This window comes from Liolophura sinensis, chromosome 7, assembly GCF_032854445.1.
Source record: "Liolophura sinensis isolate JHLJ2023 chromosome 7, CUHK_Ljap_v2, whole genome shotgun sequence".
NCBI lineage: Eukaryota > Metazoa > Mollusca > Polyplacophora > Chitonida > Chitonidae > Liolophura > Liolophura sinensis.
The window spans coordinates 55,873,437-55,998,828 of NC_088301.1; the positions used below are offsets into that span (position 1 = coordinate 55,873,437).

Consider the following 125,392-nt stretch of genomic DNA (forward strand, 5'->3'; position numbering starts at 1 on the left):
ATACAGAACGTAAAACCATCACCTCATGCAGAGGTAAATAAAATCGTCTGTATATGGAAAGACTGAGCTATATATGTAACACCGAAATTGACGTTACCTATATACTGGCATTGGCACTGGATTGACTTGGTGGAACAGGAAGCACGCTAAAAGAAATTCAAACAAAACACATACAGTGTGCGCACAAGCCTAAATACGGTTAAGAAAGCAATCGATAAGCCTGCCAATGCACACTGCTGTTCTTTCCATTCGTGTAAAACAGCTAGCTTTCATTCAAGGCTACAACACATATATTATTCCATTCATATGTAAGAAAAATGATTTTGTATATATATGCATTGCGAAGGTCATCATACAAGCCGGATGCGCGTCATTCGGGAGGCATGCACCAGAAAATTCACAAGACCCGAGCGGATGGTTACTGTCATCTTGAGATAGAATGCTGAAGAGCACAGACGCCGGATGTTACTTGATGGAATTATAGCTGTCAGGTTATTATAGTCCTATGCAATGTGGCACGTATTGCAGATACATATTAAATTATTTGCCAGCGTAAATGAATCATTACGTTTCCTCTCGTCCATAATTCATTGATATGTTATACAGCTGCAGCAGCTACATGTAATAACTTAGTTATTAGAGGCTTACATTTAATTAATGTTAAAAGCAGCTATAAATAGTTCTAACGGGGATTGAAACATATATACGGCAGACTTGAATATAGACTACATTTACTGCTTCAAAACAGCCTATGTTCCTGATAAGGTACGATGCAGTTATTCAGCAGAATTGTTAAACATATCTTTCTACAGCATAAATCATATATTTAGTGACACTGTTTCAGTCTAATTTACATTCAAGCTAACAGGACAAGTTGGGTTTTATGGCTTCATATCAATGGCTTTAATGGGCGTCTTTAATTATTGTGTACAAGAACAACAGCTTTTGTTACAAAGTCATATAAAAAGATTCGTCATACGTCAATCCACCGATATATATATATATATATATATATATATATATATATATATATATATATATATATATATATGCTGATAATCGACCCGTTATCAGCCCACGAAGCTGGATTTCAGTCCTTTTCACTTCATTCAGCCCAACCTGACGTCCGTGCTTTAAATAATTTAAACAGCCTAATGGTGTCTGGCGTAGGCTCATCAACCCTTCAGTGTTCTTATCGACATAATTTACTTTTACACCTAGTAAATTGTTGTTGCTTGCCTTCTGACACCCGCTTCCACAGTGAGGTCCAGATCAATGTCCTGACGTGGGCAAGAAACTGGCTGGTTAAGATATACAAAGTTTTACGCAACATAAATGACGTTTAAAACACGAAGTTGGCTGGATGCGTGCTTAGCATTTTCGGCGTTTACCTATGAATGGACCGCTATAATATTTTCCAACGTGGCGGTTATGGTTGTTCACATATGTTTCCGGCTTTACGCCTTTACCCCGTTTTCACAAACGAGATATAGTATCTCATGGTGGTGGAGGGCCATCATCCCATCGCCCGATTTTGAAAACGGGGAGATATCTGAACGGATGTTTTTCAACTGTCCATTCTAGAGTATTATGAATCGAATAATTCGTGATTGTTTTCTATAATGCCTATAATATTACAATATTGACAAAAGAATCGTGACTGAATTTGATTGTTTTAGGCTATGATTAAGAATTATTCACTTATAGTGTACCGGTAATAAACCGTATCATGTACGATAGCTGTGAATTTAAGGCGTGGGAGTAGGCATTAAATCGTAGTTCCCTTGGGTAAATTACTGAGCTTTGGCAAATTATTAACGAAATTTCGCATGTTTAGCGCGCAGATGTGAACACCAAAATCCCTTGCATACTGTTAAAGACGTTTCCAAAAGCAAGACTACACAAATTTTCGTCCCGCCCGTGCCGTTGACCATTTGTTATTACCAAGGGCCAGACGGATTGATAAGCCCGGAGAATTCACCAAATTCCCAGAACAAAGACAGGGCATAGATCAGTGTAAAGGAACCTTGATGTGACTGACCTGGATTAACTCGTTAAGGCGTTTTACTATGCGTCAAATCCTTTGATCTCTCTCCTTCCATGATTGGTGAATCTCAGTACTCTCCATCTTTGAAGAGCACCGGTACACAAAGTTTGACAATGGTCGTGTCACAAGATAGGGATAACTTAGACTTGGTGGCAAGGCATAGAGCCCACCACGTAGATGGAGACGTGAAGATCATGTATTTTGTAAATTAAGGTAATTAACACACATACACCCAATCAACAATGGAACATCATCCACATCTTATTGTGCTTTACATGTATGCAAAACCTGATAATACATGCGATTTCATTTTGAGGTACCTCATTTAACCTTGATTCGAATGCACAAGATACGGAGCTGTGAATTTTGTAATTTACGGTAATTAATACGACCACCAGAGCATCAACGTTTGCACACATCTGTTTATTGCGCTGTACAGGTATGGAATATCTGAACAGGCAATACTTTATAACATACCACCCCTAACATTTACGTAAACATTGCTTTCAGGGTTATTGGATGCCGACGCCGAGGCTCGGGTTATGACATAAGCTACGCCTGGTACTTTGTACTGACGATCTAAAAACGGGACATTTAACAAGGTTAGCGGACACACCCGAAAGACACTACATCCTCTCCACCAATTACACTGGCGGGAAGATAGTAATCATAAAACAAGCCATCAAGAGCTGTCCCATGCAATGGTGGAAGGAAAGCATATAATTTTTATCAGGCTTTCCTTTGCTGATTCACATGTCCAGAACTATCTAATTACATCGATTCATTTATATACACAGATGAGCGCTTCATTTTTCCACGTTTTACTGTTACTTAAAATATTTCATGAGGATAACACAGAAAAAAAAACTACTTTATGAGAGGAAACCAGAAAAATAAACCCGGAAGACACGTCTCTATTCAAGATGAGTTGGGGTTGGCGAACTTACATCTGCTTTTACTTCATACGCAATAGAAATGTTGTATGATGTACTAAAAACTGTTATGCATTTGTTACAATCTAAAATAGTTCGGATGCAGATTCACGTATCAAGGTCTATAAGGAAAACCATACAAAGGACTGGAGAAAAATGTTAGAAGAAACATTCAAAAATCACAATGTTAGATCTTCCTTCTTTATTCTTTGACTCTACATATCATTCAACTCACATTCTCCAAAAGAAATATAAAACTATTCCAAACATTTGATAAGGAACACACAATACATCACAATACATCTGAAAGATTTTTACTGAAAATATAAGAAAAGTTTCCTTTATCCTAAACTCATAATACTATCGGACATCACTCAGTCAGCCACTATTTTGCACACACATCTGGTTACTTTTGATATCAGCAGGTCACGGATGAGAAAAACAACCATCAATTATTTCACTACAAATCACACTACACTATCGATACTTCATGAACCGACCGTTCTGAACCAAACACCATGGGAAAAGGGTCTATATTTAGCAGTAGCATGTCGGAAGAGTTACTGCTGTCACTGTGACCTGTACTTCACAGCCTTTCCACCTTAATTAGTCTTCCCATCTTAGCCTTCCACAGATTATAACACCTAACACCACAAGCATAGCTTTCGTTTGAAACAACATTCTTGGAGCAGCATTAAAGGCATGCAAGTTATCTCCATTAGATTTTGTAGCTGTTGTAACAAACTCCATTTAAACGGAGTTCATACCAGTGCATCTGCATATTTCACAGATGGTTTGAGTTTAGATTTTTGAAGATTCCATCTCAAGTGTCATCTCAGCAGGGCACCAAGACATCAAAGTTCAAAATAATGTTAGGTCGAGTTCTTCTGATCACCATATTTTATCTAGCTGAATATATCCAACCATAAAAAAACAATACTTTATTAGACGAGGGAAAAAAAATCAGTTTTAAATGCCTGTATCAGTTTCATTGGAACATGTTCATAAAATTTAAGTCTTGATAGAACAACAAATGCAAATCTACAATCTACTTATTTTGAAATCACCATCCAAAAAGCAGACTTGTTAAGGCCTAGCATAATATTCTGATTCAGTCACTGCTTGCATGAATTCCATTCTATCTTTGATAATGAACAGTATAAGTTTATCAAATATTCTGAAAACAAAAATTCTGAGAAAAAGAAATACACATAATATATCACAAATAAATAGTTGCACTTTTGGAATAAAATTGCAAGCAATCAACGTCTGCGTTTGGTTCTGGCTGGTCGTGGCCTTTGTGGTCGCTCACTCTTGTGAAGACGGCCCGGGGCTACTCCTTGTCGTCGCTTCACGAGCATGTGTTGTTCCACAAGTCCTGACAGCTGCCCCTGCTCTGCAGCATGTACAGAAAAGTGCAGATAAACTGGTCATAGTTGTGGGTACGCCGACAGTCATCAATCTGAAAACAACAGAATACAATATTTCTCAAACCTTCTTCAAAGTTTTTACCAAGTTGAATTGAATTTTTAGGGGAAAAAATGTGAAGAATGTAAGTTTTTCAGGGAAAAATTTGAAAAATGTAAATTTTCAGAGAATATCATGGATGTAATTTTCAGAGAACAAACTATCCTTTGTTGAATAATGAACAGCTACAGAAAATGGAAAACTGAACCCCTTATTAAAGATACAGTGGATCAATGATTACATAATGAAATGCCATGGCAATTACTCAGTAATACAATTCATATCTATACTATCACACTAAACTTCAGTTTCTTTATTTCAGTGTTATGAAAATGATAATTTGATATTAAACTATAAGCATAATTACAACATGATTGCTCAGTGCTGAAAAAAAAATTATTTAAATAAACATAATTTACATTTACATGTGTCTCTTACCTTGTACTTCTTCCTTTTCTCTACTTCATCTCGCAGGTTGTCATCACAGTTAGCGATTTCATTTTCAACATTTTTAAGCAATGCTAGCAGGTCCTGGAAACAGAAATGTCAAGGTGTCATGATGCAAATGAGTATTATCCTGACAGTATTAAAGGACCTGTATTAAATTTTCTGTGATGCTGATCCCTTAGGAGCAATTCTCCAAGCTAACTCAATGGAATAACTAATTAATTATGTGGAAAAAAAACAGTGTCGCAAATAACAGACATGTAGTTCCACACTGAAATAAGCAACCAAAGCAAAAACATGCTCGGTAACGTGTCAAGAAAAAAACCTTGGATTCAGTTCCCACGAGTTGATCCATGTAATTAAATCCTGAGAATCCACATAAAACTATTCATAATAAAACCCTGCCTGCTCTAACAGTTAATTTTGACAAATGTCTATTGTATTTTATTTCTAAACAATATAAGATATATAAAAGGAAGAAAAATACACCCAGCTTATTGACAATAAAGATCATGATTAAGAGCAAGAAGAATACCCGCCTAATAATAATGAACATTGTCTTAGGATAGAAGTGCTCTTTGCCACTAACATATGAAGCTGTGCTAACCAAAACCACCCAGCTCTGCAGTTCTCCACAATAAGCCCCCGACTCCACAAACACTGTACACAATATTGCCCCATACAGCTTTGGAAACACTTTGTTAAAAAGAGGTAAAATATAAAAACTAATATGACCGTATCACCTGGGAAAGTAGGTCAGGGGTCAATTGTATGATAAGGGATTATAATGCATCACAGGCATCATAATAGACAAGAGATACATGTACATAAGTTTACCAAATTTTATGAGGATAAAGAGTTGATTCACTAGATAATTTGAAGACATACGCACAAATGGACATAACGAAGACAATACCCTTTGATCAAAATTGAGGAAGAAGTAACAAAAAAGGTCTGAAACTGTGCATGATGTACTCTTTCCACGATCGATCCCATGCTACCTCGAAAGACACCTGGTTTATTGATACGAATGAAAAGGGATGTAATTTGTGTAAGCCAATGGATGCTCCATACGAGCAGAATATCTTGGCAAAAGAGCATAAATTTTCATCAGTCGAAGTGAAGGTGTGTCCTAACATATACATTAGTCGTTACTTAGAGAGAGGCAAAGTGTTAACTACCAAGTCTCATTTTCAATGAAATAAAAGCTACTTCAGCTACACCTGGCATCACAGATTTGTGAGTTCTTTCAGCAGAGATAATAGACGGAATACTACAACCCTCTGCATGAGGAGAGCATGCATGACAGTAATGGAGAATTTTGTTTCTCTCCTTGGTAACAATGGTAACTGTATAATGGTCAATGCACTTTATACTCTGTGATCATCACGTTCAAGGTGCATTTCTAATCATTTGCATACACTTCTAGATGAATGCCATCTGATAAGCACACCCAATGTTTTATGACAGTGTTTAAAGGACAACATACTTTCATCAAGCACCGAATACTAAACTAATTATCGAGTGGAAGCAGGTGTGACATTTATGGAAGGCGAAATCTTGCTTTAGAGACAGATCTGCAAGTTATCAGATTCTCTCAGTTTCAAGAAAGTTCTCTCTGGTATATTGAATTACATGAACTGTATTTCTGGAAGCAGCTCACCTTTGGTTTAAAGCCATGTTGACTACTGAATTTTGTTTTTGAGCTGGTACTGGAGCAGGTACTTCCTGGCTCAGACTTTGCCCCTGGGCTGCCTTTTGGTTCATCTTTGATCGCTCTTACTTTGTCCTCATGACCAGGAAGGGAGAAATGCAGCTCCTTCGGCAAAGCCAGCTCTCCTTCTCCACTGCCGAGAGACCTTGCGACCAAATCTGCAGACTGTCGTTCATTCAAGCGCTCAAGGTTAGGACTGTTCTGGCAAGATGGATAGCTGTTGGGTGAGCTAAAGCAGCTACCCACCTCAGAGGCAGTGTCCGTGTTTTCACTGCTAGGGCCAGAGGAGCCGCTAAACTTTGTCTCTATAGTCAATGGCTTTGTCACGTCTGTCAGGGACACAGTTTTAGGGATAACAATTCCACCACCATTCTCATCTGCCACGGAGATTTGAATTTTCAGTTTATTTTCTCTGACAGAGTGATAATGCTGATGTTGGTTTTGTGACTGGTGAATGTGGTCCTCTAATGGCTGGTGGGTGCCTGATGTGGACTGTCCTGTGCCAGCCATGTAGTCTCCATGGACATCAGTCTTATCCACATCTTGGCTCTCCTCACTACCTTGGCCATCCAGTCCGTTTGGGCTTTTGGCATAGTCATGACTGGCCAAAGCAGCTCGAATCTTAGCACCTGTTTCAATTTTACTGTCCTCAGCATTTGATTGGTCGCCCTGTGGACCAATAATATGAGAGCTGTCAATGCCACTGGTTAGAGGTGCAGCTTTCTTTGTTAGTTGTTTGAGAGGTGGACTAAACTGACTCTTTCCCTCGGATATACCATGTGTGGTCACTTTCACCATCTAAGGAGAAATAGGAAGCATAGTCATGAGAGTCCCATTCCAAGGTTCATACTGTCATGATTACTCAGTAAAAACCACTATTCCAGATCAAGCAGCATGCCATGTGCAAGTTAACTACATGTAATACACAAATTTCATCCAGAACAGCAAATTCACAAACAGAACAGCAAGTTTACAAACACACAATCACACTTCAAACTTTCCACATCATATTGCACCTCTCATGTCGTCACAAAAATATTTTACCACAATTTAAACATTTTATCCTTACTCTTAAAGTTGTCATTAAAAGAGGAAGAAAAATAAGATCATTTATAGTATGATTTCAATGCAGGTATTCCTCAGACATAAGCTTCCTATAAATTGCATGTTCTTGCATGTTCTAATGCTAGCTTGAATTACATGAAATAAACATATCACACAGTCTTCAAGTACTCACAACTTCCACTAAAAATGTATGAAAAACCATTTTCATGAGAGTGAATATGGGTGAAATATTTTCAATTGCAAAGAAATTGTTTGTTTGTAATGTTACACACCACTGTATAATTTAAATATTTCCATTCAAAACAACAAGCAGAAAATGTCTTAAAGACTTTGCAAAAATGACCCTTCTTTCCAAGTCTGATGATTACAAAAAAAAGAGAATAATTTAAATTTATGAACTTGTGACAATTTTTGACCAGCCTTTTATTAAAACACTGCAAAAGCTTATTTGTCTAGTAAGAGTATGTCTTAACAAGTTTGGAAAACATATGGCTTTTTTATCATTTCTAAAATAAAAGGATCTACTTAAAATAATGAAAACACAGCAAACCATTTCAAACATACTTCTGACATAGTAAATCTACAAACATGAATCACAACTCCAAATACAAAAACAGAATAGACAACTTCTATTAAAAGAAAAACTATGATACTCATTAACAAACACTAAAAATCATAAAGAATAACAAAATTTTGGACTACCAACATTCAATATGCTTTAACAAACCAGACATTTATTTTACCTTAGAATCCAGAAGCTGAAGTAAGTTGTCAAGAAAAAAATGATATAATACAACCCTTTAAACTTTCAATATCTATCAACATACTCTTTACTACCAGATCTACTGTTACACAGATATTGAGAACATATACTGAGAATCCACCACTGAAGAACCTATGTTTGCAATGGGGTAAAATAGGTTCCTTTTGGCTCCACTGATTTGTGTTTAGGAATGTAAAGTCGAGTTGAATTGTGTATCCTCCTTCAACAGCAGCAGTCTGTCACTAGTCTGCAAATACTGTTCACATACAGTGTAGATGTAGTTGAGATATTTTTCCTCGCAGAAATTTGACAGGCAAAAAATAGTGAGGTTCCAAGCTGAACCTCCCCCCCACCCACTGTTTTCAGTGCAAAACACACCGTGCAAAGCTCAAGTAACATAGAAAGCTAATGTGAATACTCTTAAGTTATAATCTAGAATCCCAGAAAATTCAGGCAAAAATTCTAACAGTCAAGGTTGGCAGTACACAACACTAATTAATAAATAACTAACAAGTTTGGGAACAAAGCTAAAAGCAGCTAAAATGTTGGTATGTAACGAGATTATATGTGTTGAATAAAAATTTAAAGTGTGTGTCCATTCTTTTCCAATATAAGCAAGCAAGCAGTGTTCTAAATTCTTAAGTCCTACCTGCTGCAGAGCCTCCAAAACGATTTGTCTGTTAGTTTTCAGGGTAGTCAGCTTTTGTTCATAATGTTGGCGCCTGTCAGGCACCACTGCCATAAGGTTAAACCGAATATCATGGTAGGGTTCGCTACAAAACAAATGGCAAAACATTCACGATTGAGAAGACTTATAGCTTTTATTCTGCTTTATTGGTGTATAAGTGAATTACGAATGTGGATTTTAAAAGTACGAACACTGTCAAATACAGAGACAATGTTGAACATCGCCGTGAAGATTTCTGGGAATATTCTGTCAGAATATACAGAGGTGAAAGTATTAATTGAAATTGGGTATATTAGTACAGTGTCAAGAGACTTAAACGTTCATATATACAATGAAAATTATTTCATGAACACACAGACCTTTTCATATTCAAGAAAACGATTACATTTTTTAAACAATTATATTTTTCAACATTTTGTCTGATGTGAATTTTGTCTGAATTTTCTCACGATTCTGGTCATAAATTTTTAAGTGTCCATAGGTGCCCTAGGATGGGCAACCTGCTAGTACTGGTTTTGTGCCTATGATAAGTGTCACCAACTTGAACATGCAAGATATATGTATAACCTTACCCCCCAGTAGCCATGCCCAATCGTTCAGAGATCACCTTGCGGAATTTCTCTGTCCAATCACCTTCATAGGGTCCTGAAAAATAACAGAAAATGACAACAAAAAAAAATTGGTTACAAAAACATGAAGCTGGGCTACTCAAAGCTACTCAGATAATCACAATAGGATCCACCAATTTCAATTTATCCTGCCCAAATACAATGGGGAGCATTCTCTGGATGTACTCTTACATGATCAGAAAAAAAAGCCACAACAGTGTTGTGTAAAATGACACTAAGTTATACATGTAGTCTGTTTATTTTAATGTTTCGCCTTTATTCAACTATCTGTAAAATCAGTCCTCCTCGCTATGAAAATTACTTTTCATTTAGTGACACCTAACACCACAAGCTGTATACAATGACCAATTGGATGTTCATATTATTGCAAAGAAAATGCAGTTAGAATGCTTTTCCTAATTCATACTGTTAAATTTCACAGGTATAAGCTTGGTTTCGATACCAAGAACTCATTGTCTTGAGTGATGTCAGAATTATTCAAGAATAAGTGGCATGCATGTCCATGTCGAGGGTAAACTACTAGAGACAAAAACTTTAGAGTGTTACTTAATTCCAAATCAAAAAAAAGATCAAAAATTTGCAAATGTTATTCGTGAACTTCACTCCAAATATCATACAAGGACATCTAGCATTTTTTACCGCGATACATCCACATTAAAACAAGCCCAAAAAATATCTCACTTTGAAAAACAATACAAAATAGCAAAAACCAGATAAACACACTATGAGCCGACATGGGCCTAGATAATCTGCTGTGTGGCAAATGAAGAAAAAGCTAGTATAAATTTTGCATGAAGGCTTAGAGGAGCTTTAATTTTCTGTGAACTTCCAAAGTGTATCTTTAGTTAAATTTATTAAGGCAGGTGTTTTGAGTGGTACATCATGTCATATGGTAACAAATATTTACAAGTAAAACAAGGAGTGCTAAACAATACAGGTCTGCATAGGTGATCATTGTTCACACCTCACACCTTCCACGATCTCAAAGCAGGTTGTTTAAATACCTGTGGTCAATGTGCAGGTCATTATCCGGGGTGAAAATAACAGTTAATCACCTGCAGTGACCATGAACTGCTGAACACAGTTATTTTGATACTGGTAACTGATTGCAAAGAGAACTTACAATTAACTCTCCATTAGGTTGAAATTTCAGTACTACTGTAATTATTCAACCTTTTCACATGTTTGTTCTTTTCACAAGGTGTTACTCATGCATATTCTGAAAGCATTGTTCTGTGCAGACTGATGAAATTATACTTTTTGTGAAAACTGGAAATTGGTCAACCCAAACAATTTAGTTTTGTCTTCAAAATCAAATTAAAATTAAAGCTGTTACCTTCCCTTCTGTAATACTGGTGGCCAAGCATAAAGGCCCAAATGAATGTCAAATAACGAAACACTATAAAAGTAATGCACTGAACTAATTTGCCATGATAGGAAAAAATTAGCTTTGGAAAACATCTGTTTACCAACAGATGCTCACACTCACAACAATGAATAGCTTTATTCAACTGCCGAAGTACACAGACATTAGGAAATTCAACCTGCATGTACAAGTTGTAACAGTATTTACAAAAACGGGCAACATGGAGAAAAAGCTTGACAAAAATGGAAAATAATCAACTGGGTTTGAACACCACAATACCAGATATCACATACAATGAGTCTAGTGCTGAAAACCACCACAGTGTCTTGATCGAGTTAGGCCTAAGTGTTTACTGCTCCTGGTTAAGTATGTATATTTCAGGTTGCTTGATATATAGTGTGCAATCACCCCACTCTAGTGTCCCATCTGGTTTGCCTAGGCTCAGTTCAGGTTTAAGAATGGGCGAGGACAGAGAGCACATAGGTGCCAGGAAATGGTAGGAGATTATAAAGATATGAAATTTTGGTCTAAATAGTTACATGTAAAACTAAGTTACTCTTCCTTACTGGCATGCAAGGTCTAGACCTGAATAGAAACCGGAAACCCCCATATTTCGCTTGAATTTGGCCTTGTAAGAGTAACTGGTATTGGGCTCCTCATGATTCAAGGTACATGTGTGGATAGACATTTTTCATGTATTTCGCCATGGCTTTGGATTCCTGATAGCACGGTGGTTTGGGGGAATGCTGTTGGGATTATTGAGAATTACCCATGATGCATTGCGAACAGGGCTGGCTTTACATGCAAATGTTGAAAATTATCCGTTGATAGCTGTGGAAAGAAGCGAGAGATGTTCATTTCTTGATTTGAGTGACAGGCGGCTGACCTATGGGGAAGGTTATCTGTAGCAAATGTATAGTAGCACAAAGTTACTTCCACAGTCTATGTTAAATGCACAGGCTTACATTTCCATTTCTGAAGTAGGGTGGAGTCATTTAATTATTATTAGCGAGCAAATTATAAATTGTAGCTCAACTGCATTGGCATGCACCATAGACTACATGTCTTGGGTTACAATTTAGTGGAAGTCCTAGATTTGTAGCTTTTGTAGTTCTCGAGTTACAGGCCATTGAAATTACATGACCATATCTCAAAAAGTTACAAAGACAGGCAATATCTGAAGCAGATTCAGAATCAGCTTTCACCAAATTGAGTGAAAACATTATCAGATCTAGACACTTTTTATGACGTCATAAGTTCAACCAATGGCGAGCTTCCAAAGTTTTCAATGCATTTCCAAGATTTTCACAAACTTGTTCTAACTGGGATCACTCTACAAGTAAATCAAATCTCAAAAGAATCTGTTGGTTGGTTCTTGAGAAGAAGATTTTTAAAGGTTTTGATTAAAAACCAAGAAGGCTGCCATGTCACGCAACCAAAGTTAACCAAAAACAGCCAAAATTTGCCTCATACCCTTGTTCCTAAAATCACCTAATTTTAACAACATCCAACAAACTTTTCTTTTACAGTGCCTAAAGCTTCCAAAAATATGGAAGAAAAATAATAAAAATCCAAACGATTTCAATAGGTGTCCCAGCCACAATAATATGCGTACACTGCACTGAAATTCGCTCTTTCGTATGTGAAAAGGGTGAGGAATAGGATAACACAGAAAAACATAAAAGTCTAAAAGTACAAATGTTCAACAGCTCTCCTATGTTGTCAGTTCCTTGATAAGCAAAAACGAAATTTATATAAAATGCTAAAAACATAATAACACTACAAAGTGTACATAGCCTTGATAACATGATGTTTCTCATATCCATGATACACGCACATATATTGCATGTGTGGCATAACAGTGTTATAATCACCATGGTCAATTGGGTAAGGCTTGAGTCCATCCAACTCAAACAGGTGCCCGTTGATTGGCACATAGCTAACAAAATGGAACGCTTCCATGGTTCGAACAGCTGAAACACCCTGCTGTTTTTCTGGAAGTTGTCTTGGTTCAGGTCTGTAAAAAAACAAAGTTTCATATCTCACTTACAAACCTAGAATAAATATGATCAACAAGAAGTGCAAGGAAAGATTCTTGAAAAGGATAATACAGTGGAAAACTAGAACTTGCCACATAATGTTAGAACGGTGTGAGTAACAGTATGTCTGTAATGTAACATCTCATCAATGCAACATCACATTATGTTCGTTTGTTCAATTTTGAACAGAGGCAATACAATTTCAACATGAAGATTCCCTGTTTGCACTGTACATGTTGCATACATGTATCTGACATTTATTTCATGAAATATCTGATCTTACAGGTATTTTTATTTTCTGCATGAGGTATGTTTACTAACCCTATTAACTTCAACCTAGAAGTGTTTTTTGCATGTACTTTATTGGTGTATTATGCTGTACCCGTGAATATTTTACTTCCATGCTGCTGATGATCTGGCATACATGCGGTGGAAACTTGACAGAATCCGAAGATCACTACGGTACCTCTATCTTCATACACCTGACAAACCTTCTGTCCACAGCCAGTGAGACCAGCTAGAACTGATGACTGCCCTATTACAGTGGTTGCCCATAGGTACTAATGAATTGTTTTTGCATTTGTGAAATATTTACAACACTCACTGTTACATTACAAAACGAGCCACTATCATCAGCAATCTAATTTATCTAAAACTACACTCACCTGGCATGGCTGTTGTGGGCTCTAGCTAATTCTGGCATGTTTCCAATAGCATGACCTTTGTCCTGAAATAACCAACATAAACATGTTCATTTCGGTACATATGTATGGTCAATTAACATAAAATATGTGTATTTTCCCATAGGGAAAAGCATAAGTAGAAGTGATAGTATAGGTTTGTGATTACGTTCTCCACTAGAGAAATATATAAATAAATCGGATTCAGATTACAGACAAAATAAAATAGGACATTAAATTCCAAATATTTAAACTTTAATACATCTAATACAATGTCCCCAATCTCAAAAGTCTCAGTTAAATTATTTATACTCTTTAAATTCTGTAATCTGAATGCATCTGTGAAATGTACATTGTACATTCATTAACACTGAAAATTCCTTGGCATTTTAGAAAAGCTATTAACCTCAACCCAACAGAACAAAATAAGTTAAATGTGATTAGCCTTACCTCTGGGTTCATGTGTTTCGAGAATTCCTTGAGTTCAGATAAAGTGTCTCCCAGGCACACATTCTCCACATTTAGCAAAACACTGACAAGGGCATGGGTGGCACATGAATTTGGGATTATCTGTGATATGACAAACACAAAGAAACCAGAAATAAAGACACTCAACCAAGATTCTACATCCTATCTCTTTATTCTACAATAGGTAAAAAGGACCTCAGAATAATTTCAACATTATGTTTACTTGACACTGTGTCAGTAACAAAATTGATGCTGGGTAACATAAACCTCTAAAGAGTAACACAATTATGGTCAGGGATCATGAAATCCATGGGGCTGGGGGAGGGGGTGGTTTTTTCATATTCAGACTGGACCCTTGCCTAATTTAAGCCCTACTTCCCCACAAACTTTGGAAAAGGCTCCATTGCCTCTGATGGTGATTGGTAAATATAAATAATTTCATCCATCCTTGTATCTAAAGTTCTGAGATTCCGGCAAAAGGCCGCTCAGAATGTTAGCTAACCTGCTGAGCAAAGAACATGCTGTTCACATCATCATCATTCACAACAAAAGACTCCTCTTCTGTGTTTGTCTTCCGCCGGCATCTCCTCTCCTCTATCCAGCGGAAGAGGAAGATAAATCCATACACTGGCCTGAAGAGTAAAGCCAAATACTAGTATAGCAATAGAATAATACAATATGATTTTTGGTATTTCCACGAATTGTGCAATAATGATCCAGATTAGAGGAACATGTAATTTGTATCTGGTATTTAATCAGCCTTAATGGCACACATTTCACATGTTTCAACTTCACCACAGTACAAGGTAATTCCTATCAGGAAAAGGAAATAATTTTTCTGTCTCAAATTCGTGTTGTGATTTGGGCATTTTGCAGAAAAGTCCAAACTCATGAAAGGCTGTATACAAGGTACTACTAGATATAAGGATCAATTAAAAGCAGTTTGATTAGTCTGAATAATCTTTTGCAAGATTGTGAAGATCCCTTGAAGAGACACATTCCTGATGGTTTAAAAAATTGTGCTGTTATTTTAAACGTCATCTACATAAAGTTGAGACTTCCAGATGTCTACTGAAACGTAACTGACTTTGAGTGAACAATTGCATGTTTTATTTGGGGTTTTCCTTTGACCATCAACTCAGTCAGACATGTCTTTAATTCTAGAAGATTGACTTTTTTGTGACTGTGTTTTCCCCTTGTTGTCTAGAAGACAAGATACTTTCAGTTAACTTTGAAATGTCAGACTGTGTTGTAATTATGAGACGTACCATGCCACAAGAGCGAACATTGCATTGTGGGAAACATAGTGTTGCCTCATTTGCATGTTATCTGATCTGGTGGATCAGTGACGGATTTCCATTAATAATTCTCTTAATTGACATTTTTCAGAAAATATACGCCCAGAAACTATAGTTTTAGGAGTCAAATGGAATTTATTATTGTATTTTCCCAAACCAACTCAAAAATTCTGGATTTCTTTTGGCAGTATGTCCATTTAAAGAGCCTGTTCTATACTTATAAAGTACTTCTATACATTTTATACAGCCTATTAGAATTAAACAAAATATCCTATACCCATCAATAGATTTTTGCAGATCGTAAACTTCCTCCACTTGAACACCTTTGGTACCTGTACACACAGAAAAAGATGTAAATATATATCTGACAGAGTGTGTCCATCTCAAATTAGAAACAATTACACAATACAAACACTAGTATGTATTTTTTTTTCCTTAGCTTTAACAAATACATGTGAACAAATTACTATATGCCAAAATGCTGTCAGACTCTTCCTCTGTGAAGATATTAAATGAGAACACAAGTGAACTCACTCGGTTTCCAATAAGCAACATAGCCTGTTTTGGTTCTGCGTGTATCAATTCATATAAAGGTTCATTTGTTCACTGGATAATTATTAATACAACAAGCACACTGACCCACTGATTGATTGTTGATTGATTAGCACATCTTTAAATGAGTAAATAAATTAAATATATATTAAAATAAATATTAAATAAATACTCTACTATACAATAAAACCTGCAGACATTGGGAGACTTCAGTCTAGCAATAGGTTTCCATTGGACATGTTGGAGGTGGTACACCACATCAAACCAAAGAAATAGCATCATATGGAAGTTGTGGCAGACAATTATCTCTTGAAAGGCCATACAAGTCCAACTTTTTCAGGTCACATCTTAGAACAACTACATGTGTTCACCATTTAGATTGTAAACAATATTACCACAGTTGATGGATTAAAAACTGTTAATCCACTAAGCAATCATGTAATGGCGCAAAGCCTTACTTTCAGTCTTTTATCTTCTCAAAGAGCTGCATCAATGCCAAGACATCTATGTCTTATGTAAGCATGTCGAAATAATAAATACTGAAATAATCTGAATTGCTTATTTAAATTGTATAAAAATTACCATATATTAAAGTTGCTATTATACATTATACATTGCTATTATACATTTCAGGCACACATGAAATCACAGCTCTCTGACGTATAACAGCAAATGACGCTGTACTTTTGAACGAGTCCTGCATAACTGCCATGTCTGCCTGACTCAATGCCCTTAGGAATATTATCATGTCTCACCAGGAAAATTTTATGGAAATTGTCAAAAATTCTGTTTATTAATGGTTGTTCAGTTACAAGGATTAAATGGTCTATCTGATCATAACTCCTTTGGAACCAAGGTGTTAGCTCTGTTCCACTGAATTTCTGTGATATCATTTTAATATTTCTACCCAGTTTCAGTTGGGACTGGACTTCAATTGATGTGGCTGCCAATTTCTGGGTTTTACTTGGTTATATTCACTCCCAAGACCATGTTGTACACTCAACTGCTACAATGTATATAAACTCAATAAAACACAAAATGACTGAAACACAGTGCAACTATCGATGGAATGTGTGGTCCTTTTGCTCGTATGAGGCAGGGGCAAGCAGAGGATGAGGTGAGAGATAACATGTGAAAGTATAGGGAAATGAACAACTCTGGGCTATGCATATGCACAACGGATACTAATGGGGAATTCATTTATTTATTTGACTGGTGTTTTAAATGGAGCACACTGTGATGCTGATGTGGGGTCATCTTTCACAAAACATAATTTCAGAGCAATCTTGGACTAATCAAGCAGATTTTTGCACTGTTTCCAGGTTAATTAGACAATGACTTCACAAGCTGACCACATTTCTGTGCCAGTAAATTATGTTAGCCCAAGAAGAAAAGCAAACACCTAAATATTCCAAGTCTTCAACACAATGTCATCATCAGACACTTATTTCAACAAAAAGTTGAACGTAAACTGAAAACTAATGGTGAGGTTTTACAGATCTTGGCTATAAATACATATGGGTATAAATGATAATGTGTGGTACATGGACATGTGATAATTACCATACGAGTTGACTTGGGGCAAAGTTACTTAGGTACAAAGCGATTTCAAATCGTTTGTAAAGGAACAAGTGTTTTTATCCAATGGAAGACATTTACTTTTCTATGTTGAGCCAACACTCAATTGTTACGCATACATTTGTTATTTTTCACTCTGTAGTTCTGTGCTTTAGCATGTGACCAGGAGAGCCACACCACTGTATGATATCTACTGCTTCATTTCAGTGATGAGAACATGTGCTATGCTCCTACAAGCAAGTAGTACCATAGAGGTACATTCTGATGAAATCTCTCTTAGTGCATTGAACTCATTCTTAAATTATAGTTCAGGGCAAGAAAGGAAATAAGCAAACTTACCGAAGTCTTCAACCAAGAGGGTAAAAAGCCCTGTTAACAAAAATTTACGAATTTTATTAGATAACTGCTATGCGTTGGTGTACTACTAAAAGGTTCTTACCAATCCAAATTCTTCGAACTAAATTTAGTTACTTGTTTTGTTAGCATTTTGCATAATTCTGCTTTTAAATTTTTTATCGACCAGTGAAAAGGCAATGCAATTATTCGTTTGAAATACAAAAGGCCGATTATGGGAAAACCAAAACGAACTGGTTTATATCATGCATTCGCATAGCTTACTCATACCTGGGTCACTTTCCAACTCCAGCCAACCTTTGTTCATGTTTTATGTCTTAAAAATGAATGGAAGAGCAAAACATCACAAAATCTTCGGCGCAAATGTTAGACCATATATTACCTCCACACATCAGAGAGCTACACATACACTGAAATGAATACTGGCAGGCCTCGTGTTCAGTGTGAGCACTTGATGTAGCGGTATCTACATGAGTTAAAAATATATGCTCTGAAAGGTGCCTTGTTTGAATCTATACAGATTTCGATTTGGTACATCTGAGGTCGTTCACAGTGATACGAAAATGAATTGGACATTGTCGACATACCGTACAACAAAAAGAAATGATAAGCCTTCACAGCCCAAAGTATAAAAACCGGCTCGAACTCAACCCTGTTTTTGCTGTCCAGCGATTCCCTAAAGCGCCCGAAATGTAATATATCAAAGCCAGTATTGGTAAACCATCTTTCAGCAGTAATCCAGCTGTATAAACTTTCGACTCGGAGAACTCGAATCAACGTCTGCCAGGTTTGAAATTTTTTTTCTCAACTTCGGGTAAAGTGATGGCCACGAAAATGTTATCATATCCAACAATCTGGTTAAGAACTGCATGCCCTGTAAACAAAATGTTGGGTAGGATAAAATTTTCGCCGCCAATCACCGAAGATTAAAAAAAAATCCAAACATGGCAGACGTTGCTTTGAGTTGTCCGATTCGAAAGTTGAAACGCTTGAATTACTTTTGAAAAATGGTTTACCAATGCTGAGTTTGACATATTACATTTCTGGCGTTTTAGGGAATCAGTGTATAGCAAAAATAAGGCAGTGTTCGAGCTGTTTTTTAGGTGAAATTGTCCACGTGGAAGTCTATATGGCCGAAGCTGGGACTTACGGTAGGAACGTCCAACTTAGCTTTGTATATATATATATATATATATATATATATATATATATATGTTAAGGACACGATTTGTGTACTCTTAGCTTTCTAAAAAATACCAAGCGATTCAATGAACAATGCAGCCGCATTTTGGAAAAGCTATAGGAGTGTCAATTTCCCTCGTACTGGGTATATGTTGTCCGCAGCGATTAAAATTTATGCAAATTAGAGTAGGCCTATTTGTGCAATGCATTGTAATCTAGCCCAAAGCTAAGCAGGACGTTCCTACCGCAACGCCCGCTTCGGTCAAACAGACTTCTATTCGGACAATTTCACTAAAAAAAAAAAAAACGGTTATAACGCAACCTTATTTTTGCTCAACACCGATTGCCCGAAATGTAATATGCCAAAGCCAGCATTGGTAAACCATCGTTCAACAGTAATTCAGCCGTTTTAACTTGTGAATCGGACAACCTCTGCCATGTTTGGAATTTTTTTTTTTTTCTTCAGGCAAGGTTTTCTTTTTTGATCTTCTGGCTGGATACTCCTGAATGCCCTGTAAACAGAATGTTGGGTGGGACAAAATTTTCGCAGCACATCACCCAACCAGAAGATTAAAAAAAAAATTACAAACATGGCAGACGTTGCTTTGAGTTTTCGAAAGTTTGGACGGCTGGGTTACTGTTGAACGATGGTTTACCAATGCTAACTTTGAAATATTACATTTCGGGCCTTTTAGGGAATCGGTGGATAGTAAAAAAAGGTAGGGTTCGAGCCGGATTGTTTTAGTGAATTTGTCCACGGGAAGTCTATATGATCGAAACTGGGTGTTACCGTAAAGTCTAGTTTAGCTTTCGGCTGATTGCATTACATTTTAAATTATATAGACCGATTTGTCTTTTACTCGTATTTCCGTCGTTTTGTACCGGTATTCTGCTCATACTAACGATGCACGTTCAGATAGTATAATGTAAAATCTTTGAATCATACGTACGGTTGATAATGCGTTTATATGATTTCAGAATATATATGTCATCTTTTGGTTTGGTACCCGAGAAAATCTCTTTTGCCATTCTTCTTGGTGCCTGATCAGATATTTTGTAGGTACTATTGGTTCTATCGACCTACATTTATTACACAGGGTTAAAGAAGGAAAATAAATAAATACTGTTTATGGAATGAAATTTAAAAAAAAACATATTTTTCTAGCTGTAAAAGTGTTATTGGAGTAGGCCCTATAGTAGTAGTAGCCTGTAGTATATGCCCTATAGTTATAATATCGTAATCAACATTTTCAATTTTGCATGCACCCCACATGACAGAAGTAGAGGAAAGCTAGCCATCAGCTATGAGAGACTAAACAGTTGCTTGACTAACTTGACATGCGTGTCTACAGAAGTTACAGTCATACCAAGTGCACAGGAAACCGTGTTTCGTTTGGTGCAGAGCTATTTCTTGCAATTTTCAAACATGGCGGGTGTGGAAAAGGTATCTAGGTGAGGCTTGTGCGTGTATTTTTGAGAGAAATGACACGTTTGTACTTGGGCGAATTGATGTAAATGTAACTGTTTCCAGCTAGTCACGATCCACCCCTGCACACTGCTAATGATGCGGATGAAAACATTCATGTAATGAGATTAAAAATAATCAGAAATGAGATTGACTTGCAGGATACCCGTGTTTGAGAAGTTCAGATTCGGATAGATCTTAAATGTCCCAAAGCCACGTAGTACTGATATTCTGTTACTTTGTCATTTTCTTTCTGTTAAAACTTTTTTTATGGAATATTATAATACATTTGAGCCTGTTTTGTTTGTAAACACTGTAAATCCACGATGTGTACGGTGACGAAAACTGGACCCATTGCCTTGGTCGGCTGATTTTTTTGTCTGTAAACGGCTAAATTTACCATTGCCAGTCAGGTGACAGTTTGGTGGGATTCTAAATTTCACCCCATGTGCTAATTATCGCATAGTTAAAGAAAGTGCACTGTAAAGGTGAAGAGCCACGGGAGCACCGTAGGCGTACAAAGGGAGATAACCCATTTTAAACTGCCAAATGGTTGATATAAATAAAAAAACAAAAACAAAAAAACTGATGTCATTGGAATTTCTCTGCTGTAAAATGTGCACAAACTTCATTGTGGGTGTGTTTTTTTATTGTAGGATAATTGAATTAGAATGCATTTATGTATATTTATTTCATTTGTAGGAAAGCTGCCTAACATGTATTCATTATATGTACAGTATAAGTTCTATTTCTTTCTTTATTTCTTTGGTGTTTTATACTGTACTCAAGAATATTTCATTTAAGTAATGGCAGCCGCCATAATGATGGGAAGAAACTGAGAGTATAAGTTAGATGGACATAGCGTTCAAACTCCTTACAATGCAGTGATACAGACCCACTCTCTACCCTATCTGTACATCACTGCCACCACTATACAGACTTGAACTTTGGAGCTTTTGTGACACACATATAGGCTTGTGTAGGCTTGCCCTCATCCCAGGTGTCTTGTGCAGAACTATTTAATCAGCATTCATGTTCCACGAACAAAAATGTATCCTAATTAACACCTGAAATGAAGTGTACATTCCAATAGGACTTTGATCTTGTTGGGAATGATAAGTTCCAAACCATGGAATCCATATGTGACCCATTTCTATCATTTTAATTTTAGGACAAAACTCATTTCAAATGGAATGAAAGTTAGAGAACCTTTCATAAAAATAGGGTTTCCCAGAGAGAAAATCATTCTATACAAGAAAATAGTGTAAAGTTTTAATCTAGGCCTATTTTATTATCTATTTTGTTTGCATACCATGCCAACTAATAAATATTTGTCAGTACCTGTCACTTCATGCTTATCTTTATTACATGCCTTAGAAGTGGTCTACACTTGAAATTGAATCAGAGTTTCTCTTGGGTTAAGTCAGATAATTTGTTAATCTCCTGCACCAGCTTTTCCTACAGCTGTTGGTATTTCCCCAAAATAGCCACAACAATTTACTTCATAAAGCACACAGTGATACAGCCTCATCAAAATGACACAGTCTGTAAGTTTACATGTTGATATGATTATTTGCACTGTACTTTGTGACTTTGGCCTGATAGTATTAGATGTACGATCCACTCAGACTTCCATTAGGCCATGATGGAAGCTTAACAGACACACCAAAGGCCACTTGTTTTGTGTGTCAATTCTAGCCAAATACACAAAGTATAATAAATGTATGTAACAAACATTGGTTAAAACCAAGTGCATTGTGCTTATTTTTAGCAAATAAATGAATCTACCTTGAAGCTATTAATAAAGTGTTTGTCATTAGTGTATCTTTGTGGCTGGGATGTTTCTCTTTATTCTTTGCCTTCCCTGTACCTTAGAGGCATATGTGCTCCATTAATATCTGCATTGGTAAAGTTGGTCCGCCAATAATGCAAATCAAACCATATAAAAACGACTGAAAGTGAATGGACATGGATATGAAAGGCAACGACATCACACTATGTAAATAGAAGTAAGCCACTTCAAATAACGCTAGAATTTTATGAATTGATATGTACATGCAGATTACAGTTGGAAATTCGTGATATTTACATATGGTAAATGTACCCACAAGACCAGCAATCTCGACTTAGAACACAACTGCTAGTCGTACCTGACACTTATTTTTTTTTTTTTTTTTTTTTTGATATTATACTCTAGGGGGCTTAAAGTTCCATTTAGTGTAATATGCTTGACTTAAGGGGGGACAAGAGTGATAATTTCAAACCTTTGTTCTAGTTTTATGATTGGATTTTTCCAATACACTTCAACCTCATTTTCTTGGTCATAATTGTTATTGTGTAAATACATATTTTTTTTACTTATGGACTTCATTAAAATAAATTTACAGTAGTTTTGTTGTAAATGTCACTACAAAATAAATTTGTATATTTACAAATGTATAACAATAGCCAGAATACGAAACAGTATGAAGATTTTGACTTTTTCTCTTTCTGCTTTTGTCTTTTTTTGTTGGGTCCAGTGGAGACCACACATATGGGGCTGTGATGAATGATTGTTTGCCACCTGGATGGACCCGTAAGGTCACACAGCGTGCAAGTGGAAAATCTGCAGGCAAATATGATGTTTACATATACAGGTAGGAAGAACTGAAATATCTGAGCTGCACAAGGTTCAGTTGAAGACATAATCTTGTCTCCTGTAATAATGTAGCATCTTGCAGTAGGAAAAAGAGGAAACTGCCCCCAAATTTGGAAAAATACATTTACAAGTACTTTGAAAAAAAATCAACCCAGGTATGCATTATTTGTTGCATGAAACAAGTTTGGTGTAGTTTAGCAGGTCTAATTGCCTGTGTTTCAGGTGAAGACTATTTGGAATCAAAGTCTCTATTCTCTTTGCAGATTTACGTGCACCTGTTAAGACTTGAAAAAAAAAAAATGCTATTTTAAGGTAATTTCATTGCCAGTTTTCCAGAAGGTTCTGATAGCTGCTTAATCTAATTCGGCATTTTTTGTTTTATGTTACAGTCCTGACGGTAGGAAATTTCGCTCTCGACGGGATTTGGAGAGTTATAAATTGGAAATGGGCCTGGACCTGAACATCAGTGACTTTAATTTCTCTGTGCGTGGCACAGTTAGCCCAGCAGCAAAGGCCTCTACAAGTAACTCTCCAGGTTCAAAGACTGCTAAAACCTCTGCAAAAAAAGGTGCCTCCTCAGAGAAGACTAAGACCTCGGGAAGTAAGACAAAAAAGTCTTCTTCAAAAGACAGGACAGGGAAGAATGTTGCGCGGAACTTAGTTGTTAAAATGGCTTTTCCTACTCCTTCAAAGCGAAAAAGTGCTAGACAAAATAAGATGGCCAATAAGGGCAAGATGAGACGAAGTAATTCTGTAAGTGCTGTGCTCTTGTCTGACACAAAGACTGGACCTGGTAGAAAGGCTGTAGGAAAAACAGATGCAACAACTCTACAGAGGTCCAAGTCATTGGAACTTGGTAAGACTGGCCAAAGTCCCAAGAGCCCAACGCAAAAAGAAGCTACATTGGTGATGAGGAGTTGTAAATTATCGCCAAAGGAAACTAGCCCCAATGAGAAAAATAATAACGATACCAGCTGGAAATCTTCCCCGGCTATAGGTCACAGACTGGGGAAAAGGAAAGGCTCCCAATGTAGTCCCACTGCTGAACAGGCCCCACAGGAATCCCCGGGTAAAGTCAGAAGGAAAATGTCAGCAAACACACCTGATGAACTACCCAGGAGTCGCCGTTTGAGTGCTCAGGAACCAAATCGACCTATCAAAGGTGAGGAGATTGTGCTGTCCAAAACCACACATGACAAATTGAGCTGAGCTTCGTAAATATGATCCGTTTCTGTTGGCAGTCTCCTAGATATTTTTGAATGTATCAGAAACGTGTATTTTTTGGGGTCTTTGGAGTAATTGACTACGGCATCTTTCAGGGGAGTTCAGTCTGTTGTCTAACGTTTCTAGAAACAAGCACACATGTAATTCAATAATGAGTACTGAATAAAGTATCTTACGTGTATAGTTACATCAGGTATTTAAAAAACAAAAATTTTGTTCCTGTTAATAGATGTTTATCGTGCCTATAGGGATAGTGCGTGTGCATTTGCCTGAAATCTAAAGACATCTAAATTTACAAGAGAAACAAAAAGCGTGATTTTCTTGTACATTGCATGTGCTCATATGATAGTCCATGGCTGCTCATCCCTCCACCTCAGTAGTTGGGTAGTATAGATATACATTACATTTCAGACAAGCACAATTAACCAGTCCTATCTGAAGTCTATGACTCAAATGGTTTCTTTTAGGGATGTACGTTTTCTTTTGAAGGAAGTGGGGGGTTTCATTGGAACAGTTGAGTTAAAAACATTTCCTTGCTAATCAGTAAAAAAACTACATTCTTAGTATGGGCTAGCTGTTAGATACAATATAATATGTTCAAAATAGAAAATACATCTTCTTGTATTATTGTAGTTTATTTCATATACTGATCAAAGTGAAGGTCATTTTCTACGAGTGTAGATTTTTTCCGCTTGTGGTTGTAAATATGTTCTACAGGTTGGGCGAAAAAGTTGATATATGTGTCCGAATGCAACATGCTTGATGCATGTGTAAAATGTGTCAGTTTTTGTAAGAGTAACTCTATGAGCTGTGAGTAAGAGAATGTTTTGACAAAATGTATTGCAGAAGATAGGTAGGTTTTCATATCCTGTTTTACATCATGTTGAGATACAGATAAGTTGATACTTTGATATTTTTACCCAGGGTCCAAGCATTTGTGTGGTATACTGAATATTTTATGAATTATATATAATATCCATGTACACTGCATCAAAAAAGATGCTGTTAAAAATGTATGGCTTGTTATAATGTATATTAATTATATTTTTGAATAATGAATGAATAAAATCTGGATAAAGCAATAATATAACATGTGCACCGTGCGAACTATGATGTTGGCAAAACAAAGTCTATTTATTTCCTATGCATTTCAGTGACAGTTTTATTTAATAAAGATGTTCAATTTTTTTTATAAAGCTGTACATTTTTTGTTGGGATAATGTGATTACTCTGCCACATTATGTAGGTGGTATGTAGAATATAGGTACGATTCTGATGACAGAGACTGGCAGATAGAAGTCCAGGTGGGTCTAGACAGGGTCTGGTTTTGTGGAGCATGTGCTGCTCCCTGTTAAGAAATGGTACCTGTAATGTGCCAAGACTCATCCTCAACATACAGACTATCCTCAGGAGCAGCCCAAGGACCTTTAAGCATTTCATCAGCCCTTACACGGAAAGGATTTAAATTTCAAATTACAGTGACAAAAACAAGCCTACAACCCTTGGTGCCTAACCCAACTGTAGCAACAGGTGATTTGCCTTTGACTAGTGGGGTTTTGAACTCAAACTTCTTTCAATTATTCATTACCCAACTTGAACAGTCCTTCTAGACTGGAATTAAATGTTAGAATGGTAAAAGCATGCAAAAACAAATATTAGAGTCAAAATATGTCTGGGTGTACTTGAGTAGCTTGAAGTATCTGTACGCTGTTGAGATGATGTAAACATGGGAGAGATAAGCAAAATGTTTGTAAAATACTAATTCTATGGGTGAAAACCAGCGTGTTTATGTACGTCCCACAACACCTTTATCATAAAAACAGACATCTAATCATGACCACATTATGCATGGTAACATAACAGCCGACGAGACGGAGCACTCAACAAGGAAATTGTTAAAGCAGTTGGGATGGTAACCCTAAAAACTAAGCCGAATGGTCCCCTGCAATTGAAGCTGCAAGTTTAAACCGAGTTTTCCGCGGATTTGTTGCAGGTAACATTTTGAGGAGCCACAGTATATCGCCAATCAACGCATTATTTCCACAAATTGTGAACTGTAATATTGGCCAGGTGAAAAGGGTCACGCCGGGTGTAAAGTTAGATATACATGTAAGTTCATAGTCGACGGTTAACGATTCGAGAGGAACCAGTCCTTATGTTTCCATATGTAATGAAGCCGTGCTAAATGTCGCCGAGTGTTCTTACTTGGTGTACAGTATGCACCAGCTCAAGGTTTACAGCCGGGTGCCACAGTTCCTCCGTCAGTAGTCAAGTGGTGCGAAACTCAAAAGGCAGCTGATCTTTACACGACATGCGCTGAACGTAAAGAATTGATACTTACAACACTTCCGCAACATTTGCGAGATCTACATATTGGCGCCATGCGATATTCCTTCTGGCGTCTAAACTGAAGTGCTAAGCTGCTAGCTGGAGTTTGCACGCTACCAAGAGACTTTGTATAATTTAAATTCTGTACGCGTAACCGCATTAGCAAATCTGAAATGTTTTTCACTAATTCTTGTTTTTTCCCGTCTATATTCCTAACGTAATGGATGGAGATACACGTATACATAACATTACAGTGTGATGTACAATAGTGCTAAAACTGATCTGCTGGCCGCACGAACGGCTAACTGGCATTTATCCACCAAGGACTGAACGGAGAGTCTAAAATATAGCCACGTACGGCTATATACGATCACTGAACTGCATTCTGACCCCTGAGGTTTTCTCTGGTGGGTGGGGGCGATTTTAAACTATTGATGCTCATTGGGAATTCCTACTGTATTAGTTCACATTAGTTGCGAAAACCGAAGGCGAAATTCTCAACGTCGAAAGTAATTCAGACCAAACATGTCTAAAGTCAAGTGTTACTTTCTGCCTTTACGATGGCCTTCTGTGGGTAAAATGATAACCCATTACTCAGTCGTATACGTTTTGGAAGAAAACAATGCTCAGTCCAGCTTGCACCCGAGTCGCCATTGCGCGGGTAGAGAAACCGATAAACGCTAAACACTTATAATGCTTTGTGCCCAGTTGTTCAGAAGTGTATTAGCCAACAGGGGCGCACCAATATTAAATCATATTGTATATATTCATGTATGTGCATAATATTTTCTAATGCAGTTGTCTTAGGACCAAGTGTAACAGTGGCAGAAAATTCATTTTTAATATCTAATATATTTAATTCCCTTACACAATGATTTTTCGGGTTGGCACAAAATCTGATATTAAGTCAACAGATAGTTTTGAACATCTGTGCACATGGATAGGTCTGGATGTTATATTCTTCTGTGTGTAAATACATGTATTTAGCTTGGGCCAATACTACCAAGCCAGTTAGTGACAATGCTTAGTGTGGGGCTCAAAAGCGATTACAGTTTGGAATACCTACGCAGCCAACGTTTTGGTGCGAAAAATATATGACATTAATCTATAACCAATAATCTTTATAGCATCATCTTGAAGTAATTGTTTTTTCTCGAAAAATTTGCTTCTGTTATCTTAACCACAAGCTGTAACTCCGAATTGATACCGGTGTCTTCATGAAGGGTAAAGAGACACCCACTGGTGCTTAAGCCTGCATGTTTTATGTATGTGTTGTTCGCTCTACTACGAGACCTCTTGGTCTTTTGCGTTTCGGCTTCCTCCATGCAAAACAGCTATAATAAAGTACAATCGGGACACTGGTCACGCTTATCTGGCATTGATAGTAGCGTGATTGACACCACGGAGGTTTAAATGCTGTAATCTTTTGTATTTGACTGTAAGGCAGCGTAGTTGTTAGGAGAATCGCTCTCCTGTCTTGCAATCGCGTGAATCACCAATTCCCAGAACAACGTTCAACGCAAACCACCAAAGAATTAAGAAATGAAATAAATAATTTGCTGATTAGTTTTGAGAAAGGATTTTGCAATTACGTATCGTGGCTGTTGTATGTTCGATCTGTTCATAGTTGTATATCGACATTATAGTAGCGTCATACGTTAATTATATATGTGTCTCCACGGCGATGGGACATGGCCATGTATTCAGAAACAGTATTGGCTTAATATATATCCTATAATGTGTTCTTGTGCTTATATGACTTAACATCACACATCTGTAAACTTTGATGCGAATGGCAAAATCTTCCGCACACACTCTCCAGCTCGAAGAAAGGGATACCGTTTTGAGAGCGATTTACCATAATAACTGTCCTGTAGAAACAAATCCTATCGGAACAACCTCTTATATATCAGTATGGCTACCGAATGGTAATTTGTGGTGTAAATACAGCTTTGTAGCCGATTCACCAACCTAACGACGGAAAACAAGACATGTGATACATGCAAGTTCACAAAACGGACACCAAATGTCATAAAGGGATTTATGACCTTTCAGGCTTGGAAAGACTTATATGTATAAAGGGGGCAACACATCATTTTTAATGCATTTTCCATGGGAACGAAACCATCTCTTGTCTTTCATATATACATGTCAAGAAATTACCTGTCTTAGCCTGCACCGGGATTTTTCGGACGAGTGTTCACCATCCTGTGGAACTGATTTGCACATTACGCCTCCTTTATATTGGCCTTTGGATAAGTTATTTTGGTCTGTATACCGGCTTCCTTAATTGCTAAAACTTTCGTGAATTCTTAAGCCAGGTTTACGGAACTTAAACCACGCATTCCAAATTTCAGCGAACTTGACCCGTTGTTTCAAGGTTGATTGTGTTTATAAAGCGAAATAATACGTGAAGGACTTTTTAAAGCGTTGATTGCTGAAAGGTTGTGCTTTATACATGCCGTAAGAAAACAAATCCTTTCAAAATCTGGTGACCACCAATTTGTTCAAGGACGCGGGTCCATCCTGACTGCATTTGTCCGTAAACATTCTAATTAACTCCTGGATCCCGAATTTCCAAATTTATATTACAAATATGCAATTTCTGCTAAGGAAAAGATTAAATTACTTCAGAAAAGATTAAATTTAACTGCTTTTGAAAAGTAATTTTGGAGGTTCATTATTGTTTGAAGGCTTTGTAAACAGGCCTACTGACATATACGTTATAAATTTTCTAAACGGAATACTTAGGGCGTGTATGGCATTAACAGTGCTTTGGGTTATATATGTTTTTAAGAGTGTTTTACACAATTGAACACTATAAGGTGTTTTCTGGTTAATTTGCTGTTGAGAAGGACATTACCACATTCAAGTCATTTTTATAACTATACAAGGCGTCAGGCGGAAACTGAAATTTCAGGGATATGTTGGATGCCTCAAATTTTCATTTGAAAGGAATAACAAAAAGAGCTTGATGCCAATATAGTAACTCACGATATTGCTGTTACAGGGTCACGGGTTCCCAGACGACCTTCTACTTCACGTATTCGTCACGATGTTGGCAAGACAAGGTATTTTCTGAGGCGTTGTAGACATATAGCTTGTTCTTGTGGGTAAATTTTTCAGTGGATTTCGAGGGTCATGGATTTGATTCTTAAAGCCTGTAATTATCCAGTACACATACTGACAGCACTACATGTAAATTAAATAAACGGATGTAAGTACACGTTCTATATAATTAAATCAATACGTCGAAATCGGGTCGCTTAACATGTGCATAAACGCTAAGGAATACTGGGTGTTAAACTGTGTAAGTCGGTTTTATAGATCATTACATGGACTGATTGAAGTTGTTTCAGGAGCCTGGAGATCACATGTAGGATGGATTACTTTTCAGTCGCAAAGTGCTTAATATACTATCGTATAGTGATGGTGTTACAGAGAAATACGTTTCCAGAAGAGCACATACTTCAGGAAAACAGCCAAACTTGGTGCCACCGAAACTGAAGAAGACTTGGACTCCTCCAAAATCCCCTTACAATCTCGTTCAAGAATCCCTGTTCATGATCCTTGGGAAACTCTTGGTGGCCACAGTCTTTCTCAATAAAACAACAGGTGAGCTAAAACGTGATCCGTGGTATACCACCTCAGATCGTTTATATACATATGTGATTATAGTTTTACAGTTGACCGTGGTGTAATGATTACAGGCGTTTTACCTTTCAGTCCCTAAGGACGCACGAGATGCGGGTTCAATCCCGGCCTTGGGCAGGAAGTTTGTAGGTTCTCCTACTCTCACTGCTTGTGCATGTTGACAATCTAAAGTTTGTTGAAGATATCTTCCACAGTGTGGTGTACATATATCTGTACGTCGACCTGTTATGCACCGAACTTTCCAAAGATCGGTGTAGATTCGATAGCTCAGGTTTCCTTCATAATTCCGATCGAATTCGAAGCAAGGATCAAATAAGTAAATAAATAAATATAGTTCCGTGAGAAACAGTATTTTTCATCACACAGTGCTGTGCGTGTTTTGAGTTCCGTTCAGTGAGACAATCAGTATTGGTTTATAAAACAAAACAAACAAACAAATAGGTTTTAAATGCATTAGAGTGCTGTAAACCCGATAGTTTCTTACATATATCTGCGTGCTGAATAGCTTTTAACGTCATACCGGAGCGGAGTTATTTTAGTGGTTCCATCACTTCAGTTTTGTGTTCCGTTTCTATCTAGGTGTGTTCTGAGGTCCAAACGTCGTCGGCCATCTAATGGCGTCTCGACGTGTCGGTGATCAATGAGATAACATTTTCGAATCCAGCACTCGCGTTGGTGCATTCGGCCGCGGCTTCCAGTTAGGAGTTCGTGTATGTATAGCGGTAGAATGAGGTATAAATGTCGTGTAATAAATATCGTTTTTTACACCTGTATGACTTACTCCTTAGCAAGATGAAAAAACCCAAAACTCATATAGTAATGATTTCATTGGCCTCATATTTGAATTTTAATATATATGGCATATTATTTCGCCAGGAAAGGCGGCCCTGCCAATTCTCTGGGATTTCTTTAAAAAATGGCCGACTGCAGAAGCGACTCGCAAGGCAAACTGGCAGGAAATTGCCGATTTAATTCAACCACTTGGTTTACAACAGAAGAGGGCTAAGATGTTGATACGCTTCTCAGGTAGGTACAAAATCACAGGCGCACACGAAAAACAATCAGTTGCGTGTGAATATTTACCACGACTTCAAATTTTCGGATTTTTGACGTTATTTGTCATTTACATAAAAAACAAATATACGTAGGATGATGAGTGAAATTGTGGGATTAGAATATGTGTAGATTAATGCTCTACTTACACTAGTGTGTATATATATATATATATATATATATATATATATATATATATATATATATATATATATATATATATATATATATATATTAGCGATATATAGTTCAGTTTAACCTACATGTGAATAGTTAATGGTGGCAGGTATATACGTAAGAAGTGAGCATTCATGGATGTGAGCTTTTGTTGTAGATGATTTCCTTACTAAGGATTGGAGGTATCCCATTGAACTGCATGGCATTGGCAAATACGGCAACGATTCTTACCGCATTTTCTGCATAAATGAGTGGAAGCATGTAAGTTTGAGATACTGTTGTTACATCACTTTCTGGATAACTCTCTCCTGTTAATAAGCTAGATTCACCAGGACTGAAGCCCCACAGATATAACCATATTTATTTCCATTTATAGGCCCATTATCTGTCATATACTGGCGAGCAATATATCCTTTCCCAGTTTTGATTGATAGCTATTTCCATGATATAATTGATATGTCTTTCACAATTTATATGTTATTTATAGAGGGAGACATAAATGCACTGCATTTATGCTGCTGACTGTCCATCAACAGCTTGGCTGATTAGAACTACGAAATCAAATGTAGCCTATCTAAATTATTGTTGCAGTTATTGTTTATTAGGCGAAGACTCTCATTTCCTTGATATCTCCAGAACTTCACTTCCAAAGGCAATTGCGTGTGGTTTGAATTTTCTCTACAATGACCTAAAGAATGGTTGTTTAGTTCCGGGTGTCCTTGCCACGGTTTGTGCTATGATATCCATTTTAAATCACGTTTTCCCTTCAGGCTGATCAACAGAACCTATTCCAACCTTCTGTATTTCAGGTGAAGCCCAGCGACCATAAACTGAATTTATACCATGCCTGGCTTTGGCAAAACCACAGGGCACTGGGAATAGGATAGCGCAGTATAACCGGAAGTAAAGCGAAATAATCAGAGGGTTTGTCAAGGCATTCTGATAAAATATGGCCGGACCAGGAGGAGAGACATTTGTAAAAGATTAGAAGATTATAACTATTACTAAAATACTGTATTATATTAGCATAGTGCGGTTCCCTGGAAAAAGTTTTTTTTTAAAAATATGCAGCACTGAACGGCAGCTTCTTTTTCGGAAGTAATACTATGTTACTGTCCATGAATCTCATTATCATATAAAAAATTATTATTTTGTGCATGTCTGTGAAGAATATTTTCATGCACATTTATGAAGAATATATACATATACATGCATACATGTAGCATAGAAAAGATGAAGGAAAAATTTCATGAGGTTTGACTGAATACTGAGTTCGTCAGATGAAAGAATGAAGATTTATTGATTTTATAATGTGAACAAAGGGCTATCGACAGTGACATATATCATTTTCCTTTTAAAACTGCAAAGTAGCATGTTCTGTATTGAAGAAATCTAATATAATTTTATAAGATTTTAGAAAGTTCAAAATATATCTAACAATGCTTTTTGAACTTGTCAGACAACAGGTGAAAATCTTGTAACTTTAATACAGATTATCATTGATTTACTTGAGTATATATATATATATATATATATATATATATATATATATATATAATATATATATATATATATATATGTATACAATTGTGAACAATTAAATAATTACATGCATATAATTGACATAAAAGTTTTAACAAACGTTTGAGAATATTTGTGTATTACTCACACGGAACACGGCGAACAGTGTAGACCACACCTTTAAAGGAAATCAGTTTTAAAAAGTAATTCACGTTTTGTTTCAATCGATTGGTGTCAACGAGAGTTCCAATGAGAGTACTAATGAGAGTGCCGTGTCAAAGAAAGTACCATCGAGAGTACCAAGAGATTACCAACGAAATCATTAACGAGAGTACCAACGATTGTACTAATAAGACTACCAACTACAGCAGGCCCTACTAAAACGAGAGCACTAACTACCGAGAGTACATAGCACTATTGAGAGTACCACCGAGTATAAATGATAGTACTATTGTTAGTACCAACCAGAGAACGAGTGAAAGTACTAGCGGCAGTACTAACAAGAGTACCAATTAGAAAAAAAGAATTGTTCTGTGTACGTTTTCCTATTCTGGAGAACCTGGGGGTAATGGCGTGGCGCAAATCATTCGTATTTCCGGAATGTCCATACCACTGGACCTACCTGTTCTTCCAACAGACAGCACATCAAACCTGCGAGTTACAGTGCTTACCGGTACGCTGAGGAAATCCCCGACAAAAACTGAACTGGAGTCCACTCGAGATGATTCCTCGCAGGGATTTTCATCTGCAATACCAAGTTCAGCAGACGTTACCTCGGGTGTCGTGGTTGTCTCCCGTAAGCTGTGTTGTACTTGCCAGTCGTCAGTGTCAAAAACGTCATCAGTTAAGTCGTCATCAACGTCGATGCCAGGAAGCAGAGGGGTAAACACGGAATCCTTGTCTTTAAAACTTGTGTCATTTTCATCGTCTGCATTTGACACGATGGTGCAATTAGGAAGAGTAATTTCTATTGATTTGCGCACAGGAGAAACGCCGGATATTGTGACTGTGCCTTTGGGAGCAAGATTGTCGTGTTCCTGTTGTTTTCTTTCCACAACAATATTAGTCGCAGGGTCTGAGCAGAGTGTCACGGTCTTGGTTTTTGCGTTCCCCATTTCTATGGCCTTTGTTATGAGCATGCGCTCACTGTCCTCCTTCAGAGCAGCTCCTCTTTTTCGCCTTGCTATTGTTACGTCCCTTCTTTTTCAACTTCTTTCGGTTCTCATATATTTTCTCCCTCCTCGATACGGAATTGAGAAGTAGATCACTTTCTGAGTTGACATTACTATTCCATTTCTTAGCCAGGCGAAGTGCGACTGAATTGTGAGTAATGGAATTTGCACAAGATTCACTTCTGCTTTTATGTTTTACCGAGAGAACGGCTAGAAGCTCCAAATCTTTGTTTACAGCGGCGCCACACGAGCCCAAATTATTTTGTGATTTCAGGCCGGGGACTGTATGTGGCTTGCGTATTCGCTCTTTTGACACCGGGGTATTTGAAAATTGCTCGTGTTTACTCAGTTGCATTAAATTCTTGTAACGTAGCTGCATGTCACGGAGTGTGTGGAAAGTCATATCTGCCACGGGAGGTTGGGGGTCTTCAAACAGTGGCAAACATTTAGGCACATGCACAACCTGTTGTGGTTTGCTGGTATCCGTTTCTCTGTCAAATGGTTGCTCTTCAAACTTGGACGACAGAAACGATTCGTGAAGCGTACATTTTGTAGAACCGCCTTCCGAGCGACATTCAGCAGCAAATATGTCATAATCTGAGCGTCTTCTGAATCGTACTTGGGATCTTGAAAGTTGCAGTTTGTCAAGTGAATTGTGCCTTAGGCTTTGGTGGGAGACAGAAGTGGGAAAAACAACTTCACAGTTATCTAGCCCTATTAAGCTTCGTCTTTTTTCATAGCTACTTACAGCTGACGACGCTATGGTGGGAGTGTCGCTGCTGCAACTGCTTTGGTGTGGCCGAGATCTCCTCCGGACTACCTGTTGATAACGCGATGATTCTTGTCTGGTTTTAAAACTGGCTTCACCATGGCCCCGAGATAATTCCTTACTGGCATTCTTGCTGGAGTCATCTGCAACCAGTTGCCCACTGCCGTTTACGGGTGGCAACTTGAAGCCGTTGGAATTGTTGTCCGCCATTTTTCTGTAAGGAAAAAAAATCATCGTGTAACTATAAATGGTACGACACCCACATCTGTGTGACTAAGTCTCTCTTTTCTCTCTTACTGTATAGGCGTTTATAAGACAACTTTCACTTACCTTTATAATCACGCACACATCCTGCAAGGGAATTCTATTCAATAAGTATCTGAGGTACTGTTTAACCGATTAGGACAACTTTGTCTATTATGAGAGGAATACCGCATCCTTGCATGCATCGAGTAGCTGTGCATGGGTTTAAATGCCATGTGAACTTATGAATAGTTTCCATGGTAACGGTGTATGAGTAGGGAGTGTGTGTCTGGCACTCAGTCATGTGGTTTGTCAGCCTATGTTTTGATGTTGCTAGCATTAATAGAGATAAACATCGAACATCTTGAAATTAAACTATGAAACCTTCAAATTTCGCAAAACTTGTTGACAACATGGTGGTTGTTTTAATTGTGAAAATAATTCATAAGTATAAATCGTTATAATTGTCTATTGTAATGTTGGGCCGAAAACGTTAATAGCTACACAGGTTGAAAACTTACAATACACCTTAACCTTAACTTGACTGATACGAAAAATGGTACCCTACACAGGGAAATGTCAGTGACGTCTGAATATAAATGGATAAGTACCAATCGTACCCAAGCCGTCAACAAAATGGACGCTCCGGATCATTAGACCTACAAGACTAATTTCCAAAACAACGTTCAACACAAACCACCAAAGAAGTAAGACAGTATATAAAGTAAGAAATTATAGGACGGATTCATGTAAAGAGAAGAATGAAAGGAAGATGGAAAGATGAGGAAGAATGAATTAAATCAATTTCCGAATCGCGTACCATGTAAGTTGTCCATAATAAATGATGAAAATCGCTGAATATACATCCCCTAAGACCCGGTTAATCGGTGTTGGACACAATTGTGAAGCAGCGTGCCAGAAATCCTGGACACTTCGTCCATATTTACCTACAAGAAAGCTATTTTCATTGTAATATTTAAGAAACTTGGAGTGGATGCGTTTGATGAAATAACCTTGACACTAGTGTTTGCAGTAGGCCTAATAACATGTGACGTTGATTGAAATCATCACACAGTATGACAAGAGATCAGGTGAAGATAATATACACCTGAACAAATACGTTTGTTTGAAATGTATAAAAGAATATCAGCAGCATTATGTGATGAGTATAAAATTTTGAGAAAGAATACTTCATGGATGTTGATGTATGTTGTATTAAACAACAAACTAAAAAGTTGTAATAAAACAACGAGTTATATAGTTATATAAACCAGAGATGATGATGGTCATGGAAGCCACGGAAATATTTATATAAATGTCCATCGTCACCTCTGTATATAGGTATCCATCAAGACCCAATCTACATAAGCAAAACAATTAAAGTTGTAGTTCAATGAATGTGATAATTATTTAATTTACACAATGGAGATAGGTAAAATGACTATCAGCCGAGGTTACTTTGATAACCACAGACATGATAAAATCTGAGATGGCATATGTCCTTACGCCAGTATCTTTGTGTCCACCAAAAATTTAAACTATACGTGGAAAACAGCTGGTGGTGTAGCCCGGATACGAAATCATATCTATTTATATAGTATATATAGAGAATTATATGGTAGCAATCTGGCTATCATGACAACCGCGGAAACGGACAAATGTGAGTCGCGATAAATCATCACACCGGTATCTGTGTATCCCTTTATTCAACTGAACGACAATACTTGGTCCAAAGTGTACTTCTTGTAGTGACTTAGATAGGTACAAGATTGGCGGTGCAGCTTCTTGATCCCGCTATAAAGTGAGATTAAAATGAGGATTTACGCATTTTTGGAATTTATGCAGTAAAATTGTGGTGGGAAGATACAAATTAACCTCTTGCTTTGAGAAAGAAATGATATTCTTAAACTGCAGGGTGTATGTCTTGTCGGTGTTGTAGCCGTGTTTAGTTCCTCTACACAAACTTCACTGTTATAATTCTTGCGCGTCAAAATTGCTACCTCTATTCAGGGTTTTCATTTATGTTTAACACAATAACGTGAAAGGGATGTTCCATTGTTGGTGGCCTGCATGTGAGTTAATTGCCGCAAATTACAAAATTCATGACATTCAGATATGTGTTACTTACCGTAAATTACAAAATTCATGACATTCAGATATGTGTTACTTACCGTAAATTACAAAATTCATGACATTCAGATATGTGTTACTTACCGTAAATTACAAAATTCATGACATTCATGTCTCTTTTTGTATTAGAATCCATGCTGAAGTAAATGTTTCAGTAATTGTATAAATATGTATTGAGCCAAAGATTTGCACTGATGTGTCTCCTATAGGCGAACCTGTTGGTAGCCTTGCTATCTAAGTTAGCTCACCTATACAGAATACAGGCATCATGCCATACCCTATGCGTCGTTGTCGTAATACGGTGAAGGCAATGTTAAAGTAAATGTTAAGAGCAGTAAATCAAAAACTACTACGTGTATTGTTCTCAGGTTTGCATACGTGTGAAGCACGATAACACTAAAATAATTACAAAATTACAAAATTCACGACTTGTGTAACCTGGAGTTACGGTGAAGACTTTACTTGAGTTTAAAAGTGATATCATTAAAAGCATTGCATGTATTGTGCTCAGGCTTTGCATACATGTAAAGCGCAATATTACACGAGCTGGATGTTCTATTGTTAATCCCCCGTATGTCTCTTAATTACCATACATTACCAAATTTATGACATTCAAGTCGCTTTTTGTGTATTAGAATCCATGTTACGCTTAATATTTAAGGATTGGGCTGGAGTAACCCAAGAATGTGAATGTTTCAAGGAATGTTTTGCCCTTTACCAATATATGTGCGTGGCGTCTCGTAGAAATTCCGATGTTGCACCGATATATCACAGTTCAATGCATGGAGAAAATCGAAATCGCCAATTTGTGGCGAGTTATTTATATATAACCCAAGAACGCAGCTGTTTCCGCTGACGTCACCGGGACACTGATAAGCATTTTATCTATATGCGCGTGGGGTTTCTCCAACATGGTTTAGGTTATAGCCTCATGGCTAAAATTTAAAGATTGAAAGTTAATTTACAGAGCCACCAAGCACGCCAGAAAAAAAAAGAAAGAAGCCCGACATACAGTGGTATGCTCGGTTCTTTAGCCTGTTATTGGCTTGTTGCATCTAAGTCTATATAGGCTTACAGAACAGACCCTTACCGGGGTAACGAATTATTTGGTATTGAGGCCTACTACTACTAATCTTTTAACGGTATACCTTTAATTTTTTACTTACGCATATTATATTTGCCCTAAAATCTGTACAAAAGAGTGTCTAATATGCATTTACAACCAGCATGATTAAATTAAGTGTACCTCACATTTATGCATTTTCAGCCTAGCATGGACAAAAACTACTTTCAAAATACAATATCACCCAAACTAGTTTTGAATAAATTTAAGGAATAAAAATGTCCATGTATAATAGTATATATGCCCAGGTATGAATGTTGATTTCTCCCATTTTAGCGAGAGAATAGGCATGGGCATTTCAGACAGGTATACAGGACGGGTACATGGTTCTTCACGAATCGCTGAGAGCAAGTTTTGTCTACAGGAATTTTGCCATATCAGTTAACTGCATTCTCGTACAACTTCACACAGGAATTAAGGTCTGGCCTACGGGCCTATTTATATTGTTTGCATACATTCATCCATTTACTATAAGGTAAAGCTTGAAATTCTAGACGTAGCCATATACTATATATGTTAATTGTGCTATATGCCAACGTATGCGCTTTGTAAAATAATGTACATGGGTTGAGCAGTAAAAAATTTCCGACCTACCTATTACGAATACAGACTTGCACCCGCTTCAACGCCAAACCTACAAGATTCTAGTTCTCCACCAACAGAGAACACTTTCCCCCGATGCCATAGTAACCTTACACAAGTTGCAGAATCCGTGACTGCATGCTTAGCAGCAATTAAATATCGTACGAATTTTAACACACATTCTGGGCCTGGGTTTTATCTGCACGGGTACTGAAAAGATGGAAGAGACACATGTGTTCCTTCTCGATTCAACTGGCAGTGCACCTGGTCCATTGGACCCGGATACAAATGCACGAACACGTGCTTGGTTTGGTATACTAGTTCTGTGCTGCAGACTTAAAGAAAGTATATAACTATCTGTCTTATCCGTATTTTTTAAGCAAACGCTCGCTAACCCCCTCCCCATCACACACACGCCGTTTTGAACACGCAGGACTGTATATATCTCGCGCGTCCTGGTATATACAATCTATAGCATCCGCGTGCCGTAGTAGGCTATATCCACAAATCCCGATTATTAACATGTCGCCATGGCTTGATTAATATTGAAAATAGAGGCTTGTTTATTATCCCTGAAGCCTCATGTAACTTATTTACAAAAAATGTAAATGTAGGGAGGTAGACTGCATTTTAGCCTTCTTAATGGCACAGCATCAGGGCATTATAAATTCGCACGTTTTCTACACTGCACTGTTTATACCACTGAAAACGCTTACATCTGACTATTTTTCTATTCAATAACTAGGGCAATAAAAATTTTACCTTCTCATTCACGTCCCCTCGGTGGCTTTATAGCACCTTGATTAAATGGATATTTGCTCAAGTAAAAGGGATCAAAGCTTTTACAATATCACCGCTTTACCTAAATCATATTCTGACTTCATTCCAAGTTATTTCCAACGATCACCATACATGATTTGACTGCTAATCTTAGTATTGTATAAAACAAGTAACCATCTGAGGAAGGATACACAGCCGAAACATGAAAAAAAAAGAACAAATTCCCTTTCGGCTCTTGAAGATTATCACGTAAAAAAAGAAAGATCGACACAGAAGAAGGTTATATAGATTCTTTATATGTGAGCTGCGCTTCCACTGAAACTGTTCATATAGCCAACGTGGCTTTATTCAAGACGATGTATATACAGTCTGCATAGCCCCGAGAAATGCACGGTGCTAGATAGATGTATGGAGCAGAGGGCCAGGGATTCTGGACACCCTGTCCCTATTTACTCACAAGAGAATGGTGATGTCAAATTTGATCAGCTTTGTATGAAGGCGTTTGCTGGCAAGTTATTGACGCTAGTTTGTTTAGTGATACCTTGTGTCATACATGCTTAAACTGTAATTCTCACACAACGCCCAGATTTAGAATGAGCTTTGGTATATTGCTTTCGAAGTAAGGATAATATACAGTGATATTATCCAAATCGAAACTACCCTTTCTGTTTCAAAGCTGTCGTGACAGGAAAATGTTGAAGTCATTGTATACCGATACAAAATATAAGTACATGTATATAAGTTTATCATCTAGGCAGTATGTAGTTTTATTTAAATTCATTGAAGATTGATAGATTTTTCCCGTAGTTTTTGCTGTATGTATGGGTTATTTAAAAGAAAACAGATCACTATACCCAAATGTATATATTTATCGATAAAGTATCCCATATAAAGTTTAAGAAGCGAACGTTTTCATAATTGTGATAATCTAGATATTGCAGTTCAAAAGGAATGAAAATGCACCCATTGTATCGGATTTAGACAACAGGCGCGAGTGAAACGAGAACGCATCTGGTTCCGCTAAGTCTATTTTAAGCCATATGTGCGTACAGAGTACAACTGATGCGACATCGAGTTTCCGGTTTCTCTAACATGCCATATCCCATGGCCTCGTGAGAATTCCAGAATTACACACTTATCAAGTACATGAGAAAAAAGGAATGCGGCCATTTAGGTGTGCTTTCAGACTTCTTCCAAAAACCCGCCAAAGGATATATTATTTATTGTCTTTTATGAAACTAGCAGAGCAGATGATCTACCAAAAATAGTACCTGTACAGGGGACTTACAACAATGAAAAAGGTAGAAAATGATTAAATCTGTAACTATTTTCCTGGGAAATGCTTGTAAACCGAATTAGCAAAGAAAAACTAGAACCTGTGCTGTTTTTATATAAAACACACGTCCCATTTTGTACAACGTATAACGTATATTTAAGATGGAATATTTTCCCGAATACAAAGAGTTCAAAATCTATAACATTAAAAAAAAGAAAATATTGACTTAAATTCAAACTTTAATCAAGTCATATCCACAAAGGTAACTTTTGCAGCAAATTTGGAAGCTAAATAGTTTTTGAGAAATCGTGATGATAAATATAAGACAGATGTGCTAATCAAAATGCCCCCATTGTAATCACAAGGAGAGCACAAAGTATAACAAGCTTTACAGGTATACCTAATGCGGAACGGCACATTTTCAACATCCTTGTGACACTCTTTTTGAGTCTGGAAGCCATCGGCTGTCAGGGCGGCCAATGGACGATTGTTGACTCGGCGGGAAATTTGTATCAGTTGGTGTAAGTCTATTGGTCGGGGCAGGACATCGTTGGGGTGTTGGGACGGCATCACTGTAACCAGTTGTTGGTGACGTAGCTCGGAAGCCTTAGCGGTACAGCTGAAATGAAAGAATGATACAGTAACAGGTTTATCACAGTCTGTGATGTACACTGCTTCCACCAAGAATAAATGAATGAATTAATAAATAAATAGTTAGAAGGCCTAAATTACTTTCTATAGGTAAGCTTTCTCTGTGGATTACACTCTCATGAGGCATTATACCATTTGGGGATGACGAAAATAGTTAGTCGAGAAAGTCTGCCTCTGGATCAAAAAGGCCATGTCCAAGGCTTCACAGATTTCTCCTTGTTAGGAAGCTTCACCTGGTATTGACATATTGCCGTGGATGTGTGGTGCTTGTGCCATATGGTGATTTTGTGCTTGTCCTATAAAGTGCCAATAATTCACCTGAGGCTTTTCAGTTTGTTTGGTAGGGTGTAATGGAAAAGGTACATTTCAGTACGATTTATTATACCTATCACCGAAAAATAAACATTTTGGGCGAGTTTTAGGGCGAATACAGTAATCTTTAAGGGCTTTACGGACCCAGTGTGTACGGATACCTTTTTCAGCGATGTCGTGCAAAGTCCCCTGTATGTTAGGCGATTTGGCTCTTGCCTTATTTGACTTTTATCAGACTTGCAGTGGGTAATGTTTTCTAAAACCAAACTTCAATTAAAGGGCGATCTCTCCTTTTTACATTAGCTAAAATATGTTGTTCAATGAAATTTTTTTCAGGCAGTGCGCAAGACATAGTGACAGAAAAATTGTATTAAACCAACCAAAGTGCATGCCTGACATTACAGTGCCAGACACTGAAGAGAGGCATCATGCGTCAAAGGACGCCGTGTTCCTGTGTCTTGTTGCCCTACCGACATATGTCACATTTGTTACTGTGAAAATTACTCCATTCTTTCACGTGATGCTCAAATATTAATGACATGTGTCTAGTGGCCTTTAAATAATCGCGTATTTAATAGGTTTTATCATGAATAATGACAAAATTATATAATAAAGTAGGATTGCCAGCGCGAAGGCTTTTTCCTGTACTACAACACAGGGTTTTTCCTATCTTCCTATTTTCCTATTCAAAAGTTTAAGCTAGATCAGGTACCTCTGTTGCCACTTTTTATCTAGACATCCAACTCTGTGAGTGCACACAGGTAGTGGCTTGCGCTCCTCACTAAGACAGTTTATTGGATATGGGAGGTAAGGCCGTAGTAAAAAAAGTCTGGGATATAAGTGTGTGTAGCTATATATTACTGTCCAGCGACTATAAGAGATATCCGAAAATCAGGAAACTTTGCAGCATAATTCCAACATATATTCTGATATATATTATCTTCATGAAAACAATAAACGTATATCTAATACCTGTACACATATTACGGAGGCACCTGTTGGTTGTATTAACTAACGAATGTCAGAGCTGTTACCTTACGAACATACCGATAGATTGTGCTCCATTACAAAAGAGAACATACACCGAAGTCGCAGCTGCTCAGCAGAGTTTTGACACATCGCCATACCTGTTTCCCCGATCGGAGCTTATATACGGACCTCACGCAGTCCTGTTTATTGAATTAAGTTCTTGGGATCAACTGTAGCTATAGTACTCCTGTACAGGAGCTAGTGCTAACAATACGAGCTCAAGACTCATTCATTATTCATACGTCAGAATCGCTATACCTAGATAGTTCTGTCTTAGTTATTGCTATCTGACTGTTAGAAGAAAGCATGAAGGTTCCTCTAGCCAAACAAAGGGTTACCAATATTATAGACGAACTTTCCATTGAAGAGTAATGTCTTCATGTCACCGGAGACATTACATATTATACAGGTATACATGGCTATAAGCTTGCGCTTTATGTTTTCCAAAGCTTCCAGTCACATACATATACATGTAGATTCATAATGATACTCCCTGAATACATGTATAGGACCTGCACTGAAGTTTATACAGTTTAAGAGGCAAATTGTATGCTAAACAATTTGCATTTTATTCGTTTCCATATGCATCTCCATTTTGTCGTTTTTCTAGAAAACTGTAAATCACAGATATTTGAAGTTTGGTTGCAAAATTCTGGCGAAATTTATCCTCTACGGTCTTGAAGTTTGTTCTTTTACGCAACTTAGTTGACTGCCATATTGGATTTCGTACAAAACCTTTAAACATCTTCTTCGGGGCCTCCGTGGCTCAGTCGTTTGTAATGACTGCGTAATGACACAGGAGTCTCTCACCAATGTGGTCGCTGTGAGTTCAAGTCCAGCTCATGCTGGCTTCCTCTCCGGCCGTACGTGGGAAGGCTTTCCAGCAACCTGCGGATGGTCGTGGGTTTCCCCCGGGCTCTGCCCGGTTTCTCCCACCATAATGCTGGTCGCCGTCGTATAAGTGAAATATTCTTGAGTACGGCGTAAAACACCAATCAAATAAATAAATCTTTTAAACACCTTCGCAAGAACCAACGGGCGGGTCCTTCTAAAATGTGATATGCCTGTAGAGGGATACTAGTTACATAAACTTTGCAGAAGGCATTAAATCAATTTAAAACTTTAGAAGATCACATTTGGTCGAATACATCACGCCATAACAAGTTCTGAATTTTAATATAATTTTGATGTATTGCGGGATATTTCGGATGGGTGATTCCGAATCTGCTTTTGTTTTGTTTTTTGTCTATATTTGTAGCTATTTTGAGAGATGGTCTAAAACGAATTTTGAGATTTTGAAGTTACTTAATTTCAATGGCCAGTAAATCGAAACTATGATGGTTATGAATTTGTGATTTGCGCCAAATCGCTTTAGTCCATGATATGCTCATTCTTTTCGTAGGGGTTACAATCAAATGACATCACTCTGTTACGGAAATAAACAGAAATTAAAGCCCATTCACTGAGTCTAGAGGGCAATTAGACAGTTGTATGCCACCGTGTCTAGTTAACTGTCAATGATTCCCCAAAACAGGCTGTGTATCTTAATATATCAGTATTACTGTGTTGTTAATCAGCTGTTACCACACTGTCATGTCGCAAGTTAACTGCTCTGCACTACAGCAGCAGCTGAACACCATTCCCGAACACTGCTGGAAGCCGTGAAACAGCAGGCAGCTCTGTTTTTTGTTAAGCTTTTCCAGATAAGCTTTTCACAACGGCTTTGTACAATTTGCATGCGAGATTTATGGGCATAAAGGAGAGCGTCACGACCTCCTTGTTAAAACTCAACGACAAATCCACGATCGAGGGTATATAGCATGCATGATCCATTGAATACGACATGGCAGTAAATGGCAAGTCTTTTTTGATATATGTTTATTGTCGATAATTACCGATAGGTGCAAACGAATCATATGCCTACATTCGAAAAATAAACTTTTACTACACGTGAACTTCTTTTATAGATATGCAGAGGTCTTCTGTAGAGATGTGCAGTTCTTTTGTACATGTGAAGATAAATAAAATTTATACATGTACGTATTCACAGAAGTTTTCCAAATATGTACCGAAACTTTTAAACAAAGGAAAATTTTTTCTACATTTGTATAAAATAACTGGAAATGCGTACAGTTTTTTGTACGTATGTAATTAGAGAATAAATATTCTCACATACATGAAACACCATACGGGTGGAACACAAGTGGTCTTCAACGAACGTTAGACTGCGCGAAGGAACATATGAAGGTCATCCAGGGCTAATTGGTCAAATTCGGCCATATATTTCGTGGTTATCCCGATCATAAAAAAACGACCATAAATGATTATGGTAGGTAACGCTTTTTATTTTTATTTTCATGTGGTCGTATCTGGCTAACATTGTGTTGGCTTTAAATCAATTCAGTTTTGGCATTTGCCAAGTAAGTTCTTGATTCCACCGCTCTTTGTTAAGTTTATAAAGCCGTGATGGCTATATCAGCGGTAGGCCGCATGCGTGGGGCCGTTGCACCATCTAACATTCATTGAGAATCTAACCCCGATGGCATTCCGCGCGGTTTCCCTCACCCATATCGATCACACAGGTGAACAGTTTTCAGTACAGCATTTAGCAGCAGTCAAACAAAAACTTACATCACATGCGGAATGTATAATGGTTATGTGCAGCCATATTATAACCTATATAGTTATGTATAAAGGCACGGGATACTTAATGAACTGACCTTAAACCGGATGCAGAAAAGATCCATTCCTGTCTTCCTCGCTATACATTACCTTAAGATACATGGAGGCCTGTCTATATACTCCCCTCTCTGATAAACTTCTGTACGCCTATTTTTTGTTTACCACCGTGAAATGATTGTCTCCATGCAGGCTACAGTTCTAATCCTCCTTGCACTGGTTACCGTTTTAGCGGAGCCATTATGTGCAGTTTACAGTTTGTGGTTCTTCGTAACTCAAAGTCGATGCATGTAGTTAGAGAACTACGTGAGGCCGATGTAAAGAGCGCTGTAGCGCACGTACTCCTCTTTCGTGGCGTCGGGTATATATATATTTGGCCTAGATAGTCAGCTGATACGGTAACAGCATTGTGAAGATACTACGCATATCTATCTACAGCACAGCTTTTCTACATCCATTTTCCGTTTGAGAGTTAGTGTATTTGCTAAGGTCCCCCCGCCCCCGTTGGGAAGATTAGCTTATATTTAGATAAAAAGAGCTCAAATGAATCCAACATGCAGGGCCCTTGTTCTCATTGGCTACTTAATCCAAACGAAATTAATTCTTTTAAGCTGAAGACAAACCAAACTTGGCAACATACAATCTTTCTTTGCCATTTTTTGCGATGATACTTAGGTCTACATGGACATTTCTACTACTGGTAGGCCTCGTCAAGTCGATATATATACCATGTGCTAATGGTCCTTACGCTGTACAGGCACATACGTGTATGCAGATACTTTGACCTTCATGAAAAAACCACGCAAACACCTGCTCCAAAAGACATTCCTGACGTACGTCAAAATTTGAAATGTATGTTTAGAGCTTATTAGGAAATTAAAACTTTAGCTAACTCATGAACGTTATCTTCAGACAAATGTCAAACTTTCAACTTCCATTTAAAAAAAAAAAGCATTGTGACGAGACTTTAAATTAGTCAGTAATTGGGCGTGAAATTGACCTTTGAAGATCTGTACAAATCTCACGGAGCCAGTGTATGGTTAAGCCGTATATATAAGTATAGAATATATTTTGTTTCTATAAAACTCTATATACTGAAAAGCGACACCTGTTAACAAAAACTATAATATATAATTGCAAAAAAGTAAACTAGAAAATGACGTGTTGATTTTATGTATATACATACGCGTATATATACTAGTAAATGCTTACATGCATTGTTATCCAACCCATATACATGTGTGCAGCTGGATTCGTCAACCTGCATGATATACGGGTTCGGTAAACAGGGGCATAAACTAAATCATTGTCTAAAATCGTAAGATGATGTAAGCAGGAGATAAATGTCATGTATAAGCCTGGGTTTATATACATGTATTAACGGTCAGTGTTGCAGGTGTCAGATTTTTCTACATGAAATCAGATGCGGCAAATCCATTATGGGATTCTTCTTATAAATGTCCAAGGGTGGAATGCATATGTAGGGGAATTAAGAAATCACATAGCTGTTTCAATTCACCACCGACTTCCTATCACATTATTTGCTCAGCCCTACGTGGTGAATGCTTCTCCAATACATTGACTTATTAATGCAAGCGGCGTGCTCCCTAGAGTTTTTTTTTTTTTAATTTATTTCTGCGATGTGGGGAATTTTTCAGTGAAACTGAATGCTTTGACCCAAACTTAGTTATGTGTTTTCATGACATCTCTTTCCGCGGAGATCTTTTCAAGCATTGTTTGTGTCAAACTCAGAGCTACAAAAGCTGATCCATTCCAACTGGGAATGATTATAAATGTATGTTGTACTAAACAACCTGCTTGCCCACTTCATTCTTGATATCCAATCTCTTTTCACTGTTAATAGGAGAATTTCGATGTCGAAGGAATTTTTCATTTGTAAGCTGACAGCTGTTCTCGCCAAAGCATGCTACCAGCAAACACACTACAGTGGTCTTCCCTTTAGGATAGGAGCTGCCACTGAAGCCGACTATCCAAGACTTGAGGATCACCCCATTAGAACTTTAGAGAGATGGTCATCTAACTGTGATACAACCTATATCAGAACATCCTTATTTCTATATGCCAAGCATTAAGATCCCTATGTTGACATTAGTCTGAGCTATTTAGTATATATATTGTGTGAGGTAACTCCGCTCTGAGCTAGAGTTCATGCCAGGTCAGCTCTTACAGAGCCAAGAGCTCTGCCTTCACCGAGCTAAGACACTAAGTCATCCCTCGCTGAACTAAGTGCTTTGAATTAGAGATTGCGTTAAGTCAGCCCTCGTGGAGCTAAGATCTCTGAGCTAGAGCTTATGCTGTCAGCCTTCGTCGGGCTAAGACATTAAGTCAGCACACGCTGAACTTAAAAGCTCTTGTACAGCTTGTATTAAGTAAGCCATAGCTGGCTGCGAGCTCTGAGCTAGAGCTTGCCCAAAGTCAGCCCTCGTTGGGCCAAGAGCTCAGCTGAGAGATATGCTCTTGTAAGTAGTATTCACTGATAGGTAATATCTAAGTATATGTATCAGTGATTTGTATTGGTTGACCTGTGTGAGTTTTAGAAAAAAAATACATTTGTCATTTTCTTTTTTAAATTCAAATCTTCTCTTGGCTTGGTTGACAAATGAACCGTTACTTTTTAAAATGGCATTTTCAATTCGACCTAAATTGGACAACGAAATTGGTTTCGTCATTGACTTACAAAAGGACGATGCCTTCAAGCTTGAATTCCTTGTGTGATCTAAATATTTTTGTTCAGGTATTAGATATTACAGGTTAGAATGGTTACATGCTGGTGACTTGTACATTATATGGCTCGCACGGTAAAGGTATATCCATATAAAATCTGTATAGTCATTACGGGTAATCCCTTATTCTTGCCAAAAAAAATTTGGAGTGATTCGCCATATTTTTACGTTTGAAAATTAACACCTTTATCCCATGCACAACGCTCATATGTCATGTGACGTCACCTGGGAAGATCACTGACGTACTTGCCACTGTATTCTATTCAATATCCTGAACATTTACGTACAACCATACTATGCATGGTATATGCTCAGAACACCCCGATATTTACAAAGGGTTACGATAGGCTAAGCAGTATAGCTACCACGTGTGAATTCCATTATGTGGCATACTATCAATTTGCACCTGTGTAAAATGTGTTGTCAAATGTTATTTTCACATTACCTCGTATACTGAGAGACAAGAAGTCGACAGTTGGACTATAACCCATAAAATATAACCCGTCTCACCAATAATTAAAGCAGTCGTAAAACTGTCAACTGACATAATTTTGTTGAAAAAGTAGGAAACGGCCCGAAGCCCGAAATTCATGTTACCATTACTTGTCACGTTGCAACTACTCAAGTTCCAATTCAGTATGAAGAACCGTTTTGAAAAAACGCCCAGCGATGTCATGTTTCAAGTTTTAATTCAATGCAAAAAAACGGAGATAATTTAAAATAAGTCAAAGACGAAACGGCCTAAAACTTGAACATTGTATGTTACTTGTCATGGTAAGCCATGTGCAGGTTTCAATTACGCGCGATGGGTCAACGATTTTTAAACAATCTGATAAGTATAGGCGAAGTGTAAACCTGTAGTCCTCTCTCCCACTAAACGTCTACATGTCTTCCCATATCCACTCCATGAACAACCTTGTTGACTTGATTCTTCTGCCGCATAACTAATGTAGTTTTAATAATGAAGCCGATGAGCCCGATCATTTTGCGTAATTAAGCGGTACTTCAAGTTCAATGCTTGCTCCGTTTAAAAATTGTGCCAACGGGCAAATTTCATACAGTAATTTCAACTATTTTGACAATGCTTTCTACATATGAAAGGTAACCAGCCAGTCCTGTCAAAGTCTCAGAAATAAGCTGCATTAACTGCACAACATGATCTCACGTATTAGCGCTGATATCTGGCAACCTTGAACACATCTTCCAGTGACATTTAATCTTTCTAAATACACAAACTTAAAGCCTATCTGCAATATGAACATGGCTTATCTCGGCTAGAGATTCATTCCGACTGACACACAAAATGTAAACAAAAACTTTCCGACGAGACGTTAGAATTTAAACATTTATATTCGTTCGGTTTAACAATTTATAAGAAATAATTTAGTGTCGCACTGCATGCCAGTGTAAAACTTCAGTTTTATAACAAGCTTTATTTGTACATTTCATTCTTTCTTCGAGTAGCTGTTTTACAGTCCTCAGGCTTACCCAGACAGAAACTACAGTAAACCCCCACGCCTTACCAGTTACCCTAATTCTTCTAATTTTTGGGACATCAGAAAATCTGGTCTGCTTTTTTTTTTTAACCACTATTCATGTATTATAACAGAGATATTCAGTTTCTTTGGTCCACATGGTTAGCTCGTCTAATGAGAAACATATTCATATCTTTACTTTTCTGAAAAAAAGGAGAGAAATGTAATTCTTTGCACTCAGCAAAATAAAAATATCTGAAAAACTTCCTAACTTAAGCTGTAGCCAAACCAACAACTTCTTTTTGTTTGCTCTGGGCTTTACATCCCCTACATCCTTTATCACTACAGTGTCTTCTTCGCAGTTTTGTTGTTATTTGCTAGGACACCTTTTGGGTTTTATCATGCACACAGCACAAATTCTAGTCTGGAAAACTGACTTGAGCCAATCTGGTTTTCAATCCAGTGACCTCAGAGTAACCCGGCAGCACTGGTCAACTGTATAGACTATCTGTTCAACAGGTTAAATGTGAATGACTCTGGCTTTACCACAGACTAACAGTCTTGACCCATTCCTCCCTTCTTTGCGATCAAACCCCTTCCTGTAAGTATTAGGGTTATCATAAGAAATCTGTATGTACCGCGCTTTGACAGTAACATTAAATTATCACACATTTCAGCGACAAAAACAGTTTTCAGTAACTAAAATGATTTATTTCAAATAACATAAAAGTTGGCAAAGAAAGGAAATGATGTGTTTACATGAATGAAAAGTTTTAACTGATCCACAGTGTAGGACAAGTTGTCCGTGGTAAAAGATGAAATGTATGCTTTAAGTCCCTGTCCTCATTGGAGGGGAGACTAGAATCACACCATCTCCTCGAACAAACAGCATTGGGATGTTTCTCTTTGTGGACTGAAATGATAAAATAATAAAATACCCTCTTGTCAGAAGATATCTATCATTTTTTTCAACAATCTGAAAAACCTAATACACTATTTCAATTAGCTGATAAATGTCATACTAATTTTTAGGAGATAAAAGATTTGACTTTGTTAATGACATTACAACGATTATATTACAAATTAATTGGTTATGGTTTGAATCTTCTAAATTTCAGCTTTGTGAGACTTATACTGTTATCGTATTTTTTCATTGGTAAGCTTTATGCCTGCCAGAGGAAATCGAAATGCCTGGAGTAAACAACTGCTTTTTTGCCTGACAAGCCTTGTTACCTTATATATCTCTTCATATGTTTCTTCATCTATCTCAACAGTTGTCACTGTTTCTTCTACATCTCCAAGCACCATATTCAAATGCTGATCATAAGCCTGAAAAAGAAACAAATCAGATACATTTGAGTGCTTCCTTGTCTTAATCACGAAAATGCGGCAGTTAACTGAATAGCACAGATTGGAAATGATGTTCCATTCTCTTAATTTTATCCAAATTGTAATGTTGTGACGTGATAATCAAATGTAAATCTATTTGTAGATTTATCTGTTTTCGATTTGAAAGAGATTTACCATTGGCTTGAAACTGTGTTTGGTTTACCATAGGTTGCCGCTGTGGGTAAGTGACTAACCATGTATAGACAGAGGAGTTAAAATAGCCACCTGAGATTTGATGCAAGCCTAATGAATTAGATGCTGTGGATATCTTTATATCAAATTCATTTGGCTAGCTTTATGTGTATTTTGGCTTGCATATTTTTAGGAATGAAGCAAACCATTGCTACTTTTACTGACACTTACATGTAGTCTCCCTCGGAGTTCTCTGTCATTTCTCATTTTCACATAAATTCTTTCATCTAAACTGAGACGAACCAGATCAAGTGGTTCTTCCACTGTCTGCACAGGAATGGGCTAAAACAAAATGTAACAAAATTCAATTAGCTCTTGTCTTATAACCTAGTTGCTAAGTCATAGTAAAATGGTTCTCCCCTAACTGGGAGATGGATGGTTCCCCTCACTGTGAGGAATTTGCATTCAGCGAAGGTGGCTTGAGTAGCTGAATTTCTACCAATTCTAGGCTCGTGTGGATTTCCAGTAATGACACACAGGAACACCTGTGACTTTATATTGTTTACTTAGATTGCTCTGACATTAGGTTTGGCAAATCTTGTTCCATGAAGGATGGCCCCAAACCAACATCAGAGCGCACTCAGTTTAAAAACTTGATGCAGTTGCCGTGGTAGTTTGAGATAAAAATTTCCAATAAAATATGTCTCTAAGTCCTGAAGCATGCAAACACTTATTTATGTTCCTTACGTTTTCATCTGTCAACTTATCATAATCAACATGGTCAGTCCGCCTAGCTGCGGAATGTAACTTTGAAATTGACTCACACAAAGTGTTTGGAGGGAATAACTGTTGTAGGGAAAAACTGCTTCTAATGTGACAAGTCGATGGTAAACCACATTTACCGCATCTTCACATGCACATCCTTGGCGTAAATCGATGTCAACAGAGTGGTCCCATAATCAACTAACCTGTTCTGAGTCTCGCCGAACCAAAAACGATCCATGACAACCGCACAAATTCACAAAATAAATCAATTTTCAGACATAACACGCACTTTGGCCGAAAGCCGTCTGTATCCATTTTGATCACTTACGAGAACGAAATATAGGACTAGGCCTACATGTATTAAATACTCACACACACACACAACAATTGAACTGAAACAAGCTGAATGCGGATATTTCCATACGAAGATAGTCCTAAATGACCACGTGGTTTTGTTTATCCTTCGTATGACGCCTTCCTAGTAATGATGCAGACTTCGAAACTTTAGACTCATGCACTGCCACTCGGTGTCCAGTTTTCGCAAACATGTGTGCTTGAAACCACTATGTGTTAAACAAAACCGCAACAGTTATATATGTGTACATAAAATGCATACGCTTTGCTAGTTTATGCTTTGCTAGTAAATATTCTCAACTCTAAAAGCAAAATGTGGACATTTTAAATAAATAAACAGTTTCAATGTAAGCTACCTGCTCGCCATCGTCCGCCATAATTTTCATTGCAGAGGATAATGAAGGCTCGTTTAACAATGGCTAATTTCGATATTGTAAAAATCATTGAAAAATTTTTGCTTGATCTCAGCAAAATAACAGAAAATACATTTTGGAGTTACAAAATGAAATAAAAAAAATTCCCAGTGCGGAGCTGTTTTGGCTTGGAGGGGAAATTTGATGTAAAAACAACGTGCGCAAATGTACATGTAGCTGGGTAAGCGAGAATGTCAATGAGTGATGTTATGTATTGTACGCAGAAACAGTTGTTATTCATCACCGACCCCTATTGATTAAAGCGAGGTAATTTAAAGACTTTAAAGCATTTCAGAGTTAGCTGCATTTATATTTGCGAAACTTTGCACAAACTCCCGTCGCTTAGTGGCCATTCTACGTTATTGACCACAAGTACCACTTTTTTCCATACACACATTTGCAAGATTCTTTATTGTGATACGTTTTTTTGCATGTTGGTTAAACAGACACATCAAGTACAGGTACAGGTGTATAAACTCAAGTGATGGCATTATCCACTGCATAGTTACAGGTGAAGTGCCAAGCTTTACCTTTAGCAAAACTTGCCTAACAGGCCGCACATGCCTCACATTGTATTAGGCTGTGGAAGCTTTGATTCACTAAATTGTATTGATCAACATGACACATGACATTTACTGAAAGGAATGCATGAAAGATCCTGTTCTTTTGAATGTTGCTTGTATGTCTGGAAGTTCAAATTCAGCTTCACACTGAAGCCAAAGTGCTGTTTTATAATTAAATATTCTTGACCACAGTATAAAACCATAATTCGATAAATAAACAAAAATACCTCAAACAACCCCTGCCAAAGAAAAAAGTATCCAGATATTAAAGATGTAGGGGGGCCTATATAAATATATTTGTGTATTGTCAGTGTAATTTTGATATTTTCCACCTTTAATTCATATTAGTTGCATTTATCCAATATTTTAAACATTATTGATTCTGTCCAGAGGCTGTTCTTTTTTGAATAATGAGAAAGCATGCTTTTGCAGGTATATGTTATCATCACACACCTGGCAGAAGATAAAGAGTGTGATCCTAAATTCATAATCCCCAGACTTGATCATGTTGGGCATGTATCGTCAGAACACCTAGGTGGACCACCTTCAGTGGAGCAAATTTGAAACTTTGGAAAGTATTAATGGGGAATAGAAATGTATAGAAACATCTGACTTATTCTATATGTCTCTGTTTGTTTTTGGATGTTCTGTTCACTGCCATGTTACTTTGTACTTCCAGTGTACATTTTCAGTTGTCACTATGGTGTTGCCGGGCTGTCAGGAACACCCAGTAGTGTCCCAAACCTTCAGAAAGAAGCAGCAGTGGAAGTCCTCCAAGCAAGCGCTGTACTGGGCTCTGATTAACTTGATATTGGCTCTGACTGTCTATTGTGAAATGTAAGATGTCCTGTATTTTTTATTTAATGCTCAATAGCCTAACATCTTTTCATTAAGCAGATCTGAGAAAGGTTGTTATCTCATATTTATTATTACATTTTGATATTTCACATCCAGGTGCCGTGACAACAACTAAAAAAAAAAAAAAAAATCGAAAAGAAACATTTTGATCCTATCTGAGAAGAGCGGGATGATGTCATAATACACCTTCATTTAGTCAGCTTTAATATTCCTAAATAAAGCATGCATATTATGTAATATTGTATGAATACTAGTATTCTGTGAAATATAACGTCTGATATGATATGCTGTGTCAGATTCTGCCATTGTTTTTGGCCTTGTAGGGTTTTGGTATAATTTGTAGCATGGGATAGCTCCCATTTCATGTTCGCTTTAGGCTTGAGGGTGAGCTGAAATGGAGATGTGGCTATCTTGTATTAGAAAGGCTACATTTCAACATGTTTTGAAGCCTGGTGCCAAGTTTTACAAATTGTGCCATGTTTTTTATAAATTGTTGCTTTATAAAGTAGATTAATGAAGCCTGCACTATAATTTATTTATTTATTTGATTGTTGTTTTATGTCGTACTCAAGAATGTTTCACTTACATGACGGCGGCCAGCATTATGGTTGGAGGAAACCGGGCAGAGTCCGGGGGAAACAGACCTTCCCATTTACAGCGAGAGAGGAAGCCAGCATGAGCTGGACTTGAATTCACAGCGACCGCTTCTGGGTCATTACGCTGCACTAGTGCACCAACCAACTGAGCCACGGAGGCCCACCCCCCACCCTGCACTATAATGAAATCAACATTTATTTTCTCTTAACAAGATAGCTTTAATGCCCAAATTCAAAACAGGAGGACTAGTATCACATTATATGTTTTATGTTTTGTGTTTTTATTCAAAGAGCAGACTTACCTGAGATTTAATCAGCTTGTTACAGTTAATGATCTCTTTAGTAATTCACCCTACTTTTTTTCCCTACGTCCTTTGGCAGTGCGTTGGCACAGGGATTTAAACTCCAGAATGCAGAGTTTTTTGAGGTTTGAAGAGATTTTTCAGGTGCCTGGCCACCATCATGAACATTAATTATCATCAAATAAATCAGACACTTTTTAGTTTATTAACATATTTTGCTTTTCATTCCAGAGAGTTTAGTGTCATCAGCACTTCCCTTGATTTAAGTCATCCTCTTTTCAAAACTGTCGGTAGGTAAACCATTAAAGTTTGCTGCTTTCAAGAATAGAATTTCACCTAATATAATATTTTTGGAATGTGGTACTAAATCATTGCTGGAATGCTGAATGTTATGTACCGTAGTTCATTATTCTGTATAAACCAACTTTATTTCATAAAAAAAATAGAATTGTGTCCTATGAAACAGCTTTATAAATCCATTCCTGTATAATTTACTGCTGCGGAAAACTACCTCTGTGTTTATGGTATAATCGATTATCCTGTGAATTTCTTTGTCTTCGCAGAGTACATACTGGTAGTAGTGTTCACCCTAAATGTTGTGGTAGATGTCTTCAAATTCCTGTGGCCAAGACTTACAAGTTCACCTGTGGAACTGACACCAGAACAGCAGAAACTTCTAGGAATAAAAAATACAGGTATTGTGGCAGGCTACATTTGTCTTTTTCCATACTTTATCCTGTGGAACTTCCTGTAAGGGTTATGGCCATCTTTGATGGGGAACTATTGCAGCTGCTCACTTTGCTCAAGCTTGGTTTAAACCCCTTTTTTTTTGGATTGAACTCGTATATTTTATCCATTGGGTTATTTGAGTGGCTGTCTATCCCCTTTAAACAGCCTCTTCTGTGTCAAAACCTCTGCTTCTCTAAAGTAGGGATAAATGGTAGAAAATTGTTTCTTGATGAAATAGATCTTTAATGATAAATTCAAAAACTACCAAACAATGAGACAAAAAAATTGAGGTTATTCATGATCACCTTTGTCAGTGGACATTGAGCATGTTGCCACTTCTGTTGCATTTGGAAGCAGTCAGTGGCATTTGTCGGTCCCTTGTGCAGGCTTGTCTTTGCTCAAGACCAAACAAAGAGTGCTACACTAATTTTTTTTCAATGCTGCATTCAGTAGTGTGATATTATTTGAACTTTTTCTTTATATGTTTCTCATTAGAGCCAGGGTTTCAAGTTTCTCCCAGCAAGCCTATGACACCAGGCTCCCCGGAGAATAACCTGATATTTAGCACTAGTGGTTTATCAAATCACTCAGGGCTATCATCGCTGTCCGGGTCCCCAAGTCCACGTCGGATGAGTCCTTCCGGCAGTTTCTCTGCTTACAGTTTTCAGGCCAGTCCCTCACTGTCTGCTAGCACTCCCTATATGACCAGCTACATGGTAAGCCCTTTTCACCAGTGTAAAACTAATCTACATTTTGTATCATTAAAATGCAAATGTTTATATTTGGGGAATTTGAGGAGTGCAGACTTGAAGTATCAGTGCATGTATTGAAGTAACAAGCATTTGATTTGCAACCTTGGTTGAATTGTAAATTTATTTTTACTGTGTGTGTATTTATAAGATACACAAATTTTTGTTGTGATTCTGTGTTTTTGTTGTATAGTAGAAGACATGAAATATTAAATGTACTTGTTGGTTTTGTTATGGGTGCAGAACACAGGTTATAGCCCTTCATCATCCTTTGCCATGGGAGACAGACTGGATACAAGTGGAACCTTAAGATCAAGACATGTGTCACCTGTGCAGAGGTCTCCAGGCAAGTAAAAATTACCCATATACCCTAATTCCTCAACCTATTCGCATATGAAAAAGCAACTTTCAGTACAATTTATTAACGCTTATAATTAGATTTTGGAGACAAAACTAAATTAGTAGGATTGGTCATTTACAGGGCTTCACAAAAAGTACAATTTTATCAGTCTAGACAGAATAATGCCTTTGGAATATGCTTGACTGAACACATTACAAACCTGCAAAAAGGTTGAAGAATTACAGTACGTACACGTTAGTGGGAAGGTCTGCCAGCAACCCCCAGATGGTTGTGGGTTCCACCAGGCTCTGCCCAATTTCCCCCCCACCATATTGCTGGCTGTCGTCATTTAAGTGAAATATTCTTGAGTACCATGTAAAACACCAATCAAATAAATCAATAAATAAATACATTATGTACACATACATTCATGCACAGTAGTAATTTAATTCTTACCTTTTGTAATTTTGTATTAAATATTTTAAGTGAGTATCAGAAGATTCCTCATTAAAATAAATCTGTAGAATTGTTTGGAGTTAAGAAAGTTTATCGTTTCTGTATTATATGTTCAGACTTGATGGATTGATACCATATCCCAATTGACTTTATGGATTGATCTCACATTTGGCATAGGAATACCATATCCCAATTGACTTTATGGATTGATCTCACATTTGGCATAGGAATACCATATCCCAATTGAGTTTATGGATTGATCTCACATTTGGCATAGGAATACCATATTCCAATTGACTTTATGGATTGATCTCACATTTGGCATAGGAATACCATATCCCAATTGAGTTTATGGATTGATCTCACATTTGGCATAGGAATACCATATCCCAATTGACTTTATGGATTGAGCTCACATTTGGCATAGGAATACCATATCCCAATTGACTTTATGGATTGATCTCACATTTGGCATAGGAATACCATATCCCAATTGAGTTTATGGATTGATCTCACATTTGGCATAGGAATACCATATTCCAATTGACTTGATGGATTGATCTCACATTTGGCATGGGAATACCATATCCCAATTGACTTTATGGATTGATCGCAGATTTGGCATAGGAATACCATATCCCAATTGACTTTATGGATTGATCGCAGATTTGGCATAGGAATACCATATCCCAATTGACTTTATGGATTGATCGCAGATTTGGCATAGGAATACCATATCCCAATTGACTTGATGGATTGATCTCACATTTGGCATAGGAATACCATATTCCAATTGACTTTATGGATTGATCGCAGATTTGGCATAGGAATACCATATCCCAATTGACTTTATGGATTGATCGCAGATTTGGCATAGGAATACCATATCCCAATTGACTTGATGGATTGATCTCACATTTGGCATAGGAATACCATATTCCAATTGACTTTATGGATTGATCTCACATTTGGCATAGGAATACCATATCCCAATTGACTTGATGGATTGATCTCACATTTGGCATAGGAATACCATATTCCAATTGACTTTATGGATTGATCGCAGATTTGGCATAGGAATACCATATCCCAATTGACTTGATGGATTGATCTCACATTTGGCATAGGAATACCATATTCCAATGGACTTTATGGATTGATCTCACATTTGGCATAGGAATACCATATCCCAATTGAGTTTATGGATTGATCTCACATTTGGCATAGGAATACCATATCCCAATTGACTTTATGGATTGATCGCAGATTTACAGGATCTTGTCTTATTATCTTGTCATAATAATTGGTTTGGATTGCATTTTGTCCAGGTGTCACCATTTGTATGTATGTTCCATCTGTCTGTCCATTTGTGCGTTTTGTTCAAATTTTTATTTCCATGACAAAATTTGTTATGTGGATATTTTCTGTAGTTTGTTGACATGATGAATAAATTTGAATCAAACTAAGGATGTGATTAATACTCATTGCTTAGTTCACATGGATGCACTAAAATATTGTTACTGCATTATGAACTAATAGATTTCTTTCAGGTGTAGTTTTGTGTTATTATCAAACATCAATGGCTCTGAAATGCAGAGATCATCATTTCTCCTTTGTTTATTCCAGGTAACATTTCCTCAACAGACAGGATTACAGATGAAGATTCTCTTGCTTCATACCTTCAAGATCAAGATGATAAAATGTATAGGTCTAAACTCAGTACGTATTTTTGTCCTCTTTTCATTTCAGTGTACATTTCCTTGGATGAGATGAACATAGTTGACTGGTGAATTTTGTAATATAATGTCAAGGTATTTTTGTTCATGAGACAAATCTTTTCAGTGTAATTCTTATCAAATAAGGATTTCATGGACATTGCTAAACAAGGGTATTACAGTTCTACTGTAACTTTGGATTTGCTATATGCACACTTTCTCAATTATCAGAAACCCACAAGCATTTGTTCTGTGTAGGTGCCATCGATGCGTCAATGGCGAGCAATTACAGTTCTTCCTTCTGGAACTACAACCAACCTGTCACCGACTACAGCCATGTGCTCAGGAAATACCAGTATCAAGTGGCCAGTCGTTCACCCCAGTTCTCCAGCTTCCGAACTCTTGATGATTCCTTTCAGGAGATCCCTTACTGCGCCAGTGAGGTGAGAGAAAAACACCAATCAGTGTTAACCCTATCCACACATCTGGGATAAGAAATGATGAAAAAGTCACCATATTTATTCCTCTTTATTGAGAATATCAAGGTTATAGCATCATTCAAGGTTAGGTAGCTATAGTAGCTCTATTTTTAAGGTGCACGACTTCTAAAGACATCAGGTACATGATGGCCGTGGTGGACCATTACACATTCTTGTATTCTTTGAATGTGACCTATAGGAAAGTACCTTTCCAAAAATGTTGGTTTACTCTGAGCTCTGAGTTTCCTCCACCCATAAAACATTTCATGATATCAATGAAATATTTATTGAAACATGTTTCTATTATGATATCTACAACAATGATTTTGTTTCAGCCTTCATGTTTTCACTGTAAGAGATAATAATGCAGAAAAAGCATGGGAACAGGCTGAATGGTATCTAAAAGAAGAAGGCCCAACTGGTAGATCACTAAGCGCAGTGAAAAGGCGATATATAAATGTAGGCAAGGTTTTAAATCCAAGCAAAATTACTTCTTATTATATTTATCCTAAACCACATACTATGAGTAAGAGTAAGTGCCAGGGCCTCATTTTAAGGAGCGCGATCGCTCTTGCGCGCCTCTGTGTGCCTGATCCATTACCCAGGTACACTTTTTATCTTAAAAATCTCCATTCGTCTTTAATCACATCAGGTGTGCTATTGGGAATCAACAGGGCTTTCTTAGCAAAGCTTCTGATTGGATAAGGCTGGAGTCCCCCCTCATCAGTTATTATAGCCGAATCATATTTAGTCTCGCGTACCTTGCCAGTCACTTTTTGTAGACAGCCTTAGAGGATGTGTATGAGTCATATTTGGTGCAGAAAAAGGCACATCACAACTGTGACATATAAAACTTTTGACAAATGGAACATTTTGGTGGTGGTGGTGGTGGGATAGGCGTCCATTTAATGTCACTGTGCCAAGACAGCCACAAATGGACAGTGCCATTGAACAGCCGCCAGTGGTCGCCTATAAAAAAAACTGCTGAAAACTACTTACAAGAAAGCATCCAGTTACTACCAGACTTCACTAAAATTATCAACATGTGATGCTGATGGGTCTCTCATTTTCATTTATAGTCTTGTTCCAAACACAGGATGTCATAATCTATAGATATGATTACTGAGCTACATGTAGGTATCAATAGACTTATTTATTCATCAACATTTAGTTAGTTGCATCTTAAACAGATAAAACACAGACATTCAGGATGTTTGAGTAATCAATATGTTCTTTTTGCTTCCAAGCGCTACTCGACTTCATAGCTTTCAGATTAGTTGTTTCCAGTCACTCTCCTTCAACTCATCTGAGGAGAGTGAAATCACACCAGGAGAGCTACGTATCACTCTCCTATTTGTAAAAATGAAGCCCTGAAGTGCCATTCATTGTGGACTGTGCAAGGGGGTGTCTTGTCTATGTGAAGATAGAATGGGGGTCTGCAATGGCTTGCTGCACTCATTGGCATGACACGCACTTTTGTCAAAATTCAGCAAGTCTTCAAAGAAACCGAAACCTTGCATTCTGTCGGCTGTAAGTTAAGATTACATCTGTCACTTACAGCATGTGTTATCGAACTCTTGAACAGACAGAGTAAACCACAAAGAGACACAAAGCCCCAAAGATTATTCCTCAAATGTAGTTGGCTGGTATCCCAGATTGCAAGCTTTAGAACCTATAAAACTCAGGGCCTAATTGTTCAAAATTGGTTAAAGACTTAATACCAGATTTAACTTTAAGCCAAGTCTTCAGTTTTAGTACTTAGCGTAAAATAAATTCCCAGGGCTCTGCCCGCTTTCCACCCACCATAATGCTAGCTGATGTCATATAAGTGAAATATTCTTGAGTACAGTGAAAAACACCAATCAGATAAATAAGTGAAATAATTTCGCACCAGTATATTACATATGAACTAAAACTCTGGATGTTATACTTTAACTTTGGAAACTGCATTGGCTGCTGAGTTTGGCTCAAATTTTAAATGCAAAATATGACTTACTACCAGTATTAGCTAATACACTTTCGAACAACTGGGCCCAGGTGTGAAAGAAGTAGCCAAAACTATGGGTTGGTCATCTTCAATTGCCAAAATCTTCACGTGTCAAGTTTTCTTGTACCAGCCTGATCAGCCTTTAATACATTTGCTTGTATAATGGCTATAAACCATGGTCCATTTCATTCATACAAATGCATTAGTAATGGTTTAAGTAATGTACCAGTTCATTCTTTACCATTATGAATTGCTTTTCTGTTATATAGTTTGATTCTTTTTCCCATTGCAGGTTTTTGGTAAATTTGGTGTGACAGATGATGACTTGACAATCTGGATTGAAAATCTTAGAAGGGTAATGGCACTTCCAGTGTCTGCTCAAGTAAATCAGCATGACATAACAGTAATAGTATTGCTTCCAACCATAACAAGTTGACATGGCTTATTCTGTCTCATGTGAAAACATAATTACGAGTTGCGATCACCGCAATTATTGTGTACATAACAGTCCTGATGTGGAGAAAACCAGACAATAAATACCTACATATTTGGTATTTACCAGGCACCTCTGTCAGCAGTCATCTGTGTGTTGAAAATTTAACATATTAAAAGTCTTAATATGCAGTGATAATTATGAAATATGTATACTGTATGACAGTGTCTGTAACTTGCTAAACACTTAAATATGGCTGTAGTCTCAAGAGCTTGACTGTCCAGTAAATGGGATTTGTGTTGCCAGTGGATTTGCCTGACTGTAGTGAGTCGCCTGGTGTCTGAAATAGAAGCGATCAACAGTGCCCTGACCAGAATTGGTTGTGATGAAATGCTCATAGGGGGTAAGCAAACTTCCTTTTTATTTTGTTTTCATGATGTTTGTATGTTTTTATGATTTTCATTTATGGTAGATGATGTTATTCTGTGATCTTATCAGGCAAAGATAATACAAATTTCTGGTGTTTGCTTTTCTCGTCCATATAGTTTCATGATTAACACCACAAAGTATAAATCTTTCTTCTGAATATTTTAAATATGAGTATCAGTCATTTGACTGGTTTGCACACCTGAGTAGAAGATGGACTAAAGTTAATTCCATGTTACAAATCTAATTTAGTACAGTAAGGTCACCTACATAGCTACTGCTTTGATGCAGGTAAGTACTTAAGGTTAGGTGACACTGTAAGTTATTTAATAGGCTCTGATATCATCCATGCATCGATCAATACAGGCAATCTCTTCATACCTGTTGGATAATTTGCTTGAAAACATGCACTTAGCATGTCAGTTGAATTTGATTTAAACTCGCACATAACTGAGTCTCTTGGTCAGCTAGAGAGTACGCTGTTTATGAATTCATGTTGGCCTAAAGGAAAAAAGTTACAGAGCTGTACAACATTTTAATTTTTAATTAACTGTTAATCACAAACAAATTTCACTTTGCAGAAGTTAGCGTGACAACTTTAAAAAGACTGGCATTAACCAAAGCACAGTATGTCCCGTCACTGAATGCAGTAGTGCCATACCTGGATTTTGGATCAAACCAAGAGTACATTGTGAAAAGAATAAAACGTAAGTAAGGCAATTCTAAATGGTACACACAATTCCACAGCTGGTGTTGAAGGCTTTGATGATAGATTGTCTGGCCACTTTCACAAAATTGTATTATTCTGATACCTTGTAAGTTTTGTTTTTGGAAAAATCTTTGTCTAGGTGATATAACCTATTAATGTGAAGTGATTTACCAGAAACATTACAAAGCACTGATTCACATAGTTTTGTACAGTTTAGCATAAGTCACCTTCATTTCTACACTATGCCTGATTCTAACTAACTTCTGATCAGGCTGTTAGCGTTACCTTCCTAACGTTTGTGGAGGAGCAGGGAGGAGATTATGTCTGGAAGTATGTAGGGTTTCAGTTGGGGTGAAAGGATTGCGGTACGATGTCAAAGACCTATCAAATAATAAATGAAAGTATTGTGCTATTTTTTGACATCCGTTGTGGTATTATGGTATTCTGAAAATCATTCATAATTCACCATACTATTTATGTTTTCTGTTTAGTAGTTGCCCTACCAGTACGGAAGGGGAATTTAGGTTTACCAGTTGTGTTTCAGTCATCCTGTTTCTTCATTACTCCATCACTTAATTAGACAGTTTCCTGTACTTTCCTGTACTTCGTTTTTTGTAAAGCAGTTCATCACATTGAATTGAAACTGGTGCTTGGCTTCACCATGATGAGTTGCAGATCAAGTTCATGTTTCAGGCTGTTAATTTTTTTTTCAACCAAGCACCAGACGGAGTGTTTTTGTGGTGTGTTGAACTGTTTCAAAACATGTGTCATACTGGATTAAGTTAAACAGTTTTCAAAAAAAAAACTGTTCAAACTGTATTTAAATGGTACTGCAGCAGGTAAGTGGTGTACAGATAAAGGCCTTAAACTGATACTTTGGCTTAGTTTTTCTGATGAGACATTAATCATGCTTAACACAAAAACCTCTTAGTTACCCCAGTAAGATGGGTAAATAAATCAGAATCAAGCAAAAATGTGTGGCTTGAAAAATGATGAGCTTCAGTTGAATCCAGTGGTAGTTCGAGTTTAATTTTTACGTAATTCCATTTAATAACCCTTGTAGATTTATCACTTGGTGGCTGTATGAGCGATTATGACTGGAATGGAGGAGGGAACTATGGGAAACCCTGGGGAGAGCACCTGCCCACAGATGCAGCGGTAAGCTGGACAAAAATCAGGTGGTAATTGTGGAGGACAAAAGGATCCGCTAGTCTCTAAATTGAAAGTTAATGTCTTGCATGTTTTGACCCTAGATGCTTTATGGTAAAAAGTTAGTGTGAGTTCTGCATGACAGGAGAAGCGGGACTTATGAGCGAAATAGACAGTGAGGACAATGATGAGTTGAATTAACAAGATACTTTTTGTAAGTAGAAAATTGCCCTATTTCGTCTAATTTTTAGGACACCTGGTCTGCTCATTTTAACCAATGTATATTTAATTGTAGCAGTAATAGTGAGTTTCTGGTTTCTCACATGGCTAGACCATCTAATGAACAACATACTCACATATTTACTTTTCCAAAAGACTGATAAAGAAACGTAATATTCTACTTTCAACACTACTAATGTATCAGTCCCAAAAACTGGAAGAATTGGGGTATTACCAACTTCTCATGGAAGAAACCAAGAGTCATGGTCAAAATTTACATTTTTAATAGGCTCATGGAACTTTTGATTGTTGTTGTTGGGTGGGATATGTTTTTATGGCTTCTTCTCTTGCAGCTCATCGCTCACTTGTTTTGCACCTACCTGGACTCATTGTTACCCGCTGATCCAAAGTATCTTGATGGAAAAACTTTTACAAGCCAGTACTTTTTGAAAACACCAGATAAGCCAAGTAAGTTAATCAAGTAAAATTTTTTTTTTTAAGTAGTATTCCTTTTATGGAATTATTATGGGGAGGTTATGAGTGAAAAAAATAAAAGGAGATAAAGTAAATTTTCAAGTATGTTTTAAAGTTGTTTAGATGACAGATTGGCTCTGGATAGCATTTTCAACCAATCACAGTTTTTAGTTTCCAAGTACTTATTCCCGCAGAAAAGATCAGATAGGCCTTGCTCAGTCCCGGCGAAGACCATGAAGATTATGCAAAGCATAATAAGAGTATTGCATATTGTAAGATGACTTTTGTTGTTTATTTCAATCAGATTTGAAGAAAGCAGACAACTTACTTTTGTACCAGGCAAAGATAAACCCACCTCATTTTAATGTAGTAATAGGTGAAGAAACCTGGACTTTGCCAAAGGTAAATATTTGAATGTTTGATTGCACTTACAGAGCTGTGGTTTGTACTGTATGTATTTCATCAGTGTACAAAATAATTTCATAATTAAGGCACAAAAAAGTGTGTAAGGCTGATATTTCCTTGCACCTTCAAATGAAGGAGGTATGGAAAATAAAGTAAATTTTCTCTTGCAGGTAGTGCAAATCAGTATTTGACTTTTATAAAACTGCAGAGTTTGTTGAATTTAAAGAATGCATTGTGATGTTTGCATTTCAGGGAAGGAACAACCTTTTCTACGCCATATTGTTGTTTCTGTACCACATAAAGACTAAGGAGCATGGGATGTTAGGGTGAGTATAAAGCCCTTCAGTAAATAAAAGTATGAAATTCTCAAAGCCCAAGCCGATATGACCGAGCTGACTGGCACCACAGTTATTGCCTAGAGTTTAGAGAGCCTACCCAAGTTTGAAAAAATGGGATTTTCATGAATCAAGGAAGGACTGTTGTGAACCAGTAAAACAAATAAAAAGAAATAAAGAAATTGATTGTAACTGGGGTTTTGTGTGTGTGTGCCAGGAAGCCTTAAAATTGAAAATCAGCTAGGCAAACATACTGTGGGCTCATTCATAGTCTACAAAAGCAAGAGATTGTGTATACATATAGCATGCTGGCTTACTCTTAAAGGATTTTTTTTCCAGCACCTTTGAAATTCTTGATGAACTGTTGTAATTGTGGCAAAGTGTATCTGGTACATTTAAGATCATTTTGCTTTGCTTGAAGCATGTAAAGCTGTAGAATATTTATTCAGAGTATAATGGAAAATGTGAATTTTGGATCTGAAAAAGGCTGGATATTGAAATCATTACGTGTACATAAATTGTCAAAAGGTCACTGCCATTCAGAATTCCATGCAGTACTGTACCGATAATATTATGATTTCTTTTTTAAGTTTTAATGGATTTTTAGATGCTCAAAATAATATGACAAAACCAGGTCTCTAAAACCAGCTTTACAAAGTAATTGCCTTGTGCAATTGTAGGACAAACATGACAAAATGTTAAAAATAACAACAACAACAAAAAAAGTATTGCTGTTTTCTTGAAGCACACATAATTTTTTGACTTGAGGTACACTTTAAATTGTGCAAACTTTGGTTTCAAGTGTTATGTTTGGTTAAAAACATTAAAAATATATATATATAAAATGTGAATGTTTATGGTCTTTAATGTGACATAGGCCTATACATGTACATCATGTTTGTGCTGTCTTTGTCTTAAGTACTGTAAATGGTAACATTGGATGTCATCTTTCAGGAGGATCAACCTGGGTCTGTCGGGAGTGAATGTGTTGTGGGTGCTGGACAGCCAAGGCTTTCGCAGAGGAGACAAATTCAATTCTCCTGGGGCAAGCAATGGCATTTAAGACCTATGCACAAGCAATGCGATCCATTTAAGAGGTTTGTGGTTCCTGTGAACATTTGGAATGCTTGTTTGTGATGACACTGTCATTAGTCAAACTGGGGACAGATGTACTGCCTGGAATGAGAAACTCCATCATGACCAGTGCAAATATATGTATCATATAACTGAGGTCAGTCTATTGTCTTGTAAATATGTACATTTGACTGAAAAAAAAGGAATTCTTGTAATTTTACATGACATTTCAGGTTGACAGTCTGATCGTGAATTTGAAGTGATGTATCATTGCCAGATTTTTTCGAGTTGAATGGCAAGATGTCGCATTTTCCCAGCATATGACAGTTGAAAACAAAATGTCTCTCGCCAAACACAGATGTCATTTATTAAAGTGAATGATTATGATAAGATTTATTGAAATGTTTCTTAAGTTTGAAAGTCTTTAATGTCATGCTCTAAGATGTTTAATGTCTTGTATAATTTTTCACCCTTACACATGATATTTGTCTGAAATGCGGTGAGACAAGCTTCCATAAAGTATTAAAGTTACTAGTTGCAGAGTGTTAACTCGCATTTGAGCAGTACAAGAGTTATGGAGAGAAATAGCCCGAAATGTTGGTACGGGAAATTTACTATTATTCACATGAAAACTTTCTTAGCATTAACTTTGGTCAACTTAATTTTCCCACAAATAGCTAACCTGTTGCTATGCTGGTCTAACCAAAAGCGATCCATGGCAATCACACATGTTCACGAAAAGGACATTTTTAGAGTCTGCACTGCTGTTGCCGCCGTCTTCATCTCGTCTTCTTCTCGTCTTCTTCATGTGATCTATGTGGGCATTGGTATTCAAAATGTCATTGAAGGGAGATAATCCATGGACTCTCTGCCACGTCTTTATTTACATTTTGCTGAAGTCATGACCTCAAAGTCAGTCCTGCTCAATTAGCATGATGGCAGCGAGCTCAGCAGCTGCGGTTGGTTACTGTATGATTACCCTGACAACATAGTTGACGTCAACTTGTAGGTTTAATAAGGTTTAATAAGCGTATAGACAGCAGTAAATGTTCTTACGATAAACATTTGGGGCTGTTTCTCACTGTAACTCTTAAACTGCCTTGGTCAAATGAAGGTTTAAATACTCCATAATTATGAATTTCCAAGCAGGATTTTTCCGGATCCATGTTAACTCAGCATGATTGTAGTCTGTCAGTACAATCCATACATTTGTAGAAGTTTAATCAATGAATTTTTCAAAATTTCAATTTAAAAGCTTCTTCATGTTTAATGATTACTGATGGAGTTCTGTAGTTCCAGGTAGTGTTTATGGTGCTATTGAAATGTTTTTCTGGACTAGTTTATAAACCACTCCAAATCAAATATGTGAGGTAATGTTTAATGACCATCATCACCAATGAAAGGAAGTTAAGTGAATAAAGCTTGATGTAGGAGATGGGTGCAATCGTAGAAATGAATCAGAAAATATTGTAGATGCATGTACGTGTGAAATTTATTGTGACATCTTAAAATTCTATCTCACCCAATGCATTACCATTTGTAGAAAAAGGTGTTAGTTCTTAATCGGATATAAAAAAATAAAGTTTTTTGTAAGAATACAAAACTTCAACATAAATGATGGTTGTACAGTAATATTTTTATGAACATGGTTTATTTTGTGAATATTTAAGTTACCATTGGGTGAAAGCTGGGGGCAAAATGTGCTGAACAAAGACGGTTTCCAGGCAATGAATAAATGGAACTTGTTTCAAATGTTGTTGGTGTTTGTTTTTTCATTTAATGTCTTGATTTTGTGAAAATTTGTCAGCAATACAAGGAAAACATCAGGAAACCTTTTTGTGCTTCTGAAAGGTTATTTTTCCTTACCAGTGTTCAGGTGAAATACTGTGTATTATCTTAAAGATTATAGTGCTGTAGAAAAGATCTTTATATGAAGACGTTTACAGATGCAGTTTGATACCAGGCAGCACATGTAGCATACACTGACCGGTTCACATCCAGTTATTTGTCAGGAGGCTGTGTTCAAATTTGCAGAAAGCCAGTAATGTTGGTCTTGCACAAGATGAACATTTGGATTTGTGTGTCTCATCAATGCAACAACTAAGCTCTGGGGTGATGATTGCAAGGCAAAGTTTACATATTAAAGGCCTACTTGCTGGGGGAAGTTTATATCTTATAGGCTTACGAGCCAGGTGAAGTTTATATCAGACAAGGCATTGCTTATGAATTAAAAGTTCTTGGTTTATTGTCACGACGTGTTGATGCAGATACATCGCTATCAAGTGATGACTTGATAATGATGCTGGTATCTGCATTGAAACGTTGTGACAATAAACCAAGAAATTGTAAATCCATAAGCAATGCCTTGTCCAGTGTACTTCCGGCCAACTTCTAAATGTCACTAAAACAAAAAGTTTATATATTATAGGCCTACTTGCCATGGGAAGGTTTTTATCTTATAGGCCTGTTTGCTGGGAATTGTTTATATATTATAGGCCTACTTGTCAGGGGAAGTGTATATCTTATAGGCCTATTTGCTGGGCAAAGTTTATATATTATAGGCCTACTTGCCAGGGGAAGTTTATATCTTATAGGCCTATTTGCTGGGCAAAGTTTATATATTACAGGCCTATTTGCCTGGGGAAGTTTATATCTTATATGCCTATTTGCTGGGCAAAGTTTATATATTATAGGCCTACTTGCCAGGGGAAGTTTATATCTTATAGGCCTATTTGCTGGGCATTGTTTATATATTATAGGCCTACTTGCCAGGGGAAGTTTATATATTATAGGCCTATTTGCCAGGGGAAGCATCGCCAAATGTTATTCACATGATTTATGAGAAGAAATGTGGATACAACAGCTTTGGCAATAGCACAATAATTATCAGACATGATAAATTCTAAATTTATTAAAAAATTGAAGCGAAAGGTTCTTTCAAGAAGCTGTTTATTGTGTCACATCATGTAAATACATACACCGGTATATGGAATAGTTTGGAGTTATTTTTCATTACAGTGATAGTCATTGCACCAACTGCATAACCTCTTTGGCCAAATTTTTGACAAGTTTTGAGCTTTCACTTAACAATCGCATGAAATACATATATGGAATATATGACATACATGATCACTTGTCGGAAAAATGGGAGATTAAATCAATAACTGATATTACAACATACTGGATTATTTGAACGATATAAGCGAGACTAGGGGAATGTTACACTGTAAACAGGAGACTTGTTGAATTGGTTTCTAAATCGGTTAAAATGAACATATATCACATTATTTTGTCATCATTTTCTTTGCTTGTATGGTAATAATAAGACCAATCCTCACTGAAATCTTACTCTCAGTTTTTGATGTATAATAGGCTTCGAATTAAAATGATCAAAACAAAAAGTCTCCATAGCTTCCATCAAACTGAGAACAGGCGAGACATTACATTCATTACTTCACACATATACACTTTGCTACAAAACACACTAATTATCAGTATCCTAGATATCTCCAGTAAAGAACTCCGTGCAAAATCAATCTCATACAAAATAAAGCCATGTGATGAGAAGCTATGATGCAATTAAAACATACAAAAACTTCACAGGTTTTCTCTTCAAGTATTACTGCCAAAAAACAAAAAGATCAGTTCAACAATCTTTGATTTCACTGTTTTATTTCAAGGATATCAAGTGAGATGGATATATGCATATGCATGTACATGTGTATACATGACAAAATTGGTGCTTTGGACCACTACTTCAGATGAAGGTCTTTGGCTACTAGAGAGGCCGTTGTGTTGTGCATAGTAGGTCTCTGCTTTTTGAAGTTCTCGACTGCTGCTGGACGTGCCACTTCCCACTGATACATCTCTCTGAAATAAAGTGCAAATAATGTACATGTGCAGGGTGTGTTTTGCCATGTACCGTTCTTAGGGATTTGAACCAGCGATCTCTTTAGATGGATTCTAGCTACACAGAAGCAAACACTGTAGGCCTATATTTTGAGTATATATCAGATTTAATATTTAGGTTACTATTCTTTCCGTCTCTCTGCTTCAAATAAATATAATTCTATTCCCTTGAGTGATTCTAAATTCATACACTTATGCGATGATATTGACCAGTTCTTGTTACTGTCAGCAATCGGAATAAGCTGTGCCTATTAAGGGCCTGTAGTTGTGTACAATATAAATACATGTACAAGTTTTCATTTCAGTTAATAGTATTTTATAGCCACTGTGTGTAGGTGTTATTGTGGAAATTATCTAGATATGCCGATGGAATTGGAAAGACCGTTTTGTGTATAAATCAGCACGGTTGAGAGGAAAGCCTTGGAGGAAGGCCAATTATCGTGAATATGTCAACATCAGGGGTTTCAGGCAAATTGTCTCACTAAAAACGTTCTTGGTTGTGTCACCGTGGTGACTATGATGGGTATAGCTTCAGGTTTTAGTCGACTGAGGCCCAATAGTATCCAAATTTTTTGAGTTCATCTGTAATCAGCTGGTAGCTTTCTGCTGGAAAATGGCGAGAGAAGATACGGCTGTGTTCTGTGGTTATAAAACTCTTCTGGTGCTGTGAAGCCATGCTTTCCTGAGGGCCAAATCATGTGGAAACTTGATAAAACTATTAAACTCTAGGGTTCTTCGATGACCTATTTTTAAAACCGTATGCAGAACAGCAAACCATTTCGTGGAGAAATTCAATATACTTGTCACTTTTGTGGCTTTCTTAATACTGAACTAGATGGTGAAATCTGACAGCTCGTAAAGGTTGAACTTGTATGACGTCATTTGGCGAGGACTACCGAATGTTGGTGGAAAAAACACATAAACCCAGCCTCATTATCTAGGGATTTTAAGAGCCATATTACTCATATTAATGTACCTTTTTTCAATATTTTATATGAAGATCTGACAGCTCGTAAAGGCTGGACTTGCACGTCTTTCGGTGAGGACTACCGAGTGTTGGTGGAAAAAATACATAAACCCAGTCTCATTATCCCAGTGATTTTAAGAGCCATATTACATATATACAGGAGTAGCTAATTATGAATAAATAAGCAATCCTTTAATATTCCTACAAATCACAGGTAAGTGTATATCTACGATCACTCAGTATCCATACCTGTACAGAGGTCTAACAAACTTCATGCGTCCCTGGTCACTGACAAACTTGAGGGCCGGAGCTATTGCCTGGCTCCACTCACCACGTATACAGAGTCTCAACCACCTGGCACATATAAGACAATGTTCTTCACCAAAAACATCTTTTAAACTAACTTACGTTAATCAATCAATGACATAAAATATCTGAATGGTTACATTTAGACATACGCATTTTAAAATATGTAAGCTGATACCTAGTTTTGATAGCATATTTCACCTGACAAATTGTTTCTGTGCTATTTTGGCTCAATTTTCATTTATTTATTTATTTCCAATTACTTGTTAAATATGACAAACGTATTTAAATAGAAGTTACTGTAAACTCCAAAAATTTACTGGCTTGCACATTTGCTTGGTGTTTTACACTGCTCGCAAGAGTATTTTTTTGTGTAACAAAAATCGAGGTAATGGGTGTAGGTAACCTAACAATGCCTGGTGGGGAAATCACTGCACCTACAAAGCACCTGACATAACCAAAGCTAAGCCAGTGAGAGTTGGATTTAAACCTGTCTACATCATTGATCAAGGGTTTATGGATGACCAGCAGATCATCATTCTGTTTGTGCATTAAGAGCCCCTAACTTATGAGGGTAATTTTATATCCATTTTATTATTTCTGATAAAGGGAACCCTTTTGTTCTGGGTCATTTACCTGAAATGAACTTCTGAATTTTGAACTTTCATTAACTGATAGAGTTCTTCCATTTTTTCCAGCTTTGCCACTGACAATGGAGGCTACAAAACAATAAGAACACAAATTCATATTACAAACTCTACTCAGCTTAGCACAAGACTTTTCTCATGGGGGTGAAATTGTATTGATAAAAAAAAAAAATGATAAAAAGAACCCGTTTTTGAAATAGTGTGAACAGATTTTCAAGGTAAATCCCCTTTTACATGCTCATTAAAACTGAAGGTAAGAAAAGGTACAAAAACATCAACTGATTGAATAACTACATTTACCTCACGCATCAAAACAAGTCTAGTCCGTAATACAGAATTTTTATTGGATCATTACCGTGATGATCGTGATACACAGGTAACAGCTTTACCTACGTGACTCACCTGCTGAAGAAGATGGTTGAGGAACTGCCGCACCTGGACAGAGGACAAGTTACTGAGATCAGTTGGAGAGAAGGCTGAGAGATCACCATCTGAGGCAGCACTCCATCTGTCCCCCAGCTGGTGGCAGATATCTGCTAATGATGTGTCGTACCTGCACAAATGCAAAATCTCACTATACAGTTTGTTTCAGGCAAACGCTATAAGTTAGAAGATTGTAGCTTATGTACATTCTTAAATCCATTACAATCTTACCTCACACTGCAAGAAGTCACCATGATATGGATGAAATATCAGGTGGGCACAAAAATATGGGCCGTACTTTGACACTCAACATCTCCGAAACCCTCTTACGTCAGCTTCTAAAAATTTACACACTCAAAAGCCATTATGTCCTAAGTATACAGACCAAATTTCAATTTCATTCATCAAGATTTCTGTTCATGGGACCAAAATTCAAAATAGTGTCAAAATTGCATGTTCCAAACATTTCAAATGATGTTCTACCTTGTTTTACTTGAAAAGGTAATCAAATGAACCTCCTTCTTCTTGGTAGACGACGCACAAACATTTCATCCATGAACTGATTGAGTCCCGAATCTCCTTGAGAGTAATTTTTTTTTCCAGCAGTTCTTGATGGTGTCACATGGGTGCAGCCCACGCTCTACTCATGACACCTGACAGGCGATGCACTGTGGGTCACGTTCGTTTTTGAGGCTATGTTTTCATTTTAATCCTATGTAAGACTATTCAAACTATGACCTTGAAAATTGGTTGGTACAGTAACAAAATCCTGCCACTTGAATGTCTAAAGTTTGAAAGGGTTTGAACAAAGGATAATGGAGCAATGCGGCATAAAAGTATGGCCCATTTTTTTTATCCCCACCTGATATAGGCCCTTTGGCATGAAGCCATAACCATTCCTACACAACTTAAAATGGACTAACTCAAGGAAATCATGGCCTTACATGATGATAGTCCCATAATGATTAAACATTACTCTGAAAATATTAGTCAATAACATCTTACATCAATATTTCGAAACTTTATTCACAAAAAAATGGAAAATTCATAGAACTGATACAACAAATCGTTCTCTGGCTCCACACAAGCCATGCAATCAAGCCTCACATCAATCAACCATTATACCTTTCTTGTTTTTACATTCAAAAAGCTGACATTAATTTACACAATAATTTGCTTTCAACATCATAACTGTTTATATTTTAATGTGTTGGCATGGCAGCAAAGTTACTCACTGTGGTTTGACCGGGGGCATCCCAACACCATAAAACCAAGTATTCCAGTCAACTGTCTCCAGGATGCTGATCTATAAAGATAGCCATGTAATTTTTCAAGTAAATGGTGAATAGTACCATACGGCAATATGGCATGAGAGAAGTTACCAAAAAAATGATTTACAAAGTTGTGTGTTAGCACGCATTGGATTCAATTTATTTATTTATTTGATTTGTGTTTTACACTGTACTCAAGAATATTTCACTTATACGATGGTGGCCAGCAATATGGTGGGAGGAAAACCCACGAACATCCGCAGGTTGCTGGCAGACCTTCCCACATATGGCCGGAGAGGAAACCACCATGAGCTGGACTTGAATTCACAGCGACCACATTGGATCCTGGGTCATTACGCTGTGTTAGCGCGCAAACCAACTGAGCCACGGAGGCCCCCGCATTGGATTCAAAACCTTGTAAAGCATTATTACATAAATATATCACATGTCAATGCATTTATATTCATACTTTATGTATATTACACAACAGAGTTCATTATGGAAAATCTTCATGATTGTGAAGTGCTGCACACACGTTTACATGTAAATAAAAGTGATGCCCTGGCATAGTCACAATGATTTTCCATAATAAATTCTATCCACTTCAGACAACTGATTGGCCATGGATACAGGGAAGCACACCCTTTCTTTGTCTCTTGATTGGTCAGTGAATTGTCAATCCATCAATCAATGTATGGCCCATATGGCATAGCCAAACGGTTTCACTGGCTCCATTCATCAAGTCCTCATGCTAACCATAGCCAAACAGTTTCAGTGGCTCCATTCATCAAGTCCTCATGCTAACCATAGCCAAACAGTTTGATTGGCTCCGTTCATCAAGTCCTCATGATAACCATAGCCAAACGGTTTGACTGGCTCCGTTCATCAAGTCCTCATGATAACCATAGCCAAACGGTTTGACTGACTCCGTTCATCAAGTCCTCATGATAACCATAGCCAAATGGTTTGACTGGCTCTGTCCATCAAGTCCCCATGCTAACCATAGCCAAACGGTTTGACTGACTCCGTTCATCAAGTCCTCATGATAACCATAGCCAAATGGTTTCACTGGCTCTGTCCATCAAGTCCTCATGCTAACCATAGCCAAACGGTTTGACTGACTCCGTTCATCAAGTCCTCATGATAACCATAGCCAAATGGTTTGACTGGCTCTGTCCATCAAGTCCTCATGCTAACCATAGCCAAACGGTTTGACTGGCTCCGTTCACCAAGTCCTCATGCTAACCATAGCCAAACGGTTTGATTGGCTCCGTTCATCAAGTCCTCATGATAACCATAGCCAAAGGGTTTCACTGGCTCTGTCCATCAAGTCCTCATGCTAACCATAGCCAAACGGTTTGACTGACTCCGTTCATCAAGTCCTCATGATAACCATAGCCAAATGGTTTGACTGGCTCTGTCCATCAAGTCCTCATGCTAACCATAGCCAAACGGTTTGACTGGCTCCGTTCACCAAGTCCTCATGCTAACCATAGCCAAACGGTTTGACTGGCTCTGTCCATCAAGTCCTCATGATAACCATAGCCAAACGGTTTGATTGGCTCCGTTCATCAAGTCCTCATGATAACCATAGCCAAACGGTTTGACTGGCTCCGTTCACCAAGTCCTCATGATAACCATAGCCAAACGGTTTGACTGACTCCGTTCATCAAGTCCTCATGCTAACCATAGCCAAACGGTTTGACTGGCTCCGTTCACCAAGTCCTCATGATAACCATAGCCAAAGGGTTTGACTGGCTCTGTTCATCAAGTTCTCATGCTAACCATAGCCAAATGGTTTGACTGGCTCCATTCATCAAGTCCTCATGATAACCATAGCCAAATGGTTTGACTGACTCCGTTCATCAAGTTCTCATGCTAACCATAGCCAAATGGTTTGACTGGCTCCGTTCATCAAGTCCTCATGATAACCATAGCCAAACGGTTTGACTGGCTCCGTTCATCATGTCCTCATGCTAACCACAGCCAAACGGTTTGACTGGCTCCGTTCATCAAGTCCTCATGCTAACCATAGCCAAACGGTTTGACTGGCTCCGTTCATCAAGTCCTCGTGCTAATCATAGCCAAACGGTTTGACTGGCTCCGTTCATCAAGTCCTCATGCTAACCATAGCCAAACGGTTTCACCGGCTCCGTTCATCGTCCTCATGCTAACCATAGCCAAACAGTTTGACTGGCTCTGTTCATCAAGTCCTCATGATAACCATAGCCAAACGGTTTGACTGGCTCCGTTCATCAAGTCCTCATGCTAACCATAGCCCAACGGTTTCACAGGCTCCATTCATCAAGTCCTCATGCTAACCATAGCCAAGTCTTTGGCTAAATGCTCACTCTGATACAAAGTATTAATTGTTTTCAACTTTGTATCAAGCATCTTGATGACTAATGCAGCTTTATTCAACATGTCCTAGAAAAATGATCAGTAAGACTATACCTTGTCTTTAAAATATGAAAACAGAAAGTCTTTCCACTGGTTGGAGTCAATGGACTGCAGCTTGAAGTTCTCAATGTATGCCCGCAAAAATTTCTCAAACACGTCTGAAACAAATTAAAGAGATATTTAAAAGAAGTTCTATGAAAGTGTTGCTTTTGAAATGTATGGTCCTGAATAATAGCTATCTGTACAAGTCCAAAACAGAACACAAACGGTCATGGTTTTTGTCCAAAATGTACTGTTGGTCCAAAACTTGAACATCATGAGTAACTTGAACTTCAGAATAATTAACAAATCAAGTCTGGAAAACTATAGTCTGGAGTCTATAAGAACCATTATTTCTACTAAAATTAACAAAACAGTGGAAAACTCTAATTTTATGAGTGACTTGTGATGGTGAAGCCACATACCAATTTCTATTTTGAGTCAGGAAAACTGTTTTAAACATGACAAGATTTAAAGAAAACCTGATTACTTTGTTAAAAATGGACAAAACATTCCAAAACTCTAAAAATATCTAAAATTCATCCTGGTGAAGTCCTGTTCCAAGTTTTCAATTTAATACAATGACCCATATTGAAAAAGTCCTAAAAACTGTTTTGTGACAAACTAATGAACTGACAGACCTACAGATCACTCCCTCTCCTCTTTCTACACACACACGCATTCTCCATTCCTCACCTAAGATACAATGACACACCTAAAGCTTCCCCTTCAATAAGGGCTAATCTAAGCAGTCTCAAATCTGTACTACAAAGGAGAAATTCATTACATGTATCACCTTTTTCACATCAAATTTTCACAGAAATTGTCCAGGTTAATTAATCTCTCACTGTCTGATCATTTCTTTGTAATCAGCATCATGATATTTATTTATTTATTTATTTGCTTGATTGGTATTTTACGCCGTACTAAAGAATATTTCACGGCTGCCAACATTATGGTGGGAGGAAACCGGGCAGAGCCCGGGGAAAACCCATGACCTCCCGCACACTGCTGCCAGACCTTCCCACTTTCGGCCGGAGAGGAACACCATCAAGATAATGAAGTCAACTTTTTAACTTATCAACTTTTTAAAAAATCTATTTAATACATGGATAATGAATGAATGAATCAGAATAGATACAAAAATATATTTTTTTTCCAACTACCACCCTATACCATGAACTATTAATGCAACAACTTTCTCACCTGGCCCTCCCAACAATGTTTCCAGGTAGAACAGGAGTGCAAACCCCTTTTCATAAGGCACTGTCGAAAAGGCATCATCTGGATCTACACCCCTTAAGTCTAGTACCAGTTTTGTGTGGTCATGCTTTGGGCCTATTGTTTCAACCTGTTTTTGAAAAGAGTCACATAAATTAATTTAAAATATGTGAATAGTATTGTAACACTTATTACAGGATGATGTTTCTAAAAAGGTTAGTTTTTAATTGTTAATTCTGAATACATAAAACAAGTTAAACAAGCAGTATGAAGACGGAACAGATGACACAAATACCACCATCAGTTTGCGGCTTACAAACCGATATTAAATACTCTAATTTTTAGTCAGTCCCTTTTCCGCCTAAAATTTCAATGTAATGGAATTGTCATTTTATGCTCTTTTTTGGGGTTTGGGTCCTTTTTTCCCCCTATGATTGTTTACCTATACCATTCAATACATTCAGGATATTTATCATCATTAGAAGTCAGGCTAAATTTTACAGTTATTACAAAATTTCAGGATAATAATATAATGATTATTATGCGTTTTTTCTGTCTGGGTACTCGGACTGATTCCACAAAGCCATTTTTGACTTAAAGTTTAAGCCAAAATTTAAAACCTAATGGAAGTTGAAATTTTAACACATTTTTCTTAAGATAAACATTTATAAGGTGGTCACAATTTTAATTTCCATGACTCAAAAATAAGCCATAAAATCATATTTCAAATTCTGAAAATTGGCCCCTCATCCACAAAGAGATTATAAGCTTTTCTTTTAAATAACTGACTGTAAATGCCATGGCTTTGTATGTTGAATACATACTCTGTGATGGCAGTGACAATCATGTCCACTTTTTTATGGCTTTGTGAAACAGGGCCCAGATCATCAACAGACCCATTCTTGTTTTGCCACTTACAGCATCTTTCAAATCTTTCCAGCCATCCAAAGCCATAAATTGGCGGAACTTTTCCCCTGAATGTAAGCGTGCTGTTACCTTTCGCTCCAAAAAGGTAGTGTGACCTTCATTTAACCTTCAATCAAGTTTGCATTGTCAATAAATGGCCTTCATACAGCATAACTTAAATAAGGTTTATTAGGAAGTGAAAAAGAACTGAGAAAACAGCACTTAAGGCATAAAACACCACATAAGAGCAAACAAATATTTTTTAATCACTTAGAATGTAAAACTATTCATAAATAAAGATATGAGTTTTGCCGTTGGGAGGTCATCATGCTGTGTTCTCAGTTCTCACATAAAAAATTATCCTACACATGCATTCTCACTGGGTATCATAACTTCAGCGATTTTCAAGCCAACTGTAATACCACCTTAACCTACTGTTGCAATTAGGATGTTTTGCTTCCTCTTTTATACATACATACTTACGAAAGTTAATTTTGACTTTTGACATTTTTGAGAAAACTTTCTTTTAGACAAGAATATAAGCTGAAGCATACAATATCACTTTTGCAACAGAAGGCTAGCAACTAGTAATCCAATAAAAATGGCTGATTTACCCATTGCCCTCTTCCAAAGACATGCTATCTCCATAGAGAATTGGGAGAGAGATGGGAGAGGACTTACAGCGTACTGGAGGGCAAGCCACCCATCAGAAGCTAACAGCTGACGTAAAAGCTCCCCGCCCTTCAACTTTGATACAATTAGCCTCTCCACGTACTTTGTATGACCTTCATTCAACCTTGAATAAATCACAAAATTTATCTAATTGGTAAAACATCTGAAATGACTATAATGTGAGATTACTTTCTATGCACATATACAGTTTTAGAAAAGGTAAATTTTATATGTAAGGTGTCAAACCTTGTGACATTCTTTTCATAACCTTAATGTACTTACCAGAAATGGTCTGGAGAGTTATTAGTGACGAGGTTTCCTGTCCAGCTATGGGTTATCTCATGAGCCACAACATCTGCCAAAGACCTATCTCCTGCCTGGGGAAACCAACAACTCATGCATATGCGTCACAGAGTGAGAGGCAGATACATGTAATGTAGAGAAACAAAACATACAAAGACTTCCTGCGACTTACATGTATCATGTATATTTATGAAACACCTAAGGACCTCATATTTATGTCTGTTTACATGTAAATTTTCTCAAACATCAACATACAGATAATAAACTTTTAAAGATAATAAAATACAAGTTTTTCAGCAATTTAAAACTAGCTTATTCCAAGGCATAATTTAGGACAAGGTCCTATAACTAATACTCACAGATATAAATCTTTTAAAGGCATTTTCTCCTGAAAGTACATCTATTCCTTGTCAGTTTAGTTGGTAAATGGCCAAAAATTTCACCTCAAAAAGTACATTTCTAGAGGCAAATAAATGTCATAATACATTGGTTTTGGTCTTGAAACAAGAATAAGATGAACAGAACTCTCAGATTCAGACAAATATATGATTTAGTCATGGGCAACATTCTTAGTCCTTTACTTCAGAAGTAAACAAAGGAATCGTAGACAAATCTCACCAGTAGTGTGGGTGTTACAAAGGTAAGACAGGGATTTTCCATGCCTCCAAATGGGAAGGAAGGAGGAAGAACCAGTAGATCGTACTGACCCCAAACATAAGGACCCATCAGGCTCTCCGCAGTTTTCAGCATATTCTCTGTCTGATACACAAATATTTATATCTAAACATGTAAAATGTATTATGGCAAGATGTAATTTTTTTTTTCATAAATGTTTTATCTCGTGTTCTAGCATGTTCAGCATAATCAAACGTCTACACACACTAGTATTTGATTCATGTGATAGATTTTACACAAAATATAGTTACTAAATAAACTTCTTGGTGTTTTGATAACACTACTAATCAGGAATATTGATCCATAATTTGAACAGATCACAAGAGATCATTCTGCTTCTTGCCATCAGCTGTTATGGTAATTTCAAGGTCATCAGGCATGACCTACCTCCGCAAACTCATAAGCTGCCTTGTCCACCATTTCTTTTTCCGACCACACCTTGGAACGAGGACCAATGTCTCTGAAAAAGTTATCAAATAGAGTTCAGTACTGTATGGTGTGACCACTGTATTATTTCAGCAGCATAACAGAAAATTGAGTGCCTTTCTGCTTTCATGTATCTATACACACTGTATACAAAACCCACATGTATTTAATTTTTAGTGACAAAATTTAAGTTTGTGAAGATTAACTAGGTTAGACTAAAGTCGCTTTACAACACATTGGCTTTACCATTACAAAATGTACTTACCTGTATTCCAGGTCTCCTCCTACAATGGCTATGAGGTAGGTGGGTATTGGTACTTTCTGTTCAAATTTATGGACTTTTTTTGTACAATCCCCTGGAATGTCTTCACAGCCTTGTCTTATGGCACTCATCAATATCACAATGTCTTTAGGTGCTATGATCTGAAAAGACCAAGGTAAAAATATTTAGCAGTAGCATTTGCCACAAATGTTCACATGTAATAATGAAGTACCTGTACCAGATTTAAATCTGCAAAATTCTAAAGTTAAACAGAAGTAGTCTGAGTTAACTGCTCCTAATAAGGTAAGTTTTCAAACACTGGAAAACAGGATTACTGTACCTGTAACTGTTTAAGTGCAAAGTATGGTATCCTCTGTAACTTTATAAACACATGCATGATACAATACCTGAAGGTAAAATCCTGTACAAGAGTATTTGTTTATTTATTTTTCTGATTTATGTTTTATGCCTTACTCAAGAATATGTCATTTATATGATGGTAACTAGCATTAAGGTGGGAGGTAACCGAGCAGAGCCTGGTGGAAACCTTTAGATCCCAGAGAGAAAGCCGCCATAAGCTTTAAAGCTCTTTAGATTTAAACTCACAACAATCACAATGTTGTGAGGCTTACTACTTGGCCATGAGAGAGTAAAGCCAACAGAATGTGGGCTTTAGACAGTGACTTTACAAGAAATTGTTTACTCCATGGTAAATTCTATACAAAAAATCATTAAAGGAATTCTTTTTATTACAGGTGATAAAAAAGGCTTTTTTAACTTTGAAAGGGCAACAGAAACAATAGGATAGGGCAGCTTTTGGAATTTCAGTGGGGATCACCCATTAAACCTATTTTTACCGATGGCCTTACATGTGACCTACAACGTCTGTAAGTTGTCTACTCACCTCAGCCGTATATGGTGACTTGACAGCTGGAGTGTCCTGACATGGAACAAGACTTCTTGCGTGAATGGCCTGAATATATGGCATGAAATACATGAATAAGCCAGACTTCAGTTTTGAATGTGCATTAGTGTGTGTGCGTAGAATGGGTCATCCTCAGGACAAACAAATGCATATGATCATTATCCCATGCTACAACATTACACACTATTACTGCAATTGTGAATATAGTTCTTTAGATGTGTCATGCACACCTCAGATGCCTACCTGGCTTATACAATTAGACTGATCTATATTATTATGTTTTATGGTTAATCGAACAAAGAGGAACATGGCTTGCCAAAATCAGGTTGGTCCTATTGGTTTTTACGTAATATGTTGTCTACATGATCGCAACAAAAAGACAGATCACAAGCTTTGGAGAGTACCATCAGACTGGAAAAGGCTTGTGCACATGTGAAATGTAATCGATCATGCCCAGTATTTGAAGGGCTCCATTTAGATCAACCCTAATTTACCTTTAACTGTAAAGTTATATTCTTACTTCCAACATGGACATTAACATAAAAGATCATATTAATTGGATTCAAGTATGAGATCTCAATTTTCTGGGTTTAGTGGTTTTGAACATCTCGGGTAATAAATACACTCTTTTAATTTTTTAAAACATAAAAACAATGTAACTGTTTTGTTTGTACCTGGCACTGGCTGAACAGATATGGCTGCCGTTTCCCTGCAGTCTGCTCTGGTGTAAGCCACTGCAGTGCGGAACATTGCGGGGAAGTCTCATACTCAATTTTCACTGACACGCTAAGAATATAAAATTCGAAGAGAATAAGAATTCATCCAAATACAGGTACACCATTTAATGACTATAATGAAATTAATGGTTAAACTTTAGCCTTCAAGTTCTCATTTTTTTAGATATCTTTAGTGATGGTAGGGAAAACAGAACATGTCCAATGGCTGAGTCCTGACTCAGTTGTATAAGGTATGACTACAGATGCAGATGATTGAAGGTGCAAGTTCAAATGCAGCTCATGCCAATTTTGCAGTAGGAGGTTTATGATGTACAAGGACAAGTACATACTGAAGGACAGTGATTTCCTCCAATTTACTTGTGTCTTTCAAACCCAAACAAAATAAAACACAAGGAAAACATTATAAATGTTAACACAAGGGAGTAACAATACTTTACATAAGGTTCAATGCAGAAGCATTTTTTTCTTTTTGCAGGCCTTTCCTATGTATAATCTTTGAGGTCTCACCTTTTTCCAGTCACTGGTGGAAGAGTGATTTCTAGCTTAGAGCCAAAAGGGTCTACAGCAGTCCCAAGGCAAAATTTCAGATCTTGTCCACTCCTTTCATCTGTGACTTTATGTATAGTAATATCTTTACAATCCAACACCTGTAAAAATAGTGAAATTAACATATGAGTAAATGCAATTTTCCTGACAGGTTTCAAAATAATACGCACTGTATGTGACAGTGCTGAGTCATTAATATCTTACTTAATGCTACTATGTTATCTTTCATTTAAAATAACAACCTTGGTGTTAGAATTGAATTAAATGATTCAGCTCTTTAACTGAACCGTGCATGGGAATGTCTTCCAGCAACCTGCGGAAGATTGTGGGTTTCCCCAGGGCTCTGCTTAGTTTCCTCTCGCCATTTTGCTGGCTGCTGGTTTATAAGTGAAATATTCTTGAGTATGATGTAAAATCATCAATCAAATCAAATAAATCTTTAAGTTGAGATATTACTGGGCTAAGATTGCCAAGGCTAAGGAATGTCACAAGTCCAAGAATTTCTGGGGTCCTCAAAAGACTTGCGCCTTCTAGAGAAGAGATGAATCAATGGGATAAACAATTTTATTTGCATTCCTTATGATTTCAAGACAGGTCAATATTCAATCCCTGAAAATCAGACTGTTGTGAAGTTCTAAGGACTACCTACATGTACCTCTCAACAACTACTGCATGCACTTAATAGCCAAAGAGTGAAGCCAAATATATTTAGCTAAGACAATTATCTTCTTCAATGCTTCCTACTTTCAGGGTTGAGAGCTACTGTTCCAAGGTGATGAAATGTCCCAGTGACATCAATTTTACATGCATGTGCATTTTTTCTGCTGCTTATCTGGGAACATCCTTTCAGCTTTGGATTATTACTTTACATTATAAATTTATCCCAGAAGGAAAGACACTTGTAAGTGGAATGCTTTTTAGAATTTAAACGTCTTGGAAGAGTATGTAAACCTCAATAATCATTTTATTTACTGATGCAAATAGTCACAAGAGCGTCATCGACCAGTGACAGCAAGGGAATTCACAGATACAGAAATATGCACAGGCTTGCAAATAACTTCTTGAAGCATCCCTGATAAATTTCAAAAATGACCAAATCCAACATCTGTTTTGAAGATTCTCTATGTTAGTTACATGTGAAGTTTGTCAGGCATCACTTAATTAGTACCTTATACCATGGAACTTTTAGTCTGCTCACAGACTGTCAGTTCATTTTTAAGATTTTCTTATTTGCGCCGTACGCGACTATGTAGATTATGATGTAACCTAACTAACATGGTGTCAGAATGAGAAATTCCTGGTAACATGTTTGCAGCAAGAAAGATAGCCACATAAGCGACACTTTTGGGTTACCAAGACACTTGAGCAGCCAGTTACATACTCTCAGTAGGCTGATTGTTGGTTGAGGACTTTCTGGATGCGCCATATTCATGGCTCATGAGATCAGCATCCTCGGTGATACGGTGGGGAACAGGTGGTGGCCTGAATAAGCACTCTGCTTACAAGATGGTCGTAATATTTCCCCTTCCAGTCACCACAGACACAATTTTATATTTTAAAATCAAATAAAGTATCCCTCTCTCGTGAAAAGCCTTCAGACCTGTGATTAAAGACAGCCATCTTTTGAACTGTTGTTTAAACCTGGTCACGTGAACACTTAGAAACAAACAGTAGAAATCCTGTAGACCATAATTTGCAGTTAACTTTATTTCAGATAATGCCAAATTATAATGCTATACATAACCCATTTCCAAAAAATTAATAATTGCATTGCATAATTAAAGCAAGAAACTAAGAATGTCACTTTATTTTATTTATTTATTTATTTGATTTGTGTTTTACGCTGTACTCAAGAATATTTCACTTATACCACGGCAGCCAGCATTATAGTGAGAGGAAACCGGGCACAGCCCAGGGGGAAACCCACAACCATCTTCTGGTTGCTGACAGACCTTCCCACTTACGAAGAATATCACTTTAAGAAAAGAACTTGTAATTGGTAGCAATGCTATCAAACAGCTCGCCTATATGAGGCACATGAATGCAAAACTTCAGTTCAACACAAAACCGAAATCATGAATTTGGTAATTTACGGTAATTAATATGCTCACAGTGCATCGGCGATGGAACATCCCCTTTGCATCATTGTGCTTTCTATGGATGTAAACTTCACATACAACACACTTTTTAAGATACCAACCCTAACGTTATCTCCCACCTCCTTCAACACCCGCCCCCCCCCCCCCTTCCCCGAGCCCCCCCACGTTTCTGCTCTACATGTGTGCAAACCCTGACCTCAATACATGCAGTATTTTTTGGAGATTGGACCACTAACATCTTGTTTAAAGGACAAAACAGCACCTGGTAAAACATATTTCAATCAAAAGCAGGATACTCAAGCTTTCTAAAAGGTATCATACTTTATTATTTTAATGAGATTTCCCTGAAAAACATGTAGAACAAAATGACAATACTGCACAAATGGCAACACTTTTGGGAATTGAAGCAGATATGTTGAGAATTTTATCCAATCAAACACATTACTATTGCCTGGACTAAGCTGTGGTGTAGCCTTTAACCATTCACTCCATGAAGTGACATGTATATGACAACACAGAACTATTGTATAAGACATCATTTTGAGATCATTTACAATGATTTAGTTACATGTAGCCAAAGGGCCATTTCACAAAGTGTTGTGGGGCAGGTTTGTAGCATTTATGGACCACAACGCTGTAAAATCAGTTGATTTACAAGCTGTGTAATTTTCAACGACAGTATTACAAATTATGTCAGACAGTAGCATACCGTCTCGGCCCAAACAGCATTCATCTCACTAAATACTCCATTTTTGTTGTTCATTTTAGTAATTAGTCACCAGTTTCTAAATAACAAATATCATATAGGGATGATGAAGGTTTATGGAAACGAGAACACCGCATCAATTGTTGACAATTGTTAAAATTAATTAAATCTTATGATATAATTTTTTTTGTCTGACTTTATTACAAATGAAGAATTTAAATTTTAAATTTTGCTCGTTCGTCTTTCTAGCATACAAGAGATGTTTCTTCTGTTTTCTTTTATGAAATGATGTAAAATTATTTGAACACCATATTCAAGCGGCGGTGCTTTCTCTGACACATGCTATAACTAGGTCAGCACTGCTTTCATCTTAATAGCCACTCCTACTAAACTGAAGCATAAAATGACAATCGAATGCTTAGACCAGCCTCATTGGTGCTTAGATTTACTTCTATTTGTTTCAGAATTGAGCATAAATCTAGTTGTATAACAATCTTATTGTGATTTTGTAAACATTTAATAGAGGTCAAAATCACCAGCACAACCTCTCTAGAGGCTATGACCTGAACCAGGGATACCCCAGCTGCACATCTGCAACTAGGTTATTTAAACAGGGTCATTGGAGTTCCCTGTAAATGATATAGTAGGCCTACTGTGTCAACACTTCAAGCAGTGGAAGAAATATTTTTCCAGCATGTCCAGTTTCCAAGAAAACTACAATTATCACTTGGGCCACAACTTTTATCACCCAAAGGCTACTCCTTGGGCTATTGTGCGGAAAATACCTTCGACAATAGACAGCTAGAGCAAACATGACATCGCCTTTCTCTTGATAATGGAAATGTGCTGAAGCTGTGTCAAGATGCACCTTCAATAACATAAACACTAGTCAGGTGCTGTCTTTCATTTTTTAATGTGCTTGTAATACAGGAATTCAGTAACTCAAGGTACCTAATATGTACCCACCGAATCAACAATGGAATATCCACCTCCTGCTATTGTGCTCTACATGTGCGCAAACTCTGAGCTCAATACATGCAGTACTTTTTGAGATACCACCCCTAACACTTTGTTTAACACTGATTCTTATACACAATACACTAAATCAGGAATTCAGTGATTTACAGTACTTAATGTGCACATATCCAATCAACGATGGAATATCCCCATCGTTTTATTATGCTCTAAATGTGTACAAACCCTGAGCTTGACACCTGCAGTACTTTTTAAGATACCACCCCTATAATTTTGTTTAACATTGCTCTCTCAACTGTTGGGGATGCCAACACCCAGAGTACAACATAGGCTACACCTGTACTTTATACAGACAAGCTAATAACTACAAAAGTCCACTAATTCCTGTTGCCACCTGTTCCCTACCATATCATGAAGGGTGCTGGCGTCTGACTGTAGGTTGAGCAGCCATGAAAATGGCGTATCCAAATATTCCTCCTCCAACAGTCAGTGTACTCTAGGTTGGGTGGAGCAGGTATGCTGAGCAATTTTTGAACGCTGGATTTATCATGAGTAACAGTTCAGGGAGGAAACTGACAGATGTGGCTGGCAGGTTCACAGTGATTTTCAGGGGAACATCCAACATCTATAACAGCCCAAGTCCAACATTGCAATTCTCTATAGATGCAAGGTATCTACTTAATAGTTTGCCCTGGAGGAAAGTTTGCTATTTTATATTTCTTCTGGCAGTTGCATAGACATGGGCCCCGTTCACCCCAGTAGGAATCTTGTAAAGTCTTGGAAAACAAAGGATTACTAACCTCTGCAGCCTTTTCAATTACGCCTTTACAACTGCTTAAGGTCCTATACTGTCAAACTGATAAAATCACAAGCTGTAGATCATCCCCAAGGGTAAATATCCATCCATATTTCAGCAAGTTCAACTTCTCCACTTGCATGAACTTCAACAAGATGGCTGCCCATCATATACATCATTTGGGTTACTGGGACACACATGCCCACCATTTGCAATTGTTAGATGCAGAAACCAGGACAACCATCATATTCAGAATCATAAGAGCAGACAGCAGCCATTTTGGGAATTTGGAATCAACAGACCAATTGAGCTTGATGAAGTATGGATGAACTTTTTCCATTGGGATGATCAACAGCTCGGGATTATGTCAGTCTGGAGGTCTAGGCCATTAAGCTTTGTTAAGGAGTAACAGGACAAGCCGGGAAGGTTAGTAATCAACTGTTTCTGATACTTTGTGAACCTTCCTTCCACGGTGAATGGGATCCAGCCATAACTGTGCGAGTGGCAGAGTTATGCTACTCTGCTACTCGCCAACTTAGTTATCCAGGTCTACTTGAGTTGATGGGTCATTAGCCTGAGACCTCGAACTAAGGGTGGCTTATATACCCTGATACATGGAGACCACTGGCTTACAAAGAGCTGAATACACATGAAGCACGGCAATTCTGAAAGCTAAAATATTTATGCACATTTTACCACAATCGCTACTTGCCTTTACATCGCCATTTTCCTGTAAATCTTAGCCAAAGTTAAAAATAGGCTCATATTAAGTAGGTTCATGCGCGACACGTTTTTAAAATCTGGGCCAGCGGGGTGCGCATGCAAAGCAGCGGTTAACCTTTCCGTGAAATTTAGAATAGAATGGATGCCAAAATAACCATTTTTTATCCCCCTTTTCTCTGCAAACTTAATTTGACAGTTTTCACAAACTGTGGGGTCAGTCACCCTGCTCCATACCCTTCAGTCGATTGCAAATTCGTGCCTCTGAAGTAACATGGCTTTCTGTCTGTCACAACTGACAGCCAGCTGATCAAAACATAGTGATGACGTGAAAGGTCAACCATGCATTTGCGGGGAGCAATGACCCGATTTGGTCACGATGTGTACAAAGCATGTGAGCATAAGTCACCACTGTGAATTATCTTGGATTTACTGGTTGTAAATGCTACAAAATGTGGAAAAAAATTGCCAGAGGAAAAGAGAATGTCTTGTCGAACACAGTTTATTGGATTTTTGCTCGGTTAATGCATATATTTGTTCATTATACATAGATTTTTGTTGCGCGGAGTTTCTCCATACTAGGCCTGGAAGACTCCTTGGCTGTCATCTACACCTAACCCCATATTAAAAGGTCACAGGCGAGATCCTTGGTTAACAGTATCCAGTTTGCACTAGTTTCATGCTTGTGTGGATTTATTAATGATGACACATGGGAACACCTGCCTGGAATTGGTAGCTGAAATGACTATGACTGTGGACAGACAAATTATTTGGTGCCCAGCAGTTGTGTATTACAGCCAGCAAGGGAAGTACAGAGGGGGATCAAGGTATGCTTATAGAACAAGACAGGACTGTGACAGTATATGTAATCACAGCCTCACAGAGCTATAGTATTGTACACTTGAAAATTTCCTTTAAGGCTGAGGTTATTCTTTCTAAAATTTCCCAAACAATAAATTCGTCAGTTATCTGCCCTTTAATGCATCATAAATAGTGTCTCAGAGTCTTTTACACACATTCTGTGGGGACTATATATTTGAAAAATAATTAGTTTATGTAGTTCCAATGGATTTTTAAATTTCGTCTTTCATGGTTAATCAAGTTAGTCATGGTGTTGTGACCTGGATGATCTTAATCTAAGTAAATACTTACCAACAATGTTGCATGTTCTGCTTTCTTTGTGGCTTCTATCAGCACATAGCCACTTAGGACGCGGGTACTAAAATCAACCGTGAGCGCTAAGTGTATATTTGTCACTGCGCACACTTTTGGCTGAGAAAAAGAGCATGGGTCAGTTTCACTTAGAGCTGCCATTTTCAGACTAATTTTACCTCCACGTTCAGAAGAGTAGCGCATGTGTCATCACGTGACATCTTAGCAACATGGCTCTGGGCAAGATCGATTAGGCCTGAGGGTGCGAGAGTTGTTCCGCCGTTGCGAATACCTAGACAGGGCCACACAGAAACAGTAAGTGGACCTTTTTTGATTTACAATTTAATGACTTTTTGTTACTTATATAGGTTATCTTAAAGTCAACACTTCAAGGCTTAAAAATGGTCTTTTTTCTAGTCCAAGCCAACACAGTCGCGAATGACAGGTTTAATTGACTCGCTGGTAATATTAAGTAGGGGCCTACGGTATTGTGCTATAGACTAAAATGCCTCGTTAGATAGCTGGACTTGTCCAAGCATTGCCGAACTGACTCAGATATATTCAAGTTGTCTAAACTACAAGCTGAATAACAATCATTTGAATGTATGAGTGTTGCATTTGAATAACAAGCCAGTATATTTTCCTTTACTACTGGCAGTGTATGAATTTGTGCATTTTGAATTTCATCTGAAAAGAAACTGACACTGGTAGCTAATAATAATCTATTGTGATGTTTTATAGTTTCTACACGCACAAATGTAATATTGTTTCATTTGACTAATTTTTATGTCTTGCATGTTATGAGGTTCTGAAAATTTGTTTTAACTGGTAATTTTATTAGTCCCCATTATACCCCACTACATTAAGTTCAGATAGCCTACTGTGTACCTGTAGTGTAAAAGTCTATTAAATTAATAATACTGGTACTGGACAAGTTACATGTAGCAGGACAGCCCCCTTAGTTGTAATATATATAGCACATACTATCCTACATCATGTGACTTTTTTTTTTTTTCTTTGGGGGAGGGTTGGTGGGGGGGGGGGGGTGTTGTGTGGATTATATCCCGGAGCATCTCAGTGTATACATTCAAGGGTACTATCCTTGATTAGCAATTCTTTATCAGCCAGTCTCTAAACCTAAAGTCCTTGCAGTGTACCACTACAGCCATGTGAAAGTTAATACAGAAAAATGATTTAAAGACTCAATTTTTGGCGGCTGTAGTGAAATCAAGCTAAAAGAGCTACTTTAGTGGTAAGACATGTATGTCTTAAAGATTTAATTGCTTTCTTAAATTGTAGAAAAAACGCATTGTATTAAAGCTGTTATCGTTAGTTTGGGAGGATAATAGAAGTTTTCTGCCTTTCAGATGACTTACGTGACGTTATATCAGCCTGATTCAACGTCTCCAAAGAATATTACTACCTTACATCAGTAAAATTTTACAAAAACTGCTGACGATTTTATTTTTCAGGACTTTTCACTTACACAGGTTAAATAGCGTTATTCAGTGTAAATTTTTTTGAACTGTGGTGCTAGGTATATTCCATATTGTACACTTCATATCAATTTAATATTTCAACCTGGCATCTCTTAGGACTGAAGTAGCACTTTAAACAGCACTATTAGTCACTTTACATTTATGTTACATATTGTGCAGAAAGCTTGATTTTCTAAAATACTAGTATAATTTCTGGTTTATATATTGTTAAATTCCTCCTTATTGCTGTCAGCTCTACAGAATATGTGGTCTTGGCATAAAATTTTGTGTGTGACTGTGTTCAGTGAAAAGACATTTCTAAAAGCTATAGATGCATTATATTCCAACTTTAGTGATAATTTAGCTGTGCACACTGTGAATGTGACATGTTGTCAAAAACACTATCTTATGGGAAGGGGTTATATCCTGCTATATCCACTGTGATGGTGAAACGTAGTACAGATATGTAGACTGCATATTTCTATACTAACTGTATGTCATGTATTATATATATGTGTATGAAAAGCTTCGGGAAACTTCTGAGATAGATACATGTAATATGTTTACTAATGGCCAAATTGTGAGAGTCCCACAGCATAGTGATTGTAATTATTATGAAACTCATAAGATGATCTTATTATGAACTTAGAGAGTATATGTACATTTGTGTGCCATAGCTTCAGTTGTCAATCCAAAGCCCTCTTAACTGTCATACTCAAGCCAAATGACAGTATTATATTATGATAAATGCACCATATTGGAAATACATGTGCTTTAAATTTTGCTTTGGTCTCTTAAAGTATGAAGTAAAATACATGCTATAATATCATTTGTAAATATTTGTGCAAGGTGTACAAAATGAAAGTAATTCTTTGTAAATTGTAGATTGTATGTTATTCAGTTTACCCACCTATGAATGATTTTAATTACACATAATATTGTTTTCTACATTTCAGTGGTGCTTTCATTCTGGGAAGCCCTGAATCGCACAAACTTCACACATCACTGACTAAAGTTATATTTACCTACAACTCCTGCCTAAATAGGGCATATGAAGGATGAAGCAAGAGAAGGCTAGACATGTTGTCCTCTAGGCTTTGAGCAAGGGTAGCATTCATCTGTGTTCTTGTTGAACTGAAACACCACATCTCTTTTCTCTGTTGTTGCTATAATATGCACAACTTTTGGTTTCTCTTCAATGACAAAGATTGAGATTTGACCATAAATGGTGGAATCACTTCTGCTGAGTAATATAGCCATGGGGAACCTGTGCAACTCCAGTCCAAAGCTGGACCCAGATTCAGCATGGAAAGAGCAAAACAAGGAGTCCAAGGAGAATCCTATGTACAAATTTGCTGACCTGGCGAAAGGTGGATGTCTTGTGAAAACCTTTCAGGATGCCTTTCAGCGTCATGGGCGAGATGCAGCTGACAAAGCAGTCCAAGAGTTTGCTTTGAGAGAAATAGCCATGCTGTTGTATAACGGGGGCAAAGGAAAGACTGTCACACGCGCTGATTTCATACATTGGAAACATCGATGTGCTTTAAAAAGAAAAGTAAGTAAAAGTAAATAACTAATACATATGTATATAGCATTTTTTTTAACTCTAAAACCAGAAATATGTTGCTTGCATCTACATGTGTTTGTTCCCGGTGTAAACTGTTGTGTTGAAGGCCTGATGTAGAGAACACAGCAGTGTGGGTTTCCCGCATGCCTGTAAACCACATTACATTGTTTTGATTATTTATTTTTAGACTTGGTCACAAGCGGGAATCACTTTGAGACTATGTATGTCATTGTTACATCTTCAACCTAGATTCAATGCAAACAAATGTACATGCAAGCAAATGTAGGTCACGTGTGTTGAGTAAATCAAGTCAGCAATAATAACAGCATGAAATTGTTTAAGGAACCAACACATTAGCCTCTTATGAGACTAAACAGTTTAAACAAAGAACTGTAAACAAAGGACATATATGTATATCAGCTGTCTTCTTGTGTTGTAAAAGTGGCTTTGGTTCAAGGGGGCAGGGGAAGAAGTATGGGTGGGTGGGGGTCGGGGTGCACTAAGCTAGTTTTCTGCTTCTGCGCACAAGTATTGGAACACCTTTAGAATGTTGAAGAAAATGTTTTGTGCAGTATGAAGTGCGACTTTGTGACTCGAATGGGCCTGACTCACATCTAGAGTCAGTATGATAGTATCAGAATGATGTACATGTGCCTGGCATAATACTTGTGTTTCTCCATGGATTTCATAAAAACAACTCCACCACATGTATGTCTGACAGTGTATGAATAGTACAAACACATGTCATTTGATTAATTAAGGAGCTAAAGGTGGTAGACCTGAAGTGAGATAACTGTTAATTTAGACAATAATCTCCATTTCGTTCTTAGAGAGTTACATGTAATCAGTAAGGCTGTAATGTATTTCATTATAAATAGTGCAGTTCACTCTGAATGTAGCCAGTAAATGTATTGATCTCTGCAGATGAAAAAGCATAGGCCATCGACCCAAAAAAATTGTGCGCTCCATTGACAGCCTTTAGCATAAGCAAGAAATCAATCTCCCATAGGCACACAAACTGCTTGCCAACAAGCTCTTTGATCAGAATGGTTGTTGATAAATAAAGTCAAATAAATTGATTATGTACACAAATGTGTGCTTACTCTCTCTACATGTAGAATGTATCCAGACGAATTGCTTGAAGGAATGATCTTAGTGTGTGCAGAGTGGCGTATGACAATATCCACCTCAGGTTTCTCTCCTGCTTGGTTTCCTATAAAGCAAGCAGATCTGTTTGTTTGTCAGATTGTACCTGGGTTTATAATGTCATCATGCTAATTGCTGCCTCTTTCTTTATTATGAGAAAAATCTCTACTCTTCGTTCATTTTATTTATTTGCACTATCTCTGTGAGCTCAACACCAAATGCCTCAGGAAAAACACAGCAGCTTATCAGTCACTTACTAGGTGGGACGCTTGCTATCACTGCAGCACTAAGGAAGCTGATCGGAAGTGATCGGATACTTATGCACAGAATTTATTGCATGTTAGATTGGAAACTTTTTCTACTTTGTGTGGTACTAATTTTACATTCATATGCACTGCATTTTTTCTATTTTTTGTAACAAAATTTCTTATATAAAATATGGCTGTATCTAATCCCAGTCACTTAGGGTTTGGATTTTGTTTTGTTGGCTTCAAATATAGTTATATGCATTAAATGCAGATACTTTACATCAAAAAGTTTGAAGAATTTGAATCTCTATATATCAGCCAATTGTTTGTACTCAGTGTTCAATTTTTTTATGAAAAAATGATGCAGCTTTACTAGCTTATCAGACCATTTGCCATTTAAATACACATTGACTCCTGAACATTAATGCTGAATGCAGATCTGTCTTCAAATTAAATTGGAAATGCTTGAGTATTGATACATGTGTACAGGTTTAATCAATGAACTTAATATATGAATTAAATCGGCAAGGGTTATAAATGTTCCGTATGTTTGTTTTTTTTTTGTTTTTTTTTTATTTTCAGGGGGCTTCCATAATGAATTTTGTTTCTGACCAGTCAGTAATTATGGATTACAAGGAAGATGAGTTTAATAAGATAGAGGACCACGAGGTCTGCTGGAACCTTGATCACAGAGGGGCTGTTGGGGAGACACCTTTACATCTTCTCTTCCTCATGGACTCCTACATGCACACTGAGGTTGGTTACCTTATCCTCGACCTTTACCCAAAGCTGGCAGTGGATATCTACGAGGGGGACGAGTATTATGGTGAGAATATTTGGAGGTCTTTTGGAAGGATCTTCTGAAAAATTAGATGTCGTAAAAAAAAAAGTATTTATTACAAATTTGGAATGTTAATTCTCTTTAGTTATCTAAAGTTATATTGACTATCCTTAATTTTTTCTGCTGTCATATATATATATATATATAATACACACATGTATATGTATGTCTGAAGAAAGTCTCAAGATTCAGAGAAATGGGAAGGGGAGGAGGGAGTGAAAAGTTTTTTTTCTGGAATAGTGTAGTTTTGAAACATTTCTAATCATTCGTACATAGGGGAGTTTTGAGTTGGAACTCTTTTGTCGACAAAGGTAAAAACAGTCCTGCTGTGTCATGTGACTTGTGAAAAATGTTATTCAACCTTTGTTCACATTAATTGACTGATCACCAGTCTTACCCTTTTCGAGAGGCACCAATGACACTTCTTTCCTTTAGAAGCTTCTCAAGTTCACAAACATTCAGATTCTCAATTTTTTCCATCATTTGTCTATTCTAAAAGACTTTTTACGACACTTTTTTCAGTCACTCATGTTATAGTGAATATGATCAAGTATAGTTGCCTAGCATTTTTGACAGATCGCATGATACAGGTGGACTTTTTCAACCTTCAGTGATGGAAGAGTTTGAACCTGAAACTCCCCTATTCTATTTGCATTTGACTTTTATTGTCATCTAACATTTTGAACTATTTCTTTTAAGCTTGTTTTTAGTTCTTCTTATCTTTGTATCTATATGTAGGACTCAAAATTAACATGTTTTCCAAACGGTATGTAAAAATTCTGTTAGAAAACATAGAAGGGCCTTTCTAGACTAAATAATTTTTTGAGTAGTCCTGGTCTGACCACATTCAATAACAAAGGTATACGTATATGCATGTGTACAAATATTGACAGTGTGATGAATAAGGCTCATACTGTTGTATCATAAAGTTGTTAAAACTCCCAGCACTTTCCCTTGTTCAGTAGTTCCATTTGCACAAATTACTGTGGTTATCAAAATAAAATATTTTAAGAATTCATATCTGCTGCCTGGGAAACGTATTTAACTTTGGTGAGGGTTGGTGACTTAGTAGTTGGTTATACACAATATTATGCAGTCATCACGAAGGGCACACTGTGACAGAATTAAAACAGACAGTTTTATAAGACCAATTTGCTCGCAGTTCTATCACAATAGATCCATGAGAAGTGATACTGAAACTCTGTGTATACACATAACTAAGAAAGAGTAAACTTGTTTTTCCCTGGTATTATTTGGGATATGGACCAAGCTGCATGCTAACCAGTGTACAATGTAAATACAACCTCTGTCCCTATGGCTGTTGAATCCAGCCTAGACTCCGTTGTGTAAATGTATCATTATTCTCTGTTTTCTCTTATGAAAGGTTAATTCTGTTCATGAAGTAAATGGCCCGTCACAGACTACCTGACAAGGCAGCCATTGTGATTGGGTGACCATAGCAACATACATGTTAATGGAGGCCAATGTCCACACCCGAAAAAATCAATTCGTCTCTCTGTTATTGATCATGGATCACTTCCTAAATCTGACCAGTGTATAGTATGGTTTGACACGGTGCTTAGGAGGCCAGTTCAAATAAGGAAAACTATCCCAATAAAGCAATGTGAAGATTAAAGCAACAGAAGATTAAAGCAATGTAATCTTCTCTGGAACCGTTACTTTCAGCATCTGTGGTACTTGCACAGTCTGTACAGTGTGAGGTTGGTTAAATTAATATTTGCTCTTAATAACACAATTTAGAATACATTAATTGTATACAACAACACCTGGGGAACTACATGTACATGTATGTGTTTAGTGTAAACATATTCAATGCCGATATGAATTGAATGTGTGGATATGTAACATGTACACGTATTTGTTTTAACATTCAATGAAATACCTAATCAAATTCTTGTACTAGGTTGAAAACTCTCTTATTGTGAGCTGTATTTCCAACTGATCAGTGCCCTTGCATTTGAATAAAATTGATTCTTATTCTACACCTGTGTACATCTGTTGTTCCAGTTGGTCAATAGAGAAACTTAGAGTGCACAATTAAGTACAAATGTAATGGTAGGAAACCTGTTATTTTCAAACTTAAAAATAGAACATATAATGGCATGAATATATGAGTGACATTTTTATATTTTCAAGAGGATTAAAGATTCTTTACCAGAAATTTGTGGAAAAAGATCCCTATTCGGTATGAAGTAAAATCAAATTTTTATACATGTATTTATCAAGAAAAGGTCAAATTATTGCTTATTCATTTTCATAAACTTTTGGGTCTTTATTACTGATTATGCTTATGCTTGCACAGGAAAGGCTGATTTTTGTAAAAGGAATTATTTGAACTATTATAAAATAATGGCCAAAATTTTTGACAAAAAATCTCTGTTATAGTCTTTTTAATAGGACATAGCACGAGAAAGGAAGGACATTTCCAACATTTTTAATGGTGTTTCATGCAATAATATGTCAAAACTTGGGCATAATTAATAAATAAATGTATCTTTGATGAATAGCAGAATTTGTGAGAAAGTACTACAGATATATAAATTTGTCTAAATCCAGCCCGCAATGTGTAGAATATTTCTGAATGCCAGTCAGGTTGACTTATTTGTAGCCTTGTGCAAACATGTTGGTAGATAATAAATGACAAATAGGTTTGGACAGGGTTTACAGGCCTTTTAACAGGTATGAACCACTGGCTTGGAAAACTGCCATGTCAGTATAGTTTAGATACAACTTGACAGGTGTTCACAATACATCTGCTGTGGTCTGACCTAATTTCAAATAAAAGTATACACTTAGAGTTTGAACAAGGAGTCGGGACATAAATTTTGCTACTCTATTCATAGCGGAATAACATTAAACTGGTTTTATGTTACAGCTTGTTTAAGAATCTTAAGGATAGCAATGAATGTACATAACTTGAAAGATTGTTATATAACATTTCTGGTATTCATTGTTTAATACATGATTATTAACTTTATGCTTATTTTTTTTGTAATGAGCAGAATTTTCTAGCTTTACTAGGGTGTTGTGAGACACCCCCCCCCCCCCCACCCAAACTTGGCAACATTTTTCTTCAATTCTCACATTCCCAATGACCTTGCACCCTCCTCTCAACATACTGAAACTTGTAACCTTACAGTTGCCTTCAGTTTCGACCAGAAGCTAAACATGGCAATGGTAGGCATACCCTGCTGCAGGGTTTGAACTGGACAATTACATTTGTTTACTTCATGTAATACCAATGATTATCAATTAATTGATCACTTATAAAGTTGCCCATTAATTTCTGTGTGTCAAGGTGAAGATATACATAATTTAAACTTCCCATGTGCATAACTGTGGTTCATACCCATTCACAAACACGCAGACAAACATTTTTTCATATCAAATATCTTCATCGTGGAAGTGAAAATGTATGTTTTAGGTTTGAACTGGTTCATTTGTTTCTACGATTTGTAGATGTACAGGTGGACCAAATTTAGGGAAAAAATATTTAAAAATCACACAAAACATATAACACAGAATAAAAAGGTTGGTTTAAGAAACATTCTCATTGTCATGTACAATGAATCAGTTGCAGCTATACCTAGTTCAGTATCTTTTATTGTGTGTTTTTAGGAGAGAGTTGCCTACATATTGCCATTGTTTATGGTAACTTTGAGCTTGTGAAAAGACTTGTTGAATGTGGTGCTAATGTCAACCAAAGAGCTACAGGTCAGTTTTTCCTACCTGAAGATCAAAAGCGAGGCAAGAAGAAAAAACAAACCAACTATGATGGTAAGTATTAAATAATAATTAACTCGCTTAATTAATACTAACTCTTTCAATGAAACACTTCTCAAAAATATTTTAGATGTTGTTATTGCATGGTAACAGAATATATTTCTCCTAACCATAGAAGAGATACAAGTATTCTAGTCCATATATTTGCCAGTACATTCGCATGCATTAATATCTGGATCCGAAACTCTTCAAAACTGTATGTAACTGTATTTACCTCTAATACATGTTTATACATGAAGGCTTTATATTAAAAAATCTGACATCTGGTGTAAAATTTTAAATTACATACGGAATTTGCAAACACCAGTTTCATTAAAAAAATTAACATTACTCATTATTTATTAATAAAGGGTAATTAATTTGAACAAGAGTGCATGAAGTATGTAATTTGTTGCATTAAATCAGTAAATATGTATGTGACAGGCTTCAAATTAAATGTTCATGTGACATTTAATTTCCCCTATTTTTATGGAAAGGAATTACATTTTAAATAACGTACTATGCCCAGAAACTACAATCCTAAATAATGATCTTTACCAAAATTACTTTCCAGATCAACAAAATTTGATAAGTTGAGGGCCAGTGTGAGTTCAGCTGTTTGTCCTTGTTTCAGGTTATGCTTACTATGGAGAATACCCACTGGCGTTTGCATGTTGCTTTGGTAACCGCGAAATGTATGATTACCTGCTGGATCACGGTGCTGATCCTGATTACCAAGACTCATTTGGCAACACTGTTCTTCATATGGCAGTCATTGCCAATCAAGTTGTAAGTAACATGTCTTACTTGTACATATGTACTTGTGTTGATAGTAATCCGTGTGATAGAGCATATCTACACACGTGGTTACTGGTACATTACATATTTCTGGGATACTGTAATTCATGTTTATGGCCGAAATTTAATTATGTATGGTTTTGAAATTGGCCATTTTGGAAGCAGTTATTTATGTTTTTTTTCTCCTGCTAGGAAATGTACAAGTATGCATTTCAACATCACAAGAAGCCAGCCAAACCAGCTTTGAAGAATAATGCCAAACTGACACCTCTCACTCTTGCCAGCAAACTTGGGAGACATGAAATATTTTTAGAGATGTTGGAATTAAGCAGTGTGGTAAGTATTGGCCTTGGAAGATGGCTTTTTTCATTGTCTTACAAATTAAGTATATATGCTCATGCTGGCTTCCTCTCCGGCCGTACTTGGGAAAGTCTGACAGCAACCTGAGGATAGTCGTGGGTTTTCCCCTGGACTCTGCCCGGTTTCCACCCACCATAATGCTGGCCGCCGTCATATAAGTGAAATATTCTTGAGTACAACGTAAAACACCAATCAAATTAATAAATAAATAAATTATTTTGAATATATGTATGCAATTTATGGCTTATGATTTGCTGAAATAAACCTTACATATGTGGCAGTCTATAATCTGCTCAAACTTCTATTTGCTTCAGTTATTCCCCTTGGATTTTGGGAAATCTTGATTTTAAAGTGGCCAGTAATTAATTCATCTGGACAAAAAGCAAAATCAGTCATGTCAATCAATGCTCCTTTTTTCAAATCATGACTAGCAGGAATCTCTATATTCTCATAACATTTGAAACTAGGACGAAAGATCGATGAACATTTTCTCTACAACATTTGAGTTACGTTACACAGTTTCAAAGATTTATATTGAAAATACTTAGTGAATTAATTTCACGAATAAAACTTCCACTGTCTTATAGAATAACAGATGTTGCAGTTTTGCTTTGCCAGACTTACTTACCATGATTTGTTCATTTAAATTTTGTGAAAATAAAAGAAAAAATGTTTCAATGTTGAAATGATATTCTGTATTCAATAGGTGAGCTGGCACTACAGTAACATCAAATGTTCAGTTTACCCCCTGGCTCCCTTGGACACTATAAGTCCTTCAGGCAACACTAGTAAGTACTCATTTATTAAACAGTTTTTACTGTGAGATCTATGGTACATTAACCAGAGATGAATGTTTTCTGAAGGAAAACCTATTTCCCTGTAAATTTATGTACAGTTCACAGAATTTTGTCCACAACAATTTCCAAATTTTTTTATAGTTTTGTGCTTTCATCCCTGAATGCGTGTACCTGTGCAAGAAGTTAGAACAGAGGTGGGATCCACACAAGTTGTGTTCCTTTTGTGGACAATCTTATTCTAAATGTTGAATGCTGCTAATGTAACAAAATGTGCCTGCAAACTGCATCATCATTCGGAGAATACATTACATAACTTGAAAGTCCTTGCTTGTACAGTCACCTTAGGTGGTCATGAGTTTTGAAAGCTGTTTTTTGGAGCATAATGGTTTCCTGGACTCTACCCAGTTTCCTCTACCCCTAGTGAGTTGAAATTTCCTTGCACAACATAAACATCAAACAAATGAATAAAATCAAATATATGTTTCAGAAATATTCTGTTCTGGTACTACAGTTTCTAATGGAAATCCCTCTGTATAATAATTAATACACATATATTATTATATTGTTGCAACTTTTATAGGGGCCTCTGTGGCTCGGTTAACGTGCTAGTGCAGAGTAATGACCCAGGAGCCTCTCACCAGTGCAGTCGCTGTGAGTTCATGTCCAGGTCATGCTGGCTTCCTCTCCGGCCATTTGTGGTTAGGTCTGGTGGATGGTCTTGGGTTTCCCCTGGGTTCTGCCTGGTTCCCACCCACCATAATGCTGGTCACCATCGTTTAAGTGAAATATTCTGGAGTATGGCCTAAAACACCAATCAAATAAATAAATAAATAAATAAATAAATAAATAATTTTTTAAATACATAAGAGTCTGTCTGAAATGAGGATTTACATGTATTTTTGGGTTGTTGTCTGATGTTTTTTATCTTTTGGAATCTGGGCTTTACAGCTAGACCACTGCAGAATTTTGATACTGTTGTTTAGTACAAACTGGTGCTAGGGCAATGGTAGAAGTTTACCGTCATTATGTACAGTAGTAGTAGGTTTAGTAAGGTACATGTAATGTTTATCTTATCTCATTGTTCATTCTCAGACTGGCAGTCGGCACTGTGGTTTATTATCAATGGTGAGACAGATGAGCACCTGGACATGCTTGAAGGAGGGGTGATACGCCAACTATTGGAGGAGAAGTGGAAGACATTTGCGGCGGTAGTGCAAAACTTATACCCCAGCCATTTTGTTATGTTTTTTTTGTGTCTTTTTTAACTTTATCTAGTTATCTTTGAAATGTCAGATGCAATCAAATTACGTTTGTTGCATAGACTATTGTAAATACATATAGGCCATGAAATTATGCCTCATTTTGGAGGAAAAATCATAAATTTATTCAGGCTTTTTCTGCCTTTTCAAGTCAAATTTATATTTGTGCTTTATGCCATCCTGCTTTAAATAGACTGTCTACCTATGTTTTTGTGAAGCTTTTTCGATTATATATTTGTTCATGTCATAATTATCGGTTGTGTTATCCTTCTGTTTCAGAGGCGTTTTTTCCAACGTTTGGCATTGGCATTATTTCACTTGATCATGGTCAGCATAAGTGTGTATTTAAGGCCTGCTGACAAACTTTTACAATACAGAGGAGCTGTAGATGTGGTATGTTTTTAACCTACCCAAACAGCAGTTACCCAAATGATTCTTCAGAGTACCTAATACCCTTCAGATGTGGAGAACGCTGTAACTGAGAGATAGCAGTCTTCTATTTGATGTACATTATGCTACATTGTATATGACTTGTGTATATATTTCTTATTAACAGCTGTGTAGGAATAATAGATTTTATTTTGACTGTCATACTGTATTTCTGAAATATGTGCCAGTAGGTGATCTAACATAAATTTAGTGAACACAGCGTTTTGAGTTGTGGTGCTCAGTCATATTGAAACGGTTTACTTTTTGACAACTCCTAATGGCACCCATATGTGTACAACTGAAAGTGATTTTGTGAATAGCCTTATAAGCAGGATAAAGGATGCACGCTAAAGATACCGTACTTCTTCTTTAGTTCATGAAGCTGTCATTACATGTGCTCATGTTCTATTTCAAAGGCTCGTTACACTGCTGAAATCATTACTGTTATTGGCTGTGCTTCCAATACAGTGTTGAGCCTAAAGGAGATTCATTCCCAACGCTTCAAGGGCTTTATTGGCAACTGTGTAAGTTAACATGAGATTACACCCAAAACTTGCTCAACACAAAATTTTCGGTCATTTAATTTTTAGAAATAGTTTGTTATGTCTATGATTTGATCCCTTAAAGATAGTATGAGTGTTTTCTGAAACTTGGCTGCATATTGAAATTATTTATCTTCAAAAGAAACAACAGACTGAATTAAATCTAGATATGTCTACAAACTGTTTTCTGAGATTTATTCTTTGCCATAAAAGCTAATTGTAAATCAGTCAATTATGCATGCCTCTTTCCTGAGTACTGTGTCATTTTCTCTTTTTTTCCTCAGAAACATGCCCCTGCCAAGACTATCTTCCTTGTATCCTGTATCCTGATGATACTGTGCCTCCCATGCCGACTGCTGAGCTTGGCTGTGGATCCGTATCAATGCCAGCAGGTGGAGGACACCCTAATGATCATTGCTGTGCCTTGTGCCTGGGTCTTCCTGCTTTTCTTCGCCAGGTATGTGCCATTACCTCTATCTGTATGCTCTTTGATGTGTGTTAATGATCCACACCCAGTTTTTGTAAGATAATTATTTAAGCTTATTGTTACCTGAACACATATTTTGTAGAAGGCTGTAATGGTGTATTCATGCAAAATCAATCAATCACAGAACCCATGACTTAATGTGTGTGTTTGGTGGAAGAGGGGTGGGTTAATTGTGTGTACTTACCATGTTTGACTGACATTTTCCATAGGCTTAAGGAAGGAATAAAAGCAAGATATTAATATTTATGATATTTCCTGTTGCAAGGTATGTTTTGTATGCCATGTCTGACATACACGTAATGGTTATACAAGCCACTGTTTATACAAGTTTCTCTAACTGCCAGTAGGTTCACATATAGCTGTATAAATGTAGATTTGGTGGCCAAATATACTTTATGTTAACCATCATTAAATGAAGGTGACCTACATGTACTCACAGACACAGAGCTATGTTCAAACCCTGTAAGATTTACCTGCCAGTGTTGTCATTAGATAAGTCACAATTTCATGGCCTTTTGTTTCATCCTTTCAGTTTTTATGCATTGATTTGGGACAGGCAGTTAACTTACATGGCTTGTTACATGAAGCACTACACCAGCATACACAGTAACAACTCCCATACATGTAGCAAGTTACATGTACCTGTATGGATTTTATGAATAACATAACCAGGACAGTGGCACCCACTTTGGGGCAGTCTTTCACCCCATTTTGTCCATGTGACACTTTGCTTGTGAAACAAATCAGCTTCGTTATCCAACAGTAGGTGCTATGGAACTTGGACATATGGAATTTCCTTGTGGTGACAAAACTTGTAGGCCTCTGTTTTGTTCAGCCTGCAGTTCCTGCATTACCAGGTTATGGAGGGCCCAGCACTGATAACTACCATAAAAAGCTATAAAATCTTACACCTGTAGCCTGTAAGGTCATGACTTGTTCCTTCAGGATGTATCTATAGAGAAACAAAGGAATTAAATGGTGAAGTTTCCTGAACATATTGGAATATATTCAGTGCTTAAATGAATGAGTTATATCACCGATATTCTGTGAAATGTCACTTGTGCCTTTCCAGTGGCTGTGACCCTGCAGTCAAAATCAACTACAATTGTGTTGTCACTTTGTTTCAGGATATTCCATATAATAGGACCTTATGTAGTCATGTTATACCTGATGGTCTCAGAGGATCTTTTGAAATTTACTGTTATCTACCTCGTCTTTATTCTGATGTTTGCCCAAGGTATATGTATCTATGGAAACACCAAAACCACAAGTGTACATGTAGTCTAACTAATAATGACTGTGTGAACTTTTACTAACTCTGACTGTTTGATGGTATATGTCAAAGATTCAGACATATTTGGAGAGTTTCTATGCATCTGCATGGATAAGTACATGTACAAGTATGTCACACACTCACAGCATTTATCTATATCAAATCTGTTTGAACATTGATATTTTGAAAATAGTTTATACTTAATACTTAAGTAATTTCCATAGTGCATGTATAATCCTTTTTGGAAAAAATCTCTTTTCTCCAGTATAGTTCACTGCCCTTTTTAATACCTATTTTCTATTTTTATATATAAAATTACTTTTATATAAACTACAAATTTTTTTAGTGACTGTGTACTGAGAAGATATTGGTTTAAATTCTCAACATGAGCAGGGCTCTCCATAATGATCATCAGTAGCTAACCTACATGTAGACGCTGACTGAATGTGCAAAAGATGTGTTTAAAAGTTTATATAGATTTAAGCCTAGTATTAGCTTTATGTTATGTGTTTAGATTTTTGTTAAAATCGTTTTACACCATTGAATACAGTTTTGATCACAAGCCTGAGTCCACAGAACTGTGGTATATGAAGGACACCATTGCGATATTGAGGATAATTTGAAGTGACATTACCAACACTGGAATTGAGAATAGCATATTGCCATGGTGTACACGTAATAATTAATTTACAATGTCATTAAAACAAATTAGTTTTGGAAGTTTCAAAATTGAGTTTATATTGGTTTTGTGGATTCCTTCTTAGTTGTATACATATATCTTCAGGGTTTTAGGCAAATTTGAGGATCTGTAACTGTCTTCTGACTAGTTGTTTTACTAACACCCTACCTGTACACTCTTTCTCTCTGTGATGTCTGTTTGTAGGAGTGTAAAATTAACAGGTCCTTTTGTCACTATGATCTACAAAATGTGCACGGGTGACTTGTTCAGATTTGGCATCATTTATGCCATTTTCTTGATTGGCTTCACACAAGGTGAGTCATCTGTGCTCAGAAGTTGCGATGTACCTCCTCCTGGTTTATATTAAATTTTTTTGTTATGAATAATAATGAAACTGGTTATTGTTTTTTCTTTGTATCTTTAACAATGATGACAGTAAAAGACTAAATGAGGTAGAATGTGTTTTAAATCAGCAATGGTTACTGTTCACTAGCATTGTCATACAACATTATTAAAAGCAAATAGAAGTGACCAACATTGTTTTGTATTCCTAGCTCAATTTTTTAAAAAGTTTTAAAAGTTTGAAACAACCAGTATTGTTGGTGAAGCTATAGTTTAACATTGTTAAAGATTCTTTGAACTTCCTCTCTTTGAACTGAAAACAATTGACATGAATTGTTCAGTAAATTTTGCTACATACCTTTCGCTGCATCTGACGTTTAAAGGGAGGTAATTTCTGCATCCCTTTAAATTGACATCCACATGATGTCTCTTAAAAGTCATTAATTTGGGCTACACTTTATTCTATTTAGCACCTGATTTACTAATTCCTCTGAATGCAAATATGTTGTCAGTTTATTATTATTATTGTTGTTTAGACGGGGTGCTAATTCTAAACAACAACTAATAAAATATATATTGATTTATTGTTTAAACTGATATTTTATGTAAAATGTTAATGATGTGTAATTATCTTTAGAATTAAGATATTGTATATTATCTGAAGTTGAACAAAATTGGTATACTGATATAAGAATCTGTAACACTAAAAGTAAACTATTAATACTGGTTAAACATTTAATCACAAATACATATGTCACACATGTCAATTTCTTCAGTACAAATTTATAGAAACTTTCCGTGAACACTGAAATATGTATAATTTCATGGTCTATAATAACCATATCTTAAAATTTGTGAGCATTTGTGACAGTTTTCTTTTGTTTTTGTTTTGCAGGGTTTTACTTTCTGTTCCGTGATATAGAGGATAAGAGCATCACCAGTTTTGACACCTTACCCACCACTGTAATGACCTTGATCCAGATGACCTTGGGAGAGTTCAGGGTAAGTCTGTCTGAATGTAACCATAAATTAGAGGGCCTCTTAGATTATAATAAGGGCAGCTTAACACCTGTTGTTCCAGTCTTTCTGTCTACTAAACACATCATGCAATGGGGAAGTAAATCTGTCACACTGGACTTGCATGCATCTTGTATTTTACTCAGTAAGTCGCTGTTAGTGGCTGATCTATTACCACACAGTTGCATGTAGATTGGCCAGTTCCATGTATCTGTATCCACATACATCTGGCACATCACACAGTATCATTTACTTGTTGGTATCATGTCATTCTATCATGGGCAGCTGTATCATCCTCACATTCAGAGCTGTACAACTACTAGTATTTACCTACAGTATATGGAGGGAAGCAGATGAATCATTTGTAACTGGTAACAGTGCCCATCGTCTACAACATGGCCCTGCAAGCTTAATGTTGTCGACGTTGGTTTATCATCAGTATGCCACCTTATTTATTTACTCTACAGTTTATTTGTACAGGTTTGGACTCCATTGGTGGGCATACCTTTAGAGGTCGCCTGTGCAGGAGTACTGGTTGAACATAGAACTAAAATTTACATGAAAAGTTATTTTTACTTTGTACTTTATTCTACTTATAGTACATCTCATAATCCAAATGGTTTATTATTTTCTTTATTAGGCCTGCTCAAAGTTCAGTTAAAGATTTTGTTGCTCTCACCTGTTGTACTTTATTCTACTTGTAGTACATCTCATAATCCAAATAATTTTTTTTAGTTTATTTTGACTTTGTACTTGATTCTAAAAGTACATCTCATAATCCAGATAATGCACTTATATTTTTTTCAGTCAAATAAAACTCCTGTATTTTTGTAAACAAGACAAGCTATATTCATTGTTCTTGGACAAGCAGAATAAAATCAAAATTGTTATGGTAGAAGAATACATTTTTTATCCAAAATACTGTAGTTTTGGAAATATTACAGATTTATCCTTGTCTGCAAAATTTCAATCTCCATGGGTACGTTGTGCTTATCTAACTTAAATAGGATCCGATACATGTAATTTCACATGGTACATGTATACAGCTGAAATTTTGGAATTACATTTAATCAGTTAGCTGTATATAATTTACATGCTGCTCATACAGATGCGAAAAGGTGGAGTTGTCAAGGTGACATTTTACAGAAATCAGAAGTATTTTTCATTTTCCTTGCACATATTTTCTCTCATTCTCTCTCAACAGAGAGTTTTTCCAATAATGTACATGTGTTCTCTGTTGTGAATGAATTCCATTTTCTGTGGGGCTTAGTGTTGTTTTGGTATTTACTTTGTTTTTTGCTGAAAAATTTCCTGCCATCTTGTGTCGTTTTTTCTTCACAGCATTTTCAGATTATACTCTGGTTCCTGGGTGCTGAAATTCGTACTGGTCATAGTAGCTTTTACACCTGTGATATGTAGCATTGTTGGGTTTGATGAATTAGGACTCTTCTTTGTGGACTTTTTAGAAATTGTTGGTGGAAGTTTTGTGGTCTTTTTGAATAGCATTGTTTATAGCTTGTAGAGTAAAGGAGATGTAGTCCGGGTGGCTGGGTAAACACATACATATATGCCCTTCTGGCTTTCCATAAATGCATTTAGGCCATTTAGTACCCCATTTCCAAGATTGTATAAAATGGGAGAAAAAAAGAAGCAGATGTACTCATTAATTAACTTTAAGTGGTCACATTTCTCTGACACATGTAATTTGCATCAAAGCAAATTTATATGTATTTAAGAAATAAACAATAAAATAGAACAATAAAATGGAGATGCAAAACTGAACCGGAGCACTCATCTCTTTTCCTTTTGTGGCATTTACATGTAGACGTTGGTGGTGTAAAATAAAACCACTTTATGGATGACAACTTATTTTAGTTTTAGTAGTGTTGTTTTCATGTGGATTGCTTATTATAGTATTATAAATTTTGATGACGCTTATGTATGATAACCCTTTTAAGCTGCACGAAAGAGTCTGACGGTGGTGTGAGCAACCAGTGAAACTTTATTTATGCAATTTAAGGAAGTTGTCATCTGTGAACTTGGTTTAACTTCTTTGTCCAAGAATTTGCTGTAATCTGTTGATCATCTTGAGTGTGTTTCTTCATATCTTTCCAGTATCAAGAGTTTGACTATACCCACTATGCCTTCCTGACGAAGCTGGTGTTTGGCGTCTTCATGGTGTTTGTTCCAATCCTTCTCTTGAACATGTTGATAGCCATGATGGGGAACACATACCAACAGGTGATCTCAAAATCAGAGAAAGAATGGCGAAGACAGGTGAGTCACAACTGTTTGATTCTGTTTATACAATAACAACCTGTCTAAATGCAAATGTACATTTACCTTTTGAAATGCACAGAGACAATTATATGTAAAATTATTAATATACTTTGATGTGCAGGAAACGTGCTTGCAGTTCGATTCTGGAGATTGCATTATGCCCTTATAATTTAGATTAATTTCATCTGGAGACACTTTTGTATTTCAGGGTCTTTGATGTTATAAGTGTGAGACAGTCTGATGTATTTTACTTTCTTGTAAACCTTATAAGGTAGGATTGTTAAAAACACCGCTGCCACATAATCTCCCTTTTGTTTTCACAGTCAGCTAAAATTGTGATAGTTTTGGAGCGTGCCTTCCACAAGGATGATCTGCAGCGATATCAGGAGCGGTACTCTGTGAAGATGGGAAGTCCGGCCAATGAAGATGGAGAAAAGGCAGAGAATGAGGGTCATCGCAGAGGCATTATGGTCATCAAGGCATGCAATAAGACAAAGGCCAAGCAGAGGAAAGGGGCTGTTAATCACTGGAAGGTAATTTGGGAATATACACAGTTCCTATTGAACTCCTGCCACTTCTCAGTCTCTCAGAAGAAAAGCTGTTTGTTCAAAACCAATGCCACCAGCAGCTTTTTTCTTATATTTGCATGTAATAGTAATTTTTCAGATTTCTAATTTAGTGTGTTAACACATTTCTATACTCAATCTACATGTGTTCAAATGTTTGATGAGAATTTTTCTGTAATATGCCTAATGTAAAATCTGGATAACAGTTGCTAAAGTAAAGAGGAATGAAGGTTCATTTAGTTCCACTATATACATGTACATTTAATGGTCCAGCACTAGACATTATATTCTTAGTATTAAGCGATTATTATTTATATCGGTGTGATCCCAGAACTCAACTCTGAAGACAGCGTGTAATTTAATGAAGGATACAACACTGGTGAGAACATTGTGAAGTCCAAAATGATGTTTGTTTATGTCTCAAAATCTACCATCACAGGCTGTTAGGACTTTTCAACACCTACCTGTTACCTGGGTTACACATCATGTATTGTAAACAGTCTCCTGTGCCACCTTGAGATTTTGGAGTTATTTTGACCTCAAGTGTTCAATTTTCTGCTTGTCAAGTATTGGTACAGCGTGTAATTCACTTTAGCAGTCTTTGTATACGAACTGTAAATTTGCACCATATTATTTTGGAAGAACTTGTGCTCTTGTTTCTCAGGCATTCAGCTTTTCAGCATATATATAAATGCACAGTATTTTGTATTATGTCCTTTGCTGTCTGTTTTGCTGTGACATTATTGTCGAAAGACAGCACCATTGGTTAATGTTGTGGCTGTTGTGGGAATGCTGTAAAATGTGTTCTTCTTGGACAGGCAGAAAAAGGTAGATTCTGGGTGGAAAATGTTATGTAATGTTTCATTATATTCTTATTCTGAACTGTTGTATGTGCAGTGTTTGCTTGGTCAGAACTGCATGCTCAGATTCTATTTAATACCATATTTCACAAAGGTCATAGTGAAATACACAGCTGTTATCTGTCAGATCCCTCGGGAAAGTAGAAATAACTCCACAACACCAATTTTATGATGCTACTTTCAGTTCTGTTATGGGAATTATTTAGATGTAGGCCAAATGTTCTTCGCAGATCTTCACAGTCATGTACTCCAATCAAATATTATCACATAATTTCGTCCTTGGAGACAGATTGTTACTGAAGGTAAATATTTGGTTGCTCAAAGAAATACATGCATTTATAGACATCTTGAAATATGAGCAGTTGTTTCATAAAGATTGTTTTTATTTGTTTCACAGAAATTTGGCCGGGAAGTTATGCGTCAAATAAAGGAACAGAAGAAAGAAGGGAAACATGGCCCTATTGAACTGAAAACACGGAAAAGGCGCTCTAGGCATAAACGTTCTCGCAGTCAAGATAAAATGGATGATGATCGACCTAGCTCTGGAGATTCTACCAGGTTATCGAGGAATATTTTCTCTGCGGTTGACCAATTAGCATGGGAGAGGAAATTAGACTACCAGCAAGGCCAGTCCCTGGAGAAACACGTCAGTCAGATGACCATACCCGTGTATGATACAGAGGACGATCTAGCAGACAATGGGGCATTGATCAGTGACAAGAAACCACCCATCGACAAGCGCAAGAGAAAGAGTCACAAGACCCCAACAGGCAGCCCCAAGAGCCGGCGACCACACCGTAACCAGGTGCAGCCTATTGTGCAAGAGTACTCGGAAGGTTCACCTGCTCACGGTGGACATGACTCCCAATTGGTGTCAATTCCTTCAGAAACCACTCTGGATATTGTCACTCTTGGAGAGGGGGAACGATTTGTCACCAAGACTAGCAGGCTTACAAACACTGTGAGTTCAGAGGCTGCCGACTCTCATGCTGAGGTCATGGCTTATCCCGACAGTGCCTCGGGCAAAGCAGCAACGAATGAGGGATGTGCTGATGGTGAGCGCAGTGTCGGGTCAGCTGTGTCGAGGGGCTCAGCCATTTCTGAGGGCTCCAGTCGCAGCCATGACTCTCCTCACCGCAGAAAGAAGAAAAGGAGGAAGGAGAAAAAGGATCGAGGGGGAGGTACAATGGTATCTCAGACAAGTTTGAACGCCTCGTTGACCTCATTAATAATGGCGCAGGGGAATGTGCATTGTCTCAACGATAACAGAGGGGATACTGAAGACACACCTGTGTGAAGAATGGTTCACATATTGTTGTCTCTTTACCTGGCTTTTGCATGAGATGGTATTATCAGTTGGTACAGTTTGTGAACTTTGCGGTGGAATATGACCATAATTCAGATTAATATGGCCATAATTCAGGTGTTGGTGTTAATGATTGCAGAGTGTATAACATTTATTCTTATACTCGTGGTAACATGTTCAAAATAATGAATGAAAGAATTAAGGAATGAAATATACACTCATCTATTTGAAATTAAATTTGAGCTGAGTCACGTAGAAAAAACTGTAGGATATGGAAATGAATGTGTGTAGGGTAGAGAGTTTTCTCACTGCTAACAAGCAAAGACGAGTATAATACATTCCATTGAAAAAACACTAGTATGGGGATTTTTTGTGGTTGTATTTACCTTTATAGGCAATATTTTGATGTAACAGTTTATAATTAAAATCATTTTTCAGAATAAATTGTTTTAGGTGATATACATCTCTTTACCTACAATTGTTACAGGTAGGCAAAAACTTGTAACTGCTTATCTTTTGAACTGTATTTTTATTAACTTTATTGTTAGGCATATGTTACCTTTGTTTTGAATCATATTGCAAGCTAAGGCTAATCCGTCCAGGTTGACATATTGTGGTGTAATATGATTTTCACTTTTCATGAAAATTTTCATGGAGTAAAATAGGTTTTTTATCATTATTGGATATAAATATAATTTGGCATAGTACAATATCAGTGATAAAAATATTTGTAAATGTTATTTGTAAGCAGATATTTTAGATGTAATGGAATTGTTAAAAAAAATCAGGACATATATTAATTAGGTAGTATTTCATCTTATAAGAGTTGAAGTTATTCAAAGTAAATTATTTTTGCCCTAATTGTGGATATACCACAAGAAACATTTCTGTATAAATAAGACACAAATTGCTTTTAATTTGTAATTGTTAGGGATAATTGTTGGATTTCTTTTGAAAACGGAATTGTTACAGACGTCCCATAGGGTTTAGCATACATGTAATTACGTTATATTTGGGACATTGTCCATTTTGGTTTCTGATTTACATCAGCAAATATAATTTGAGTGCAAGTATTTGCAACTAGAGCATGTATAAGGAAAAATTGTTGCATGTTGGTGTTCAATACCATTTCTGTTTTTCAGGTGAAATATTATTTGAAGTATATGTACTTAAAAGGCTGAAATTTAGTTTTGGCTGCAGTTCATTTTGTGAAGGTGTAGACACCTTGCGTTTTGAGAAGCAATGAAAAGTTCCATGACAAAGGCAAAAACATGTATATAGGGTAATCCGAATGTCATCGTCTGTAGTGTGCAACTTTCTTGAACTGCATAAATGTCTGTTATCCCATTTCAAGTTCTGTATAACAGCTGGCTGATAATTTTAAGGACAGATAACTTGGCATGGTAAACCATGTTGTTTTTCTGAATCTTTAAATAGCCAGCACATGTAGGCAGGCATGCATGCATGATACTCAGTGTTCCACATTTGTGGGTTCTACTATAGTCTTAGAGCAAGAGAAATATAACCACTGTCAAAGTATTGCTTTTTTATCCAACATTGTGAGTAGATAAAAAAAAGGTGAGCAAAACCTTTCTGGCAACTAGATGGGAAATCTTCCCACGGTGGTGCAGTAACCCTAATGCAGCATAATTTTTTCATACTTGACTGTAAATTGTTAAACAACATGCCTGTGAACCATTGGAATGGTGTGATTCATAGTTCTTGTTTTATCAGAAATCAAAAGGTAAGGTCAGAAGCAGACATTGCCGTTTTAAGGCATATTCCTGTGGAGAATTACAATCATGATAAAAATTTATGGAACCAAAATTATTTGTGCATATTTCATATCAAGTCAGTGTTGCAAGCAAATCTGAATGTTGGTTTAAGTTATGAAATTTTTTTGAAAAGTGAAATATGAAATTTTCGTTCCTAGTACCATTGATTGCACATTTTTTAATTATGTTTTTAATTATTTAATCATGTTTATGTGTCCAAGCTATATATAAATATCACAATATCCAAACATCACAATAAATATGCATGGAGGATAGTTAGATGGATAGAAGATTACAGTAGCTCTGCTTATTATTTGAAGATGCTAATACTATTTGCTGAAATAGTTTTCAACTATTACATGATGTTACATTGTAATTTCTTTTCATCAGCAATTTGTTATATACCGGTACTAGTAACAACTTCAATCGGAAATGCCAGGGAAACTCATTCCAAAAAAGTTTATCACTGTGATGGTTAATGGCTAGAGCAAGATTGAGACGATTTCCCAGTTAGATGTTGAATTCAGTACAACAGTTATTAACCCAATTAATCTTGCTGAGGGAAAATTTGAGACAACTGGAAATACTGAATGACACCATCCTTAGGTTGGGAATAATGGGGTTCTTTTTTGTGCTGGTCTTGCCAAGTATCATGGGCATTAAATAAAGTTTAAAGTATCAATTGTCCATATATAAATGTTGAGAATATCCAGTGCATTAAGAGTAAGAGATGGAGGTATTATTTATTTTTTCTTTTTGCAAGAAAGTAGTGGTTTTAATGGATATGACAAAGTTTTATGTTAAAACTTTTGGATGTTGTGTTACTGTGCATTCTGTAAACTGACTTTACACATGTGATATGAACATTTAGATTTCCATACCCAAGCATTTCAGGGGAATGTTTATTAAGATTTGTATATTTTGTTATAGACCAATAATGCATATCGTTGTTTGTAGCTAATTGCTTTGTCTTTTTGTACAAATGATATATATGGTTATCTTATTAACCTTGTACTGACGACATTCCTGTAAGCCTATACCAGATACATGGGTAGGTCAGAAATGACATTGAATAAATTCAATAATTGTAAATTAATAATAGCAAAAGCTATCTTGTTGCTCTTTTATAATGCTCATCTGCCTGTTTCTAATATCTATCCATAAAGAAGTGAAGTATGGTATACTGTATGTGTCAAAAATCGCTCTGCTTCTTCAGTACTTACCTTATAACATTTTTTGGCGAAGTTAATTGTTTTTTTTTTTTAATTAAAATTTTGACAGTTCTGCTTTATGCGATTTTTGTTTAGGTTGTATACTTATTTTCTGTTTCCTCCCAATATCTAATCCTGACCACCCATAGATCAGCGAGTTCGGCATTAAACAGAGGTGAAGTAAATAAATGAAGTAAATTGCATTTGACTATGGTGATTATAATAAGATAGCGTTGTTCAGGTATTGAGTCACTTCCTCACATCTCTCTCCGGCTTGATAGCCTGCTGCAGTGCGTCGAAAAGTGCTAATTCACTCTGGAATCCGAATACGCTTTCCTTCGCCTATATGAAAGCCTGACCAATCTGTTTTTGATAGTCTAGCTGCCGCCTTACGCCGGAAAGCATATGTCAGACCCATGGTAAACTGCGATCGTTTACTGTTTGATCTGAACCCGGTTTCCTTTATCCACAAATCTGACCGACCTGTTTCTGGGTTCTACGTTATACCCAAGTCAAATACACAAGTCTAGGTTCAGAATACATTGAAATATAACCGCCGTGGTGGTGTTTGTTGTGTAACCCGATACCGCTGAACCTTGTTTCGTACATCGCCAAATCTTTCGAATACTGCACTCTAGGGATTTGACGAGTTGCGAAAGGTTCAGTGGTAGTCCAGATTTATATAAATCATGAAGCAAATCTAACAAGTAAAAAAAACTCAAATTCTTTTATTTGTGGGCATAAACAGCATGACATCATATTACTCGGGGAGGTAAACTTAGCGGTCGGTGTGTTTCCGTGCCCCACCTGATGTTGTTGGAAAGGTACATTTGCACGCAGCCCGCAACTAGCAGCAGGGTAGAATGGAAGACCATGTCGTCTTCCACCCAGGTCCTAGGTTAAGTGAATGGACCATGTACTATCCATTATAGGTAAGTGGGAAGGTCTTCGGCAACCTGCGAGTGGTCATGGGTTTCTTCCGGTCTCTGCCCCGTTTCTTCCCATCATGCTGGCCGCGGTGGTATCAGATAAATATTCTTGAGTACGGCGTAAAACACCAAGTAAATAAATAAATTTTACAGGAGGTACAGTCGTTTCGTTCGAATGCTGACAGACATTAAACTCTTTGATAGGAGAGTCTGGTTAAAAAATGGGGTGTCAACATTTTGACCGACAGGCAGACAAACAAAGCGAATTATGTACGAATCTACTTGAAAGGCAGAGAGAAACAACTATACCGTAAATAGCTTGTCAGGAAGTACGATGAAGCGTTGAAGCTCACCTTGGAATATATAAGAAAGGTTTTAAAACTATAAATATATGTATCTTTCTCTATTACCTGATCAACCGCTTCGGTAGGCCCTTATTGTTTATAGCGTCTGCCTCGAAGTTGGAAGACCCGGGATCAAACGCGACTCGGGTCATACCAAAGACTTTAAAAATGTTACTTGTTCCTGTCTCACTTGGAGTCGGAACTGAGAGGTTAGAGCGGTGAAACACAATAGTTTGGCCCGGTTTCAGTATAATTTTCTGCTCCGTTAGAAATAATACAACCCAAATTATCGATGCAGAATTTTATGAAACTGGAAACCATGCAACACCATATCTTGAACATTCCCTCCATGGAGAGAGTTGTAGAATGATTGCGTTTGATGGAGAATATTTTATATAAAACAAACCCAGTAAGCATCATGGTTATTGAAGCTATTATGACCCTATGTATAGAAAATTTAAGGCATGCCCTTTTAATGTCTTAAAAGGAAAACGGGGAGATAGTCATGCGTACGTAAACAAATATGACGTCTCAAATAAATCAGGTGCTAACTACGTTTATTCCATAGCGTCAACGACATTCCGTGTGATGGTAACCTGGAACTATTATATACATGTATATAATATACCCTGGGGTAACACAATTCTTTGTTGAATGAAAACAACACAAGTTTTAGATTTCAACAGAAGTGTTTTTAGTGTGTGTCCTAGATTGAATCAGTACTTCATTAAAAGATATTCCTAAAAAGGGATGAGAGTTGAGTTACAACGGTTCACAGTCTATCAGAAATGAAGACAGAGTTTCTTGACACGAGACTGTGCACATTGAAGACCTCAGGGTAGCAAATCTCTGGTTGAAATAGCTGTAGAATTGAGATATTGACAAAACTCTCCGACAAAGTAACCTAAGAATTCCCTTGATGAAGTGTTTCTCAAACCTAATTTCAACTTGTCTGTCGACGGAGCATCGCATAGCTAGGGTAAAAATTTCCGGAAGTGCTTGCGACAGAGAAGACTGGTTGGTATTTCGACAAAATCTTCATTGATCGGAGGCAGTGACTGTTTATAGAATCGATCTCCAGAAGAACGATGGAGGAGGGTTGAGGTTATTTGATCTAGTCTTGTCCAAGTCGAGGAGGTCTCAGACAAACAAACCAAACCAAGGCACCCGCGGATGCCAGGCTTCCAGGCTTCTGAAAAACAACCAACACAAATACGTCGAATAGTCAGATTTGGGTCATTTTCGAAGCATGCAGGAACAAATTCACCGTTTCTTGTTAGGACTGAAATATAGATTAAAAATGTCAATACATTATTCCGCACTTCAGAGCAGGACAGCAATATAGCTACAAAGTTGAAGGGCGGTGTTAAATATCCGTGTTTTAATTCTAGAGGTACATAGATGCTATTAGATAAACAAAGCGGTAGTGTCATTGTCTAGAAATGTAGCATCCTCCTGCAGAGAGTATTCCACCATGTGTTTATACTGTGTGCAAAATTGCTGTACCGAACGTAAATTAACGTTGAAACAAAATCTCCACTCAAAGAAATTCAAGTTATGTGCAGCTTATTTTTGACTAATACAAATGACCCAAAAGCAAATCGATGTGTTTGAGAAAGTTTTGAATACGCTGATATTCAATTAAGGTGAGTCATGTTTATATACCGAATGCACAGGGTGTTTGATATCCATTCGCAATGAGGTGAATTCTCCAAAGGATAATGGTATGATTTTTGGGAGGAGCTATACACAGTTAACACATACGAAATTTATGGCGTTCCCGGATACGCTCCACAGTCGGTCTCTATAGCTTGGTGCTCATTGCATCATAACAAGTATGTGCGTCTAAAACGTAACGGTTGCAAACTATTTGTGAAGTTGTTTTTTGCCAAGATTTGTAGTGATGGTGAGCAACATCACCTTGAACAGTATTGGTTAACTTTCGATTTTGATATTGATTTTGATATTTATTTACAAGACCTACATATAAAACAAAATTGAAAGTAAACATATATGTGTCATTTCTGTGTAATAAATAGCAACAGACAACGATATAATGCTATTTTTCTCAGTGTTATCACCGAAAACCGAATACTATTTTCTTTTCACAATTATATGGAACTATCTCTGAAAACTCAGCACTACTTTTAAAGGATAACCGTAAAACTGAAAACCGACGACTGAATTTAAATGATAGGCTTACCACTGAAAACCGACGACTTAATTTAATTGATAGCCTTACCACTGACAACCGACGACTGAATTTAAATGATAGGCTTATCACTGAAAACCGACGACTGAATTTAAATGACAGGATTACCACTGAAAACCAACGACTACTTTTATATGATATAATAATATATGATAGGCCTACCACTGAAAACCGACGACTGAATTTACATAATAGGCTTACCACTGAAAATCGACGACTGAATTTAAATGATAGGCTTACCACTGAAAACCGACGACTGAATTTAAATGACAGGCTTACCACTGAAAACCGACGACTACTTTTATATGATATAATAATATATGATAGGCCTACCACTGAAAATCGTCGACTGAATTTAAATGATACGCTTACCACTGAAAACCGACGACTGAATTTAAATCATAGGCTTAGCACTGAAAACCGACGACTGAATTTAAATCATAGGCTTACCACTGAAAACCGACGACTGAATTTAGTTGATAGCCTTACCACTGACAACCGACGACTGAATTTAAATGATAGGCTTTCCACTGAAAACCGACGACTGAATTTAAATGACAGGATTACCACTGAAAACCGACGACTACTTTTATATGATATAATAATATATGATAGGCCTACCACTGAAAACCGACGACTGAATTTACATGATAGGCTTACCACTGAAAATCGACGACTGAATTTAAATGATAGGCTTACCACTGAAAACCGACGACTGAATTTAAATGACAGGCTTACCACTGAAAACCGACGACTACTTTTATATGATATAATAATATATGATAGGCCTACCACTGAAAATCGTCGACTGAATTTAAATGATACGCTTACCACTGAAAACCGACGACTGAATTTAAATCATAGGCTTAGCACTGAAAACCGACGACTGAATTTAAATGATAGGCTTACCACTGAAAACCGACGACTACTTTTATATGATATAATAATATATGATAGGCCTACCACTGAAAATCGTCGACTGAATTTAAATGATAGGCTTACCACTGAAAATTGACGACTGAATTTAATTCATAGGCTTACCACTGAAAACCGACGACTGAATTTAAATGATAGGCTTACCACTGAAAACCGACGACTGAATTTAATTCATAGGCTTACAACTGAAAATCGTCGACTGAAATTAAATGATAGGCTTACCACTGAAAATTGACGACTGAATTTAAATGATAGGCTTACCGCTGAAAACCGACGACTACTTTAATATGATAGGCTTACCACTGATAACAAATGACTGATTTTAAAAGATACGCCTAACAATGAAACCGAGGACTGTTTTTTTCTTTAGGATGATAGGTCTATTACTGACAACTGACAACTGTTGTAAATGATATAGGCCTACTTCTGAAAACCGGATTTTTTCGCTTTTTTCTCTTTTAGATGTATTGAATAACGACGGTTACTTTTCTCCGTTTTGAATGACTCGCTTCTATTTTGACTCTGTTTCTGTTTTGTTTCATCTTTCACTCTTATTCTGCATTCCTTATACATGTATATAGGCCCATTTATAAGAGAACATAACAGGTCTCAGTCAGTGTCAGGTATTGATTTATTAAGTCTTCTGCCGTGGTATCATTGTCAACAGCTTGTATTTTCTCACTATGCAGATATTAAAACTTCACATAAACATATGCATACATCTCCGCGCGATTGTAGGGGTTTGTAAATGATGCGCCATGTATACATATCAACACCTGGATATTTACCGTACATTAATATACAGGATGCTTAGGAAGATGCCATACATTGAAATACTTTCATTTTCAGAATTTCTTCTCAGGTGGAATTACGGGCAATTAAAAATGTGTCTTTTTCCCTGTCTGACTGGACAATTGGTGTGAACTCCCATTTCCATTATATATAATCATTGGTGTGTATATAGGCATATACACTCTACACGCGGTGACAACTTCTCTCAGTCAAGAGGACTCAAGTCTTCCTATAGTAGTGCATGGACAGACGATCGTTTTTCTGGTTAAGCACAGAGGGGACCATCTGTGACCATGCTGATATCGATGTGTACTTCACCAGAGGTTCGCGCAAGGAGACGGTAATCGTCCGCTTGACTGGCCTGTATTGATCAAGACGCCCTCAGAGTGGTTGTCGACGCCCTATCTTGCAAAAGTTTTACGTTATAGCGGCGCGCTGGTGCGAGCTGTCATATCGTCCAACGTAAACAGTTAGTCCGTACTGTGCCATACCTGTCTGAAGTTTCACTTCCAATTCCACGGTGTTAATTTCGACTCTACTGAAAGATTAACTGTTCACGTGAACACCTGTCTCACTCAGTGAGTGTCGCATTTTGTGCGCCACAGTCACGTGGCAAGTTCTTTACTGTGTATCATACGTTGGCTGCTGCGTATACACCCTCGCTATTGGATTTGACAGATCTATTTCGTGGTATTGGTGCATGTACACCCTCGCCACTGGATTTGACAGATTGTTTGGTGGTATTACTGAAAAGATGTGGCATCCGTACGCCACTTCAGTCAGGTTGGGACATCTGACATTTCCCTTTCTCGGTAAGTAGACACATATGTATGCTTAACCAACTCTGAAACAACTTCGATACATAGTAATTAACCATCTAAATGCCTCAAGATAAACTTGGTCTACCAACTTAATTGGATTATCCATATTTTAAGGTGTCTTTTTGGTCGAATTTTGTTTTCAATCCGGTACGATATTGCGATGAAAAAGTCGATAGTTCAGTGTATGGAATACATCGGCTACTATATAAAGCGTAAAACAAAGTTGTTCCGTACAGCGTACAATACAGTTTATTTCAAACCTAAATAAGCCAATTTGGTGTTTCAGGCAAATCGGCATTATTATATACACGGTATTATTATATACACAACTACAGAAGGTACAGTTAATTCCACTGTATACCTGAAATCATGAATGAGTTTTAGGCTATTCACAACATGTACAACGATCGATACATATTGTCCCTCTCCAAAGTTTCCTTTAATTTTGTTCATGGAAATAAATATATTGTGCCAAGTGCCATCTACTTGTAAACGTTTGGAATGGACCTGGCGACATTGCTATTATATGCTATTATATCTGTTACTTTCTCTGTAGGGTGCACAGTTTCCCTGTTACTGCCGAAGATTCACAATTTATTTCATAACATAGCTATTATAGAGTATCCTCTTTTGCATAGCGCCTCTGCAAGAAATTTCATATAAAACTCTAAACATATAAGGTCGCGCGCTCGAACCCAGCTACCGCTAATTGATCCGGCCGAGACTGTAGGTGATAAGTACATGGTGACCACCTGACTGCACCCGTTGGCACCCATAAACGTCACCACGGTCATATATCTATATGTGAAATTTCTTGCTTACGGCGAAGTTAAATGGAATTTAACTACAATATCGGCTAGTCAACTGCTTAATTGTTGTCTTAGCTAATGACTCTTAACCTATTTTAAAAAGAAGTAAAGGAGCAGTATTCGTTTCATAATATTATTCTATTCCTTTACGGAATACAATGAGTCTTGAGAATATTCCACGGATTCAGTATAAGGGGAAGTCACCCGAATTAAGTACATAGAGAACACAGCAAATACTGTAATCCAGCAATTTCCGCAATGTGGCTTATTGTACGGAAGTGAACAGCTGTTGGCTGACAAGGTATAAAATACCAAAGTTACCATAACTGTATGCCAACAAATATCTGCTCAGTTCCTCAGAAAAGCCACGTTAACCAAACTACCTTTCCATGAAATAAACCACAATACATTTTCACATTGCCTTTAGGGAATATATAGACTATTAATATTTGTATTTCAGTGTGGTAAATTTCAAAGCAGGTCAAACGATATACAGGGTAGATACGGTAAATAAGCGACAGCTATTGGGAAATATTGGGAAATTGGGCAATATTCACCACATACCGTATACCATGAAATTAATTAAATCCTTTTATTTTTTGTTTTGATGGCCACAAAGATTACCGAATGCTGTTACTATGTGGAGTTAATAGGCACCTCTCCAGAATGATATGATCTGCAGGTATATGGAAATGGCAATAAAAGAACAGCTCGTCCTCACGTATTGCTGAGCGCCACACAGCAAGGGGTTTGCTGACAATGAATTTAATCCATGCGATGTCAAGAACACCTGTTGCATAGTTGTTTCTCATATTGTGCATACTAAGCTTGTAATACCTCAAGTTATGATTCAGCGTCGTCAAACCTATTTAAACGTAGTATAGTGTGAATTCAGACAGTTATGGCAAGCATTTCGTGTAGTAATCAAGTTGTAGGCAAACTATAAACAGAATTTCACAGACCCTATATACACACATACATCCTTATTGTGACTCATTGGTGTACAAGCTCAATTATGCAGGTTGATAATCAAATTGATAAACAGTTGAAATTTTAAGAGGAAATGAGTATAAGTATACAAATGTGATATCCATATGACTGGTCTGTAATTGGAAAGATTCTGTGTATGACAACACAGCTGAGTTCGTCGGAGCTTGTTGCCATATGGCAATCCTCTTGCTTTTTTCACTTGTACAACACTTGTACTATAGCCATCTTTGATTCTGTTACTGCAATCACAAATCGAAGATGTTGACGTCCTGTTTCTAATTTGTATAGATTCTCAGGGTATAAATGTTTGATAAAAGCAAACACATCAACAGTATTTATTTATTTATTGGATTGGTGTTTTACGCCGTACTCAAGAATATTTCACTAATACGAGGGCGGCCAGCATTATAGTGGGAGGAAACCGGGCAAAGCCCGGGGGGAAACCCATGACCATCCGCAGGTTGCTGCCAGACCTTCCCACTTACGCCAGGTCTGCCAGCATGAGGCCAACATGAGCTGGTCTTGAACTCACAGCGACCGCATTGGTGAGAGGCTCCTGGGTCATTAGACTGCGCTAACGCGCTAACCGACTGAGTCACGGATGCCCCACAACATTATTATAAACTTTTTCTAACGTTGATGCATATTTGACAATCTGGATCGGAAAATTGAATTTGACAAGATCCAATAAGGAATATGTTTTAGCTCTTCTCACTCCGTCTTCCTATCTCAGTGATTCTCTCTCGTTGTGACCTGAACTGTGCAAGTAGTAGTGTGTAATGTGCTTTGGAAAGGAGTTACAAATCTATTTTTTATTTGCCACTTCTTAGAAACGTGGAGACATGGAATTTAACGCCAGTGAATGCAAAATGATCCCTAGTTTTGGATTTGTAGATGAATGGTAATTTTTATACATTGTGAATGCATTAAACGTATATCGAAATTTCAAGAATTTTAATTTTTAAAAGTTTCAGGGCCATTAGATTTCATCTCTTTGGAAATTATCGAGCAATTATTATTCTGTATACGAGAGCGTGCCTGCTGGTCTTATCAACTTTAAAACAATAATTATAAAAAACGTGTCAATGCTTGAGATACATTCTTTTTTTTCTATCCTGACCGTTCATGGTATTGGCTGAATGACGGTAGGAGCCGAGTTTTTTCCTTAGTGTTCCATGTGCTCCATGTTCTAATCTTTCATTGCATTATTACAATAAAGCTGAATCATGTCGCCACTTAGTCATAATGGCTGGAGCACTCCTCACATTGTTAGAAAAGATGTTGAATTCACAGATATTGAATCTGTTCCCATGTCACTCGGGCAATGTTCGATTAACCTTTTAGCCGATGCCCATTCCCCGAAGAAATGCGGTGTCCATGTATAAGCTAGAATACTAAGATATGAGTCGGTGACAGTCGATGTCCAAAAGCCCGATGAAAAGCCTCCTGTATCTACAGTGGAGGATTGTCGATGGGTTTTTCGTGAATAGCTCCGTTAATTGTTGGGGAAGTCTCTGGACAGGCAACTTATATCGATGTCGATGGCAGCTGAGGAAAGCAGCGAGATTTACACAGCCAAACTCGATTTCTACGCGGATTATCTGGCTGTCCTCAGAAGCATATTGGGACAGGGCTAAAGTGGGGATCGATGGCTTACCCTTCCATTCTCAAGACGGGCGCCCCTTGTCTATAATGAAATGTTTACTTGAGCCTGGTGATTTAATTTTCCGAGCCCCAAGACGTGTTTGGGTAAGACCCACCGCCGTGTATCTTATTCTACGAGAAATTGCTCTTTTGTAGACAGTTTCCGTCTGATCATGATCAAATAACCGACGTCGCTGAGGACCTGGCTGCACTTTTAATGGCCCTTCATTTAAATCTCAGTGATAAATAGAACAATATGAACCTTTCTGGAGAAGGACGGGGCGCTCGATGTCTTGGTCTGTCAATTGAGGTTAACAGTGTTAAACTGAGGTTTCTCCGAGCGAGGAGAAAGGCCAGTGCTGACACCAGGCCCGAATATCCCTGATACTTAACACCCTGATTTAATAACCCGCCTCTTTCCAGTACCAAGGAAACGTGCTCAA

The 125,392-nt window shown here is 37.1% G+C and overlaps 7 protein-coding genes across 11 annotated transcripts; 3 read left to right on the forward strand and 4 right to left on the reverse strand.

Moving 5' to 3' along the window:
- Positions 1-3,178: 3,178 nt before the first annotated feature.
- LOC135470173 (ubiquitin carboxyl-terminal hydrolase BAP1-like) lies at positions 3,179-18,460 on the reverse strand. The gene is given in 14 exon segments (XM_064748968.1): positions 3,179-4,387; positions 4,390-4,441; positions 4,885-4,977; positions 6,557-7,405; positions 8,416-8,430; positions 9,085-9,208; positions 9,696-9,768; positions 12,993-13,135; positions 13,823-13,884; positions 14,288-14,407; positions 14,808-14,937; positions 15,881-15,935; positions 18,073-18,102; positions 18,358-18,460. Coding segments are annotated over 14 exon segments (1,929 nt in total). The 5' UTR covers positions 18,395-18,460; the 3' UTR covers positions 3,179-4,241.
- Positions 18,461-20,526: 2,066 nt separating this feature from the next.
- Positions 20,527-33,310, forward strand: LOC135471307 (methyl-CpG-binding domain protein 4-like). Its single transcript, XM_064750481.1, is given in 9 exon segments — positions 20,527-20,721; positions 23,254-23,370; positions 23,762-24,534; positions 29,935-29,995; positions 30,366-30,442; positions 30,444-30,539; positions 31,455-31,604; positions 31,966-32,069; positions 32,618-33,310. Coding segments are annotated over 9 exon segments (1,482 nt in total). The 5' UTR covers positions 20,527-20,695; the 3' UTR covers positions 32,696-33,310.
- Positions 33,311-33,385: 75 nt separating this feature from the next.
- LOC135471208 (uncharacterized) lies at positions 33,386-46,367 on the reverse strand. Of its 2 annotated transcripts, none has more exons than XM_064750330.1 (3): positions 46,169-46,367; positions 41,805-42,023; positions 33,386-35,484 (listed from the first exon to the last, which is right to left on the reverse strand). In XM_064750330.1, the coding sequence occupies exons 2-3, from the start codon at positions 41,972-41,974 to the stop codon at positions 34,473-34,475; spliced, it is 1,182 nt and encodes a 393-aa protein (XP_064606400.1). In that variant the 5' UTR covers positions 41,975-42,023; positions 46,169-46,367; the 3' UTR covers positions 33,386-34,472. The 2 variants fall into 2 exon arrangements, with proteins under 2 accessions (XP_064606400.1, XP_064606399.1); XM_064750329.1 differs by having other exon boundaries at positions 46,117-46,367.
- A 4,616-nt stretch (positions 46,368-50,983) lies between these two features.
- On the reverse strand, positions 50,984-53,313 carry LOC135471590 (U6 snRNA-associated Sm-like protein LSm3). The gene is made up of 4 exons (XM_064750877.1): positions 53,291-53,313; positions 52,047-52,157; positions 51,528-51,623; positions 50,984-51,207 (listed from the first exon to the last, which is right to left on the reverse strand). The coding sequence occupies exons 1-4, from the start codon at positions 53,309-53,311 to the stop codon at positions 51,124-51,126; spliced, it is 312 nt and encodes a 103-aa protein (XP_064606947.1). The 5' UTR covers positions 53,312-53,313; the 3' UTR covers positions 50,984-51,123.
- A 180-nt stretch (positions 53,314-53,493) lies between these two features.
- LOC135469927 (transmembrane protein 209-like) lies at positions 53,494-69,078 on the forward strand. Its single transcript, XM_064748569.1, has 16 exons — positions 53,494-53,614; positions 54,590-54,747; positions 55,898-55,956; positions 56,230-56,361; positions 56,891-57,111; positions 57,388-57,490; positions 59,567-59,659; positions 59,914-60,098; positions 62,414-62,476; positions 62,861-62,957; positions 63,562-63,687; positions 64,753-64,847; positions 65,411-65,525; positions 65,836-65,933; positions 66,189-66,262; positions 67,226-69,078. The coding sequence occupies exons 2-16, from the start codon at positions 54,611-54,613 to the stop codon at positions 67,332-67,334; spliced, it is 1,707 nt and encodes a 568-aa protein (XP_064604639.1). The 5' UTR covers positions 53,494-53,614; positions 54,590-54,610; the 3' UTR covers positions 67,335-69,078.
- A 1,199-nt stretch (positions 69,079-70,277) lies between these two features.
- LOC135469771 (leukotriene A-4 hydrolase-like) lies at positions 70,278-90,617 on the reverse strand. 3 transcript variants are annotated; one of them, XM_064748363.1, is made up of 16 exons: positions 90,429-90,617; positions 83,942-84,081; positions 83,372-83,483; positions 82,677-82,745; positions 81,776-81,933; positions 81,472-81,544; positions 81,028-81,168; positions 80,389-80,483; positions 79,447-79,561; positions 78,514-78,658; positions 77,323-77,426; positions 74,833-74,903; positions 73,577-73,727; positions 73,164-73,246; positions 72,471-72,575; positions 70,278-71,215 (listed from the first exon to the last, which is right to left on the reverse strand). In XM_064748363.1, the coding sequence occupies exons 1-16, from the start codon at positions 90,588-90,590 to the stop codon at positions 71,098-71,100; spliced, it is 1,842 nt and encodes a 613-aa protein (XP_064604433.1). In that variant the 5' UTR covers positions 90,591-90,617; the 3' UTR covers positions 70,278-71,097. The 3 variants fall into 3 exon arrangements, with proteins under 3 accessions (XP_064604433.1, XP_064604430.1, XP_064604432.1); XM_064748360.1 differs by lacking the exon at positions 90,429-90,617 and adding an exon at positions 85,362-85,497; XM_064748362.1 differs by lacking the exons at positions 79,447-79,561; positions 90,429-90,617 and adding exons at positions 80,116-80,230; positions 85,362-85,497.
- A 44-nt stretch (positions 90,618-90,661) lies between these two features.
- LOC135471258 (transient receptor potential cation channel subfamily V member 5-like) lies at positions 90,662-115,358 on the forward strand. Of its 2 annotated transcripts, XM_064750416.1 has the most exons (16): positions 90,662-90,743; positions 92,863-93,461; positions 95,450-95,693; positions 99,348-99,506; positions 100,126-100,280; positions 100,482-100,625; positions 101,356-101,437; positions 102,539-102,654; positions 102,985-103,098; positions 103,551-103,658; positions 103,961-104,133; positions 106,320-106,429; positions 107,353-107,459; positions 109,590-109,751; positions 110,078-110,287; positions 111,578-115,358. In XM_064750416.1, exons 2-16 carry the CDS (start codon positions 93,132-93,134, stop codon positions 112,475-112,477), a joined length of 3,114 nt encoding a protein of 1,037 aa, XP_064606486.1. In that variant the 5' UTR covers positions 90,662-90,743; positions 92,863-93,131; the 3' UTR covers positions 112,478-115,358. The 2 variants fall into 2 exon arrangements, with proteins under 2 accessions (XP_064606486.1, XP_064606487.1); XM_064750417.1 differs by lacking the exons at positions 90,662-90,743; positions 92,863-93,461 and adding an exon at positions 94,829-94,958.
- The last annotated feature ends 10,034 nt before the right edge of the window (positions 115,359-125,392 follow it).

What these genes read in the sequence shown, in the direction of transcription:
- LOC135471208 (XM_064750330.1), bottom strand. Translation starts at nt 41,974, where the DNA reads ATGCCGTCCCAACACCCCAACGATGTCCTGCCCCGACCAATAGACTTA. An exon ending in AATGTGCCGTTCCGCATTAG is followed by an intron (nt 35,485 to 41,804) that starts GTATACCTGTAA and finishes TTTTCCTTACAG; the next exon opens with AAAAATGGCGGACAACAATT.
- LOC135471590 (XM_064750877.1), bottom strand. Translation starts at nt 53,311, where the DNA reads ATGGCGGACGATGGCGAGCAG. An exon ending in AACTCCGAGGGAGACTACAT is followed by an intron (nt 51,624 to 52,046) that starts GTAAGTGTCAGT and finishes TTTCTTTTTCAG; the next exon opens with GCTTATGATCAGCATTTGAA. An exon ending in CATATGAAGAGATATATAAG is followed by an intron (nt 51,208 to 51,527) that starts GTAACAAGGCTT and finishes TTATCATTTCAG; the next exon opens with TCCACAAAGAGAAACATCCC.
- LOC135469927 (XM_064748569.1), top strand. Translation starts at nt 54,611, where the DNA reads ATGGTGTTGCCGGGCTGTCAGGAACACCCAGTAGTGTCCCAAACCTTC. An exon ending in TCCCTTACTGCGCCAGTGAG is followed by an intron (nt 60,099 to 62,413) that starts GTGAGAGAAAAA and finishes TTCCCATTGCAG; the next exon opens with GTTTTTGGTAAATTTGGTGT. An exon ending in GGATTGAAAATCTTAGAAGG is followed by an intron (nt 62,477 to 62,860) that starts GTAATGGCACTT and finishes TTGTGTTGCCAG; the next exon opens with TGGATTTGCCTGACTGTAGT.
- LOC135469771 (XM_064748363.1), bottom strand. Translation starts at nt 90,590, where the DNA reads ATGGCAGCTCTAAGTGAAACTGACCCATGCTCTTTTTCTCAGCCAAAA. An exon ending in GGAGGAGACCTGGAATACAG is followed by an intron (nt 81,545 to 81,775) that starts GTAAGTACATTT and finishes TAACTTTTTCAG; the next exon opens with AGACATTGGTCCTCGTTCCA. An exon ending in AATTCAGAAGTTCATTTCAG is followed by an intron (nt 72,576 to 73,163) that starts GTAAATGACCCA and finishes TATATGTGCCAG; the next exon opens with GTGGTTGAGACTCTGTATAC.
- LOC135471258 (XM_064750416.1), top strand. Translation starts at nt 93,132, where the DNA reads ATGGTGGAATCACTTCTGCTGAGTAATATAGCCATGGGGAACCTGTGC. An exon ending in TGTTGGAATTAAGCAGTGTG is followed by an intron (nt 100,626 to 101,355) that starts GTAAGTATTGGC and finishes TGTATTCAATAG; the next exon opens with GTGAGCTGGCACTACAGTAA. An exon ending in TTCCTGCTTTTCTTCGCCAG is followed by an intron (nt 104,134 to 106,319) that starts GTATGTGCCATT and finishes GTCTGTTTGTAG; the next exon opens with GAGTGTAAAATTAACAGGTC.